We start from the raw sequence: 144,179 nt of genomic DNA, 5'->3' as shown, positions 1-144,179 counted from the left end.
GAGTACTCTATTTTTTTATACTAGACTTATAGGCCTAGAAGTTTCAAATCTAGCACTACCAGTCTTCGGGAGTGGCAGCCAAACTTACGAGGACTATTGAGTGTCGATAGAGGATCATCCGCTCTCGGTGTTATGAGAGGAATATCTTATGTGTTCTTGCTCAGACAAATCCCTAGTCACGATCATTCGGATTAAGAAAGAAAGAGTTATATGGGAGAATCCGATTAGAGCGAGACTCGTGAAGAAACCGTTTGGGTCTGATAGCACCATGTCCAGGAGAATCTGATTGGATTCCCTTGTATTATCTGGGGACTATGGCGTAATGACATAGTACGTCCGTAGTCGATGAGTCGAGTGAATTATTATGAAAATAATAATTTATTGAGCTAGAAGGAGTTCTGATAGGTATGACTCACGACCAGCTCGATATTGGGCCTAAAGGGTCATACACATATGGTAAGCGTTGCGACAAGTAGAGGTTCGAATATGAGATATCCGCCGAAGCCCTTATCTTATTAGATATTCAATAAGCCCTTGAATTATTGAATCCTATAAATGAGATCCAATAAGAATCAATGAGAGATTATTGGATAGAGATCCACTAATCTATGAGGCTTTGGTAGTTTGATGGAGATCCAATACCCAATATAGTAGGATCCATTAGGGTTAAATTGACAGGGGGCTCTATAAATAGGAGAGAACTAAACACCCATAGGTTAGAGGTTTTTGATGCCACCTCCTATTCTCCTCTCTCCTTCTCCTCCTTATATAGTAAGTGTGGAGATTTAGATAGTGATTCGAGGAGCATCGTCGCAGCCCTACTTTGTGGATCACTGCTAGAGAGGAGGACGCTTTACCTCATTTATCCTCTCCTACAAATTTGTAGGGATTCAAGGATGTATAATTTCCCTAGGTAACATAACAAACTCACACGTGGTTTTTAGTTTTATGAATTTTTCGCACCAATCATTGCACAACGAATATATCATTGAGAAATTTAGGGATTTTTATTTTCTATTCTTCCGCTGTGCATGTGATGTCGTCCCTAAATTTTCGTACAGATAAGGTTGGGCCAATTTGAGTTAGTATTGGGCTGAAACAGAGCTTATGCTTATTATTATGAAAGCTATTGAGCTTAAAATTGGTTAAATTTCGAGTTAGAAGGCCAAATACTTGGAATAAACTTCCTAGGTCAAAAATGGTACTCCTTATGATAGTGGTAGTACTACAAAAATCAAGTTTTATGATGTCATGTCAAAATCATGATGATAGTACTATTGAAGTCTAGTATTACAATTCTATCCTAAAATTTAGGATGATAGTACAATGATCAAAAAGTACAATAGTAGCACCTTATGAATCTTGTATTATAGCTTTGATTCAAAGATTATGATACTAGTACCATCCAAAGTTAATGATAATATTGCTCGTACATTGAAATGTTAAAAATTTAACTTTTAACTCTTTTTGGAAGCCTTTCGAGGGCATAAATACTCCACTCGGGCTTGATTGATGCAATATTAATATTTAGTTTGTGAGTTATTATAGCTCTCTTTTTTAGCATCATTTGAGTTTATTTCTCTCTCTTGAATTTGGTTATGACACTAAATGGTAGTTAGGAGAAAGATTATAAAGGGTGTTAGGATCAAGAGCAGCACTAAGAGGGGGGGTGAATTAGTGCAGGGGAAACTTTCTCGATTTCAAAAGTATTTGTTTCAATTAAAACCAATTTCGACGAAAATGGTTTCCATTCAATCCGTTTCAGAGAGAATTTGAACTTGAAAGCTTTCGTAAAAGTGTAACAGAAGATTAAGGAGATTTGCAGTAATGTAAATTATACAAATGAAAAGCAAACCAGAATGTAGAGTGGTTTAGTCAATGTGACCTATATCCACTTTTGGATTCCTCCTCCAACGAGGTCACCAACGTCCACTAAAGGCCTTCCTTCAATAGGCGAAGGCCAACCATCTTTTATAGCTCTTTCTTCTTTTGTTGGGTTTAGGAAACAACTCTTACAAGTCTTATTCCTCTTTCTTGGATGGTTACAAGGCTAAGAGATGAAGGAGGAAAACTCTTCTAACTTTTACAACACTTTAAGACTTAAGAACTCAAGATTATTCCAATGCTTTTGTGCCCTTTCATGCAGAAAAGGGTGAGGTATTTATGTTAAATCTTGGATTTTGATGATGAAACCAATTGACAAATGTTTATGTTTTAATCTGCATTTTGAGTGACGTAGGATGCTTTGATCAGGATGAGACAATTAAAGCAAGAAGAATCATGTTGTGCCGAGGGAAAACATGTTAGAAGATTGGACGTCGAGTCGGTGGATCGGTCGACGTATTGATAGAAAGCTTTGGGCCATGGATTCAGGCATCGGACTAAGAAGAGCAGATATTACGCCAAGGATATCAGAGTTGAGGAGTCAGTTGGCCGATTGGGTAATAAGCCATAAGAGAGGACGATGTGCCAAAGAATCGGACGAAGCGTCGAGGGACCAATGACATGCCGGACAACATGATTAATGCTTGGTATTAATTGTCTAGATCAAAGTGTGTTTTATATGTGCAGGATTAACTATGATAGCATGGCATAAAGCAAAATGAAGTCCCGGAGTCAAGGACATGACTTCGTTGGGAGTTCGAGAGTTCATCGAAAGTCCGGATGTTCGTCAGAAGTTGTGGCGGAACCAACCGAGAAGTCTTGAAGCTTGCCAAAGAAGCTCATCGGAACTCACCAAGATGATCATCATGAAGTCCAAGAGCTTGCCAAGAGTCCGCCGGAACATTGTCGAGAAATCGTCGGAAGTTCGCCGGAAGATCGTCGGAAGCTCGCTGGAAGAATAGACTTACGGACTTGTTTAGCTCAGATTATATCTTAGATTTTGTAGTTAGCAAGTAATTAGGTTTGGATTTGGGCCAACTCACTTAGGGGTTAGGTAGGCCCATGTAAGAACTATGTAGGGCCCAATAAGAGGCCCAAATGATGCCCCAAGAAGTTTCACCGTCGTGGCACAGTCTTCGAGACTATGTCAGGCGGTGGTACCACCCCTGGTAGAGTGCCAGGCGGTGGTACCACCAGTATAGGTAGTGGTACTGCCCAGCATTGCCCCCTAAGCAGTGGTACCACCAGACCTGGGCGGTGGTACCATCCAAGGCAATGTTAGTGTCAGACTAACACTAGGCGGTGGTACCGCCTAGCGCAGGCGATGGTATCACCCGTGCTCGGGGAACCCAGGATGGGAAAGTTTTAGGCTCCAAGTTTGAATCAAATTGAAGCCTATAAATACCCCTCTCATCCCTAGTTAAAGCACATAAGCACAAAGAGTTAAAAAGTAGAAAAACGCTGTAGAAATCCCTTGTGAGAATCCTCCTTTAGTCTAAGTGTTAGAATTCTGTAAGAGGAGAGTGAGTGCTTGTAAGGGTTGTCTCCTAAACCTGGTAAAAGGAGAAGAGGGGTGTAAGAAGGAGGTTGATATTTGCCTATAAAGGAAGATCATTAGTCGATGCCGGTGGCCTCGACGGAAGAGAAATTGGCGGAGTGGATGTAGGTCACGACGACCGAACCACCATAAAATTAGCGTGCTCTCTAGTTTACATTTACATATTGCTATTTACCTTAATGCAAACCTCCATATGTGCTTTACTTCCTCATTACTTTTGCTGCACACCTTTACTAACATGCTTTCTGTTATGTTCGGAGCGGCACTAAGAGGGGGGGGTGAATTAGTGCGGATTAAAACTTCGGTTTTAGACAAATCTTTCGTACGATAAGAAATCGGAATTGGAAGTGCTTAACTTAAAAGCGTATTCGCAAAGTTGTGCAGTAAATGTAATGAGGAAATAAAGCAGTAAGAGGGTTTGCAGTAATGTAAATAGCAGTAATGAAATGCAAACCAGAGATTACGCTGTTTTTAAAGTGGTTCGGTCAAGTGACCTATATCCACTTGCGAGGCCCCTCTTCGATGAGGCTCCCACCTTCCACTAGCAAATCTCTTGAAAGGGAAGGGTGAATACCCCTCTTACAACTTTTACAAGCGGTTCACTCTCTTACAGATTTTCAGCAAGAAAGAAGGAGGTGAACACTAGCAAATGAAAACAAGAAAGGCAAAGACTCTTCTAAGACTTTTCTCTCAATTACTTGCTGCTCAAAAGTTGTCATCTCAGCTGAGATTTGAGGGGTATTTATAGGCCTCAAGAGGATTCAAATTTTGGGCTCCAAAATTTGAATTCTCTTTGGGTTCCCGGTGCTGGAGGTGCCACCGCCCAGCCAAGCGGTGCCACCGCCCAGCGCTCGGGTGCTGGACGGTGCAACCGCCCAGCCAAGGAGGTGTCACCTCCCAGCTCTCGGGTGCTGGGCGGTGCCACCGCCTGGCTCTTCGATTTCACTGGTTTGGCTTAATTTTAGCCCAAACCATATCTGACTTTGGGCCCAGTTGGCCCCTAACCAGGATATAGGATTATCTCTTAATCCTAATCCTAATTACAAGTGAACTACATAACAAAAAACACTTCCTAAGCAAGCTTTCAACCGCGAACGTCGAGTCTTGTTTCGGCGAGCTTTCCGACGAACTTCTTCCGACGGACTCCCAACAAGCTCCCGAACTTGTGATGACTTTAACGAGTAGCCGAGCCTTCTTGGTGATCTCCGTGAACCTCCGACGATCTCTTCGGCGAACTTCCGAAAATTCCGACAGGTTCCCGATTTCTTCTCGATTGGTTCCGGCAACATCTCCGACGATTCTTCGGACTCTTAAACGTCCATCGAACTTGACTCCGGTATACTTGCTTTGTGTTTTCTGGTTATCATAGTTAATCCTGCACACTTAGCTCAATAATATGGATTAGGTCAATTAACCCATCAATTGATTTTATCATCAAAATCCGAGATTCAACAATCTCCCCCTTTTTGATGATGACAATTGTTACGGTCAGTAACTGTTCAGCCGTGACCTCGAGGTCATCGCGGCTTGGTCCGGGTCCGGAAGGCGGTGGTCAACGGGTGGGGGAGCCCCTCGAGTCTGCTGGATCTCCAGAGGCGGTGATCTCCAAAGGCGTCGCACCTGCACAAAGGTCGGGTCGGGGTGCTTGACCCGACCCCTCCGACGATTATGTCAATGAAAGATGTGGAGGGGGTGAAGGAGGAGGGAAAACCCCCCTGTGTTCAGTGTGTCTTCCCTTATAATGAACGAGAGGGTATTAGTAGGGGAGCATTCTGCTCCCTGAGCTGCCCATTTGCAGGGGGCAGGCTGACAGTAGCCATGGCGTGGCGTGTTGGACTTGGCTTTTTAATATGCCTCGGTCAGTGTTCTGATCAATTCCAAGGTGCGTGACGTCATCTAGAGCAGCTGACATTGTCCTGAGGTTGACTGCCACTTTCATCCCTATCATATGCCCCCCCGAAAGGAGCTATGCGTCGGTTGTGACAGGGGAGGGAGTCCGAGGCATGGCTGCGTCTCTTGGTGCCAAAGCGGTCTTAGGCGGCAGGTGGTCCAGTTTGTTTTGCCCTGGTGGGGTCTCGGGCGGGTTGACCGCGCTAGTGTGCCTCGGGCATTACGCGGCCGAGGAGCAGGACACAGGCGGGGTGGCCGCGCTGGTGTGCCTCGGGCATTACGCGGCCGAGGAGCAGGACCCAGGCGGGCTGACCGCGCTGGTGTGCCTCGGGCATTACGCGGCCGAGGAGCAGGACCTAGGCGGGCAGGACGCAAGGACGTGGACTCGGGCGGGACCAAGGCCGAGGTATGCGATGGAGGCGGACAGGCCGCACCGAGGTAGATCTCGGCAATGAGTGACCGAGGTGCTCGGCGCAGGCAAGCTGCGACCGAGGGACACCACTCAGGCGGGCAGGCCGCGCTGAGGTGGGATTTCGGCAGAGAGTCGCCAAGGTGCTCGGTGCAGGTAGACTGCGACCGAGCAGGCGCTGCTCAGGCGCGCAAGCCGCGCTGAGGTAGGCTCGGCGTAGGCAAGCTGCGACCGAGGGGCGAGACCCTAATGGGTAAGCCGCCCTGAGATAGGCTCGGCAGTGAATATGGCCGAGTAGCTCAGCGCAGGCAGGCTGGCCGCACATGCGTGTCTCGGGGGGTATGGAGCCGAGGAACACAACGCAGGCGGGCTGGCGGCGCTGGTCTGTCTCGGGAACATGGAGCTAAGGAGCACGACGTAGGCGACTGACGGCGCAGGTGTGGTCTCGGGCATTACGCGACCGAGGAGCACGACGCAGGCGGGCAGACCGCGCAGGCGTGGTCGCAAGGGCCATGCGACCGAGTAGCACGACGCAGGCGGGCAGGACGCGAGGACGTGGACTCGGGCACCATGCGGCCAAGGTACACGATAGAGGCGGACAGGCCGCGCCGAGGTAGATCTCGGCAATGAGTGACCGAGGTGCTCGGCGCAGGCAAGCTGCGACCGAGGGACACCACTCAGGCGGGCAGGCCGCGCTGAGGTGGGATTTCGGCAGAGAGTCGCCAAGGTGCTCGGTGCAGGCAGACTGCGACCGAGCGGGCGCTGCTCAAGCGCGCAAGCCGCGCTGAGGTAGGCTCGGCGTAGGCAAGCTGCGACCGAGGGGCGAGACCCTAGTGGGTAAGCCGTCCTGAGATAGGCTCGGCAGTGAATATGGCCGAGTAGCTCGGCGCAGGCAGGCTAGCCGCGCGTCCTGAGCTAAGGAGCACGACGTAGGCGACTGACGGCGCAGGTGTGGTCTCGGGCATTACGCGACCGAGGAGCACGACGCAGGCGGGCAGACCGCGCAGGCGTGGTCGCAAAGGCCATGCGACCGAGTAGCACGACGCAGGCGGGCAGGACACGAGGACGTGGACTCGGGCACCATGCGGCCGAGGTACACGATAGAGGCGGACAGGCCGCGCCGAGGTAGATCTCGGCAATGAGTGACCGAGGTGCCCGGCGCAAGCAAGCTGCGACCGAGGGACACCACTCAGGTGGGCAGGCCGCGCTGAGGTGGGATTTCGGCAGAGAGTCGCCGAGGTGCTCGGTGTAGGCGGATAAACCGCGCATGGGGCCGAGGCGTCGAGGCAGCGTGCGGACTGCGCATGAGGCCGAGGGGCCGAGGCAGCGTGTTGGCTACACACGGGGCCGAGGGGCCGAGGCGCGCGGGCTGGCTGCGCGCGTGGGGCCGAGCCTCGCGCGTGGGGCCGAGGGGCCGAGGTGCGCGAGGCCGAGGCATGGTGCTGGCTGCGCATGAGGCTGAGGCAGCAATGGCCGGAGGCAGCAAGGCAGCGTGCTGCTTGCTGCGCATGAGGCCGAGTGGCCGAGGTAGCGTGCTGGCTGCTGGGCAAGGGGCCGAAGGGTCGAGGCTCTTGGGGTCGTCGCGGGCGTTTTGGCCGCGAGGTCGAGGCGTGGGCGGGCCGAGCCGCGCGCGTGGCCGAGGAGCCGAGACGCGCGGGCTGGCCGCGGGCGTTAATCCGACGCGGGCGGGCTGCCGCGCGCGTGGGGCCGAGGCGCCGAGGCGCTCGGGGCCGAGGTGCCGAGGCGCGCGGGCTGGCTGCGCGTGTGGGGCCGAGCCTCGCGCGTGGGGCCGAGGGGCCGAGGTGCGCGAGGCCGAGGAGCCGAGGCGCCGAGGCAGCAAGGCAGCGTGCGTGGGGCCGAGGGGCCGAGGTGCGCGAGGCCGAGGAGTAGAGGCGCGCGGGCTGGCTGCGCGCGTGGGGCCGAGCCTCGCGCGTGGGGCCGAGGGGCCGAGGTGCGCAAGGCCGAGGAGCCGAGGCGCCGAGGCAGCAAGGCAGCGTGCTGCTTGCTGCGCGTGAGGCCGAGGTGCCGAGGCGCGCGGGCTGGTTGCGCGCATGGGGCCGAGGGGCCGAGGTGCGCGATGCCGAGGAGCCGAGGCAGCAAGGCAGCGTGCTGCGCGTGAGGCCGAGGGGCCAAGGCAGCGTGCGGACTGCGCATGAGGCCGAGGGGCCGAGGCAGCGTGCTGGCTGCTGGGCAAGGGGCCGAAGGGTCGAGGCTCTCGGGGCCGTCGCGAGCGTTTTGGCCGCGAGGTCGAGGCGTGGGCGGGCCGAGCCGCGCGCGTGGCTGAGGAGCCGAGATGCGCGGGCTGGCCGCGCGCGTGAATCCGACGCGGGCGGGCTGCCGCGCGCGTGAATCCGACGCGGGCGGGCTGCCGCGCGCGTGGGGCCGAGGCGCCGAGGCACGCGGGCTGGCCGCGCGCGTGGGGCCGAGGGGCCGAGGCAGCGTGCGGACTGCGCATGAGGCCGAGGGGCCGAGGCAGCGTGCTGGCTGCTGGGCAAGGGGCCGAAGGGTCGAGGCTCTCGGGGCCGTCGCGGGCGTTTTGGCCGCGAGGTCGAGGCGTGGGCGGGCCGAGCCGCGCGTGTGGCGGAGGAGCCGAGACGCGCGGGCTGGCCGCGCGCGTGAATCCGACGCGGGCGGGCTGCCGCGCGCGTGGGGCCGAGGCTCCGAGGCGCTCGGGGCCGAGGTGCCGAGGCGCACGGGCTGGCTGCGCGCGTGGGGCCGAGCCTCGTGCGTGGGGCCGAGGGGCCGAGGTGCGCGAGGCCGAGGAGCTGAGGTGCGCGAGGCCGAGGAGCCGAGGCGCGCGGGCTGGCTGCGCGCGTGGGGTCGAGCCTCGCGCGTGGGGCCGAGGGGCCGAGGTGCGCAAGGCCGAGGCGCCGAGGCAGCAAGGCAGCGTGCTGCTTGCTGCGCGTGAGGCCGAGGTGCCGAGGCGCGCAGGCTGGCTACGCGCGTGGGGCCGAGCCTCGCGCGTGGGGCCGAGGGGCCGAGGTGCGCGATGCCGAGGAGCCGAGGCAGCAAGGCAGCGTGCTGCGCGTGAGGCCGAGGTGCCGAGGCACGCGGGCTGGCTGCGCGCGTGGGGCCGGGCCTCGCGCGTGGGGCCGAGGGGCCGAGGTGCGCGATGCCGAGGAGCCGAGGCGCGCGGGCTGGCTGCGCGCGTGGGGCCGAGGGGCCGAGAACAGTCCCAGAAGTCGCTGTTGCTGGTGCAGGTCGACTGCAGTGGCGCAACCAAGGAGAAGACTAACGTACCATCATTCCGGGCCCGCCTTCTAGCGCCAAAATGTTACGGTCAGTAACTGTTCAACCGTGACCTCGAGGTCGTCGCGGCTTGGTCCGGGTCCGGAAGGCGGTGGTCAACGGGTGGGGGAGCCCCTCGAGTCTGCTGGATCTCCAGAGGCGGTGATCTCCAAAGGCGTCGCACCTGCACAAAGGTCGGGTCGGGGTGCTCGACCCGACCCCTCCGACGATCATGTCAATGAAAGATGTGGAGGGGGTGAAGGAGGAGGGAAAACCCCACTATGTTCAGTGTGTCTTCCCTTATAATGAACGAGAGGGTATTAGTAGGGGAGCATTCTGCTCCCTGAGCTGCCCGTTTGCAAGGGGCAGGCTGACAGTAGCCATGGCGTGGCGTGTTGGACTTGGATTTTTAATATGCCTCGGTCAGTGTTCTGATCAATTCCAAGGTGCGTGACGTCATCTGGAGCAGCTGACATTGTCCTGAGGTTGACTGCCACTTTCATCCCTATCAACAATCAATTGATGACGGAGTTAAACATAACTCCCCCTATCTATATGCCATATTATGAGAAGATGAAAACACTTGAATTTCATCCATTGAATTCAAGCATAAACCGATAAGTTCTAACCGTAGAACTTATCATTATTCTCATTAAGCAATAGTAAATGCGAAACTTCGATGAAAATCATAAGTCAAATGATATGGGACGATTTTTACTACGATAGGAGATAAAGATTTTCAACATGAATTTCATGATATAGATGTAAGGCATGCTTTCAATATGATCAATCAATCTTGTGATATTCTCACGGATTTTACAAGGCATATAAGACATTCTCAAGGATCAATCAATTTTTATATAAGTCATGCTATCAAAATGGTACAAGTCATCACTTTTCTCCCCCTTTGTCATCAACAAAAAGGGAATGAGACTTGAAGCACATAATTTGTGATTATAACATTGATCATACAAAAATTTTATCATCCAAAATTAAGTATGCTAAAATGTTTATGTCGAGTTCATCATAAAGGAAAATTCAACATTCATCCATTTTATCAAATCTCTTCTTTCTATAATCAAAAATTGTAGGTGTACAAGGAAGAGATCGTGATTAAAAAATTCAAGTAGTAACTCCAATAAGTCAAGATCATAATTCGAATACAAACTCATTCAAATTGTCAACTTGAAACTCATAATCAAGCCATCAAAATCAATTTCGAGATTCATAAAATCATTAATCTTGATCAAGCCATCAAAATCAATTTCGAGATTCATAAAATCATTAATCTTGATCAGAGAGAATGAAAAACTTTACGGAAAATCCATTCAAATACATTTATTCTTTGGGACAATTTAACATACCTGATTCCCTTCTAATGAATTCAAATTGATCTTCGTTCAAAGCTTTTGTAAATATATCTGCTAATTGATGCTTTGTGTCAATGAATTCTAGAACAACATCATTGTTAAGGACATGATCGCGTATGAAATGATGCCTAACGTCGATGTGCTTAGTTCTAGAGTGCTGAATTGGATTTTTAGTAAGACATATGGCACTAGTATTATCACATTTTATGGGAATATTTTTAAAGTGAATTCCATAGTCTTCTAATGTATTTTTCATCCAAACAACTTGTGCACAACATGCACTTGCAGCAATGTATTCGGCTTCCGCCGTAGATAGTGCAACTAAATTTTGTTTCTTGGAAGTCCAAGAAACAAGTGCATGTCCTAAAAATTGGCATGTTCCGGATGTACTTTTTCTATATATCCTGCATCCGCCAAAATCGGCATCTGCATAAGCTATTAGATCGAATTTTTCAGATTTTGGATACCACAATCCTAAATTTAAAGTTCCTTTAAGATACCTAAATATTCTTTTAACACTCTTAAGATGAGATAATTTAGGTTTAGATTGAAACCTAGCACAAAGTCCTACACTAAACATAATATCCGGTCTAGTCGCGGTGAGGTAGAGTAGACTACCTATCATTCCCCTATATGTTTTTTGATCGAAATTTTCACTATTTTCATCCATATCTAACTTAGTCGCAGTGCTCATAGGGGTGTTTATTGCTTTTGAATTATCCATGTTAAATCGTTTTAACAATTCTAATGTATATTTAGATTGGTTAAGAAATATACCATCACTAAGTTGTTTGATTTGTAATCCCAAAAAGAAAGTTAATTCACCCATTAAACTCATTTCAAATTCAAGACTCATACATTTGGCAAATGATTCACATAGTGATTCATCCGAAGAGCCAAAAATAATATCGTCAACATAAATTTGCACAATAAGAAAATTATTTTCAAAATGTTTAATAAACAATGTAGTATCAACCTTGCCTTTAGTAAAATTATTTAAAATAAGAAAGGAACTAAGCCTTTCATACCAAGCTCTAGGAGCTTGTTTCAAGCCATAGAGGGCCTTAGTCAATTTGAATACATGATTAGGAAGAAGAGAATTTTCAAATCCGGGAGGTTGTTCGACATATACTTCTTCGGAAATAAAACCATTCAAGAAAGCACTTTTGACATCCATTTGAAATAGTTTAAATTATTACTACTAGCATAGGCAAGGAGCATCCTTATGGCTTCTAATCGAGCCACGGGAGCGAAGGTTTCTTCGTAATCGGAGCCACGGGAGCGAAGGTTTCTTCGTAATCGATACCTTCTTCTTGGTTGAAACCTTTGGCCACTAATCTAGCCTTGTTTCTAACCATGATACCATTTTCGTCTTGCTTGTTTCTAAAGACCCACTTAGTACCTATGACTAAGTGGTCACTTGGTCTAGGAACAAGCTTCCATACCTTATTCCTCTCTAATTGATTCAATTCCTCTTGCATTGCAATAACCCAAAAATCATCTTTTATGGCCTCGTCAATGCATTTAGGTTCAATTTGAGAAAGGAATGCGGCATTAGCACAAAAATTCTTGAAAGAGGAACGAGTTTGAACCCCTTTTGATGTATCTCCTATAATTAGCTCCTTCGGATGCGCATCTATATACTTCCATTCCTTAGGTAAGGAAATTTCGGAAGAAGTTGCATCGAAGTTGCTATTTTGAGGAGGAGGTTCATTTAAATTCAAATTATCAAAACCAAGATCATCATCAAAATCATTTTTCTTTAAATTAGAAATTTCATTAAAAACTACATGAATAGACTCTTCTATTACTAACGTTCTTTTGTTAAAAACCCGAAAAGCCTTAGAAACGGAAGAGTAACCAAGAAAGATGCCTTCATCGGATTTAGCATCAAATTTTCCTAAGACATCTCTTTCATTCAAAATAAAGCATTTACAACCAAAAACTTTAAAATAGGAAATATTTGGTTTTTTGTTATTCCACAATTCATAGGGAGTTTTTGATAAGGATGGTCTTAATAGGACTCTATTCATGATGTAGCAAGCCGTATTTACGGCTTCGGCCCAAAAATACTTAGGTAAACTATGTTCATTTAACATAGTTCTTGCCATTTCTTGTAAGTTTCTATTTTTTCTTTCAACTACTCCATTTTGTTGGGGATTCCTCGGAGTGGAGAAGTTGTGATTGTATCCATTAACTTCACAAAAATTTTGAAAGTCACGGTTTTGAAATTCGCCACCGTGATCACTCCGAATTGATGAAATCATGAAACCTTTTTCGTTTTGAGTGAGTTTACAAAATTTAGAGAAGCACTTGAAGCAATCACTTTTGTGAGCTAAGAAATAGGTCAAAGTGTATCTAGAGTAGTCATCCACAATCACAAAAGCATATTTGCTTCCACCTAGACTTGTTGTATCAATTGGTCCAAATAAGTCCAAATGGATCAATTGTAACGGTCTAGTGGTGCTAATTTGATTTTTTGGTTTGAAGCTTGTTTTTATTTGTTTGCCTAGTTGACATGCATCGCATACCTTATCCTTAATAAACTTTATATTCGGAATCCCTCGTACTAATTCTTGAGATGAGATTTTAGATATTGTTTTCATGCTTGCATGGCCTAATCTCCTATGCCAAAGCCAAGCATCATCATTTACGACGGAGAAACACATTTCATTACTTAGTTCATCAAGATTGATGGTATAGACATTATTTTGCTTTAAAGCAATCATAGTCATGTTGTGATTTGGTTTTTCAATAATGCACATATTTGATTCAAATCTAACGATATAACCTTTATCGCATAGTTGACTAATACTCAAGATATTATGTTTCAATCCATCAACTAGTAAAACATCATCAATGGAAAAATTAAATTTGTTACCAATAGTTCCCTTGCCAATGATTTTGCCTTTGTTGTTGCCTCCGAAGGTGACGTACCCTTCTTCTTTGCTAGTGAGCATAGAGAAATGAGATGGATCTCCAGTCATATGTCTTGAGCATCCACTATCGAGATACCATCTCTTGCTCCTAGCTTGTGGGTTTGTCTACAAAAGAGGATGATTTTTAGGTACCCATTTGATTTTGGGTGCCTCAAAAATTGACCCACTAACTTTGTTATTTATTTTTGAATCCTTTATAGTTCCTTTAGGAACCCATATTAATTTTTGTGAACTAATTTTCCTAAATAGACATTTGTAGGCAATATGTCCGGATTTGCAACAAAAGTTGCATTTCATATAAGAGGAAACATGTAATGTAGGTCCTTTTATGAAAGTGGTTGGATTTTGATGTAATCCTTTTACAAATCCAATTCCATTTCTATTTGCGATGTGACCCTTGTGTGCAAGGATCATATCTAATCCTTTGCTACCAACCTTAAACTTGTTTAAGGTTTCCTTAAGAAGCAAATTTTCATTTTTTATTGCTTCTAAATGCTCACACTTAGAGCATGGAGGAGTTTGAAGACTATCAAACTTATCTTGTAGCAAAGCATGCTCTTTCTTTAAGATACTTAACTTCTTGCTAACAGTTCTACATTCATCAAATAATTCATGAAAAGCGATAGAGAGTTCTTCAAAAGATAAATCTTCATTAAATAAATCACATACCTCTTCTCCTAAAGCCATTAGCGCGTAATGAGCAACTTGCTCGGTGTTGGACTCCTCTTCTTCGGACGCGCTTGAATCATCCCATGTTGCCTTGAGCGCTTTCTTCTTTGATGTCCTCTTTTTGGCTTGAGGACAATCGTTCTTGTAGTGTCCCGGTTTTTTGCATTCATAGCAAATCACTTGGTCCTTCTTTTGTTCAAATTTATTTTTTATATTATTTTTAAGTTTGTTCTTTCTTAAATATTTTTTAAATTTTTGAGTCAAAAGTGCAATGTCATTGTCACTGTCCTCATCACTTGATGTTCCTTTCAAGTGGTCTTCTTGTGATTTGAGTGCCATATCCTTCCTATTCTTTGGAAGGGGGTTCTCGAGCTCGTCATGAGCTTGACATGTCATTTCGTAGGTCATTAGAGACCCAATGAGTTCTTCAAGAGGGAATGCTTTAAGGTCTTTGGCCTCTTGAATGGCCGTAACTTTTGGATCCCAACTTTTAGGGAGGGATCTTAAGATTTTAGTTACTAGTTCAAAGTTAGTAAAATTTTTATCAAGAGCTTTGAGTCCATTGATGACATCCGTAAACCGGGTGTACATGTCTCCGATGGACTCACTTGGTTTCATTCGGAAAAGTTCGTAAGAGTGCACAAGGATGTTGATTTTGGACTCTTTCACTCGGCTAGTGCCTTCATGAGTGACCTCAAGAGTTCTCTAAATATCAAAAGCCGAATCACACATTGAAACACGATTAAATTCGTTTTTGTCTAATGCACAAAACAAGGCATTCATAGCCTTTGCATTTAAAGCAAAAACCTTCTTCTCCGATTCATTCCATTCACTCATCGGAAGAGAAGATTTTTGAAATCCATTCTCAACAATAGACCAAAGCTCAAAGTCCATAGAAATGAGGAAGATCCTCATGCGAGTCTTCCAATATGTGTAATCCGACCCATTAAACAAAGGTGGTCGTGCAATAGAATGGCCCTCTTGCATGCCGGAGTAAGCCATCTCTCTTAGGTATTAAACCAAATATGAGAGATAACCTCGCTCTGATACCACTTGTTAGGTTCGGAGCGGCACTAAGAGGGGGGGGTGAATTAGTGCAGCGGATTAAAACTTCGGTTTTAGACAAATCTTTCGTACGATAAGAAATCGGAATTGGAAGTGCTTAACTTAAAAGCGTATTCGCAAAGTTGTGCAGTAAATGTAATGAGGAAATAAAGCAGTAAGAGGGTTTGCAGTAATGTAAATAGCAGTAATGAAATGCAAACCAGAGATTATGCTGTTTTTAAAGTGGTTCGGTCAAGTGACCTACATCCACTTGCGAGGCCCCTCTTCGATGAGGCTCCCACCTTCCACTAGCAAATCTCTTGAAAGGGAAGGGTGAATACCCCTCTTACAACTTTTACAAGCGGTTCACTCTCTTATAGATTTTCAGCAAGAAAGAAGGAGGTGAACACTAGCAAATGAAACCAAGAAAGGCAAAGACTCTTCTAAGACTTTTCTCTCAATTACTTGCTGCTCAAAAGTTGTCATCTCAGCTGAGATTTGAGGAGTATTTATAGGCCTCAAGAGGATTCAAATTTTGGGCTCCAAAATTTGAATTCTCTTTGGGTTCCCAGTGCTGGAGGTGCCACCGCCCAGCCAAGCGGTGCCACCGCCCAGCGCTCGGGTGCTGGACGGTGCAACCGCCCAGCCAAGGAGGTGTCACCGCCCAGCTCTCGGGTGCTGGGCGGTGCCACCGCCTGGCTCTTCGATTTCACTGGTTTGGCTTAATTTTAGCCCAAACCATATCTGACTTTGGGCCCAGTTGGCCCCTAACCAGGATATAGGATTATCTCTTAATCCTAATCCTAATTACAAGTGAACTACATAACAAAAAATACATCCTAAGCAAGCTTTCAACCGCGAACGTCGAGTCTTGTTTCGGCGAGCTTTCCGACGAACTTCTTCCGACGGACTCCCAGCAAGCTCCCGAACTTGTGATGACTTTAACGAGTAGCCGAGCCTTCTCGGTGATCTCCGTGAACCTCCGACGATCTCTTCGGCGAACTTCCGAAAATTCCGACAGGTTCCCGATTTCTTCTCGATTGGTTCCGGCAACATCTCCGACGATTCTTCGGACTGTTAAACGTCCATCGAACTTGACTCCGGTATACTTGCTTTGTGTTTTCTGGTTATCGTAGTTAATCCTACACACTTAGCTCAATAATATGGATTAGATCAATTAACCCATCAATTGATTTTATCATCAAAATCCGAGATTCAACACTTTCAAGTTAAGCACTTCCGAGTTCGGTTTTTATTGTACGAAAGATTTTTCGAAACCGACATTTTTATCCACTACACTAATTCCAATTGATATCAAAGCCTCGCTATTTTTTATTTGGTTTAGCACCTGAGAGAAATGGCTCTTTTCGGCTTTTAAGAGGGTCACTCTCTCATTCGTCCTTCCTTTGTCAATGGGACGGACTACACTTATTGGAAAACTCGAATGAGAGTTTTCTTTTTTTCATTGAATCTCGATTTATAGCACATAGTCGAATTTTGTTTTAAAAGATCTTCTCTTCCAATGAAAGATTGGAATGATTTGGAGAAGAAGACATTTTCTTTAAATGCTAGAGCTATGAATGCTCTATTTTGCATCTTAGATAAAATGGAGTTTAATCGAGTTTCTTTTGTGAAACGACCTTCGATATTTGGCTATTCTCGAAATCACACACGAAGACATAAATAAAGTTAAAGATTCTAAAATCAATCTTTTAATGCACGATTTTGAACTGTTTCATATGAAACCAAGCGAAACCATTGGAGATATGTACACCCGTTTTACGGATGTCGTCAATGGTTTAAAAGCTCTTGGTAAAACTTTTTCGAATTTTGAATTTGTTAGTAAAGTTTTACGCTCACTTTCTAAAACTTAGGATTCAAAAGTAATGGCTTTACAAGAATCAAAATATTTGAACCATTTCCCTCTCAAAGAACTTATCGGGTCATTGATGACCTATGAAATGATGTACAATGCACGTGAAGAACTTGAGAACTACCTTCCAAAGAATAGGAAGGATTTCAGACTAAGAACAATCAAAGACCACTCGAGCATAAGCTCAAGTGATAGTGAACTTAAACTACATATGAAATTTAAAAAGTTCATGAGACAAAAGTTAAAGAACAAAAAGAACGAAACTACTTGCTTTGAACGCAAGAAGAAGAATATAAATTGGGATGAATCGAGCTCCCCCAAAAACGAGGAGAAAATCAACAAAGGTGAGGTGACAAACTATGCCTTAACTACTTTCAACGATGAGGTAATCGAAATCCTCCTAATTTATTTCAAAATTACTTGATGCTTTTCATGATGCATTTATTTATTTTTTTGTTTAGAATAATTATTTTTCTTGAAAAATGCATGTTTAATAATGAAAATGCAAAAAATTAGGAATTTTAAAAATAATCATGAAAATTACATGTTTATGATAAATAAAATGATTTTGATTAAAAATGCCTTATGAAATTATGCTTGATGTTTTAGTGATGTAATAATGCAATAAAATGATAGATATAAATCTAATGTTTGTACACCTAATAAGATTAGTTTAAGAAGCATTATTGTGTATCTTGATGATTTCATGATTTTGATTGAAGATGATTTATGTTTAATGAAATCATGCTTGACGATTTTATTCTATGCATGAGACTTTGAAGTTATTCATGATGAAATGTTGCTTTTTTTATTTTAAACAAGATGGATGGTTTTCATACAAAAACTTGAGTATATTAATTTGAAATCATGTTTAATGGTTTTATAATTTTTGATGAATCTTACGATTTACGGATTACCGATTTTTACCATAATTAAAGTGCCGTATTGATCTTTGTCGTAATAAATCTTGCACCTTCGATTTTAAAAATGATACATGTTTTTATTTCGCATAAATGAAATAAAATCATATGAATTGAGACAACTAAAAAGAGGAAAGGTTTCTCCTTGAAAATTTTATTTTTTCGACTTTATCGATTTTTTCAAAAAGGAGATTAGTGAATCTATTTGTATAACTTTTGTGAATCTCTTGAAAAAGATCTTGATTTGATGATCTAAATTTAAATGAGCTTTATCTTAATTTTTTAAAATTTATAACTTAAGATTTCTTATATATGAATCAAGATATCCTATGTTTCTTTTATCCACTTATAAAAAGAGATTTATTGAAATATATCATGTCTTATGACATTCATGAAAAATTGAGACATTATGCATGAATCAAGTTCTCATGAGAATTTATTTACGTTATCTTCATTAAGTTTTCTTAAAAAGATGTTGATGATTTGATTATTTAAATTTGAATGAGTTTATCAAAATCATGATCTTGATTTCTTGGAATTACATGAGATTTTTTTTTTCAAGATCTTTTCTTTGTACACCTACATTTTTTTTTGGTATTCTATTTAAAAAAGAGATTTACTATATGAATCATGTCTTTTAGTATTTAATTGGTCTTATCCTTCATGACATGATTTCTTTGTATTTATAGCTTGTATGACTTGAAATGTTTTGGAATGATGCATGCAACAATATAATTTTTCCCTTAGATAAAAATACATGCAACACTATGATTTTTTGAAATAATATGAAAATTAATATTTATCATTTTCTGAAATAATACTCTAGAATGATGATTTGGAATCATGCATATAATGATGATTTTATATTTCAGTATCGTGCATGAAAAATAAAATGTAAAGTTTTAAAATTATGCATATTTTAATTTGAATATATACTGATGCATAAATAAGATTGATACTTATCTTTGTCATGATTTAGAAATTATTGAAAAGGGAAAAGAATTATAACATTATATTTTTCCCTTCTTTTTGACAATGACAAAGGGGGACCAAAACTTACTAAAAAGCAAATTTGTTATCTTGCATCTTTCAAGAAGTAAAATGCTTGCTCATAAAAAAAAAAGGATGCAAAAATGTTGCCAAGGAGAAAACTTTCTAGGAAGCAAAGTTGCTAGCTTATTCAAAAACGATGCATGCAATACTTATGAGTTTATTATGATAATGTATTTGATGTATTGCATATCATATATGTGAATCATGATTAAAATTGTATTGACTTGAATTAAATTTAAATTCAAAGTTTATATTAATTATGACATATTGCAATAAGAATGATACTTTATTTTTGTCATAATTTGAAAATTGATGAATTACATTATTGTTTTTGTTATTCCCCTTTTTTGCCAATGACAAAAGGGGAGAAAGAATTTCTAGCGTGTACATCATGAAAGGAGGCAAACTTGTTAGCTTGCACAAGTCAAGAAGATGCAAAACATGCTAACTTGCACTTTGCAATGGAAGCAAAATTACTAGCTCAAATATTGCAAAGGAAGCAAAAATTTGCTAGCTTGCAACTTACACATTTCAAGAAGCAAGAGTTGCTTTTTTGAATATCTCTAATTTGCTAGCTAGCATAATGTAGAACTTGCTATCTTGAAAAACAAATATGCCAACTTGCACATCTTTAAATTTGCTAGCTTATAAGTTATACTACCTTGCATATCTACAACTTGATAGCTTGAATGTTCTAAGCATGATGTAACACTTACTAAATTTTTTAGTTTACAAATTGCATGATGATAAAACATGATATTATGTTTATCATGCAATGAGTTGAACTTGTATTTCTAAACATTTGATAGTTGATACTTCTCCTTTTTGTTGATGATAAAGGGGGAGAAGTATGTTGATGTTATGCATGATTTTATCATGACATGTTTTCTTGGATTTTTGAATCCAAGAGTTATATGCATATTGATAGGGGGAGTTTGTTTAAACTCCGGGAGTTAAGGTTAACTCCATTGTCTATTGGTTGTCATCATAAAAAATGGGGAGATTGTTGAATCTCGGATTTTGATGATGAAACCAATTGATAAGTGTTTATGTTTTAATCTACGTTTTGAGTGACACAGGATGCTTTGATCAGGATAAGACAATTAAAGCAGGAAAGAATCATGTTGTGTTGGGGGAAAACATGTCAGAAGATTGGACGTCGAGTTGGTGGATTGGTCGACGTATCAACAGAAGGCTTCAGGCCATGGATTTAGGAATCGGGCCAAGAAGAGCGGATATTGTGCCAAGAATATCGGAGTTGTGGAGTCAACTGGCTGATTGGGCAATAGGCCGCATGAGAGGACAATGTGCCGAAGAATCGGACGAAGCGTCGAGGGACCAATGACATGCCGGATAACATGATTAATGCTTAGTATTATTTGTCTAGATTGAAGTGTATTTTATATGTGCAGGATTAACTATGATAGCAAGGCATGAAGTAAAATGAAGTCCTAGAGTCAAGGACGTGACTTCATTGGGAGTTTGAGAGTTCGTCGGAAGTTCGGACGTTCATCGAAAGTTCTAAGGGAACCAACCAAGAAGTCTCGGAGCTTTCCAGAGAAGCTCATTGGAACTTGCCAAGAAGATTGTCGTGAAGTCCAAGAGCTTACCGGGAGTCCGCCGGAACATTACCAAGAGATCATCGGAAGTTCGTCGAAAGATCGTTGGAAACTTGCCGAAAGAATAGACTTACAGACTTGTTTACCTCAGATTATGTCTTAGATTTCGTAGTTAGCATGTAATTGGGTTTAGATTTGGGTCAACCCAATTAGGGGTCAAGTAGGCCCATATAAGAACTATGTTAGGCCCAATAAGATGCTCAAATAATGCCCCAAGAAGTCTTACCGTCGTGACACAGTCTTCGAGACTATGTCAAGCGGTGGTACCGCCAGTCTGGGCAATTGTACCGCCCCTAGCAGGGTGCCAGGTGGTGGTACCGCCCAGCACTGCCCCCTAAGCGGTGGTATCGCCAGACCTGGGTGGTAGTACCGCCCAGGGCTATGTTAGTGTCAAACTAACACTGGGCGGTAATATTGCCCGTGCCCGGGGAACCCAGGATAGGAAAGTTTTAAACTCCAAGTTTGAATCAACTTGAAGCCTATAAATACCCCTCTCATCCCTAGTTAAAGCACACAAGCACAAAGAGTTCAAAAGTAGAAAAACGCTGTAGAAATCCCTTGTAAGAATCCTCCTCTAGTCTAAGTGTTAGAATTCTGTAAGAGGAGAGTGAGTGCTTATAAAGGTTGTTTTCTAAACCTGGTAAAAGGAGAAGAGGGGTGTAAGAAGGAGGTTGATCTTCGCCTATAAAGGAAGATCGTTAGTGGATGCCGGTGGCCTCGACGAAAGAGGAATCGACGGAGTTGATGTAGGTCACAATGACTGAACCACTATAAAATTGGCGTGCTCTCTGGTTTATATTTACTTATTGCTATTTACTTTATTGCAAACCTCCATACATGCTTTACTTCCTCATTACTTTTGCTGCACACCTTTACGAATACACTTTCAAGTTAAGCACTTCCGAGTTCGGTTTTTATCGTACGAAAGATTTTTCGAAATTGACATTTTTATCCGCTACACTAATTCACCCCCCCTCTTAGTGCCGACCCCGATCTTAATAATTTATAAGCCCCAATGGCTTCAAAAATAAAGCCAAAAAGTGTCTCATCCCACATTTTCGGGGTACTAGCGGTACTATCACCATTACTGGGTGGTACTACCGCCTACAGTCTGAGACTGGGTGGTACCACCACCCAGTCTTGATGGTACCATCGCTTGACATGGGTGGTACCACCGCTAGCAGCAATAACTGCCAGTGGTACCACTGCCCAGATAACCTGGGGTATTGCTTTCTAGGCGGTGCCACCACCGGTCATGATTTTAAGGGCTGAATTGGCTGCTCAATTCGGCCAAATTCAGCCCCATTGAGGGCCTAGTTGGCCCCTAATTAAGTTAGTAGGATTACCTCCCAATCCTAACTTAATTTATACTCTAACTACGATAATTAAGATATAATCACAGCACTTCTTGTTCCGGTGCATCAATTGCTCTTCGAGTGAGCTCTTGACGTACATCCAACGAATATCCAACGAACTCTCAGCAATGCTTCGGCGGACTCCCAGCAAGCTCTTGAACTTTACGACGATCTTCTTGGCAAGTTCCGATAAGTTTCTTTGGCAAGCTCCTGGACTTCTCGGTTAGTTCCGGTAGAACTTCCAACGAACGTCCAAACTTCCGAGGAACTCTTGAACTTCTAACGAGATCTCGATCTTGACTTTGGCACAACACCTGCTTTATGTCTTACTACTATCATAGTTAATCCTGCACATTTTTCTCAACATATATATTTGATCAAACAATTTACAATTGACTTCATCATCTAAATCCAAGATTCAACAAAGGGATGTTGTGATCTCCATGTATTAAAAGGAAGATTAGTTATAAAAGCAATGGCCTCGGAAGGAAATAAATTGGGAGTAAACAGAGGTCAAAGGGATTGAATAACTATAAATCGATTTGAATTTGTTCTCTTATTTATAACTTTTGATTATGATTGCTTATGTATTATCATTCACTTTAACTCTAACTGACACTCAATACTTGATTAATGTCAATATCTAATACTTGATTTTAGTCATTTAAAATAATTTGATATCAAAAATATATGGGGATATTAGAAACTAATACAATGAAGTATCACTATAATAATAAAATAATATAATATTAATATTTTGAGTTAAAAAATAAACTATTGATATCATTTCTATTTCGTGAAATATTGACATATATAATATTTACTCAAGATTTACGAAGGTCCAATATCATCATTGCAAGTATATCCTAAATATTATTATTCTATCCCCATAACATAATTATTGAAAAAATATATTTTTTAAAGTATCTAAATATTTTAATTATATATTTTTATGAGTATTATTTTTTATATTATTTAAGACTAATTTCTTAATATAATTTTATAAATTTATTATTCTAGATCACTTTGACTATTATTAGACCAATATAAGAATATAAGATATATTTTAAATATTTTATAAATAATAAAATATTTATTATAATTTATATCTCATAAGTTTATAGTTAACTTTGGCAACTACTAATCAAATAAAATTTATGGATATAATCTATAAATAATATTCATTAAAATTTCTATTAATACTCACTTAACTAAACGTGTTCAAAAAAATATAATAATAATTAAACATAAACTTTAATTATCATAGTCATGTAAGTGTAGTAGTTAAGACAAAATAAAATTCATTCTTTCATGTGAAAATAAATATAATTTTATAATTTTTCTCTCATGCTTGTGTATTTAATAATTACATAAATTTTAAAACAATAATTAAAACTTAAATATCAAAAGCAATTAAATTTGAAAAACCAAATGTCAAACGAATTAAATTTGATCAATAATAATTCTTGTCAAGTGTAAAAACCAAAATATCTATAGTTTACTTTTCCTGACAATTTTGATAAAATTATTTATCGAATTTTATTATGATATTCTTTTTTAATTCTATAAAGGATCTTAAATTGGATCAATCGATATTATTTAATTAGACATCTTGAGTCATAATGAATTAGGCATCCCAAAATTAAACAACCCAAATTGAGCCCAACAATTAACTTAATTAATTAAATCAATCAAAATTATGCTGATAAAAAGAAGGTTCAGATCGAGTCAAAATTCAAAATTAAATAGGACTGGTCAAATATGGAGGTTTGGTCATGGTTGACCGAGATCTAAATCTAGTCAAAATTGCTTTTCGGGCAGCTTTAAGGGCAAAATTGATTTTGACCAAATTAAGCCAATGCACCACGCTGCGCGACCTCCCACGCTGCGCGCGACCTCCCCACCGCTGCCACCTTTCCTGGTGACTAGCTAACCGACAATGCACCACCCACGCGCTGCTGTGAAGCACGATCGCCCAACATCACCACGCCACATTAGCCCATGTCGCCGCTTGTGGCTTGTTGTCTCCGTCCGCCTGCGCCCAACCAACGCTACACAACCTAACGCTGCCCGCTTTCGTCAGTCACAGTCTGTTGAACCAATAGCGCCAGGCCACATCCCCAAATGTTGACGCCGTCTGCGATATACAGTCCGTTGCCGAACGACACAATACTCGGCCGCGGTGCCAACAGCAGCCGTCCGGCTGCGTCCAACCAATGCCGTGAGTCGTTGTCTGCGGTAATCCTTCCTGTCGCCGCGATTCACTCCGCCTGTGTGTGGCCACTGTGCGACCGCCTCCGTCGCGTCACTACGCTGCGATGTTCCTTCGGGTCCGTCGATCTCACGCAGCCGCCGATCACAGCAGCGCCGCCACCGTAAGTAGCAGCATTGCAGCCCAACGCAGCCGCTCCCCACGGCGGGACCAGAGCTTGCAGCCGTCGATCGCAGCAGCACCGTCGCCCTACGCAGCTGCATTGCTGCCTAACACAGCCGCTCCTCGCTATAGGCCCAGCGACCACAACTGCAAGTCGCCGCCCTCCGCTGCATAGCTGCCGACAGCAAGCTGCCGATGGCAGACCGCTGACCAAAGCTGGGCAGCACCTCAGATTCCACTTGCGAGTACTAGGAAATCTCCATGCGAATAGGCAAACGGAGGGAAGATCGGCATAATCCGAATACTCGTAAAATGCACACGGCCGAGTACTGTTTTTAAGTTGTCGGATAGTTTAAGCATCGAAACACCCTTTCTTAAGAAAACATGGATAAGAAAACATAGACACGGACGATGATAAGAAAACATGGATAGATTTAAACATAAACATATAAACATATTTAGTACTTTTTAATCTATGATCATTTAGATTTTAATGATATGATTGTGATACTAATTATAAATAAAAAATTATAATTAAAATATTTTAATATCAAGATTGAATTAAATATATAGATAAAAAAATATAGTATATATCTTTTGAATAGGAAGCACCTCACTACACAGATTTATCTGTAATGTTATTATAATCTTTAGGAGGTCTCTCGCTAATATAAATGTATTATTGGTCATAATAATCTAATTAGAACTTTAATTTATCTTAAAGTTAAATAGAACCTCAAACGTAAAAAAAAGAAAACTGGATTTGACGTTGAGATGCCCACGAAGCTGAGATGGTCCCGTCAACTTGTTTGGGCAATGGTTTGTTATTTTCCTATTGTAGGTTTGTTTGGTGGGTCCGGGTCAAATTTGTACTCGATTCGACCCGAACTCGGTCAGTTGGGTATCAACACTTGTCGGACACCGCCGAATGTCGATCGCGTGCAACGCCCGTAAATAACGGCCGTTGCGCTTAAAATAACGCGCTACCGATGTACTGCTATTGTGGTTCGTTTGGCCTCCGTTAGTCTCCTCTTCTTCCTTGGGACTGGGGGGAGCGAACCGGTGAGAAAATGGCGTCGTCCTCCAAAAGCCACCGTCCTCGGTCCAAGAGGGACGATGACAGCGACGAAGAGGGAGTTGGCGGAGGCGCCGCCTCATTGCCGGATCTCCTCCAGTTCTGTAGCAGAGCCGAAACCCTAATCTCTGAGCTCCTCTGCCTTTCCGATCGCGTCCCCCCCGAGTTCCTCAACCGCCACTTCGAATCCGTTCTCTTTGATCTCAGGTGCGTCCACCTCCGAAACCTTAATTGAGTTCTTGTTGCCGATCAGACACCTAGCATTCGATCCTTTCGCCTTACTAAGGATTTGGCAGGACTTGTTGGCGTAAAGTATTCTCCTGATCTCATAGGAACTATGGTGACCTACAGATTATATAATTCAAATCATGTTTCATCTACTGACTTGAGCTTTTAGATGCAATGACATTGACAAAAAAAATTAAGATGATATCAGAGTGGAAGGTCCTATGTCCGAAAACATATCCAAGTTATGCATTAAAAAATATGTCACTGATCAATTCAAGTTTCACGTCTTCAGTTTCAACCATCTGTCAACCGGTGTCATGAGAGGAGTGTTAAGAATACAAGTCAGATCATGTCTTATTTACTAGTTTCAGCTTTTAGGGCGAGTGAAGCGATTAAACATTTAAGTTGATATCTAAGTGGATTGTATTGTGTTGAAACACAGGCCATGTAATTAATTCAAGTTTCACACGTTGGGTTGAGGCAATTGCCACCTACACGTAAGGGGGAGTGTTAAGAATATTAGTAATATCATGTCTCATGGACTCATCTACTGGCTTAACTTGTTAGATGCAATGACATTGATAATCAAGACATCTCTGCTTCTCTCACATGAGAATAACATAGGCTTATAAATAGTAACCTAGGCGACATAACATCTTTATTCCTTTTTTTTGTTCATGGAGAATGGATTTTCGGATTTGGAGGAGATTCATAGGATATTTTTATGGATGCTAGTGAAAATTTACACATTTGGATGGGGAAATTGTAGCATGCTGATTTTACTAGGGGGAGGAAGGCATTTATTTTCCCTTTTTTGGTTCTTGTCAACCATTGTGAATCGATAGTTGCCTGCTGCTTAAGGAGACATAAAATAGATTGTTGCATGTTGGTTATAATTATAGTCTGTTGGCATCTGCACGGACTGGATGGAACTTTGATGTACTATAAGAAGATCTATATTTGGAAACGTTTTTGAAACATAGAATCTATCTTCCTGTTATTGCCTTCAATGTGGGTGTGTGCTCATGCAGAACAAGAATTTTTTTGTACAGTTTGGATCCAATTTTTTTTCTTCTAATAAGCCAAACTATCCTTTTCTTACAACTCCAATTTGATAAATAAATTCATTTGATCTGTAATTGTTTTTGGCTTCATTCTTTTATATTCTTGCTTTTAAGGTACTTTGACTCTCCTAGTATGTTTGAGACAAGGATCGAAGGAAACATTAGACTGGAAGCACTTGAAGACCAACTCCGTGAATCTTGTTCTACTTTCATGCATAGATTCTTTCTTTTGGCCAATGGTGCTGTTGTATACCATATGGAGCTCCTTAAGTACCTAAATGAGCTGCAGGTAAAGTCATATCACTAATTGATTAATACCAAAACTCTTGTTGCTTAGTATTACAAAACGTATATAGTACTTCTAATGATTTCATCATACAGAAAATTTTCACAGTTTAATCTTATAATTTCAATTTGTTATTGGAAGCAATGACTGACATTTATTCAGTTGTTTCTTTTAAATATTACTGTACCTGGTGAATAATTTCATCATGTTAATTTTAGCTTCTGACATGATTGAAGCTTCTAAATTACCAAATATATGGGGCTTGAAAAATGTTTTTGATTTTCGCCATCTTTATATTTCTTTTGATCTTTTGAGAGATGCTTATAATGACATATGTAATGTCTCAAAGGAAAGTAGCACACATGATGTTTTCCATGCAAGACAAGGTTACCTATTGTGTTTGTGCTGTTGGACGATCGCACAACACTGTTCCATACCTACTGTACTGTGTCAACCTTTTAGTGTCATGTGGCTTTTTAAATAGAAGAAGGTGTGAAACTATTATTGTTTTCCTCTTTTCCTAATTTGTTGTTCTTTTGTCATGACCCAATTTGATTAGATAATTGACCTATAAACTTGATGAGCTTAAACCATCGTTCCAAACTGCTTAAGTCTAGGTTAATATTAGTCAACCCATCTAGTCTTCCTATACACCAACCCAATTCTTCTCGTGTCACATCTTTGATTCGACATGTTCCTCAAACTTAAAACTTAATATCATGTACTCTGGGTTTGTACAACTAGATAGAAATCAATGCGGGATTAGTACTGGTTATTCAGTGTAGTTCTTTACTACTGTTTGCTTCCACTTTTTCTATCTCTGCAAGACAACAGGGTATATTGTTCTTTATAGTAAATTCATCCTAGCATCTCCTTGGTTGGTTACGAATGTCTTGAAGATCTTCAAACATAACTGAAGGCACTCAAGAAATGTTGTGAGTGCAAGTCCTTACTGGTTTATATGTGTGTGCGTGGGTGGGTGTGTGCTGCTTATGCTATTTCTGTTGCTACTCACCACAAAAGAACATACAGAAATACACATGTTCAGAGATGTATATTTGAACTTGTGTATATCACTTGGCTTTCTGAAAGTTCATCATGATTGTACCTAAAGAAACCTAGCATTTGATATATTTTACATTTTAGGAGCTCTATTTTGATGGTACATCTTGCCGTTTGATGTTAGTGATGGCATTGTGATACATTTGACAAAATATTCAATCTCTCTGAACTTGGCTCAACATTTTGCTGTTGGGATAGGTTGTCTTTTAAAGGTTTGACTCATATGGCTTTATGGAAGAGTTATGATTGAGTTATTCAGCCTCAATCACTTGATTTAAGGTGCTTACTGTATAAGATGATAGGTCCAATCTTTGGCGTCTGATATGCAGCATGATAATAATGATATTATTTAAAAAAATGGCCCATTGCATGAGGCTTCTGCCATTATAGAGACTAAGGAGCCTTAACATGATCTTGCTACATTGTTGTCTTTTTAAGGATGATGCTATCTAGTTAAGGGGAAAAAAACCCACTACTTCTAGGTCTCTTGTGAAGGATTGGGTTGTTCTTGTGAATTATCAGAACAATCTAGTGAAATACAACATTTAACCAAAGGATTTTATAGATGATCATCGTAGCAAACTTTTAATTATCTCTCAGAATTTTCTTTGTTTGGTGGTACCACTTACAAATTAATAAGATAATCATGTGCTAGAACTTGAGATATAAATTTGCTACTTGGACTTGTATTTAACTGTTTTCCTTTAAACAAATATATTTTGAACTTAGAATGCTTATTATGTTTTGATTTCTCTTCTATTCTTCCCTAAGGCTATCAAGTATATGTGTTTTTCATACAGGAAGGCTTGTATGTGCAATGTACTCTAGATAGAGTACTCGATGATGAATGTGGCAGGCAGTTGCTGGCAGAGTCCATACAACTCTTTGGATGCCTTCTATTATTGGTTGAGCACCGAATGGGTGGCTTCTTGAGAGAGAAAATTCTTGTGGCATATTTACGCTATACTCGCTGTTTTGATTACCCGAACATAAAGCAGATCTGCTCATTTTGTCGTGCACACCGACCTATATCTGACACAATCTTGGATGTTAGCTCACTTTCTTTAAGATCAGCAATGATTCTTATAGAGAAGCCTGAAGATATCTTGGCTAAGTTTCCTTTTCCCAAATTGGTTGTTGATGCTATCATATCTCGTCTGCGGAGTGATGACTTGTACGATCAAGCACGCCACTATCCAGATCCACAACATCGTACTGTGGCATTGTCATTACAGGCCAGATGTTTGTACATTCTACTGCTTTATTCAACTGAGTTTTTGCATGATGGTTTTGTTATGCGAGAGATTGTTGATCGGTTTTTCAAAGATCACTGGGTTGTACCTATATTTTTACATTATGCGGTAGATCTGCTTGCATCATGGGAAGCATATAAAGAAGCGAAATTGTCAATATCCTCTTGTCATTCTCCAACATTAATACGTGACCGCTGCCATAATCATTGCAGTCAGGTACATGTGCAATTTTGACTCAAGTTCTGAGAAAGAATACATGTGAGTACGTGTTGGCTGTGGACAACTTTTTTCACATCACCCAGATATCATAACTGAGTTCATTCTTGATGCTAAAGATAATTTTTTCTTCCTTTTCATTACTAATATATATGTATATATATATATATTATATGTATATATATACATGTATACATGTATATATATATGTATATATACATGTATACATGTGTATAAATATGTATATATATATACATGTATACATGTGTATAAATGTGTATATATTTATATATGTATATATATATATATATTTATGCTGAAGATAACTTTATTTTAAATTATTGCCATTAATTCTATGTGAAGAAATTAAAAAGTCACATGCCATCTAAACTGACGTGTCCTTGGAGTTATTTGGAGTTTCGTACTAACTTGATGGCCTTCCATTGCCAAATGATGCTGTTGATTTTTTGGTAAACATTTAAATAGAATTGCTATTTCATTTGTAATTTGTGCTTATCTCTTTTGTGTTGAACATCTTGGAAACTTGTTTCCTGCATGGCAAAGGTCTTGGGTGATCATGTGGGGTTGAGGAACCTAAGAAATAGCTTATGGTTAGCCTTTTTGGTTGAGGTCTTTAATTGTTATAATGTTATATATATTGGAACCCTTGTTTTAAGTGGTCTTGTCCACATTTTGTCTTACTAAAAGAAAAACAAATAATTGGTTGTGGTACACATTAGCTTCTTTGTACCATTGGTATTAATTAAGTCTATAGTTGTTGATCTAGCTTGTTATCCATGTTTTTAAAGTATGTTCATCTAAACTACTTTGGAGTGTTTCTAGTGCTTTTATTTTTTGTTACACTATCTCTTATGATTTTCTTGTTTTTAACTTTCGAGATATTAATTTATTGGGACTTTTGAGGGCTAAACATTATGAATAGAAGAAGACTACATGTTATTTGTTTACAAGAGACCAAGTGGAAAGGAGAAAAATAAAGAGTTTGATAGTGCTGGATTTAAAATTTGATATAAGGGAAAAATTAAACATAGAAATGGTGTAAGAATCATTGTATATAAGAATATTAACAATAATGTTCTAAATAATAAACTATATGGATATAGAATTATATTTATAAAAGTTATTCTATGAGAGGAGGTTTTGAATGTTATAAGTGCTTTATACCTCTCAAGTTGGACTAGATGATCTAATTAAAAGAGAATCTTAGAAAACCTTAAACAATATCATTCAAAAAATACCCATAACTGAAAAATTTATAATTAGAGGAGACTTAAATGGTTATATAAGAAAAACATATAGTGAATATAAAGGGTTGCATAGGGCTTTGGTTATGTAGAGAGGAATGAAGAAGGTGGTATGATTTTAGAATTTTCCATTTTGTATGATTTCATAATCGTTAATACTCAGTTTAAGAAGAGAATTATGAACATTTGATTAATCATAAGAGTGGTCATAACTGTAGTTCAAAGTTAACATGTAAGAATTGTAAAGTTATGCTTGGTGAAATCTTAACAAATCAAAATAGGTTTATGATATTACATATTTGTTGTAGAAAAAATGGAAGAAGAAAAATATAATAAAAGATTTACTATGACTAGATAGTGAAATTTTAGAGATAATAATATAAGAATTTAAGAATAGGATGGAAAGGAAGCGGCTTGGAACTTAGATGAGGATAATCTTAATATTTTATGGATTATGAAGATCAATAAGATTTAAATCTCGGGTGGCAGGCATAAAATACTAATCCTTGGTCCATGTACCACCCTCAATTTGTATAGATGGGACCATTGACTCCCTGGCATCATCACTATTGTCGGTTGAGGTATTTCTATCTATGTCATTATCATGTCTTTGAATTGAGTGAGTTGTTGAATGCGATTGAGAAGTTGTCTATATACCTTTGATTAGAGAGTTCTTCCTCTAACTTAGATATTAATCCTCCTTAATTAGTCTCCCAAGTTTGATCCAATCCACAAATTGCAGCTTTGTGAAGTTTTAAGAGAGTGAAAATGTGAGAATAAGAGAAATAAGTGAGTGAAAAAGAGATTGAGAAAGAGGATGAAAGAGGGGGAGGAAAGGGTTTAAAAACCCTATCAAATGGATCTAACCATTGGAAAGGGTCATATCTGAGCCGTTCGTCAGTAACGGTTGAAATCTGATTGTTACCGATTGGTATAGGTCGGTAACGGTTAGATTTCGACTATTACTAAGTGGTACAAGCCCATATTAGGCTATATAGAGCCTTTTAGCATATACCACCCAATATAGGGTGGTCTGCATACTGGTCTCTCATTGGACCAACTCGTACCGCCCATATCGGGTGGTATACCGTAGTACGACAAACCTTGGTTCTAAGTAGAGAGGATTTAAAATAAATATCTCTAAGAATTAATTTGATTTTATGCTTCGAAGATCAACAAAAAAAAAATTCATTTATTAAGATAAATAACGAAAAAGTATAGAAATAAATAGAAAGAAATTCAGATGGTTTTTCTTGATCTAGAGACGACCTATGATAGACTTCGTAGATATTTATTATGATAAGTTCAAGAAGATTTATAATAAAGTTCCTAAAGTATATGCATGATAATATAGTCACTATTGTTAGAGTTATAAGAGTTTTTGTCTAGTGAGTTTCCTATTAGTATGAAACTACATCTAAGTATGGTTTGATGTATTGCCTAAAACTGTATGATACGAGCGGTACATACTGGTCTAAGAGTTGATAGGAATGCAGATTGCCCTGTACTGGGCAATATAGCAGTTGGGGGGGTGTATCAGGTGAAATGGTCAAAATTTGATTGTTACCATCTTGTGCTGATTGGTAATGGTTGGTTTCGACCGAAATTAATCAAGGGCTTAGATTGAATTGTTCAAATGATCAATTTGATCATTAGACCCATTTGAATGTCTATTTAACCTATTCCTCCCTCCTCTCTCACCATATTTCAATCTCACATCTTCTAATACTCTTTCTTACTCAATCACTTTCTCTTTCTCACAAATTCTCACTATCGTTCAATATTAACGGAAGAATTGTCGGGAACGTGTCGCAAAGCTGCTCATCAATGTCTAAAAAAGATAAATCCGCTATCCCTTATTTGAATATTTTTTATTGAAATAGAACTAAATTTGCAATTTAGTTCTAATTAAAATACCCTAATTTAGGTTTTTCTTAATTTTCATGTATTTTCAGAGTTTTTTTGGGTATTTTTGGAATTGTTGACATGTTTCGGTGTACCATGAGTTAATACACCGATACAAATTGGTATGTACTGGACTGGCCAAAGATCGGCATGACCAATCCACACAAAATTGCAGTCCTTGCGCATAGGTACCTACGTAACTTTTTCACATTGATAATTTGCGAACATACTAGTCATTTATGGGTTCTGCTTCCTTGATGGATGTTATTTGTTAATGATATTATCTTAATGAGGTTTTAAATGGAATTAACTCTGAACTTGAGTTTTGGTGATAATCCTTGGAAACTAAAAGTTTTAGATTAAGTAGGATTAAAACTGAATCTATGAGATAGAATGATATAATTAAGAATGATAAAATGTTCAAGCAAGTAAAGTTTAAAGGATGATTGATGAAAATTTTATTCATGATAAAAACATGATGGTTAAAATGATGAAGCACATGTCTTATGTAATTATCGGGCATCTTTGAGATTAATTTTTTTTTTATAAGGTAAATATTTGATCCTATGTTTTATGAAATTGAGTATTGGATAGTTAAGGAACAAAAAAAAAAAAAAATTATGTTGCTAGGATGAGATGTTGAGGTGGATGTATGGAATCAATAAGGAAGTCAGAAAAAATTATTTTCATTCGTGAACAATTAAATGTTACTTCGAGGGAGAATAAAATGAAAGACAATCGTTTAAGATGACATAGATATAAATCTATACATATGATAGTCAAAAGATGTGAAATGGTTACTATTAGTTGTATGAGGACTATTGGAATGAGGAGACGAGGAGAGTTAGAGGGAAACCTAAAGGCTTTAATATAAATTATAAGTAAAAATTTAAATCCTCCTAACTTAGTTAAAGATATGACTCTTTACGAATTTGGTTCCAAAAGATTCATGTAGCTGACCCTAAATAGTAGGGAATTTACTCCGTTGTTGTTGTAATTTGTTGGGATTTTTTTTGTTCATATTTAAGTCTAGAATTCTCAAATGGATTATCAATGGTAGTAATCAAGAAGCATAATCTGGTCACCAAGCCCCTTGCATGTGCAAACAATTTTGTTCTTCACCTATACTATAGCATTGATAACAACTAGGACATGCCTATTCTTTATTTTCACATATGCCAGTCTTTTATCAGCATGGTGCCACAGCACCTAGCATGACTTGGTTCGGGTCCAACTTGCATTCTGCTCAAAGTGCTTGCGAGTTCCCAAGGTGATGTCGGCATACACCAAGATCAATGTCGGGTGGGGTTCATGATGTGGTTCCTCTAACACTCAAGTTGGCTCGAGGGTAAAGCTAGAGAGAGATCTAACCTTGATAATTGTGTCCCTGATCACCCTGTATAGCTGGTCCCTCCTAATCACATATGGGTAGGGAAAATATACATTGCGAACAGAAAATATCTGATAAATATTTTCTATTAGGGTGTTGCAGATGTGGCATATTTGGTGGTTTGGCTTTTTTGTCTTTTTCTGCTAATTGGGTTGCCACGTGGAGCCTTCTTTAGAGGTGAATATTACACCTTTCATACATATACTACCAAGATAAATGGTGGAACACACATGATAAAAATTGGGTTACTGAATACTGAACATGAAAGTGAATGCATTTGGGTCAAGATAATAGATTATCACCATTCAGAAGCTTTTGGGCAAAGATTCTACATCACTTTGTGCTATATATATGTAAGTGATGTACGTCATATCATGGTAGAATCATAGAACAGCAAAATATTGAGCTCATGTGATTAGCAATATGCAATTAAATAATTTGGTTTATTAGACAAATTGTTTTATATAGATCTCTTTAGTCTTCGATTAAAGTCCTTGTCTAGTTCCAACTCTAGCAATTGAAATTTGTAATTTTTTCAATTTTTTTGATGATTTTTTGGGTCAGTTTTCACTATTTTGTTAAGATAATATCACAAAGAATTTAACAATTGGTTTTTCTTAATATTTTTAATGATTGTCTGGGTCAGAGGTAATGACACAGCAAGGAGCAGAGGGACATAAGGACAGTGCTAGAAAGGCCCAGTAAAAATATAATCTAGACTTGATTTATTCTGAGGAGACATCATGGCAGTCAGTGCAATGCATGTGCAGTCAAAGGTAAAAATATATGTATTAACATATATTAACGAGTGGAGTTTCTTTTTTTTATAATAGAAGATAGTAAAATGTAGCTCAGGACACTTACAGGTTGCTGATTTTTTTTCTTGGAAATGACTTCCAAGATAGATGGTTCTTTGTGAGGAACATACTTTTCATGTTTCTGGGAAATTTTAAGGAATCCTTTGCTGGTCATTCATTGTGTGCTTTGGGAATGGCTTCTAAGATAGATGGTTCTTCATGAGGAACATCTTCTCATGATTTAAAAATTTTTTAGTATATCCCGTTTTAACCATTTAAAAAATTCTTAGGAAAATCACATCTTTATATTTGTTGTTTGAAGCTGTACCTTGATGTCAGGGTAAAGAGGTTATCAAGGTTCAGTCACAGAAACTCTCATGCAGTGGGCCACACAGTAGAGTTTTTGTGTTTTGTATGCTTATTTTGATTATGATTTTTTACATTATCTATCTGTGTTCATGAAACTCTTCAGTAATATTGGACATGACACCCATGCTTGATTTTTCCCACGTGCTTTGCATATGTGAGATCTAGCATCTTTTAATTTGTCCATCTTGAACAATTGAGAACAATGGTGATAAAAGATTTGGATTGGGTTAAACCTCAAAAGCTTAAAGGAAAGGCCTAATATATATTAAATTCTAAACTGCCCCTCTCACATCTGATCCGGATTAGGCTTGACATGTCCAATTGAACCTAGGTTTGTGGTGGAAGCCTAAATGAGTTCAGTTGAGGAATGAACATTGCACAAATATCAATTAAACACTGGGCTAATTAAAGAGGAGCGGATACAAGATTAAAACTCAAACCTGCTTTGGTACTATGATAAAGATTTGGATTAGGTTATCCCAAATCCAAGAATCTTAGGCAATTAGGAAAAGGGCTAAATATATATTAAACTCTAGCAGATGGTACTATGTTGTGCATTTGACAGTGACAAATTGATGTAACAGCATTTATTGGCTATTGAACTTTAACAAAGCCCTCAGTCTTGATGTAAATTATCATGCTAACTTTATCCCTTTGCACCATATTCGTTGGAACTGATTATATGTGTTTGGCAGGTTAGACATCTACTGTCCAAGATAGATTTGGTACTCACTGGTTCGGTTTTAACCAAAGATTATGTCTTGGATAGATTTCAGAACTTGCTTTCACTGGTCAGAAATTGCAATGTTGCTTTGCGCTGGCTTTTGCTTCATAGAATTGTGAGCATCTAGTCAGATTATATATACACATGCCTTTGTTCTTGTTTATGCTTGCAACTAACTTAATGATATTTTGACATCTTTATTTTTACTTGTTGCAGTTAAACTTGAAATAACTCTTTCATAACTCCTGACTTATTGTAATATTTGTTATCTTGTAGAGCATCGAGAGAAAATTCCGGGAAATAGTTACCTCTGTAGGGATATCAGAGCAAGTGGATGAAGACTGTCTATTAGTACTGCTATTGAAGACCTCCCAAGTACTATGTTTTCCTGAGACATTCCCTTTGTTAGCTGTTTCTTAATGCAGTTCATCTGTCTTATGATACTGTTCAATTTTGTTAAAATAGTTGGAGTTCAAGGTGAAAGAACTTATTGTAGAGCTTCTAGAGAACAAGGAAGCTTTGTGGAATGAAAAGAAACATGGTGCTTCTGAATGTATTGAAGAACTATCTGGCCACTGCTCTGGATCTTGGGTAAATACTAGCATTTTCATACAATTCAACTGTTTATTGAGGTCATTTCCATCGAATTGCTTCTTGATAAAATTTTTGAAGGGATTTTGTTGTGGCTGAGCTTTGACTTGCAATTCTGTCCAAAAGAAAACAACCATACTTCTGCAATCCTGTAATCATACACATCTCTTTGTCTACATTCTTTTTCAGTGGAACCACCAAGATTGAATACTTATACAGGCTGATTGGCCTTGCTGGTCAGCTAGTGTGCTGTGCTGTTCTCCAGAATTCTCTTTATATGAGATTCTGAACAATGAAGTTTGATATCAGGTAGGGAGTTGGTCAGCAGACATTTCCAAGTTTTAAAGGGATAAATTATAGATGGTAGGTCCATTGTAGTTTTTAATATCCAGAGAGATGCAACTTTGATTTCAATTTTAGGGCATTCCAGCCTGGCCCATGTAATAATTATATGGTGGGTGCCGTATTGTGTGACAAGCCCTTTTGACAGTTTTTGGCTTGTGCAATGTGTGGCATATTGTGCTGGCACATAACCAGCAGGAGCATAGTGGGGAAAACCAAATTCTTCCTTTGACGAACAGTCACATTATGAGGCAACTTTAAACTAGAGTTGCATATGGTAAACTGCTGCCTGGGAATAGGCATTTCATGAACATCAACTTTATAAAGTTTCAGATGCTAAAGAATGTCTTTTCATTTTATTGTCCAATACTTGATTTATTAGCCAACGATCTTGGAGTGAACGATAATACCCAATTTAGCAAACTATGATAAGTCATAAAACCTTGTTGCTCATTTCACTATCTTAATGAGCAAGGTTTTCAATTTCGATATGTATCGCTTGTTACGGGTGGTATGTACCGATCCGAGAGGATATTGGTATGCGGACTACCCTCTATCGGGTGATACTAGTGTTTTGACTGGTTCCGAGGCATACCGATCAATATCACCCCAGATTTCGACTATTACTAAGGTGTACCAATAGGTATGTCCTGACATGGTAGGTGGAGATATTTTTAAGGTTTTAGGGTGTACCATCGGTAGGTGAAGATATATATATATATATATATATATATATATATATATATATATATATCTTACATATAAATATAAATATAAATATAAATATATATATATATATATATTTGTATATATATATATTTATTTATATATAAAAGTAAAAAAAAAAATCTGCGACGTCGCCTCTCTTCTCCCCAGGCTGTCACGAACGGTCGTCGTGCACCTGCAACAACTTCGTTCAACGAACCATTTGTCACTTTTGCATGCTTGTACAGAGACATGATTGCTTGTTTTGCCTTGGTTTTGTGTGTTTTTGCTTGTAAAAATGCATGTCCGAACAAGTTGCAGCGCTGCAGTGTGACTGCTCGACGTGCCAAGCCGAACTGCCCTAAAATGGCTTCGTTTTCGCATGCCATAGCTTGTTTTCTGCAAGCCGCAGCTGCACGCAAAACGTCAGCCATCTCAACACCCTAGAACCCCCCGGGTGGCATAGGGCTGGATGGGGCTTCGATATATTGTCGGACGTTAAAAAATCTTCACAAGTTCGCACGTTAACTTGACGGGAACTTGCCTTCACGCCCGGCACTCGGTGAGCAGTTGCTTGTGGACTTGCAACTATTCATTCTACCTTCTAAAGTCCTTGTTTTCCTCCTTCCCCTCTTTTCTCTTATGCACGCAAGGTGTTCGTTGAATTGCTTGCAAAGCTTCCCTTTTCGCGAGATGTCGGGACTTGTCCGTCGTTCGTTTTCGAACTAATCAACTTTCTCTTTTACAGGTCCTTTGAGACCTGAGTGAGGTTGCAAATTGACTGACCCTTTGCGGACACATATCGCAAGGGTGCGTCACGACTTAGGCAATCCTAGCTAAGTCCGAGAAGCTGGCACAAGGGTGCTTCGTGACTTAGGCAAATCAAGTTAAGTTTGCATCTTTGCCGCAAAGGTGCCTCACGGCTTGGGCAATTCCAATTAAGTCCGTGACAAGGCGGGGCAATATCGCCTCGACGCCGCCGCCTCTCTCTCTCTCTCTCTATATATATATATATATATATAAAAGTAAAAAAAAATCTGCGACATCGCCTCTGTTTATATATATATATATATATATATATATTTATATATAAAAGTAAAAAAAAAAATCTGCGACATTGCCTCAGTGACGTCACCTCTCTTCTCCCCACGTGTGTCGCACAAAAATGAGGCGACGTCGCCGAGTTGCCTTTATATATATATATATATATATATATATAAGTAAAAAAAAAATACCGTCCGGTAGCGAGCGGTATTATTCGAAATTGAAGACCTTGCATACTGGTACATACCATACTGAGCAGAGCTCGGTATGCCGGTACGGACCGGTATTCAAAACCCTGTTAATGAGATAACTCAGCATCTTTCCACCTTTGTCCCTAAAAAGTAAGTGGTATAACAAGCTGTTGGGAGACAAAACATATAGACAAAGCCTAATTCTGATATCCTTGCCAATGCATTTGTATTAGTCTTATTTTATTAAGCAATAAATAGTTGAACTGGTTACAAGATTATGCAATTTTTTATATCATATGATTTTCATACTTTTATAACTGATTATGTTCTTAATAATTCAGGCTGCTAATTATGCAGTGTAGATCATAAGGATCCAAATGAGATTAACTTACATTCTTTGCTCATTTAACCTGAACTGGTAGCCTCATATGTTAATAAAATAAAGGTTATCTTGACTTTGTGCATTTTGGTTCTGCCTGGCGGAGTAAATTATCCATAGTTATGTTTTCACGTTGAGTAATGAGTATGTAAATTCAGCCAAGTGTTATTAATGTCATCTTATAACTATGTACAATTTGATTCATTTGAGAAGATCATAGAGCTAACATTGATCTATAGTGTTCATACTTTTTTGAATAAAAATATGCAGCCTTTATACAAAGTTCTTTATTTGTGAAGCTGTTTTTATTAAATATCTAATGGCTGACTGTAGTGATGACTATTTGTGGTCTGTTCTGGCTCTAACTTTTGTTCCTTGCAATGCTAATTTTGCAAGTATTCTGGTCATCGGTTTTATATATCCTCAAATATACAATTTTCCTGATTAATTTTATATTTCTATTAATCTGTAGAGTGTTTGGCTTGCCAACATTTTATGCTTTATGTAGCCACACAAATAATTAGGACATTACGATCCATTGTTATTGAGTACTAGTTATTTCCTCTAGCATCCATTGTTATTATGAATTGTGATTTCCTCTAGCACTATGATCCATTGCTTCTTAGTTGTGCTCAACATGCACTACGTCTTACATTTATTAAATGGGTATTGGTTTTTGATGTGTTTTAGGCTTCACCATGCAAAACTAAGAATGAAAGTCTGAAGGACTGGTTTGGAAAGCTGTCACAGGAGGTTAGTGATATCACTGTCTATGATTTGCTTGTCTATTTCTAGGAAATGTAAGAACAGGGCAACTAATTGACAAAAAAATTAGATACTTTATTTTGCTGTTTATAGATGACTAATTATTAGAGGCATTTTCTATATCTCTGTATCTGATGTTGTATTAAGGTATTTAATACTACATTGGCTTATCTATTGTGTTTAGTACTCAGGGTAATTAATCCTACATTGGAAGCAGTGACATTTATTTAGTGTTTGTAAGTCAATCAGGAATCAATAAATTGTTAATTAATAATTGTATGTTTGGTTAAAATATGACCATATTAGTCAATATTGTTAAATCATAAATGTATCAAGTAAACCAACTTGCTACTTTCTACTACTTAGAGATGTTAATTAAATGATCTTTTGGGGGAGAAAAGTGTGTCCAAACCAAACACTAGAATGATTTACCTATGAGTGTACTTTTAAATTTCTTTCCTTGTATCAATCCTCCTTTTCTTATTCAGCGAAAACCCTTGATCTCATACACCAATGACCATTGTTTTTCCTTCCACACTGTCATGGAAAACTTTGTCTAATGTCAAGCAGGAATGAAATTTACATTTATGTTTTCATCTCATGATAATCTGCTTAAAATTTATCATAATCTAATTATGTTTTTCTTAGGGCAGGTTTGCTTGTTGGACCACAGAAGAGCTGGAAGTTCAGGCAGGATAATCTATCGGATGATATCTACACTGAAGGACATTGAAAAATTCCACCAAGTGAGATTTTGTTCACCTTAGATGGTGATCATGTGAACTGAGTAAAATAAACTCTTTACTTTGCAATATAATTCATACTTACCGACATGTATCTGCATCTAACTATATCCTGTAAAGAGAATCTAGTCCTTCTAATCTGGTTGACAAAGGTTTTACTTCTTTTATCTTTAGAAGGAAACATAGTCCTTTTAATCTGGTTGTTTACAAAGATATTACTTTTTTTTGTAGAAGGAAAAAAAAAAATTTCTCTAGTCTCTCTCTTCCCTATTGTTCTTTTAAATAGATATTGTTCAACTGCTCCAATTGATAATACCTTGCTTCTATCGCTTTCCTACCTGATAAGCTATTTTTTTAGGGAAGGTCATATCATCTAGAAGGAAGAATGGAGGGGAGAGAGACGAGAGAATTTGGGGAAAGAGAGAAATATGTTGTTGCAATAAGGAAGATGAAAGGAGATAGGCTTGCCTAAAGGTCTACGAGCATTTTTCTATAGACGAAAATGCTAGGACTCGATTAAATAAGCAAAAAAGTTAGAATGATAATGTTAGACTATTCCTCTTTTCCTTGGCTGACATCTCATGTGAAGTTTTTGGCGTCGGCTATATTTTAGGTGGTTCCCCATCTTAGCTATTCAAAATAAGGCATTATTCAGAATGGAGGTAGACTCGGAGTAGTGCCATAATGCCATAGTGGTGGATTTGCCAATTGGGAAGAAAAACGATGTGGACGCAAGGCAACGAGTAGTAGGCGGGACTTCTATATGACAATCGATCCCTCCCCTTATGGAGGGAGAGCGCATAGTCATGAAAAGGGGCCTAGGAGGTGGAGAATGTAGTGACAAACTTCATGTACCAACGCAAGGCAAAAGGTTAATGACTAGGGAACTTCATAAAATTAGTGTTGAAGGGCTTCTCATCAAGATGGCTTAAAAAAGTGATTTCAATAGGCTCTCAAGTGCTTGCCTAGGCGCTCGGTCGAGGAGAGGCGAGGCCTGAGCACCTCGCTTCATGTCCAAGCTACACGCTTCAAAGAGGTGCTACTTGGGCGCTCGCCTGAAGCGCCCGACGCCTGGGCTCGGGCGAGCGTCTGGGTTAAACCACGCGACCTCGGTGCCTTAGTTGGTTTAATCGAACCAACTAAAGCATCGATATCAGCCTCCCAACATCCCTCTCGTGACTTCCCAAACCTTAACCCTGCTCGCGATTCTGCCACTGGCATTTCCTCTCCTTTGCCGTTGCCTCTCTCCACTGTTGCTGCTCTTCGCTGCCACTGCCACTGTCGCTACTCACCGCTGCCACTATCGCTGCTCGCCGCTGCCATTGTCGTTGCTCGCCGCTGTTGTCACATCGACTCGATAGTATACTGTTAACTGTATATTAACAATATACTAGTAACAATATTTTTTATTTATTAGATTAATAATATATTATTTTGATTTTAATACTGTTAATTTTTATTTATTTGAAATTATTGTTATTGTTTTGAATTTTGAGACTTTTGTTAATGTGATATTGTGATTTTGCAAGATTTTCTTAGTTTAATATAATATTTTTATTTAAATAATTATATTTATTAATTATATTATATATTTTTATATTTTAGCACCTTGTTTCGCTTGGGCAAGCGCCTAACGCCTTGGGCATTTTTGGACCTTGGCGTTTTTTGGCGTCTAACACTTTTTAAATCACTGGTTTAAAGTGGGTGACTTTGGTTCGATACAATGGTGCTTGACTATGGAACAAAGTAGGCAACATGCAATGTTGTACACTTTTCTTATTAAAGTAGGTGGCCAAAACATTAAAAAAGGTGGTGCAATCCCAGGGATGACCAAAATAAGTGGAGAGTTGCTCTAGCCAAGTCAAAATTTTTCTCTTTTTGAGCAATGCTTCCTGTGTTTCGGAAGTTTGATGGTGATAAGATCAGAGAAGGTGAATCACGATAGCTAACTTAGCACAAGGGGTTGCAATACTCGAGTGCTTTAGAAGTGTGAGGAAAAAGCAGGTTCGCATCAAGTGTTTGCTGAGATATTTGTTTGTGGGATGCTGAGTTAATGCTTCCACTAATTGTTCTCTCTTTTGCACATCCTTACAGGACCCTACGAGGTTATGAAGAGGTTGTATCTTTGCGGATGGACACTTTATGACCACTAATTTGGTCAAGAAGGGGTAATATCTATCGTTAGATGGTGATTCAACCTGTCTTTCTGTGGTAATTACAAGAGTTTTGGTTTTCTCTGGTTTTAGTTTAGGGCTGTTCCATATTTGGAAACCCTGCTAGACTAAGAGAGGAAGTTGAAGATCACACCTTACTCGAATCCTAAGGTAAATAGGAATCAGCAACCTTGACTGTTAAATTCATCTCCCAAGCCAGTAAAATTCTCCTCTATGAGGTAACACAATCCCATGAAGGGCATAAGCAGCTGACTTGGGAAGTATGAGCCCTATAAGCCACTGAAGCAATCCCTAAGGCCAACCAGCTCCTAGGGCTGCATTGCTCATTGACATTGCTGGCGATGATGCCAACATTGCTGGCCAAATTAGTCTTCTTCCATCCTTGAATGTTGATGCTGATGACAAATTTAAGCAATGAAAGGTCCTTAAATTAGTGAAATTAGCTATGTTGAGGAGCACAAAAATAGAAGTGACAAGTAGCGTAGCACAAAATTGCAGCATTACATGTTCCTGTGCGACGTTCATGCTGATATATTATGTGTCAATCAATATGCCTAGGAATAGGGTATCTGCTTGTTGTCTGAGGCCTTACACCATTGTAACGCCTTAATGGGGATCTCTAGGCATGGTATTACTCCCATGTTTGTAATATTTGGTGTTGTATATGTTGTTACATAGGTCAATAAAGAAGACTAGATGGCTGGTGGTGATTGGGTTTGCTACTTGCAGGTACTTGTGGAAGTAGTGGCATAAGCAGTCTGATGAGAGTATCCCAGTGAGAGGTTATGGAAAATGAACACTTCATATTGCTTGTCGTATCTTTATATGATATATTTTAGATATGATACTTGACAATATTTCTTAGTTTTACAAACATGTAGAATACTTCCTTGAAAGTGTTAAAAAGTTTTTGAAAGGAATTAATAATTTAAGGTAGTTAGTGGATGATTTACAAATACTTTAATAGATATTTTTCAAATACTTTTGGGAGAATTATTTAAATATTCAACTTCAAATTCTAGATGATATTATTTTATGTCATTTGTATTAATTGTTAAATTATGATCAGTTAAATTTATCTAATGATCTCACTCAGTTATCAAATTCTTGCTATGTTCTCTATATTTCTAAATAACTATGTTTCTAAAAATAATTTTCATGATGGATAAGTAGGATGCTAGTTACTTATTTGATTATTCGTGATGATAAGTGCAATGTCGAAATTTGTCATGGATAATAATACATTTTCAGAAGATAGATTTTATTGTTACATCATGTTATATTGTGTATTATAATCACAAGACTTGATACATTTTAGTATTTGTATTTTATCATTTCAGTATCCCATTTCTGAACCCTTGTTTCGTAGGGTGGGAGGGAATTGAGACTTTGATAGGGAGGTAGATGATGAAGATGGTGTTGGAAGAGGTAAGGATGGTAAGGGGGATGGTGTGTGATGGGTAGTGGATTGAAACATGTTTAGTTGGGTTGATAGATTTGGGTGGTAGAATAGGGGAGATGGAGAACATGGGGGCAACATAAAAGGTTATAATTGAGAGGAGGTGGTTGGTGATAGAACCTAGAAGTTAGAAGAGTGGTTGAAAATGCTCAATCTTGTGATGAATTTCACCAAGAATTTTTAGACATTTGAATCCTTTACTTAAGCAGATAGGGCATGACACAGCTTAGAGAATACCTTTTTTCTGTTGACATTCTTTTACTTACGATGTAAGAAGAATTTTGTCTTACTGTTGTTAGCCAGCAAGAAATTTCTAAGGCCCTATTTTGTTGGGTATAAAATTTCCGTGGTTTTTGCAAAGAGTTACAAGTAGGAATCCAAACTCAAAAACAGATATTTCTCCAAGTTTTTAACAAGGAAATTTTTTTTGTTTTTATCGGGGGATTTCAATTATGGGAATTATGCGTGAAAATTTATAAATTCTAGGTTTTGGAAGTTCCATGGGTACCGCTTGGAACCAAAAACCTGGGTTATTAATAGGGTGGGAAGTTCCATAGGGAACTTGGCTTTGGATTTGGAGGGAAGGATTTGGATAATGGGATATTGAGAGTGGGTTCTGAGAGTGGAACTTTCTGGATGTGATTTTGAGGATGTGTGGCCAAAATTCCACTATTTCATCGAAAATCCCTATGAAACCTCTCTACTAGATGAGGCTTTTGTGATTAGACATCTACCAACTGGTCCAACTAGTTTTTCCTGGGTAACAGTCCATACCCCTTGCTTGTTATAAGGAAAGGAATGTTGAGTTACTTTGGTATATATATGTATTAGGCTTTTTATTTTTTCTTGAGGAAAAATGCCTCAATTTCTTTAAAGTCAGTGGGTCAGTCTAAAGACCTTTATAGCAAACTGTTGCTGAGGCCTAGAAGTTGAGCCAGAAAAGAAGCTAATAACTTTGATTGAGGTGAAAACTCCTGTGCTAGTGCATAAAAGAGGTACCTAATGTTTCTTTAACAGTGTAATTGTCATATAGCTTTTCATTGTGCAGCTTGTTTATTCTCTCATCTAAACTTTTGTTGTTGTTTATCGTATGCACAAGTATATTACAGTTTTTGCTTATCCTTTTCTTTCTATCTTTGCTTATGTTACTATCTGAGAGACACATATAGATATACAATTAACAGAGAAAGATATCAGTTACTCAAGTTTATTTTCAGTTAATTTTTTATTTTAGTGATGGTTTTATTCTTAGAGTGGGTTTGTAACTGTTTTTTTTCTTTTTGTTAACATTTCAGATTGAAGAAAATGTACAAAGTAAGCAGCATTTGTCAGAGTTGCAGAAGTACTTGCAAGATATGATTAAAACTCTTAATTTGGACAATGATGCTCTTTCTACATTTTCTGTGGTACTATTCTATAATTTAGTTTAAGATTTGGCCAATAAGATTTAGCCTTAATTATTCTTACTCCCAGAAATATTTTGTGTAGTAATATCAGAACTTTTTTTTTCTCCGATGTATGGTTGATAGTGCCAAAGTTTTTCTGACACAAAGAAGGGTTTATGGTTTAGTTCTTAACAACCATGCAGTGTGGAAGAAACGAAAAGCAAGATGAACCATCTCCTTGTATGATAAACTAGACATTCTTGTAACCTCACTGCCCATTGACAGCTGTAATGCACCGAGCAACAAATGTCATGACAAACCATTATTAGGAACTCCACAATTAATTATTTTATAAAAGTTTCTCGTCTTTTTAATAAAAAGATTGGCATATGCTATCAATCTTCTTCCAACAAGATGGTGAGATTGGAATGCTATGTGATAACCAGAATGCTAAGAAATATTTCTTTTAAAGAGGGGATGCAACTATGGATCTTACTGATCAACCTCTTGAAAGATTCCTTATTTACTGAAAGTGGCAATACTGTCACAGATAATATAATAATTAACTCATTGAGAAAGCTGGTTGGCCTGATACCATAATATATTCACCCAAATTTCTAGGTAGTTTATGTAAGGATTTAAAGACCAGTCCCTAACAGATACCATACATTCTTACAGGATGGGTTAGAAAATATAAAAATATTTCTATATTTGAATTACTCTGCTATGGTTGTACCTTATACCTGTTTGGCGTTTGGGTCAGCATTTACCTGTCAGTACAATTAATTTAAATTATTGATTAAGAAATGAAGGTTGTGTGTGTACCTTGCATTGCCATCTTTGTAACTGATCTTTAACCTTTAGCCACAAAGTATAACTCAGAACCAAATGCTCCATGCATGTATTGCCTATTTTGAACATACTGCTCTATGCTGGCTGGGATGATTTGAGCTTGGGATTCTGAACGGAAACTATTTTCAAAGGCAGACAATACTAGTAAAATTTTTAGTGAGGCACATAGACCAAATAATTCAGATATAAATAACAACTTTATAATTGTTGGGTTTGGTGTTGATTTGCAACTCTCTTGTTAGGTATTATGATATGTCTCTATGACACAATTTACTTTTTATATGATAATAATACCAGAGTTAAGGCATCTCTCGAGTGTACTAGCTAACTAGACTATCAAGCAATCAAAAGAACTAAAGTGCACGTTCCATGGCTTTCACAATTTTCATTTTTTTCAATTTCATATTCACATTCCATTATCTGCTGTGATTATAATTTCCTGTTAAATGATAAATTGATTTTTTGTGCTTGCAGCAGATTAACTTAAAATTTCGATGGACTTCAAACTGTTACTGGGCTTCAAATTTTATATTTGTAATTGATCACCCATAAATGGATATGAATAGTTGAGTAATTTTGTCAAAATAGCAGCTTAAGCTGCTATGTGCTGATGATTTGGGTATGTCTTGAGTACTGAGACAACCTTTGCCAAATTGGAAAATCTTTGAGAAATTTTATTCAGGAATATTCCAGTTTAATTCCCCCTAATGATTATATTTAAGATTTCTCTATCATCCCTTGACATGGAAATTTTATTTTATTTATGCAGATTACAGATGCTATATATGCTTGGGGGTATATTCCAAGGTTTGGTGAACTGCTTGGCAAGAAGATTGAGCTAGATCCTTCACTAATGCTCATTCTGCATATGTTTTTTCTTAAGTTTCAGAGATGGGTAGATGCACCATTATTACGGGTTGCACAAAATGAAAGGTTTTACTGCAGACAATTAATACATCTTCTTTCTTTCTGTGTACATATTGTGCATCTTTTTCTCATGTAGCTTGATTACTATATTTAGTATTTTATATTGGAGTTACTCCACAATGGCACAGTATCATGGATTCAAAAATCACTTCACATGTAGGTAGGTTGTCTGCATATTGACCTTTTCATATTCCTTCATGATGGAAGTCTTATGGCACTGGCTTCCTCTATAACTTTACAAGAATCCCATTTAGAATTAAGTACTGCTGCAGTGCTGCTGCAGTGCTGCTTATATTTGATTTTACAAGAAGCCCCGTTAGAATTAAGTACTGCTGCAGTGCCGCTTATATTTGATTTTACAAGAAGCCCCTTTAGAATTAAGTACTGCTGCTGTGTTGCTTATATTTGATTTTACAAGAAGCCCCTTTAGAATTAAGTACTGCTGCTGTGTTGCTTATATTTGATTTTACAAGAAGCCCCTTTGGGTATATATATGCAAATAGACCTTCTTTGATGGGGCATATATGCCAAAAACCTAAAGAAAATCAATCTATGCTGCAGTTTTCACATTAGAGTTCCAGAACAGAAAAAATTATCATCTTAATGCTTGATTAATAAATTATTAAAAAAGGACATGGTGGCCTTTGGACTTCATGATGATATTGTCTTTGAACGATCTAATTTGTGAATAAAATCTGTATTGCCAATCCCAAGTGGCTAAAAAAATGATTGTATATATTAATTTAATATTTTTGTGGAATATGAGCTTGACTTATTCACACATGTTTGCATAAGCTTTTTTTTATATGTAATAGTACTAGATAAGACCGGAGAACTTATCGCCTTGAGGATAAGTTCGGGATCGGATTGATTTACAGTATTAGTGAAATTGTCTTATATTCTTTAGACCAAGGTTTGAAATATCGTACCGTACCAGCATTTCGACATTCGCTCGGTGTGGTACGATACAGTATATCGAGCGGTATACCATTCGGTATACCGCTTGGTTTATATATATATATATATATATATATATATATATAATTCGGTGATGTCGCCTCATTTATATATATATATTATTTATATATAAAAGAATTTTTTATATATAAAATATTTTTATAAAAGGCGACGTTGCCTTTAAAAAAAAAGAAAAGAAAAAAAAAATATATATATATATACCTATACCATCCGGTAACAGGCGGTCTGTGTACCGGTCGGCTAACGGACCGGTACGTACCGCCCGGTATGAGTGGCATTATTCGAAACTACATAACTTGCTTTAGACACTTTTGATGAAGATTATTTGGTGCATAAATTAGCAATAGCAAGTCAGCAACTAAAGGTGCCATAACCAGGAGAAGTTAAAGGAGAAAAGGGTCTTGGGTAGAAATACTAGAAATAATGTACAAAGAGATTATGTCTCTTGTTTGCTGGAGCTTTAAACAATCACGCCAATAATCTTTCTTTTCAGTATATAGAATATCATTGAAGGGGATCCATGTAGACAACTTCGAATGTTGCTGTTTAATTTCCTGCTATACTATACCATGTAAATTAAAAAATTCCAAAGCTTATGTTATTATAGAATAACTGGCTAGCGATTCTCTCTTTTAACTCGGAATGTTGATATGGTGGTTCTTTTATGTCTTTGTGCTCCTCTTTTACTTGCAAGGATTACAATACCGAATGATACCGCTCGTACCGGGCGGTATGTACCGGTCTGCTAGCAGACCAATACGCGGATCGCCAGCTACTAGGCTATACCATTGATCTAGCCCTTTATTGGATGATACGAGGTTGTATCAGGTGGTAACGATCGATATTTCGACTGATACCACCGAAAACAGGTCAGTAACGGTCGATTTCAATTGTCGTTGCCTGCTACTGGGTGGTATCAGCTTGGCTGCAGCCTGGCTATGACGAGGGAAGAAGAAGCATCGAGGGAGAAGAGAGAGAAGGTGCTCAAAGAAGAGGGAAAAGAAGAGAGAGAATCGGGAGAACCTCAACGCTTCTCGATTCGATGCGGCCCTCTCTCGATGATCCCGATTTAGGAGGTAATGGAGAGGTGGCAGCTCGGCTTCTTCTTCGCCGCGTTTTTCGCCGACTACCGGAGATGCCTGCGGCTTTCACCGCGTTCTTTGCTGAAGGCCTTAACGTCTACGACCTTTGACGTCTTTACTAAATGCATCAGATGAGGAGAAGACCGCGTTCTTCTCTTTGTCTGACACGAGGAGAAGAAAAGGGGGCAACGCCCTCGAGGCAGCATATGCCTCCTTTTTTTAATTTGAATTTTATATTTTTATATATTGATTTTTTATATTTTTATATTATATACATATACATGTACCAAGCGGTATGCCTGCACTGTACCATACCGAGCAAAGCTTGATACACTGGTACGATATGAAATTACGAACCTTGCTTGCTTGTACTTAATTTTTAGGCCCCTAGTAATCTTTTGCACTTAATGTCACACATATGTCCGTTTAGAAATGTTGTATAGCACTTTTAAGTTCTAACCAACCGATAGTCATTCTATTTCATGTCTTATTTCTCTTCCATGTTTTTTCCTTTTCCAAGTTTTCAATTTTTAGGTGTTACTAAGTACTTATTAATGATTTTCTGTTATCTTTGAAATCTCAGTCCAGATCTTCCCTGTGTCTCAAATTTTTATTCGTCACAGTTTGCAGCTCAGATATGTACAGCTTTGGATACTCTACCTGTTAGTTCTTCTTTGTGATACTGTCTTGAGTTTCTTGTTTAACCAACCAATACTTTTTTTATCTTACACTTGTTTTGTTTGTAGGTTTTACTGCTTGAAATATTTAAGGAAGATGGAATACAAAATCAGTCATTTTATTCAGTAAATCGTATAGACAAAGATAAGCTTGAAGATCTTATGCTGGTATTGGTTCTATGTGCGAAATTATATTTATCACTTTTCCTATTAATTAACATATTGGATAGTATGTTATGGTTGTCAATTGTTAGTTCTACCACAACAAGATTTGCAGTTTGTGTTGTTGATTCTCATGGTTTTCTCCATTAGGTAATATGTTTTTTGTAGTTTTTGCTGTGGTTTTGAACCTCCTACTTTTGGCTAGTGCAAAAGTAGACTGATCTGAAGCCTGAATACCTATACATGTTTAATTATTAGAAGGTAATTAATAATTTCAAGCAGCTGCTGATCTTTGGTACACCTTGTTCCTGGACTTGTATGCATGGATTAATTTGAAAATTGTTTTTCTGTTCCTTCTAAACCGTGCTAAATATTCCTCCATAATGTCAGCTATTGTGGAATTTCAGTAGCAGTCTTATGATCAACTTGTTATTGAGAAATTAATTGTAATGATGCTCACTAAGTATCTTGAAAATATAAGCGCCCATCCCTCTTAAATTGGCTCATATAAGTTGTCTTCTTCCTTAACGAGAAGCCATGATCATTAGGCTTAACATCAAGAAAGAGACTTACGTTTTGGCACTTTACAAAAGGATGGTTTCCTTATGTTCTAAGCAGAATATGATTTGGTCTTAACTTCCATGATCATTGGACTTAACAAGGAACAGTTACCTTCTGGTCAGTCTTTGGTGGGATTATCGATACGCACAAAGAACTTTGTTGAGCTCTCTGTTCATATAGCCAAGAGACATGCTACAGCAACATCTTAGTTCTCAATTTTTTTCACTAGAAGCAACCATCATGACCAGGCTGCCTGGTTACGGTAGTCAATAAACTTTGTCATTGGCTCTATGCAATGAGTTCTGTTGCCTCAGTAATATCAACCATTACATGGATGCTAAAAGTGTATCCCTGCATAGAGAGCAGAATATCTGCTGTTTTGTCAAAAGTCTGCAGAAACTATTTTTTTTCTGATTTTTTTATTATTAACAAATAAGGGAGAGATAGAAGTAAGACTGTGCTATATTGTTTTTCTTAAATCTTTTTGCTTATTGAATTTTAACTTAGATCTTCAAGGGAGTTCAAGTTCCACAAATAGTATTTTAAACAGATCACTAGGCAACTTGTCCATTCCTCATACTCACAGCTACCCAAACCTCAATTTCTTAATGGTAAATATGAAAATGTCCAATTAAAATTTATTAGAACAAATTAACTTGATTAACTCAAACCCTTCCAAAAGATAAAATATTGAATTTTCTCTTTGCACTTGTCTCATCATCAATTATGAGAAGATTTTCAAAGAAGCTAAGTTTATGCTTCTTCTCTGTTGACTCAATAATTAGATGCTTTAACATTTGACTTTTGTGTTTTCTGAAGGTGCATGCTTTAATATATTATTATCTTAAGATAATCACAAGAATCTTCAAATCAGTTGCTTCTGAAGATTATATAGAAAGGACTCAGATGCAATATCTTTTTACTTGAATGACCATCTTTCATAAAATTGAGAAACTAATTCTGATCAAATTGAGAAATATATATTAATGTAGTATGGTTACTTATTTACATAAACAATATTTGGGGTTGATTACATGAATCATTTCCCATTATTGAGCTTCATTGATGGAAATATAATTAGTTGAATTATGAGTCAGCCAATCTCCTTTTGTTGTTTTTGATATATGTTATGTCAGGCTTTTCTCTACCACTTCTTGCATGACTAATTCTACTTAAATCTTTTTCCTATTAAATTAAAGTATTGTTTATCTTGCTGCCGGTTTTATAGTTGGATAAGCAGCTTAAGTCAGGAAGGGCAGTCAATAAGGCATCTATTATATCACAGGTAATTGTTGTTCCTTTTTATTGAGAAATGTATTGGAATTGCATGTGTATGATTCAGTAAATATGCAGCTGCTGCTATCAGTTAAAAGGCAGATAAAGATTAGGAATTTCTTTGTGCTACAAGTCAGGATAACATTTGATGATCTGCTGTAGCTGGCAAAGTGGTTAAATACTCCAAAGCTTCTTCTTTGGCATCAATGTTTCTGAACATATCCTTTGCCATAGACTTGTGACATGTTTGGTTTTCCAATTGTATAATCATCTAATCTCATAGTGTGTGAAACTTTTTGACTGATAATATGATAGATGACCTTGATAATGATAAGATTATTGTATTTCATTTATTATAGAAGAAGAAACTTTACTAGCCTTACCAATTACTATAGTCAAGTGAGCATTGTCATGATTTATATATAATGGCAAGTGGTGGGTCGACAGGTTTTGCCTGAGTCGTGTGATACCTTTGTATGTTCGTCCACAAAGGATCACTACCGGTACGATTCTTCTTCTTGGATCTTGGAGTCAGGATGTAGACCCCAACATTTCGATCCTAAGAGAGTAGGAGAGAGAGAGGAAAGGAGAAAGCAACGAAGAGGATAGGGTTATGCATCTCGAGGCTGGATAGGTACGTGGGAGGGTGGCAAAGCTCGCTGAGAGGGATGCATGGGCGGTGGAGGAGGGCGACCAAGCGATGGGCGTCGGTGCAAAAGGTGATTAGAGGAGCAGGATTGAGAGAGAGAGAGAGAGAGAGAGAGAGAGAGAGGAGAAAGTGAGAGGGAGGGATGGGGTTGTGTGTCTCAAGGCTGAACAAGTGCATGGGAGGGCAGCAGAGCTCATTGGGAGGGACATGGCGGCAGCTGAGGAGGGCGACCAAGCGACGAGTTATCACGAACTTAGCTGGTTTTGCCTAAGTCGTGCGACACCCTTGCGTGTCCGTCCACAAAGGTTAGCCTCCCCGAAGCCTCCCATTGTCCCTTAGGACCAACAAAAGAGAGAACGGGTTAGAGAGAACGCCTCAATCGGGATCTACAAGCAAACATCTCTGAAAAACACTTCATAGACAATGCAAATTACAAACAGACTTTACAAGCTTTGAACAATTGCACAACAAAGGGTAAAATGGTCCATTACAGACCGAAAATCTCTCACACGTGTCCACATGACACAACCTTTATTTACAAGCCTAAAGAGGCCACCAACCCAACTAAAATGGGACTATTAAACCTTCGGCTGCCCCTCTACATGCTGTACAAGGCATGAACATGCCAAAAGACACGGACATACATAAGCATTACATCAAACACCTTGTTTAAAAGTTTGTCCGTGACATTCTCCCCCACTTATTCCTTCGACGTCCTCGTTGAAGCCTTTGTCGACACTGCAGCTACAATGCGCCTCTTGGCTCCTAGCTGCTCTCCGCTGCTGTTTTTGAGTAGTCGAACCTTTGATCCGCCATGCTGCTTCAACTCACCAATGACTCTGACTCTGGTGTAGGGTTGGCTGAGTTGTGTTGATCCTTGTTGATTCCTGCGGATCCCCCAGATGAAGGAAAAGACCATCCTTACTGCGCCAGTCTCTCAAATGCCTCATGCTGCTTGAACTGGGTGGATGCTTGTTGGAGCTTTAACGAGCATCGTCTCGCAAACTTCTGAAGTTTTGGGTCCTTCCTCCACAAAATTTGCTCATTGACTCTTCTTTCACTTAGTTGTCACATCCAAGTAGGTTCGCATCACTTCCGCTTTCGATTGGCATTTCGTTGGGAAATGAAGCGGACAATCTACTCTCAGTAGCATTGATCACCGTTGGTGAGGATTTGACAACTATTGTATTCCATTATCTTCGAAGGGTCTTTGAACTTGTGCAGAGCTCCTCTTCTGGATAGATAAGAGAATTGAGGTACTCGGTTTCGCCCATTCTCTTAAGAGTTGAGAAGGCAAAGGTTACTTGACTTCGCCCGCCTCCCCGAGATTGTGCTCCATGCATCGAGCTGGTTATTGGCCTTCGCCTGCTCTTTGCTCACACTTTTGAAGCACTTGAAGTGTTTGCACTCCTTGCGTTGAGTTAGCTACTGTGATTCACCTTCTCAATGCCATCGAACTTCTGGAATGCAGGAAGTTTTCACCCCAACTTAGAGTAATTCTCTCATAGGTTTGGTCGCCTCTGCGTCTTACGAAGTTCCTCGGCCTCTGCCCTTCAGCCTTGTCTCGGTACTTGGAGATTGCCTCTATATGCTCCACCTCCTCGGCCCCTTTCACGACCAAGCGCTCTCCCTCCATGAGAGCAAGGGATCAATGACTTTCACGGAAGTCCCGCCTCTGCGGTACCATGGTGCTGCCATGCCCATGACACTACTATCCGTCGCCTCGCATCTGCATCCCTTTTCTTTACAATCAGTAGATATGTCTCCGTGGCACTCCTCTGAGTCCACCTCTATTCTAACTGATGCTTGATTTTGGGTAGCTATGTCCCTCTTGACTCGTCGTCACTTCCTCGCCCCTTTCGACCCCCTGCTTCAACACCTCTGTGTTCTCCAAGCAGTCCGTTTGGTCGATGGAAAGACAAACTGCAACTCCCATGCATGGCCTCTGCCATCGCAATATAGGGTTTGCACCGATTCTGTTCTCCTTAGCTTCCTTGGTAGCAACGTTTGCTTACTCAGCCTTGTCCTCTGACTTGCCGGGCTCCCTTAAGCGAATATGGGCTCTGGAGCAGTCCAACTCTCCAGCTGCTTCGATCATACCTCTGTATGATCAAGTCCCTCCCATGGAACTCACTGGTAGTTGCATTCGAACTTTTCCCTTGGTGGAACCCAGCCCCCATATGCTGATGACCAAGGCTTTCATCCGATGCAAAATTCGATACATGCACGGGAGACCCGCCTTTGCGGTACCATGGCCTTCACTCATTAAATCCATAGCCCTTTTTGCTGTCGTGTTGTTCACCGAAGTGGAGCTTCCAGTAGCTCTCGATTATACCTTCATATGATCTAGTCCCTCCCGGGACTATGTCGTGTGTATCGCATTGCCACGAACTATTCCACCACGATCCGTTGCACCATGTCGCCTCCTGGTGACATCTCAATTGCATTCTGATCCTTGTGGAATAAACTCGAATTGTGAACCCTCCATGTGTGGCAATCGACCTTCATCCACCCACTCTTGGGTCACACCTAGGTGAAGCACCGCTCTAGGACAGTCCGTCGCCTAGTAGCTCCCGAAGTCCACTGACTTCACTGTAATTTGTGCACCATTGTCTGGATCCTGGGCCTCTGCCCCTACCAGCACAATCTCCGCTGTGCACCGCTTCCTTCATGGCAACTTGAATGGCAACACTGTGGCATATTCTTCAAGAGTACCCACCTCTGCGTCCTCTTACCCCGTGCTAAGGCCTTTTGAACCCAACTTCGCCTCCGCAAATTAAGTTGCCTTAGTTCCTCCATCAAATGCTCCTCCGAGATAAGGTGCATGTACCCAGAAGCTCCCTTCGTCTTTGGCACCATGCAAGATGAGTCCTCTCTGATAGAATGAATGACCCATGGAACAACATGATCCTACTCTTGCCTCCACAAGAGTTCATGTCCTTGACCTCTGTCTAAGGAAAGCACTATGCTTCTGCTTCATGTTCCAACTTCTATGATGGCTCCCTTCATGCGGCTTGGGTACTTCGCCAAGTTACACCCAAGTTGCTTCGCTCATCGTTTTTGCATTGAGTCGATGGTGGCCCTCGCGCCCACCATTCCACGGGTTAGCCCTCCCTTGAGTCCGATCTCCATATCGACTCCAAGTGTGCCTTCATTTAAGTTGCTTTGGGTCGCTCCCCCACTTGATCTCGCAATGCATCCACCAATGCATTCTCTCAAGCAAGATCATGCGACGACTCCTCATCGCTTGCTCAGTCCATTGAGCTTCGTGGAGTTGTTGTTTGTTGAGGTACTCCTCAACATGTGAGGTCCGTCCCACATGATTTTCGCTCTGGAGAGCCGGGACTTATCCCTCCTGGATAACTGTCCTATTGGAGCAACATCTCTCTTCGTTTCGGAGACCACCATCCCCTTGGACTACTCTGATCTGCTGAACAAACTGTGCATTGATCTGCCTCCTGCAAACGCACTTGCTAGATTGCGACTCTACGTCAATACAGTCCCCACTGCACCACTCAAGGCCTAGCAACATGTTGAACTCATTGCATACTTCAGCCTCCTACGGACGTATCCTTCACATGCTGAAGAGAAAGTTTCAATGCTCCATGGCGCCGAGTTTCGGTCGTCTTGGGATAGCCACGAACATTCCATCGTCCGCATACAAGCCCATGCATGAGTACAAAATTCTTCGAGTTAGCAATTCCCCTCACCTCTGTGAGCTTTGCATAACTCTTTTGGTCGTTGAGCAACTCATTCCACCTTGCATGGTCTCATCCTTTACCAAGCGCCTCGCTTGCCTTGAGCTCCATCAAGTCTAGTTGTCAACGTTGAGCCGCAGCTCAAACTCAGCCATCCAAACCTTTGTGCGCTCCACATTCTTCCAAGCTTGCTTGTTCTCGTGGTGGCTCTTGCGCGAAGGGTTGGCCATTCCTCTGAATGCCAATGTCAGATGCCCGCTCCTCCGAGCGACTCCTTTTCCCTACATCTCCATGCCCGTTTTCCCCCAAACGGTCGCGCGTGTGCTGACTGCCCTCAACGTAGCCCCGCTAGGTCCCCCACGGTTGCATGCTAAGTGTTTCTATGAGTGCTTGTCCCGCTCTGATACCATCTGTCACGGACTTAGCTGGTTTTGCCTAAGTCGTACGGCACCCTTGCGTGTCCGTCCGCAAAGGTCAGCTTCCCCGAAGCCTCCCATTGTCCCTTAGGACCAACAAAAGAGAGAACGGGTTAGAGAGAACGCCTCAATCGGGATCCACAAGCAAACATCTCTGAAAAATACTTCATAGACAATGCAAATTACAAACAGACTTTACAAGCTTTGAACAGTTGCACAACAAAGGGTAAAATGGTCCATTACAAACTGAAAATCTCTTACACGTGTCCACATGACACAACCTTTATTTACAAGCCTAAAGAGCCCACCAACCCAACTAAAATGGGACTATTAAGCTTATTGACACTGGTCTTACGAAGTTCCTCGGCCTTTGCCCTTCAGCCTTGTCTCGGTACTTGGAGATTGCCTCTGCATGCTCCACCTCCTCGGCCCCTTTCACGACCAAGCGCTCTCCCTCCATGAGAGCAAGGGATCAATGACTTTCACGGAAGTCCCGCCTCTGCGGTACCATGGCGCTGCCATGCCTATGGCACTACTATCCGTCGCCTCGCATCTGCATCCCTTTTCTTCACAATCAGTAGATATGTCTCCGTGGCACTCCTCTGAGTCCACCTCCATTCTAACTGATGCTTGATTTTGGGTAGCTATGTCCCTCTGGACTCGTCGTCACTTCCTCGCCCCTTTCGACCCCCTGCTTCAACACCTCTGTGTTATCCAAGCAGTCCGTTTGGTCGATGGAAAGACACACTGCAACTCCCATGCATGGCCTCTGCCATCACGTTGTAGGGTTTGCACCGATTCTGTTCTCCTTAGCTTCCTTGGTAGCAACGTTCGCTTACTTGGCCTTGTCCTCTGACTTGCCGGGCTCCCTTAAGCGAATATGAGCTGGTTTTGCCTAAGTCGTGCGGCACCCTTGCGTGTCCGTCTGCAAAGGTCAGCCTCCCCGAAGCCTCCCATTGTCCCTTAGGACCAACAAAAGAGAGAACGGGTTAGAGAGAACGCCTCAATCGGGATCCACAAGCAAACATCTCCGAAAAACACTTCATAGACAATGCAAATTACAAACAGACTTTAGAAGCTCTGAACAGTTGCACAACAAAGGGTAAAATGGTCCATTATAGACCGAAAATCTCTCACACGTGTCCACATGACACAACATTTATTTACAAGCCTAAAGAGGCCACCAACCCAGCTAAAATGTGACTATTGAGCTCATTGACACCGGTCTTACGAAGTTCCTCGGCCTCTGCCCTTCAGCCTTGTCCGTGACAGAGTGTTGCCACGGAAGGTGATGGAGAGGATCAACGAGGCCCAAGGGTTGGACGGGGCCGATCCCATGTATTATAGAAACCCTGTGTTCTAAGGTGATGGCTCGTTATCAATGCATGGAGAGCACCGGGCCGTGCATGGTGAGATCTGTTGCTTGGTGGTCACGGGTCCTGACTAACCACATCAAGTAAACTAACTTGCATTCAATGGCCGTTGTGGTTGAACCAACCCGGAATCGCTCGGTATGCCTTGGTGTACTGCTCGGTATATTGGTACCTTACCGAGCAAGGCTCGGTACATTGGTACGACACGAGATTAGAAACTTTGGTGGATGCTACATTTCTTTGCCTTTGCTGAATTTTTAATCCTTTGCTTTAGGTGCAACACACCTTTCGGCTCCTAACTGCTCTCCATCATTGTTGTTGAGTATCGAACTATGATCTACTTATATTGCTTCTACTTGCTAGTGACTTTTACTCTAGTGTAGGGTCGGTCAATTTGTGTTGATCTTCGTTGGTCCTTGCGAATCCCTTGAATGAAGGAAAAGACCTTCGTTGTTGCGCGTTGGTCCCTCAAACATCTCATGTTGCTTGAATTGGATGAATGCTTGTTGGAGCATTAATGAGCATAGCCTCAGACTTTGTAGTTTTAAGACCTTTCCTTCCCAAAATTTGCCCATTAATTTCTCTTTTACTTAGTCATCACTTCAAAGTAGGTGCTTATTTTCTCTACTTTAGGTTGACATTTTTTTGAGAAATGAAGTGGACAATCTACTTTCGGTAGAGCCAATCATTGTTGGTGAGGATTTGACAACTAGTGTCTATCACTTGGTTTCTTTTAAAGGATCTTTGACAATGTGTAGAGCTCCTCTACTAGATAACTAAGAGAACTGGGTTATTCAATTTCACTCATTATATCAATAGTTAAGAAGGCTAAAGGTACTTGACTTTGTCCACCTCTTTAAGAGTTGTACTTTATTCATCAAGCTGGTTACTCATCTTCACTTGTCCTTTGCTCACACTTCTGAAGCAGTTGAAGTGTTACATACTGAGTTTCACTTTCTCGTTCCCATCAAACTTTTAGAATTGAACTTTCATAATGCAAGAAGTATTACTCGAAAAGAGCAAAATCTTGTCTTGCTTAGAGCAAGTCTTTGGGATTGTACCACTTTTATTGTTTTCATTAAGGTTCGTAATTTCGTACCATACCGACGTATCGAGCTTTGCTCGGTACGGTACGGTATGGGCATACCGAGTGGTATGCTATGGTGTACCGCTCGATATGTATATATATATATATATAAAATATAAAAAATATAAAAATCAATATATAAAAATATAAAAAAATAAAAAAATAAAAAAAGGAGGCTTATGTTGCCTCAGTGATGTCGCCTCCTTTTCTTCTCCTCGTTGCATTAGACGAGGAGAACGCAGTCTTCTCCTTGTCTGCGCCGTTTTGTCACGGACTTAGCTGGTTTTGCCTAAGTCGTGCGGTACCCTTGCGTGTCCGTCCGCAAAGGTCAACCTCCCCGAAGCCTCCCATTGTCCCTTAGGACCAACAAAAGAGAGAAAGGGTTAGAGAGAACGCCTCAATCGGGATCGACAAGCAAACATCTCCGAAAAACACTTCATAGACAATGTAAATTACAAACAGACTTTACAAGCTCTGAACAGTTGCACAACAAAGGGTAAAATGGTCCATTACAGACCGAAAATCTCTCGCACGTGTCCACATGACACAATCTTTATTTACAAGCCTAAAGAAGCCACCAACCCAACTAAAATAAGACTATTAAGCCTTCGGCCGTCCCTCTACATGCTGTACAAGGCATGAACATACCAAAAGACACGGACATACATAAGCATTACATCAAACATCCTGTTTAGAAGTTTGTCCGTGACATTCTCCCCCACTTATTCCTTCGACGTCCTCGTTGAAGCCTTTGTCGACACTACAACTCCTCGCCTTTGCTGAGTCTTTAATCTTCTGCTCCAGCAACAATGCACCTCTTTGCTCCTAACTGCTCTCCGCTGCAGTCTTTGAGTAGTCGAACCTTTGATCCGCCATGCTGCTTCAACTCACCAATGACTCTGGCTCTGGTGTGGGGTTGGCTGAGTTGTGTTGATCCTTGTTGATTCCTGCGGATCCCCCCAGATGAAGGAAAAGACCATCCTTACTCTCAGTAGCACTGATCACCGTTGGTGAGGATTTGACAACTATTGTCTTCCATTATCTTCGAAGGGTCTTTGAACTTGTGCAGAGCTCCTCTACTGGAAAGATAAGAGAAATGGGGTACTCGGTTTCGCCCTTCTCTTAAGGGTTGAGAAGGCAAAGGTTACTTGACTTCGCCCACCTCCTCCAGGTTGTACTCCATGCATCGAGCTGGTTACTAGCCTTCGCCTGCTCTTTGCTCACACTTCTGAAGCTCTTGAAGTGTTTGCACTCCTTGCGTTGAGTTAGTTACTGTGATTCACCTTCTCAATGCCATCGAACTTCTGGAATGCAGGAAGTTTTCACCCCAACTTGGAGTAATTCTCTCATAGGTTTGGTCGCCTCTGGGATTGTACCGTCTTCTCCATCAACCCTGCCGCCTACTCCACTGAGTAGCGAAGGTATAGTACCACGTATTGCCTGCTTCGTTCCTTGGTTATGCACTCTTGCATGACCCGAAGTCCTTCACTTTCGGCTATCTTGATGAGAAGCTCATTAACACCGGTCTTACAAAGTTCCTCGGCCTCTGCCCTTCAGCCTTGTCTCGGTACCTGGAGATTGCCTCTGCATGCTCCACCTCCTCGGCCCCTTTCACGACCAAGCGCTCTCCCTCCATGAGAGCAAGGGAGCAATGACTTTCACGGAAGTCCCGCCTCTGCGGTACCATGGCGCTGCCATGCCCATGGCCCTACTATCCGTCGCCTCGCATCTGCATCCCTTTTCTTCACGATCAGTAGATATGTCTCCGTGGCACTCCTCTGAGTCCACCTACATTCTAATTGATCCTTGATTTTGTGTAGCTAAGTCCTTCTGGACTCGTCGTCACTTCCTCGCCCCTTTCGACCCCCTGCTTCAACACCTCTGTGTTCTCCAAGCAGCTCTCCTTTGATCGATGGAAAGACAGACTTCAACTCCCATGCATGGCCTCTGCCATCGCAATATAGGGTTTGCACCGATTCTGTTCTCCTTAGCTTTGTTGGTAGCAACGTTCGCTTACTCGACCTTGTCCTCTGACTTGTCGGGCTCCCTTAAGCGAATATGAGCTCTGGAGTAGTCCAACTCTCCAGCTGCTTCGATCATACCTCTGTATGATCAAGTCCCTCCCATGGAACTCACTGGTACTTGCATTCAAACTTTTCCCTTGGTGGAACCTAGCCCCCATATGTTGATGACCAAGGTTTTCATCCGATGCAAAATTCGATGCACGCACGGAAGACCCGCCTCTGCGGTACCATGGCTTTCACTCCTTGAATCCATAGCCCTTCTTGCCGTCGTGTTGTTCACCGAAGTGGATCTTCCAGTAGCTCCCGATCATACCTCCGTATGATCTAGTCCCTCACAGGACTATGTCGTGTGTATCGCATTGCCACGAATTGTTCCACCATGATCCGCTGCACCATGTCGCCTCCCGGTGACATCTCCATTACATTCTGATCCTTGTGGAATAAACTCGAATTGTGAACCCTCCATGTGTGGCCTCTGCCAATACATCGCAGGGTCTCTTCCACCTTCGATTTTGTTCGCTCCTTTGGCAATCGATCTTCATCCACCCACTCTTGGGTCACACCTAGATGAAGCACCGCTCTAGGACAGTCCGTCGCCTAGTAGCTCCCGAAGTCCACCGACTTCACTGTAATTTGTGCACCATTGTCTGGGTCCTGGGTCTCTGCCCCTACCAGCACAATCTCCGCTGCGCACCGCTTCCTTCATGACAACTTGAATGGCAACACTGTGGCATATTCTTCAAGAGTACCCACCTCTGAGTCCTCTTGCCCCGTGCTAAGGCCTTCTGAACCCAAATTCGCCTCCGCAAATTGAGTCGCTGTAGTTCCTCCATCAAATGCTTCTCCGAGATAAGGTGCATGTGCCCAGAAGCTCCCTTCGTCTTCGGCACCATGCAAGATGAGTCCGCTCCGTCAGAATGAAGGACCGATGGAACAACATGATCCTACTCTTGCCTCTACAAGAGTTCATGTCCTTGACCTCTGTCTAAGGAAAGCACTGTGCCTCTGCTCCATGTTCCAACTTCTATGCTGGCTCCCTTCATGCGGCTTGGGTACTTCGCCAAGTTACACCCAAGTTACTCCGCTCCTCGTTTTTGCATTGAGTCGATGGTGGCCCTCGCGCCCACCATTCCACGGGTCAGCCCTCCCTTGAGTCCGATCTCCATATCGACTCCAAGTATGCCTTCATTTGAGTTGCTTTAGGTTGCTCCCCCACTTGATCTCGCAATGCATCCACCAATGCATTCTCTCGAGCGAGATCATGCAACGACTCCTCGCTGCTTGCTCAGTCCATTGAGCTTCGTGGAGTTGTTGTTAGTTGAGGTACTCCTCTCAACTTGTGAGGTCCGTCCCACATGATTCTCCCTCTGGAGAGCCGGGACTTATCCCTCCTGGATAACTATCCCATTGGAGCAACATCTCTCTTCGTTTCGGAGGCCACCATCCCCTTGGACTACTCTGATCTGCTGAACAAACTGTGCATTGTTCTGCCTCCAGCAAACGCAATTGCTAGATTGCGACTCCACGTCAATACAGCCCCCGCTGCACCACTCAAGGCCTAGCAACATGCTGAACTCGTTGCATACTTCAGCCTCCTACGGACGTATCCTTCACATGCTGAAGAGAAAGCTTCAATGCTCCATGGCGCCGAGTTTCGGTCGCCTTGGGATGGTCACGAACATTCCATCGTCCGCATACAAGCCCATGCATGAGTACAAAATTCTTCGAGTTAGCAATTCCCCTCACCTCTGTGTGCTTCGCATAACTCTTTTGGTCATTGAGCAACTCAATCCACCTTGCATGGTCTTATCCTTTACCAAGCGCCTCGCTTGCCTTGAGCACCATCAAGTATAGTTATCAACGTTGAGCCGTAGCTCAAACTCAACCATCCCAACCTTTGTGCGCTCTGCATTCTTCCAAGCTTGCCTGTTCTCGTGGTGGCTCTTGCGCGAAGGGTTGGCCATTCCTCTGAATGCCAATGTCAGATGCCCGCTCCTCCGAGCGACTCCTTTTCCCTACATCTCCATGCCCGTTTTCCCCCAAACGGTCGCGCGTGTGCTGACGGCCTTCAACGCAGCCCCGCTAGGTCCCCCACGTTTGTATGCTAAGTGTTTCTATGAATGCTTGTCCCGCTCTGATACCATCTGTCACGGACTTAGCTGGTTTTGCCTAAGTCGTGCGGCACCCTTGCGTGTCCGTCCGCAAAGGTCAGCCTCCCCGAAGCCTCCCATTGTCCCTTAGGACCAACAAAAGAGAGAACGGGTTAGAGAGAACGCCTCAATCGGGATCCACAAGCAAACATCTCTGAAAAACACTTCATAGACAATGCAAATTACAAACATACTTTAGAAGCTCTGAACAGTTGCACAACAAAGGGTAAAATGATCCATTACAGACCGAAAATCTCTCGCACGTGTCCACATGACACAACCTTTATTTACAAGCCTAAAGAGGCCACCAACCCAACTAAAATGGGACTATTAAGCCTTCGGCCGTCTCTCTACATGCTGTACAAGGCATGAACATACCAAAAGACACGGACATACATAAGCATTACATCAAACATCCTGTTTAGAAGTTTGTCCGTGACAGTTTGGCAAAGACGTCGAAGGCCGCAGACATCTCCAGCCTTTGTCGAAGAACGCAACAAAGAAGAAGTCGAGCCACCGCCTTTTTGTTATCTCCTGGATTGGGATCGTTGAGGGAGGGTGGCGCCGGATAGGGAAGCGTCGAGATTCTCCTGATTCTCCCTCTTCTCCCTTGACACTTCTTCTTCACTTACCGTAGCTAGGTGACAGCTAGGCTGATGCCGCCTAGTAGCGGGCGGCGACGGTCAAAATCGACCGTTACCGACCTGTTTCGGGCGGTAACAGTCGATATTACAGCCTTGTATCGTCCGATACGGGGCTAGATCAATGGTACTGCTTGGTACGGGTTGTATCATTCGGAATTACCAGGCGGTATTATTCGGTATTATAATCCTTGGTTTTCGCCACCTACTCTTGTAAATAGAAAGGGTATAACATTGCGGATTAGAGGAGGTGCAGGATTAGACGAGGTGAAAATATGGATTGCAAGCCTTCAACATTAGAAGAGAGAAATGGCAAAGAAAAGAAATGGGTGTGAAGAAACGATATAAAACAACTACTCAAAGAGGTCTTTGATCTGTATAGAATGGTACTTGCCAAGCATCTGATTTGGTATTAGGAGGATTTAGAAAGACATGGACCATGGTTTAGTTGTTTGGAGAGGAAGATGGTGGATGGATAATATTCTATTTCTGGGTGCTGGTATTGGTGGGGCTAGTAGCAGCAAGGATATTTCTGTCATTTTGTTGAAGAAAGAAGATAGAAAAAAAGAGAAATTGATCATTAATTTGTAAAGTTTAATAATTGAAATGACTCGACGACTGAGAGTATACCAATGATTTTGATGAAAATGGATTTCTGAGAATTCTCTGATTTAGTAGGGTATTTGTTGTTTTGGATCTTTGACATTAGCAATACTTTCCATTCCTTGTTAGTTGCAAGATAAGTGATGTTTTTTATTGGTTTGGTAACTTTGACAGAACGATTAAAGATAAAATGTACATCAATGTGCACATGCATGCCATGGAAGTTCATAGCCATTTTTTCCCCTATTAATCTTGTTTAAATTTCTACTCTTTATTTAGTATCGTTTATTATTCTAATGCACACAAATATTAGGGAGAAATTTATGGTTTGTACTGATTTTATTGCAGGGAATAACAATCTTGTCAAGGAATTTCTTTGGCCTGATCAATCTGGTACATGCTTTTCTTGCTTAGATCCTCATATGAGTTCTTATTCTTTATATCAGTATAATTAGTTATTATCTTAGCGTCGTTAAGGAAGACGATAATGTTGACTACTTTGGACTAAAATGATATTTGATACAATAACTAAAACAAGTTCTTAAATGAGAACATTTGGTAAACTGCAATGAAGTGACATAACCGGTATTGTTGTGCCAATGCTAACCTATGAAAGGTTGCACATGTTATAATTTCATTGTGCATTTCTTTCTTGATTAATTGCGGTCCATGTGCTACTTTGGTTGGACAGCAGCAATTGAGTGCAGGAAAATTCAGGGTGGATCTTGTGCTTCCGCATAAGGAACTTCATCTTTTCTTCCAGGAATATGGACACTGGAAGCAGACTACATGAAGGCTTTTGTTATTTTTGGCCGTTATTAATATTCATAAGTTAGGAGGGTCACTCAATTATTCGTCCTCATATGTTCAATGAAACAGACTATACATATTGGAAAACTCGAATCAAAGTTGGAACTTCAACTTATGATGGCTAATTCATAGCAAGCATTTAAAGTTTTGCAATTTGTTTGAGTCTAGACAATGTCAAACTTCAGTCCATTTATCTTGTTATGTATTTGAAATCATATCTATGCATTTTGGTTCCTTTTGTATCTATGATCTTTTTTGTCATTATTTTGTATCCGTGATACCTTCTTTTATATTATGAAATAATTTTCTTCTATGTTACAGAACATCAAAGACTGGTTGGTGGAGCGGACAATAAAGGAACTTGGGAAGCGAATTGAGAACAGACTGAATTGCTTTTGCCTGTCATCCAGTGGTAAAGAGCTGCAATAGACACCTTCTGTTATCTGTTACTTTATTTAACAGAAAACATAGTTGTGTGTCAAAATGCTTGGGGTCAAGTATATGAATCTTTTTCATAATATTGTAAAATTCATAATGCAACCTCTGTTTATCTAAGGAGAATATAGAGCAGATAGTTTCTATTTTTCTTGAATCATAAATACTTTTCTATAAAATAAAATGTAGATCTATTTGATGACTGCTTTATTAAATATCTAACTGTTGTTGCAATTAGAGGATTGGCGTTCGAACACTAAGAAATTAAGAGGAAGATATCCTATTAGAACTCCTAATATTGCTTCAGACAATTAAAATTAACTATTGTCAATACTAAAATAAAGTTAAACTATACATGGCACCCAACACTTCCAAGTATGATGTTAACGGGACTTTTGCTGAATTCTGGCTTCAATCAACATTAGTTTTGCCTCTTTTTTTTCCTTAAATTTTTTTGTAATGAAATGAATTTGGCTAGGAATTTGCGAATTACTTGTGAAGAGAACATTTATGTATGCATAATGTAAAATGTTTGTTTGAAGCTGCACGTGTCAACAAGCTCATTTGCTCATGTATGAAACAAGGCATATATAAAAATGTCTCTTTGTGATCCATTATATGCCATCGCTTTACCATTGAGATCTGTTGCTGTCAAATCCATGGATAGTCCAAAAATTGTACATCGTGCCAACGATTGTTTTCTGAAGTACAGTTCGAGTGCCAACTTAGGCACTTTTCTAGGCTATACACTGTAAGTTTACCCCATCGATGCTGCTTTAGGGGAAGGGAGGTTAGACGATTGTTTGATTGGCTGGATGGCAAATAACCTTCCCATTATTCCATGGGTTACACCATATCATAGCCTGTTCTGCTGTGCAACTTGTCAGCTTAATTAGTTGACATCATGCTTAATCCTTCATTCATTTATTAGCCTGCTGTAGCACTAGATATTTTACTTTCTTCATTTTGAGATATTTATACTCCACATGTACTATATATCATTGCACATATACAAGTTAACTGGAAGACAGTATCAAATGTATTAATTGCACATAAAAACAAGTGTGACATATTGATAAACATCAGAGTTAATATGTCCTGGTTATCTGTACAAAGAGCAAACCAATGCGTTTCGGGTAAAAATTTCATGGTAGTGCTTTCTAAAGTTTCTACAAGAGCAAACTAATGCATTCCTGGTAAAAATTTCATGGTAGTGCTTTCTAAAATTTCCTCCCATGCGAATTCTACAGTCAATAAGAATGTAAAACAATAATAGCTAAATCAAGTTCTTGAATTTTTGCAGTTTCACATGGAATTCTGGAAGCCAATCTAAGGACACTATCTACTTATATCCATTCTCAAATGCAAATGGTGGAGACTTTTCAGGTAAATATGAATGTCTTCAGATCTTAGTTTTAGACTTCAATGCCCATCATGTGCTACATGTCTTTGCTAGTTTACCATATGCTTACCATATTGGCATAATATCCTATTCTGGGCATCATTCCAAAGTTATTTCCATGAAATGATTGTCTTATGTCAATATACCCTCCTCAAATGCTTTTCATCGATTTCTCACTTTCAGAAATTATTAAAAACTTACTTAAAATTCTGAAAATTAATTTAATTAATTGGCACTAAAATAATCTATTTTAGATCTTTGGTTTAATAAAGCAAAGTTTGAAAAAGACAATCAACTCAGAAAAAAGGAACAGTTTTTGGTGTTGTTTCTTGCCAATGTGGTCTTTGCCTCTTTGGTTCAATCACTCTAAGAGGTATCTTGAGAGGCAAAAGCACATGGAAGGCAGAAAGATTGAATGCAATGGACTTGCTTGGTCAGTTTTTTTTTAATAAGGAATTGATTGACCATAACCCTAGAAAAAAAAATACTTCATTTGGATCTGGTTTAAATTAGCTTGTCTTTCTTTAAAAAAAAAGTGATAAGTTATTAAATGGATCCAACTGGCTTAAATAGAAATGTCTTCAGTTTGCATTGTTTTATGTCACAGTTTCATGTTTATTGTAATTAGGATGGAAATACTGGTGGTACCAAGGAGTTTAGCTGGTAGTCGACATCATACAGCTTGGGCACAATATTATAGTGATGTCCTTGTGCTAGCTGAACTGATCAAAATAATTGCTTTCACTGTGCAACCAGATTTTAATCCTTTTTGTAAACTAGAGCTTATGTTATCATCTAAGAATTATCTCTTTGATATGGTATTGTTTATAGAGTTATGAGTTAAGAAACATGTAGCATCCATACAGTCGAAGTGCCCTAAGGAAAAACTATCTTCTATAAATTGGCCTACAAATGTCAGGAAGAGAGTGAAGGAGACAGAGGTAGAGAGAAAGAAGAAGTCATTGCCATCATCCTTGGTTATTACCTGACAGAGGAAGAAGGATGAGAGATGAGTGGATGCTTCGTCAGGGCAGATGATTATTAGGTGGATGTGTGATTTGGGCATGAAAACGAGGGATATCCGTGATGTATCCTGGTCTCAATCTTGTTTCACTTTCAATTTCAAGGTGGAGTGATATGTGCTGCTGATTGTGGAACCCCAAGTTATGATAGTATATTTTAATACAAAACATCTATCTGCTCACTTATGGTGAAAGTGATTTCAAGCTGGACTTCTAACAACCATGTTAAGTGGGCTACTACTTCAAAGTTTAATCCCTGAAAGTGGAATTCTCGGCAACCAATGAGTCTCATTGTGATATATTAGTTCTTCCTTCCTGGCTTGCATTGAATAGATGTTCCACGAAATTTTAGCTCGGTCAGGCACAATTTATCCATATGCATTCTTTAATTGCTTGTTTGTTGCTGGATACTGCACAAAGCACCTTTATACTATTATATTCTTTGAATACTGTGCCTATGTTATTTCATAAATCATGACGACTAGAAATTGCAGGACTTGTTTCATATACATGGGAGATGTATCTTGGAAGAAATCTTAACCAATTTTTTGAAACAATCTGCTCAGAAAGTATGTAAATATGGTTGTCATTTTATCCATTCTTTTTTTCCTTTTAATTTTGACTAAATAACTTGTGTGGTCAAATTTTTTCTTTACAGGTATATACTGAACTTCTGAAACAAAAGCAGGAATCGGTTCCTTTTTCTGCTCTGTTGATTAATCTTTCTAAGTCGGACACCTTTTACGGTAAGGTCAATCAATATAGGCATTAGTTATATGTCGAAATTACTGTAGTTTCAATGGAAAAACTATTTTATGATGTATTTATTTTACTCTTGCTTATTGCTACCAGGGAATTGAAATTGTTCTCATGTCATTATTAATTCTTTTTATAATTCTGCCATAAGCAGTAAATACCACATGAACAATGTCTAAGTTCACGTATACTGGCAATCTTCATTTTCAGGAAATTTGTTGCTCCAAGTACTGCAGTTAACAGATCCATCTCGATCAATGTTTATAGAACCTATGAGCGGTTGGTGAGTGCATTTAACCCCTGCTTAATTTCTTAGTTTGATAATGCTATTCAACAATCAACTATTTGTGGTAGTCTAGAAGCCAGTGTTATTCATGAAATATCTGCTGCCAGGTGTCCTAACATCGAGTATTTTAATTTCAGGTTTGGTGCTGAAGGACATGAATTACTGGGGTTGCTCTTCTTTGATGTACTTGATTCATGGTTTGCTGAAGCATTTCTTCACTTATTGAGCTCATTGCCTCTGATATATCTCACAGAATGCAAATTCTTTTATAGTACAAGCCTTTTAAGTTTTGCTGTTTAATTCATGCTTTTATAAATATTTCATCTTTCTTGCTGTCTGAATGACTGCATATAGTATTTATTGAATGCAGCTTGCATATATTTTCCATCTGTTATTGACTGCTATTGTTAACATTAAACACATGAAATGGTCTTCTTTGCAACTATAGTGCTACTTGGTTCTGAAGTTGGAAAATAATGAAGTAACAGCTTTATTCTGGTACATAAGATTCAAAGTGCCACAATCAGATAATATACCTGGAAGTAAATAGATTATTAGTTTTGGAGGCAGCATTTAAAGTGCTTCCTATTTCCTTCTTTCCAGAATTGTCTTTCTAGATATTTCAAAAGCTGAATTCTTGCAGTCAGCTTTAAGAAAATGCAAAAGCACAAGACATTATTATAGACTTGATGTGGTGAGGTACAAAGCTACTGCCACAACTGTATCCTTTCTTTTCACTGTCATTTGCTTGGTATTAGGTGAGAGCAACAAGTTGAGGAATGGATATGTATTCATGCGTATTAAACAATTGACATGACATAAATGTTTACAACCTACTTAGATTCTTCAAATCATGTGGTAAGGTGAATTACAAATCACACATTTTTTATTTACAATAAATTGATTTTTTGATTTATCTCCATATCTGAACATTAACTGATGGAGAAATTCTACATCATCCATTTTCTAGTGAAATAATTAAAGCTTAAAGTCTTTTCATAAAATCGTGCAATGTCATGGAAGGCTTAAATCTCATGCACGTCAGTTTTTTCTAAAGGTTTAGGCATTTTACCAAAATTTCACATTTAAAAATAGCATAAAATATATTTGAATTAGGGTGCATCATCGGCAAACAAGAGACAAAATGACCTTGACGATAAATGTCATTTACATCATGACAGGTTTAGGCAAGTGTGATCTTTTTTTTTCTCAAAAGAAGAAATTAAAATTACATTGACTGATGTTAATACAAAAGATTACGAGGCGCAGAACCTCTCCAAAACCATTAATTATACCTGTCATTCTGCAAAATTGGCGAGATTATGTGCTACAGAGTTCAAAGATCTTGGATATAATTCCATCCAGTGGTCATCACAACTTTGGTGTGATACAATAGATGTTGGCAGATATTTTTAAAATACCAGGGAACACAATTTGCATTGGTAAGGATCCGAATGAGCTGTGAAGAATTGGATCTCACCGATATGTGAGATTTGCCTTCTTTAAAAGTCTTCCTCAATATGGAAAGAAGCTAGAGGAGGAAGAAGGCCAGACAGACTGCTCCTTAATAGAATTGGAGCAGGTATGTTTCTACCCAAGTGTGCTTTCTTATGCGGGTAGACAGACCATTTCCAACCAACTTCCTAAGCCATCTTTAGCCAAGTCCTGCAGCTTTCACAAGCCTTTTCAGGCACTAGAACTCTTTTTAGTTTGACAATTCCAAGGGTTAGGGGACCCATATCATTATACACTTTGACCCACAAGCAAACCTGAGTTGTTAAAATGAGAGTTCCTTGGCACCCGCAGTTGTTTTAACTTTTAACTTTTAACAAGATTGAGGATTTTCAAGCCAAGCCCACCATCCAACTTGAGATTGGTAACACAGTCCCAACTGAGAAGATGCATTTTGTTCTAGGAAGAGTTGTGGCTCCACAAGTATATTTTTTGGCTACTCTGTTAATGTTCTTTTCAGAAATCCAAGTATTCATGAGGGTGTGTATGGGGATAACATTAATAACTGAGTTGATGAGGGTGGCTTTCCCAGCTTGGGAAATCGATCTTTTGTTCCACCCCTCCAACCTTTGAAGGACCTTATCAATCAGACAATCTTGATATCTGTCCTCTGACATGCCATGACTGACGTAAGTTCCTAGGTTGCATGAGCCAGGCTAGGAAAGTGAGATCTTAAGATTATCCTTGTTACATGTCAAACAATCGCGAGAAAGCTCATTTTGACACTTTGTTGAACTGCAACATTTGCCCGTCACTCTAGGCAAGGGCCCTTCTGCTTTTCTACCTACCTTTGCTGAAGACTACATGAGCGAATATCTATTGTTATTAGCAAAGATTTTCTCACTTCTGTAGCATTCAGTCAACTAATGTTACTTGATGCCCTCCAACAACTGTAACTTCTTTGTTACTCTCTTTATATAACTGAATCCAGATATGATGCCCTTGGACCCTACTAGTTCAGTTTTATAACTACATGAGAGAATATTTATTGCTTATTAGCAAAAAAATTCTCCCTTCTGTAAACTAATCTTACTTGATGCCCTCCAATAACTGTAACTTCTTTGTTATTATCTTACTATAACTGAATACAGATATGATGCCCCTGGACCTGTTAGTTCAGTTTTATAACATCGAGAATCCAGTTCGGCTTTTGTAACTTTTTAGTGTATTTATGTAGACCTGATTGAATTGGTTTTTATTCTGTAACCAGTCATTTACTAATCCTGTTCTATAAATTTGTTTTGTTACTCCTGGATGATAATTTCATTGTTTCGTTTTTATTTGAGATAAGCATCTAGAACATGCAACCCTACCATCCAAATTCTGTATTAGAAGTTGCATGCACAAGTGTACTGCTTTGAGTTTTTCTTTCTCAACAATTTGTTTGCATATCACCGATGACTACAATAGTCGTTAGTTATTAATTTGCTAAGTCGTATTTACCTTATAAATTTTATTTCGTTCATTATGTCAAGTGCTTAAATACATTATATTTTTCAGTGTTGGGCAGGAAGGTTTGTGCATCTTGGATTCTCTGTTATGTATCCTTCTTAAAGACAGTTTGGAGCATGCATTGAGGAGTCTCAAAAGTTTGGTAAGCTCGAGAATAATGCTTAAGCTTGTTATTATGTTTTCTTTGATTTTTTTCAGGAAACTATTGACCTAAAGCTGTATTTATATTGATTTCGTACATGAATAATAGATTGTGAGATTGCATTTGAATGCATATGGGAGGAACTGATTGGGTATCAATTGTGAGCTCCCTTTTTCCAGTAGGGATTGTCCATTCTGGACCACAGTAGAGGCATTTGAAATTATGTTGCAACTGTTTGAAAGTGCTAATCTAATACTTTCTGAAATTGAGACCATACATGTATTCTTACAAGTTACAACTGTTTGAACTATCAGGGATTGTGTTTATTTGGCTTATTGTCATACTTGCACCTACAAAAGGACCTTGCTGCTTGTCATTTGTCCGATACTTCTTCTGGTTTTCTCAGATGTAGGAGAACCAGAAGAAATTGCTTCCTAGTTGCATGACTGTACTGTATGCTGCAGTGAGAAAGATGTTTCTCCTATCAACTATCTTTTCTGTTTTAGGTTCTTTGGCAAGTTACTCTCTTGCCTAAACTTGCCTCATTCAGAAACTTGGCACCATCTTTTGAGTGTTTGATGTTAGATTTGTAGCTATCATCACTCTGTGGGGCTTTATTAATATTTTGCTGTATTTTATAGCTGATACCATATTGTTTCAGGAAAAGCATTATGATGATTGTCTAGCAATATAATTTATCTTAATGAACATTTTTCTTGTGGAAAGTTTGCTTTCTGGTGCATTCTGACACTCTCCAATTGGTTTTCACTCTCTAATCTTGTGTCATGATTCAGTTGGATGCTAGTGTTTTGAATGAACTACATAAGATGGATGATTATCTGGGTCCAGCTACATCTCTACCATTGCTAGGTTGGACATCATATAAGAATATGGTAAGAGAACATGAAATTGTCTTATAACTTCCCCTTAGTGATTGATTCTTATGTTTAGAAATGGTTCACAATAAGACTATTCTAAGAAATTTATTCAAACATTGAAATTAAATAATCAAGGATATTATTCTTTTTTTTTTTCTCTTTCTGCTGTTGAATTCAGTAGGCATTCCACATTAGTGCAAACTTGCAAACTTTTGAATAATGAATGGTTTTAGTGTACTCTATAATATAACTTTGTTTGAAAAGAATTATAATCCATTTTTATTCTTATTTTGACAATTAATAAAAGCGTAGGCCTTCACGTCATAGTAAGGCTGCTCCACTGGGATCTAGGTAATCAAGGTTCATGTCATACTTCTAGCCCTGCATTGGCAGAAGCCTTGTGCATTCAGCCACACTTTTTTCCTCTTGCACTTAATAAACTTTTTGTTCTTCTGATCCTATCTCATCTTGTTTACCAGAATGCATATATTATTGATTGATTCTTTTTTTTCTCTTTTGTATAGATTAAGAATGCCAGTGACTCATGGGAACCACTGGTTCCATGTTTCGCGACTATTGGACAACTGCAATTAGTTCGCTGCCTCATTTCCTTTAAGCTGCAGTCAACATCTAAGGTAATCATTGCAAAATGATCAAAGTTGTCATCTGAAAATCTACCATTGATTTGATATCCAAAATGAACAGGTCTTTCCCAATCAAATTACAGAACTTACTAATTTTTGGAAGGTTTTCCTGCCCCCAACTTATTTGTTTTACAATTGTTATCATACTAGCAACTTGTTACATTTCCATCTTAATAATAAAATTCACTCCTGTTGTTCTAAAAAATAAACTTAAGAATATGATGCTTAATATGCATGCTGCTAGGGAAACAGTTCAGGATGTTTTTCACCAAGGATTGTTGTGCAGATCATCATAGGGTCAAAACATATTATGATATAGTGAAAATATACTATCTATCTCAAGAAGGGAACCTTTTCTTAGCTTCCTTCCAGCTTTCTAGCTCATTTTGTTTGCCATAGCTCATGCTACAAGCTGAAAACTGACATAGGATATGAATGTTATTATTAAATTAAAGTGTTAGTCATCTCAGCAATTGGGTACCCCCTAGGTGGTACTTGGATGGATACCACGACTGAGTAGCACCTAGAAGGTGGACATTGAAAGTTAAGCTGGCTGCTTCACTTGTGTGAAGTTTTTGGGTGACAATTTCTCTTGCCCTAGAAATCCTTTTAACATTGCATCAAGTTGTAAGACCCTCTTTTATTTGCAACTGTTTATGCCTCACCTTTATGCAACAAGTGGTGAGCAAGTGGGGACGACCATGATACTTTGCTCTTACGTGGTTTGGTCTAGTGATTTAAAAAGCACTAGGCTCCAAAAGACACCAAGGTCCAAAAATGCTCGAGGCGCTAGGTGCTTGCTCAAGCGAAACGAGGCACTAAAATATAAAAATATATAATATAATTAATAAATATAATTATACTTCGGATCCTTTAGATAATTATACTTTCATGTAGGATCTTTTTTTGATGTCATTGGAGAATCTATTGAGTTGCTTTATACACTTGCCATTTATCTTGAAACCTATCAATAATTTCAAATAAATAAAAATTAATAGTATTAAAATAAAAATAATATATTATTAATTTAATAAATAAAAATACTGTTACTAGTATACAGTTAGCAGTATACTGTTAATATACTGCTAACAGTATACTATCGAAATGCGAAGAGTGTGAGTAAGAGGAAGATCGAGGCTGCTGACTAAGAGCAACGATAGTGGTAGCAGAGGTAGTGGCAGCGAGAGCGGGAGCGGCGATAGTGGCAGTGGCAGCAGCAGCAGTAGTGTTAGAACCCTTGCAGATTCTAAACTTGGGGTTGATCTCTTTAGGGGATCGGCCTTCTTGGAACTCTATAGGGGTTCCTCACTCCAAGTTGCTGCTCAAAGGCTGCAGAAAAGATTCATTTATTGCTTATGAAAAGAGGAGAAAAACATGGCTATTTATAGGGCTTCTAAACCCTAACTCCTAATAGGACTCCTATTCAAGACTCCTACTTCTAACCAACTCCTAATAGGACTTCTACCCAAGACTCCTATTCCTTTACAACTCCTAATTCTTCTCTAAGAAACAACCTCCTAACCCTAGCTGGCCTCTTCACCTCTTTAATAGGGGTCGGCTTAGGTAGGTTTTACATGAATGTCGCTCTCAATTAGGACTCTCCTAGCTAGAGTCCTAACAGACCCGCCCTCTTCAAATTAGCCTTGTCCTCGAGGCTGACGATTCATGAATTTTGGGAATTTGATCTTCAAGTTTTCATAGTTCTCCAAAGTGACATTTTTTGTTGGTAGGTTCACCCACTGTATTAGCACTTTAGTAGTGGGTCGTCATCGTCGAGTCACGATCCGTCGATCAACAATGACACTTGGCTAGGTCTGGAGTTCTCCTTGGGTAGTCATATTTGGTGGGTGGCTTTGGGCTGTCTCCAAGCACCTATTTACAACTTCTGTCTGGCTGTCGATTTGTGGGTGATATGCCGTACTCCTTTTCAATTTAGTACCCTGCATATGGAATAATTTTGTCAAAAATCTGCTCATGAAGATGCAAGTAGAATCTATCATAAGCACAATGCGTCCCTTATAGTGTAATTCTTTTGAGTCCCAATTGTAATGAGCCACGGAGCTTGGTGCTTCCTCCAATTTTTTTATGATCTTACTAGTCTCCGAATCTTCCTGCCATTCCATCTTAATATCCTCAAGGAAATCGCTGGTCGGAAGTGAAACGACCGAAAATTCAGCTTGCTCGGGTAGCTGCGAAAGCACATCTGCAACAACATTCTCTTTCCACTTTTTGTAAGTTATTTCATAATCAAATCGAAGAAGTTTTGTTACCAATTTTTGCTGCTCAAGGGATGATATCTTTTGCTCCAAAAAGTACTTGAGGCTTTTATGGTCGGTTTTAATTTGAAATCGTCGACCGATCAAGTAGGGTCTCCACCTCGTTGCTGCGTGCAGAATGGCGAGCTTCTCCTTATCATATGTTGACATATTTTGATGGGAGGGAGACAATGCCTTGCTAGTGTATGCGAGTGGTCGACCATATTGTATGAGAATAGCTCCAATTCCGACTCCAGATGCGTTCGCCTTAATAATGAAGGGTCGGTTGAAATCTGGTAGTGCTAGCACCAGCGTCGTCGTCATGGCCGCCTTAAGTTTGTCGAAGGCAGCAAAGGCTTTGTCCGACCATTAGAAGACATCTTTTTTCAGTAGGGAAGTAAGTGGTGCACTGATCTTTCCATAGTTTTTTACAAACTTACGGTAGTAGCCTATTAAACCCAGAAATCCATGTAGCAATTTTATGTTCTTCAAGGTCGGCCAGTTCTGCATTGCTTCTATTTTGGAGGGGTCCACCATCACACCTTCCTCTGATATGATATGCCCAAGATATTCCATCTTTTGTTGCAGAAAGTAAAAATTCATAATGGTCGTTGTGTGTTCGAAAGGCGATTTTCGGTATGCCTTTTTCACACACTCGTATTTGATGATACCCAAATCGAAGGTCCAGCTTTCTGAAGATTTGTGCTCTCTTTCATCTAGCAATTCATCTACTACTGGAATAGGGTATTTATCCTTGATGGTTATGCCATTGAGAGCTCGGTAATCAACGCATATTCGCTATGTTCCGTCCTTCTTGCGTACAAGTAGCACCGGTGAAGAGAAGAGACTGCAACTTGGCCGAATAACTCCTGTTTCGAGCATCTCTTTTACAATCCTTTCTATTTCATCCTTCTGAAGATGTAGATACTGATATGGCCGAGTATTTGTTGGAGGTTTGCTTGGAAGAATCGTTATATAATGATTATGTCGACGGGTACGAGGTATGTTGTGCGGTTCGTCAAATATATCTGAAAATTCGGCAACCAAAGGAAGTAGGTTTGGATCTTCAAATTCTATTGGCTCTCCCTTAGTTTGCTGCTCAAGTTGTACCAAAAAGCTGCTGTATGCTTTATGCAAAACCTTCTCCATTTGTTGTGTGCAAATCGTCATTACGTCGCCCCTACGTTTCCCGTACAGTATCACTTGTTTCTCCTTACTGTAAAATTTCATAATTAGTTGCATAAAATTCCAAGAAACATCACCTAATGTCGTCAACCATTTAATTCTGAGCATGACCTTATGATCATCAAGAGGGAGGAGGAAGAAATATGCAATTATCTCTTGGTCCTGCAGCAACAGTTTCACTCACGGGCGCCTATGATCATACTTCAAAATCCATTCGTCAGTGACCTTAACGTCAAACCTGTTGCAATTCCCGATAGGCAAGGCCATCCGGACAGCAACTTTACTATTTAGGAAGTTATTAGTACTACCCGTGTTGATGAGAACAGTGATCAGTTGTTGTTTGAGAAGGCCTCCAACTTTCATCGTTTGCGGGTTTGAGTAGCCAGCTAGTGCATGTACCGTAACTTCGGTCGGTTGTGGCTCTTCTTCTGCATCTTCTTCTTCATGTTTAAGGCTCTCTTCTGGATGTTCAATGACCTCTTCTTCTATTGGTTCAATCATAAGAAGTCTCCCTTTACTATAGCGATGCTTATGGCTCCATGGCTCGTCGCAATGCCAACATAACCCTTTCGCATATCGCTCCCGAAGCTCTTCTCTTGTTAACCTCTTTGGTGTAGGGACTCCATCGACAGTACGGGGGGCTGAGAGCTTCGATATTGCTGGTCGAGGAGCGACCCTAGTCCTTCGAGCTTCATGGTTCAATTGCTCCTCTTGATGTCGTGCGAAAGAGATGGCTGCCATAAGCGTGTACGGTTGTCGCGCTTTAACTTCTCCTCGGATCTTCAGCTTCAAGCCCTCAATGAAGGTCCCCAATAGCTGTTTTTGAGACCAATCACGAGTTTGATTAGTTAACCTTTCAAACCTGGTTTGGTACTCTTGAATGGTGGAGGTTTGTCGGATCTTTGCTAGTTGTCCGTCAATGTTCTCGTAATCGGTTGGTCCGAAGCGGATCAGCAGTCCTTCTTTGAATTGTCGCCATGAAAGGACTCCATAAGTATGTTCAAACCAGTCAAACCACTGTATAGCATCCCCTTCAAGATGTATAGCTACAATTTTCACCATTGATGCATCCGCGGTTTTGTGGTACCGAAAATATCGCTCCGCGCGCGAGATCCAACCAATCGGGTCTCCTTCTTCCCATCTAGGGAAGTCCACTCTCATGCATGGATAGTTGGGGTCGATCATAGAGCTTCCCCTCTCTTGGAAGTCATATCTTCGGGCTTGGTGCGATTGGGCAAAGCTCTCTCCTTGATGTGATTTCTTCAGGCTTAGTGGTCGGCCCAATCTGAGTTCGATAAAGAGCGTCCGAATCTTATCCTCCATTCGCGCCTCAAAGGCTTCGAATTTAGCATTGATTACCTCCTCAGATGCCATAGTATATGTCGCCAAATCTATGATGTTAAGATCTCTCTTTTGTTGTCGGGTTAAAGGCATGTATTGGTTGAGAGAGGTGATGGTTGAAAGGGTTGGTGGATTGGTGGATGTAGGCTAAGGCTTAGGCTTGTTTTGTGGCTATTTTGGGTGCAGTTTGAGGGTGTGGTTTGGTGGAGTTTTAGGGTTGTGGATGAAAGTTTTGGATCTGTGGCATATGACAACAAAGGTTTGATAGAAATCAGTGGAAGTTGCAGCAAGTATGTACTGTCTTGTAAGAGCAGAATTGTCGTCGAAGAAACAGCGGTTTCTCGACGAAATTTTCACCAAGAACTTAAGAGAATTGAGGAGGGAATTGACAGCAAAATCACAGTTTATATGACAGCAAGGATGTCTAATTTAATCAAGAAAATTTCGGCAGTATAACAGCAAGGAAATTGGTGCAAGTTGCGATAGCAGAATTCTCGTCGAAAAATTTCAACGGCTTGGGACGAAAATTTGCAGCAACACAAAATCGTTTTTAGAGATGAACTCCTCAATAGATCAATCTTAGATGAAAGCCAAGATGATCTATGAAGTATCTAAGAAATTTCGTTCAGAAAAGATTGCAAATAGATGGGTTAAGGCAACAATATGTGGCTGAAATTTTCTGTAGCACAGATTTTCAAGTGTATCAGATTGGACATAAAAGATCAGTGGTTTATATTGAGATTTTTTCGACGAAACCAAAGGGAAATCTACTGTTAGGAAGTGTCAAAGCTATCATAAAAATTTCGTAGAGATTTGGACAGAAAAAAACATAGTATCAAGATCAAATAAACAGTGCTATACGGCTGAAATTTTACAATGCAGATTTTCAAGTATAGTAGATTAGACGTAAAAGATCAATGGTTTATATTGAGAATTTTTTGACAAAACTAAAGGGAAATCTGCTTTAGGAAGTGTCAAAAATGTCATAAAAATTTCGTAGAAATTTGGATAGAAAAAACACAGTAGCAAGATCAAACAGACAGTGCTATGCGGCTGGAATTCTGCAATGTATCTTTCGTCGTAGAGATGAAAACTTTGTGACGAAAAGTTTATGCAGCAATATAGGAATAATATTTTTGGGATTTTTGAATAAGGATAACTAAATTGCAGCAGCAGTAAGGTAGGAAACCAGAACCTGTTGCAATTCACGGGGAGATCAAAGGATGATCCGCGGTGGTGAAGATGACGACGGAATTTGGCGATGATCTTTTAAGTAATTGTGGGAATTGTTTTAGGCAGCTGTGATGGGTTGATGGATGGCTGTGGAAGGATAGCGAGATGCCAAGAACGCTGCTCTGATACCAGATGTTAGAACCCTTGCAGATTCTAAACTTGGGGTTGATCTCTTTAGGGGATCGGCCTCCTTGGAACTCTATAGGGGTTCCTCCCTCCAAGTTGCTGCTCAAAGGCTGTAGAAAAGATTCATCTATTGCTTATGAAAAGAGGAGGAATACATGGCTATTTATAGGGCTTCTAAACCCTAACTCCTAATAGGATTTCTACTCAAGACTCCTACTTCTAACCAACTCCTAATAGGACTTCTACTCAAGACTCCTATTCCTTTACAACTCCTAATTCTTCTCTAAGAAACAACCTCCTAACCCTAGCCGGCCTCTTCACCTCTTTAATAGGGGTCGGCTTAGGTAGGTTTTACATGGATGTCCCTCTCAATTAGGACTCTCCTAGCTATAGTCCTAACAAGTAGCGACAACGGTGAGCAACGACAACAACGGCGAGCAGCGATTGTGGCAGCGGTGAGCAACGACAGCAATGGCGAGCAGCGATAGTGGCAGTAGTAGCGGAAAGCAACGACAGCGGAGAGAGGCAACGACAGCGGAGAAGCAATCTCGGTTGTAAAATCACGAGCAGGGTTAAGGTTGGGAAAGTCACGAGAGGGATGTTGGGAGGCTGATATTGGTGCTTTAGTTGGTTCGATCGAACCAACTAAAGAACTAGAGACCGAACCAGACCTAAAATATTGGTTCGGTCGCTTGGTTTAACACGGGCGCTCGCCCGAAGCGCTAGCGCTTAGGCTCGGGCGACAGCCCAGGCGGCACCTCTTTGAAGCGCACCACCTAGAAATGAAGCGAGGCGCTCGGGCCGCGCGTCGCCTCGCCCGAGTGCCTATTGAAATCGCTAGTTTGGTAAAACTACTTTTGTATTCATATGGAGATACTTCTTCCGAGTAGTACCTAAGAGGTGGGTATTGAGGGTTAAGCTAGTTGTTTCGCTCTTGTTTGAAGTGTTTGGATGATGATGTCCACCTTACCACTTCTTAGGACCTTTGTGACTGCATTGAATTGTAAGCACTTATCTATTGATTCTAGCAAGTGATATGCAAGTGCAGACGGCCAAGGCATTTTGCCGTTGTACACATTTAGTTAGGCTAACTTCTTTCATGTGTAGTTAACTGGGCAATGAAGTACCACATTATCACACACCTAGCTGATTTTGCGTAAGTCATGCAGCACCGTTCGATGTTTGCCCACAAAAGGTTAACCTCCTTGTAGAGTTCCCTAAGGACCTACAAAAGAGAAGACAGATGAGTAGAAGCATTAAACTCGAGATCTCACAAATAGATATTTCATCAAATACTTAATAAGCAAATGCCAAATACAAAGATGGACTTTGTAAGCTTTGAATGGTCGTATAATAAAGGGTCCAAGGCAATCTGCCACATTCAAAAGTCCTTACAAAAGAGTGCCTATATGACACCACTATAGAGCTAAGCAATAAACCAACATAAGGCACTACCCCAAGGCCTATCTAGCTATATGTCACCCTAGCAGATCCAAGATGCTTGGATGACTGACGTTTTTGGTTATTTTGTGCATATGGAAAACACCTAAAATGGCTGGCTAGAGGTCTTATTTTTGGGCGGCTTTTCCTTTACACGACAACCACATACATGCTACGTTTACAAGCCTATAACGACCACAAAACCTAACCAAAATAGGGACAAACAAAACAAAAAAATACGAACATGCATAAACATTACATCGAATACCTTACGAACTGTTGATGACATTTTGCCCCACTTATTCTTGGCTCCCAATTATTCTTTGTCATTGTTGTTGAGTAGTTAAACTTTGATTTATTAACACTGCTTTAATTCGCTAATGACTCCGACTATGGTGTAGGGTTGGTTGAGTCATGCTAATCTGCTAGTATCTATAGATCTTTCAAATGAAGGAAAAGACCTTGTTGTGTGCTAGTCCCTCGAACATCTTATGTTGATTGAATTGGATGAATGTAGTTGGAGCTTTAACGAGCATTGCCTTGTAGAATATAAAGTTTTAAGGCCTTTCCTCTATAAAATTTGACCATCAATTTCTCTTTTGCTTAGTCGTTACCTCTAAATACATTCACATCACTTATGCTTTCAATTATTACTCTATTAAGAATAAAGTGGACAATCTACCTTTAATAGAATCGATCACTATTGGGGAGGGTTTGGTACCTATTGTCTGTTGCTATGTCTCCTCGAAGGATCTTCAAAAATGTGTAGAGCTTATCTGCTAAATAACTAAGAGAACTAGGGTATTTGGCTTCGCCCATTCTCTCAAAAGTTAAAAAGAATAAGGTTGCTTGATCTCGCTTGCTTCCTAGAGGGTTGTACTTCATGTATCAAGTTGGTTACTAGTTTTCGTCCGCTCTTTACTTACACTTTTGAAGCACTTGAAGTATTGCACTCCTTGCGCTGTATTAGCTACTATGATTTATCTTCTCATTGTCATCGAACTTTCAAAATATGCCCAAAAATAACAAAATTTCACCCTGACTAAAGCAATTCTTTATTAGTTTTTATCATCCCTCTGGGATTGTACCACCTCTATTTTTGTCACCTGCTTGGAGTAGAAAAGGATACAACACTACGTGTTGCCTACTTCGTTCATTGGTTGAGCACTCTCGCATTGATCCAAAGTTCCCAACATTCGTTTACTTTGATGAGTAGCTCGTCGACACTTGTTTTACTAAGTTCCATGGCCTTTGCCCTTTTGCCTTGTCTGGGTACTTAGAGTTTGCCACTACACTCTCTATTGTCTTGGCCCCTCTTACGACCATATGCTCTCCCTCAATGAAAGCAAGGGATCGTTGGCTCTACGGAATTCCTATTTTTGTGGTACTGTGGAGCTTCCTTATGCCTATAACCCTACTATCTATCGCCTCACATCTGTGTCCCTTTCCTACTCCTTGCATTGGCAAATCTACCTCTATGGCACACCTCCAAGTCTACATCCATTATGTCCGATGCTTGGTTTTAGGTAGCTAAATCCTTGTGGACTTATCATCACTTCCGCACCCCTTTCGACCACCTGCTTCAACACCTCTATGTTCTTTGAGCAGTTGACCTTGGTCGATAGAAAGATAGGCTATAACTTCCACGCATGGCCTCTGCTACTATGTTGTAGGGTTCGTGTCGTTCTCCTTTGCATCTTTGGTAACAATGTTCACTCACTCAGCCTTCTCCTTTGACTTGCTAGGCTCCCTCAGGCGAATGAGCTCTAGAGCAGTCCACCCTCTAGCAACTTCAATCATACCTCCATATTACCAAGTCATCCATAGGACTCTTTGTACTTGCACTCAAAAGATCCACCATTGCAATACATAACCCTCATATGTTGATGTCTAAGGCTTTCATCTGATACAAAATTTGGTGCACTCCTGGAAAACTCACCTTTATGAGACCATGACATTCATTCCTTTAATTCAAGGCCCTTCTTACTATCGTGTTGCTCACTAAACTGTTCTACCATAATCCATTGCATCATATCACCTCCTGATAATGTCTTTATTGCACTTTAATCTTTGTGTGGTGAACTCAAACTACGATATCTCCATGTGTGGCCTTCGTCGACATATCACTAGGCCTTTACCATCTTTAATTGTGTTCCCTCCATTGGCAATTAACCTTTCTCCATCCGCACTTGGGTCACTCACGGCCAAAGCATAGCTCTAGGTCAAGCTGTCACCTACTAACTCTTGAAGTCCATCGACTTAACTGAAAATTGGTGTATCATTATTTGGATCCTAGGCTTATGCCCTAGTGTAATCTCTATTGCGCACAACTTCCTTTGTGACAACTTGAATGGTACATTGCGGCATATTCTTCATGAGCATCTACCTCTATGGTCTCTTGCCTCGTACCATTCCAACTTCACCATTGCAAATTGAGTTGGCCTCCTACCTTAGTCTCTTTGTCAATTGCCTTGCCAAGATGAAGTGCATGTGCCTCAATTTTCTCTTTAACTTTGGCATCGTACAAGATAAGTCCGCTCCATCAGAATAAGGAACCCAGGGATCAGCATGGTTCCGCTCTTGTCTCTGCAACAATTCATGTCTTTGATCTTTCCAAGGAAAGCTCCACGAAGTTGGTACTTTCGCTCTATATTATGTCTTCTAATTCAACTCCTTTTATGCGACTTTAGTACTTCATGAAGTTCACCCAAGTTGCTTTGCTTCTTGGTTTGCATTGAGATGATGGTGGTCCTCGCATCCACCATATCATGGGTTAACCCTTTGTTGAGCCCGATATTCTCCTCATTTACTCTTAGTGTGTCTTCGTTTGGTGTTGCCTTTGGTTTCTCCCCTACTTTGATCATGCAATGTGTCTCTCGATGCATCATCTCATATGAGATCTTATGATGACTCCTTACTACTTGCTCGTTTGAGCTTTATAAAGCTTCAATCTTGAGGTACCTTTCACAATATATGCAATCCAATGCACATGAATCTCTCACGAGAGCATCGGGACTTAACCCTTGAATACTTATCTCATTGGAGCAACTTCTTTCTTTGTATACTTCTTTCTGAAAGTTTCGGAGATCATCTCTTTTGACTACTTCGCCTTACTGAACAAACTGTGTGTTGTTTTGCCACTGTGAACACACTTACTAGATCGTGACTCTTCATCAATATAGCCCTCTGTTGAGCCCCACCAAGCCTAGCAACATGCTGAACCCATTGCAAATGTATGCATCCTTTGTGTTGAAGAGAAAGTTTTCATGCTCCACAGCGTCGAATTTCGATCACCTAGCAATGGCCATGGATAGTTCATCGTTTTTATACAAGGTATTACATGAGTATCGAATTATTCGAGTCAACAATTTCCCTTATCTTCGCTAGCTTTGTACAAACTCTTTCAATCGTTGAGCAACCTATGCCTACTTGCACTATCTCACATTTGCTAAGCGCCCCCGCTTGCATTAAACACCATCAAGTTACGTTGCCAACGTCGAACTGTAGCTCAAAATCAGCTATCTCATCCTTTCTGCGCTATGCGTTCTTCCTAGCTCGCTTGTCTTCATAGTGCTTCTCGCACGAAGGGTTGGTCATTCCTTTAAATGCCAATCTCGAATGTTTGCTCCTCTGAGTGACTCTTTTCACTATGCCTCAATGTCCGTTTCCCTCAAACGATCACACATGCTAGATGCCCTCCACATAGCCCTGTTTGGTCCCCTATGTTGCATGCCAAGTGTTTTTAACATGTTTATCCTGCTCTGATATCATATGTCACATACTTGATTTTGCTTAAGTTGTATAGCATCCTTGCATGTCTATCTACAAAGGGTGAGCATCTTCGTAACCTCGCAAGGCCCCTTAAGGACGTGCAAAAAAGAAGATGGGTTAGTGGAAGTACTAAACTCAGGATCTCATAAGAAAACATTTTTAGCAAACACTTGGTAGACAATGCAAAATATAAAGATGGACTTTGTAAGCTCTGAACAATTGTGCAATGAAGTTCCTAAACAATCCATCGTGCCCAGAACTCCTGACGAACGAGTACCCATATGACACCGCTACGGAACCAAGGGACAAACCAACCCAAGATACTATCCCAAAAGCTCATTCAGCGATGTGTCTTCTAAGTAGCTCTAAGGTGCTAAGGTGTTGAGATGTTGATGTTTTTAGCTATTTTGTGCACATGGAAAACACCCAAAATGGCCAGCTGAAGATTTTTTTTGGGGGTAGTTTTGCCTCTGCGCGATGACCACACACATGCTGCGTTTACAAGCCTGAAATGACAACAAAACCTAACCAAAATGGGGCTGCCAAGCCTATTGCAAGCCCCTTACATGTTGTTCAAGGCATGAACAAAACAGAAAAGCACAAACATACATAGACATTACATCGATCACCTTCCCTATGAATTGTTCGTGACAACAAAGATTACCCAGATTAACTTAACCCATGACTGTAAGCATGACCAAGTTAAAAGTAATTTGAGTTGTAGAATTTGCTCATTACTAGGGCAAATTTTGCATGAAGCTATGGTCAATGTTTAGTGATAAATCTCAAGGTTTCTTCAGTTTGCACCTTGATAAGATTGATGTAAGACTGGAAAGTTCTATGATGATACGAAAGAGCAAGATATACAAATCCAACAAGTGTTTTTGGCCAAAATTTTGACTATCCAAGTGTTCTAATTTTCCGACTGAAGCAACTCAAATGGTTGCACATACATCTGTATATTCTTTGAGGCCTCAGAGCATTTGTACCAACAAAGTAGTTCTTGATATATATATACTTATACATATGTATGTATATATAACTGTTATTTTTCTTTGTTTAGTTGATATTTTCATTTAAATTACATCTAAAAATAGATTTGACAATTTTATAACCTAGTATACCATAATTTTAGCAGATTAAGGCAGGTCATGTTTATTCTGTTGTTGAAGGTCTAAATGCCTCAATTTACTCCCAGAGGGATGAAATACTTGAGGTTAGTAGATGTTTCTTGTGAATTTTTCTTATTCAAAGAGCAAACTTTACTGTAGAAATATTGATAAATTAGTCATTATTTTCTTAAAACAGAGCATAAATTCAGAAATGAAGGATAATCCATCTATAAAATTTCTTCAAGCTTTTAACAAAGAGCGGAAGCTTTGTGGTCTCTTTTCTCCTCTTCAAACCATTTATATTTCGGAAGAGCCTCCTATTTTGTTGGGCAGATCTGCATCTATTTTGTCCATATCACAGGTAATTGTTCCTTGATGTTTTATGTCAGAAATTTGTGTAGTTGAATTTTACATAGGACAAGTCATAGTTTCGAACTGGAAGAGAATCATTTCATTTCTTTCTACTGTAAAAAAAAATCAAGTCAATTGCTTACCACTAAATGACAAAGCTACTTCATGTGTAATTTCGAAAGCTGTCTCTCTGCCCTGTTTATTTCTTAGAATCTTAGTGTTATGGAGTAAATCTGCTAATGGCACCTGCCATCAATACTATTCAGAGGTGAAGTGATGGATCCGAAGAAGAAAACAATTATGTGGGGAAAAAGGTTGTTCACACTCAAGACATTTGACGAGCATGATGTGGTACTGGCTTTTAACAGCCACTTTTACTTGAACAGGAACTTGTTTTCAAACTAGTGCTGCTATATGTCATAATAATTAGCTCTAAGCCTTCCTATCAGTAACTCATGACTAAATCTTTGCTGTTTTCTCCAAGGTTGCTTTTGGGGCCTTTGTGCCAACCATTGACTCTGGATAGTCCTGAGAGCCTTTTCAAATCAGAAATGAGGCTTAACATGCTTGACATTATTGTTTGAGCATTCTAAAGCACCATGATCTAAAAGTTTTTCTAGAAGTATTGTATTTTTTTTCTATTGTATGAAGCACCTTCCATTGTTTCTTTTTTGTTTTGTTCCACCTTTCAAATCATATCAATAGTGGAGTCAATGCTTCATGATCTCATGCTGGAAATCTCAAGCAATAGTGGTTATTGGATCTTCACACAATAACTGTTTCTCTTTCAAGCCACTTTGTGTAGCAAAACTAACATTTTAAATTGATTGGTAATGAACTAAATGGGGCCTAATAAACTTCCTTAACTTACTTAGCTTAGCGATGAGTTCTATGCTCTTCTTTATAGTCTTTGCAAACTGAAGATGATTTTAGGTGATTTGCTTCTTTAGTGCATTAGATGAAATTGTAACAACCATAATAAATCTTTCAGCCTGCATACCACTTAGGTACCATTGCAAGAAACTTTATCATTAATTTTGCTTTAAAAGCTCACTTTCATGAATTACCATGGCATGAAACTCAACCTGTTTCCAAAGGGTGAATTGCAATCAACTACCGGTGATCTAAATGATGCTTTCAATGAAACTTCTCAATTTGAATACTCAGTAGGAATCAACTGTCAGTGATCTTAATAATGCTTTCAAGGAAACTTCTCAATTTGTTGTCCTCATTAGGAACACTGATAATATGATAGCAAAACAAATTAGATGCTGATGATGCTTCATGAGTGGTTAATTAGCTGATGATTATAGAATGGGCATCTAGATTTAATTGCTCTTCCCCTAATGAAGGTCCTACTTCAATAACAGTTATAGTATCAACTTTCTATAAAGGCTTATTTTTATTGGCAGAACTGTTGATTGTGGTTGCTTTTATGTGTGTTACATGTTCTGCACCACACATTGTTTTATGCTTTACTTCATTCATGATAAGCATTATGCACTGGTACCTCAGAAAACAATATGCACCAATAATTACAAGTGCAGAACCATGTATTGCTGTTGTGACAACCAATGTGCTTGCATTGACACTGAGCTCCTAGATGCACAAGATTTTTAGAATATCAGGACACGCTAATCTTTTCTGGATAAAGAGGAAGCAAGCATCTGAGTGAAATTCTACAGAAACATGAGGATGCAGAAGAACATTATTATACACATTCTATTAGCTCAGTTATTTCATTAGCATTTTGAGGAAAATGTCTAATGAAAATTTATCCTATGAGGATTGTATAAATCAACATGTGTGTTTGAGCTTTTGTGGTTTTACTATGATCTGTGTATTGCAGTTTGAACATTGTGTCGCAGACTTCTATTCCAATTGTGTATGATAAGTTAAACTAACATAATTGAGAGGTGATTGGAACCAATCAAAATAGGTGATTACTAGACTGAAATTTACTACGATGTTCTAACAATGGATGTTGCCCATATTCTTCTAAGTTGGCCTTGGCTATATGACCTCGATGTTATCAATCAAGGGAGGAAAAACAACTGTCTTTTGGTACAAAGTTAAAAACATCATCATGCGACTAGTGAAACCATCGAAAAAGGGCAAATCAAGAGCTCCTAAGTCCTTTTCACAAGCCCCAACCACCAAGGGAACTCCATTTACTGGATCCTAAGTCTTTAGAAGTAGAGAGCCTAGACAACAATTTTGTGTGGCCATCATCACTAAAGAGATTCCTAGCCCTTGCACTGCTAACTAAGGTTAAATCCTTGTTAGATGAATTTTCTATTATCATACCCATTCCACACTCACAATGCAAAATGTGAGTTTAGATTTTGTCCGTGGACTTTCTAAAACAACCTATGGCCATGATTCTATTCTAGTTGTTATTGATCGAATTTTAAAAATGACTCATTTTATCCCTTGTGATAAGACTAATCATACCTCATACATTGTTAAGTTGTTCTTTTGGGAAGTGGTTAAGTTAGACAGTTTGCCTCAACCATGGTGTCTGATAGGGAAGTAAAATTTGTTAACAATTTTTGAAAGCCTTTTGGAAACAATTTGACACAACATTGAAGTTCTCTTTAGCCTTTCGCCCTTAGATTGATGGCAACTGAGATTGTTAATCATTCCTTGGGAAATCTTCTTACATATTTAGTTGGGGAGAAATTGAGAAACTAGGACTTAATGATACCACAGCATAGTTTGCATACAATAACTCAGTCAATCGTTCCACTAGAAATAGCTCATTTAAAGTTATTCTTGGCTTTAGTCTTGACCCACCCATTAATGTTGCACCCTTGCACTTACTATCACACCTCAAAAATTAGCCCACTCCTTCGCTCAACTTATCTAAGATTTGCATACTAAGATTCAACATAAAATTACCCAAGGTAATGAAAGTTACAAACTTGCTGCCAATGCACATAATAGGAGGCAAGAGTTTCAAGTTAGTGATTTTGTGTTGGTTGGTATTCACCCTGAGAGATTCCCCAAAAACTTATTCAAAAAGTTACATGCTCGAGCTATTGATCCTTTCCCTATTATCCAAGAATTTAAATCTAATGCATATATGCTCGATTTGCCTTCGGATTTAAATATGTCTAGTTTTCAATATGGAGTATTTAACTCCATATCATGGTATTTTTAAACCTCCTCCGTCTATCAATGTTCTTGCAAGTGACAATCCTCTCAAAGCATAGACTCTTCCACAATATAGGGATGATGCAGAGGCTATTCTTGATGATCGTCTTGTTACGTCTGCTACTAGCATCACTCAACACTTTCTTATCAAATATCATGATTGTGCAACTTCTAATATGCCACTTGGATTACTTAATAGAATTTCATGATTTTGCACTAGACTTATTGGACCAGTACTTTATAGACCACTCTTTGGGGTCGAGTTATTTTCCATCAGGGAGAATGATGGAGAACCATTTAGGTTTATAAAAGATTTTAGAAGAGTTTATTCTACACAGAATTGAACAAAAAGTCATTAATTAGCTACCCTAGTAATTCTATGAGTTGTAGGAAGATAAAGAGTCTTTTAATCTTTCTAGATGTTAACCTTGGGACTACTTTTGTAATAAGTGCAATCTTTTTCTTCTCAACTACGATAAGTTTTTAAAGTTGTTTAGGTTTCCTAGGAGCCCGCATTTTGGGTTTCTAAAAGACATAAGTCCCTTAGAAGTAAAAGGAGGAAGTCTAGGAGTTTACTCTTGGGAATCATTGCCCACATTTATTGTACTAAAGCTCCTAAAACCCTATAAATAGTCGAGCTTGTCAAAGGATGAAAAAGCTCAGATTTGAGTGAAAAAATTTGCATCTTCTCTCTTCTAGTCTCTTATTCTCCTATCTAAGCTCACTCCTCTCTTACTCTCTGTCTCTACTTCTCTTGCTGGTCTACATCACCTATAGTATTTTTATAAGGTGACAGCAATTGTTTTTTATGTATACAGGAGACATGCTCATTAAAAGATGTAGACATGTAGATTTTAAATTGAGTTCTTTTAACATTTTTTTTATTTATGCTTCTATTTTGTCACACATAGATTCTTTTTTTTGAACACTCTTGCCTGATTTGTCTTAAAAACTCTTAAAGTACTTTGCCTAAGCATAGGGTATATAAATATATATTTTGGTATATATTTGAAATTGCTCCTAGACTTGTATAATTGCAAAATGTGCTTTGTTCAAGTCATCTTATTTAAGGCTACTTGTGCCTCTTCTCTGACTCGATTGATGGGGACAATGTCTTTTTTTCATATCTACCATATGGACTGGCTAACATGAATTTGTTTTGGGGTAATGGAGAATATACCAGTATCTCACATCTTATCAAGCCAGATTTTTTTCATTTATAAACCATTTGTTTTATAACATGAATTTGCTTTTTTGTGTGAATGTGTTCAATGGAAACCACAATGTGAGGTTGAGTTTTTCGAATAGCTTATTCCTGAAAATTTATGCTCTGCAAAATACTAACAGAGAAAAGAAGATCCTAGGTTTACTTGGTTCTGTTCTTAATTTAATGTTTATTTTTATTTTCCATGCAGCTGCCACAATATGTACTCGATTCTCACTTGGGCACTTTGACCAGTAAAACAAAGAAATCCATAATTGACTTTTCTCCTGTTGTAAGTCCCTCTATATTTTTTCTTGTCAATTGACCTAGTTATAGGGTATATTCATTAAAAGAATGGATAGATTCTGCTACAGTTATAGGAGCTTCTTGTTTCTGTTTCTGAATTTGTTAAATATAGTATATATTGAAATCATAATGTTTCCAATTTATGATAGTATATATTGAGTCGATTTCTGTTTTAGGCCATTGGACTTGGAACATTTCTTAAGCAGTTTCATCCTTCTCATATGACCCAATATGTACAGGTAATGTCTCACTACATGGAGTAATCTCCTTAAGTTTGTCATATTTTTTCTTAGTTGATTTGTCTTAATGCAGTACATGGGTCAGTATGTAAGAATTATGGCAGAAATAGCATATGGAGGGGTCTATGATCCTCAGATATTGTCTGGTGACCCGGCATCGGAGGTATTTACTCGTATTCATTATCCAATAATCATCTCGTTATCTTTTTAAAATCATCTAGTATATGACATTAACTCCTGATTGAATTCTAGGTACAGATTTATGTTAAGAATTCTTGAATGCTTTGGCAATTATTAGACACCTCATATTGTGGCCTTTTTTCTATGGCATGAAGTTTTTTCCTCCATTTGTTATTCTTCCATGTCATCAGTATCATTCTTTGCATTCTTTGCCTTCATTGCCCATAACAATAATATTCTTGTTGAATTTCTTGTTCATTGCTTACCACCTGCCTCTTTGTTGTCTTCAATTTTTTCAGGTTCTGAAGCCAGCATTCTGGTTGATGTATTTCTGTAGACATATGAGCATCTCAAAGAATTTAGCAGAATCGTGTCTACCGCTGTCTCTTGTTGCCATGCTACAGATGTGATCAAGTCAAGCTCCCGCTGAGGAGATACCTGGAGCTGCATGGTGTCAGGCCACCAAGAACGATATCTGGGAAAGCTTAATGTACATGTCATCACCTAATAACAATAATGTTGATGTCTTGGGAAGAATTTTGCCTACAGTCATCTGAGCACACCTGAGCACACGTGATGGAACAGAGTGATGCATAACCAATCATCAATGACGATAGTGATTTGATGCATGATCGATGTGCAAGGACAAAGAACCATATCAAGGAAATAGTCGTTTATGATGATGAATTGTTCTTATGATTCATATTCAGTCTGACCGATTGATAATTTATTGATTGAACCACTTCTGAGGGTCAAAATACAGAAAGATTTTATTAGAAAGTATTGATCACTTGGCAGATATCACGTTGATTTTGGCATTCTAGTTACTGGTAATGTTCATAAGGAGGTAGACATACATTTGTATTATTACTCTATTCCTTGGTTTTCCAGTTGAGGCTGAACTTTTTACAGTAGTAGTGACCAAGAATGCCCTTTTGACAAAATTATTATTTATATTTCACTCAGTTTGAAGATTTGTTATGATTCACATTTGGAGCAACAAAAATGTATTAAAATATGAATATAAAATTGATAAATGAAAAAGAAATCTATCCTGGTGCCTTTGGTAGAAACATATTATATATGAATATTTTTATTCATTCATACAATTAAAAGTAAAGCGTTAATGGTGCTGAGTAAATGTGCAGATTGGTATTTTATGTTATTTATTGGAAAATTGGAAAGTCAATGTACGGATAAAAAACCATTCGTTATAAAATCTATTGATTTTTTTATCAGATATATCCCTTATAATCGTTTCTGCGGGGGGAGATTCTTTATTTTTTGGAAGTTACACAAAAATGTTCACTTTGGATTAAATGACATCATGACACATGAAGGATTTATGGTTTAGGTCTTTTTATTTTTGTGAATGGGTCAGTTTCAATTATTTTTAGTTGAATCGATCTATTAGGAGTATACGTGTATGAGAGTTCTAATTGAATTTTATTGAAAGTGGCATTCATGTAAAGCCTACTTAGTCGACCTATTAAAGAGAGGTGAAGAGGTCGGCTAGGGTTAGAGTTAGTTGGGAGGTTGTTCTTAGAGTAGGAGTCTTATTAAGAGTTGGTTAGAAGTAAGAGTCTTGAATAGGGGTCTTATTAAGAGTTGAGATTTAGAAGCTCTGTAAATAGTCATATATTCATCCTCTTTTGACAAGCAATATATGAATCTTATTAGCAGATTTTAAGCAACAACTTGGAGGAAGGAACCCCTATAGAGTTCCAAGGAGGCCGATCCCCTAAAGAGTTTAACCCAAAGCTTAGAATCCACAAGGGTTCTAACACTTGGTATCAGAGCAATGTTCTTGGCGTCTTGCTACCCTTCCATAGCCATCCATCAGCCTTCTACAATCGCCCAAAGCAATTCCCATAATTGCTTAAAAGATTGTCAACGAATTTCACGGTCATCTCCACCATCGCGGATCATCCTTTGATCTCCTTGTGAATTGCAATAGGTTCTGATTTCCTACCTTACTACTGTTGCAATTTAGTTATCCTTATTCAAAAATCCAAAAAAATCATTCCTATATTGTTGCATAAACTTTTCGTCGCAAAGTTTTTTATCTTTGTGATGAAAGATGCACTGCAGAATTCTAGCCGCATAGCATAGATTGTTTGATCTTGCTACTACATTTTTTCTATCCAAATCTCTAAGAAATTTTTAGTTTGTTTGATCTTGCTACTACGATTTTTCTTTTTAAATCTCTATAAAATTTTTATGATAGCTTTGACACTTCATAAAAGCAGATTTCGCTTTGGTTTCATAAAAAAAAATTCTTAATATAAACCATTGACCTTTTACGTCCAAATTGCTACACTTTAGGCGTAAAAATTTGCAATAGTACCTTCCCGTGATCCTTAATTTTTCTGAACCTTCCACCACCCCATGCCATTAACGGGTCAACAGAAAAAAGACAGGGACATCTATGATCTACAAGCATATACTATGGCTTCTCAAGATCCAATTGATGCTAAATTTGAAGCATAGGAATCTCGGATTGAATCGCGGCTTAAATCACGCTTGGAGGACAAATTGCGTGCTTTATTTGCAGAATTTAGAATTGAACAACCGTCGAGTCCAACCAAATTTCAGCAAGGAGAGAGTTCAGAGAGGCCTCCAGAGAGGGAGGGACAGCCCTCGGACATGCATTAGCCATGCATGAGAGTAGACTTCCCACGATGGGAAGAAGGAGACCCGGCGGGGTGGATTTCGTGCACCGAACATTACTTTCACTACTATCGAACGTCGGATGATGCTATGGTGGAAATTGCTGTCATCCACCTTGAAGGAGATGCTATTCAATGGCATAATTGGCTGGAATACAATCATGGGGCTCCGACGTGGAATCAATTTAAGAACGCACTGTTGAATCGTTTCGGACCTACGAAGTATGAAAATATCGATGGCCAACTCGCAAAGATTCGACAAACCTCTATGATTTAAGAGTACCAAACTAGGTTTGAGAAGCTATCCTACCTTGCTCGTGTTTGGACTGACAGTCAATTATTAGGAACATTCATCGAAGGACTCAAGCCAAAGATAAAAGGGGAGGTTAAGGTGCGGCAACCCCGTACCGTGACAACTGCGATTTCTTTCGTCTAAATACAAGACGAACGACTCAACCAAGATGCTCGGAGGATGAAAACCTCTCCTAGGCCCACGATATATAAACCTCCTTCTGCTCCTAGCCATCCTTCACAGCCAAAAAAATTGATAAGAGAAGAACTATGTGATCGATCAGCAAAGGGTCTTTGTTGACATTGCGACGAGCCGTGAAACCACGATTATCGCTGCAAAAGGGGCTGCCTCCTACTGATTGAACCTCTTGAAGACATGTAGGAGGAGGTCTAGGAGCATAAGGAAGAGGTCACGAATGAAGAACAGCAACTGGTCGATATTACGATGCATGCCCTTGCTGGTTATGCGAACTCGCAAACGATGAAGCAATAACCTATCACTATTCTTATTGACGCCGGGAGAACTAATAATTTTGTGAATAGCAAGGTTGCTGTCTGGATGTGGCCTTACCTATCGAGAATTGCAACAGGTTTGATGTTAAGGTCGCTGACGGATGAATTTTGAAGTGTGATCATAGGTGCCCGTGGGTGAAACTGTTACTACAGGATCAAGAGATAATTGCATATTTCTTCCTCCTCTCTCTTGATGATTATGAGGCCGTGGTCAGCATTAAATGGTTGAAGACATTAGGTGATGTTTCATGGAATTTTATGAAACTAATTATGAAAGGAAAACATATGATACTGCACAGGAAATGTGGGGGCGATATAACGACGATTTGCACACAACGAATGGAGAAAGTTTTGCACAAAGTATGCAGCGGCTTTTTGGTACAACTTGAGCAGCAAACTAAGAGAGAGACGAAAGAATTTGAAGATCCAAACTTACTTCCTTAGCTTATTGAATTTTTAGATATATTTGACGAACTGCGCAACCTACCTCCTACTCGTCGGCATGATCATTATATACAGATTCTTCCAGGAAAACCTCCAACAAATACTCAGTGTTAGGACTCTAGCTTGGAGAGTCCTAATTGAGAGGGACATTCATGTAAAACTGTTAGGACTCTAGCTAGGAGAGTCCTAATTGAGAGGGACATTCTGTTAGGACTCTAGCTAGGAGAGTCCTAATTGAGAGGGGCATTCATGTAAGAGGTTTTTTCTTATAGAGGAATTAGGAGTTGTAAGGGAATAGGAGTCTTGAGTAAGAGTCCTATTAGGAGTTGGTTAGAAGTAAGAGTCTTATGTAGGAGTCCTATTAGGAGTTAGGGTTTAGAAGCCCTATAAATAGCCATGTATTCCTTCTCTTTTCTTAGGCAATAGATGAATCTTTTCTACAGCCTTTGAGCAGCAACTTGGAGGGAGGAACCCCTATAGAGTTCCAAGGAGGCCGATCCCCTAAAGAGATCAACCCCAAGTTTAGAATCTGCAAGGGTTCTAACACCTGGAATCAGAGCAGCATTCTTGGCATCTCGCTGCCCTTCCACTGCCATCCATCAGCCCTCCACAACCGCCCAAATCAATTCCCACAATTGCTTAAAAGATCGTCGCCGAATTCCGCCATCATCTCCACCACCGTGGATCATCCTTTGATCTCCCCGTGAATTGCAACAGGTTCTGGTTTCCTACCTTACTGCTGCAGCAATTTAGTTATCCTTATTCGAAAATCCAAAAAAAAAAATTGTTCCTATATTGCTGCATAAACCTTTCGTCACAAAGTTTTCATCTCTACGACGAAAGATACATTGCAGAATTCCAACCGCATAGTACCATCTGTTTGATCTTGCTACTGTGCTTTTTCTATCCAAATTTCTATGAAATTTTTATGACATCTTTGACACTTCCTAATAGCAGATTTTCTTTTGGTTTTTTCAAAAAATTCTCAATATAAACCATTGATCTTTTATGTCTAATCTGCTATACTTGAAAATCTACACTGTAAAATTTCAGCCGCATAGCACTGTTTGTTTGATCTTTGATACTATATTGTTTCTATCCAAATCTCTACGAAATTTTTATGACAGCTTTGACACTTCCTAACAGTAGATTTGCCTTTGGTTTCATCAAAAAATTCTCAATATAAACCACTGATCTTTTACGTCCAATATGCTATACCTAAAAATCTGTGCTCCAGAAAATTTCAGCCGTATATTGTTGCCTTAACCCATCTATTTGTAATCTTTTTTGAATGAAATTTCTTATACACTTCATAGATCATCTTGGCTTACATCTAAGATTGATCTATTAAGAAAAGAAATTCATCTCTAAAAATGATTTTATGTTGCTGCAGATTTTCATCGTAACCTGCTGAAATTTTTCGACGAGAATTCTGCAATCGCAACTTGCACCAATTTCCTTACTATTATACTATCGAAATTTTCTTGATTAAATTAGATATCCTTGCTGTCATATAAACTGTGATTTTGCTATCAATTCCCTCCTCAATTCTCTCATGTTTTTGGTGGAAATTACGTCGAGAAACCGTTGTTTCTTCGACGACAATTCTACTCTTACAAGACAGCACATACTTGCTGCAACTTCAACTTATTTCTATCAAACCTTTGCTACCATCTACCACAGATCCAAAACTTTCATCTACAGCCCTAAAACTCCACTAAACCACACCCTCAAACTGCACCCAAAATAGCTACAAAACAAGCCTAAACCGTAGCCTACATCCACCGATCTACCAACCCTTTCGACCATCACCTCTCTCAACCAATACATGCCTTTAACCCGACAACAAAAGAGAGATCTTAACATCACAGATTTGGCGGCATATACTATGGCATCTGAGGAGGTAATCAATGCTAAATTCGAAGCCTTCGAGGCACGAATGGAGGATAAGATTCGGATGCTCTTTACCGAACTCAGATTGGGCCGACCACTAAGCACGAAGAAATCACATCAAGGAGAGAGCTATGCCCAATCACACCAAACCCAAAGATATGACTTCCAAGAGAGGGGAAGCTCTATGACTGACCCCAACTATCCATGCATGAGAGTGGACTTCCCTAGATGGGAAGAAGGAGACCCGATTGGTTGGATCTCGCGCGCGGAGCGATATTTTCAGTACCACAAAACCGCGGATGCATCTATGGTGAAAATTACAGCTATACATCTTGAAGGGGATGCTATACAGTGGTTTGACTGGTTTGAACATACTTATGGAGTTATTTCATGGTGACAATTCAAAGAAGGACTGCTAATCCGCTTCAGACCAACCAATTACGAGAATATTGACGGACAACTAGCAAAGATCCGACAAACCTCTACCATTCAGGAGTACCAAACTAGGTTTAAAAGGTTATCTAATCAAACTCATGATTGGTCTCAAAAACAACTATTGAGGACCTTCATTGAGGGCTTGAAGCCGGAGATCCGAGGAGAAGTTAAAGCGCAACAACCGTATACGCTGATGGCAGCCATCTCTTTCGTACGACATCAAGAGGAGCAATTGAACCATGAAGCTCGGAGGACTAGGGTCGCTCCTCAACCAGTAATATTGAAGCCCTCAGCCCCTCCTACTATCGACCAAGTCTCTACACCAAAGAGGTTAACAAGAGAAGAGCTTCGGGAGCGATATGCGAAGGGGTTATGTTGGCATTGTGACGAGCCGTGGAGCCGTGAGCATCGCTGTAGTAAAGGGAGACTTCTTATGATAGAAGAAGAGGTCATTGAACATCCAGAAGAGAGCCTTGAACATGAAGAAGAAGATGCAGAAGAAGATCCACAATCGACTGAAGTTACGGTACACGCACTAGCCGGCTACTCAAACCCGCAAACGATGAAAGTTGGAGGCCTTCTCAAACAACAACCAATCACTGTTATCATCGACACGGGCAGTTCTAATAACTTTTTAAATAGTAAGATTACTATCTAGATGGCCTTACCTATTGAGAATTACAGCAGGTTTGACGTTAAGGTCGTCGACGGACGGATTTTGAATTGTGATCGTAGGCGCCCGTAGGAGAAACTATTGCTGCAGGACCAAGAGATAATTGCAGATTTCTTCCTTCTCCCTCTTGATGATCATGAGGCCATACTCATTATTAAATGGTTGACGATATTAGGTGATATTTCTTGAAATTTTATGCAACTAATTATGAAATTTTACAGTAAGGAGAAACAGGTGATACTGAACGGGAAACGTGAGGGCGACATAACGACGATTTGCACACAACAAATGAAGAAGGTTTTGCATAAAGCATGCAGCGGCCTTTTGGTACAACTTGAGTAGCAAATTAAGGGAGAGCCAATAGAATTTGAAGACCCAAACCTACTTCCTTTGCTTGCTGAATTTTCAGATATATTTGACGAACCGGACAACCTATGTCTTACCAGTCGGCATGATCATTATATAACGATTCTTTCAGGCAAACCTCCAGCAAATACTCGGCCATATCAGTATCTATATCTCCAGAAGGATAAAATAGAAAGGATTGTAAAAGAGATGCTCGAAACAGGAGTTATTCGGCCAAGTTGCAACCTCTACTCTTCACCGGTGCTACTTGTACGCAAGAAGGACGGAACATGGCGAATATGTATTGATTATCGAGCTCTCAATGGCATAACCATCAAGAACAAATACCTTATTCCAATAGCAGATAAATTGCTAGATGAAAGGGAGCACAAATCTTCGCAAAGCCGGACCTTCGATCCGGGTATTATCAAATACGAGTGTATGAAGAAGTTATACCGAAAACCGCCTTTCGAACACACAACGGCCACTACGAATTTTTACTTTCTTCAACAAAAGGTGAAATATCTTGGGCATATCATATCAGAGGAAGGTGTGATGGTGGACCCCTTCAAAATTGAAGCAATGCAAAACTGGCCTACCCCGAGGAACATAAAATTGCTACATGGCTTTTTGGGTTTAACAGGCTACTATCGTAAGTTCGTGAAAAACTATGGAAAGATCAGTGTACCACTTACTTCCTTACTGGAAAAAGATGTCTTCCAATGGTCGGACAGAGCCTCCACTGCCTTCGACAAACTTAAGGCAGCCATAACGACGACGCCGGCGCTAACACTACTAGATTTTAACCAACCCTTCGTTATTGAGGCCGACGCATCTGGAGTCAGAATTGGAGTCATTCTCATGCAAGATGGTCGACCACTCATATACACTAGCAAGGCATTATCTCCCTCCCATTAAAATAAGTCAACATATGATAAGGAGATGCTCGCCATTGTGCGTGCAGCAACGAGGTGGAGACCCTACTTGATTGGTCGACGATTTCAAATTAAAACCGACCATAAAAGCCTCAAGTACTTTTTGGAGCAAAAGATATTATCCCTTGAGCAGCAAAAATGGGTAACAAAACTTCTTGGATTTGATTATGAAATAACTTACAAAAGGTGGAAAGAGAATGTTGTTGCAGATGCACTTTCGCAGCTACCTGAGCAAGCTGAATTTTCGGTCATTTTACTTCCAACCAATGACTTCCTTGAGAATATTAAGATGGAATGGTAGGAAGATTCGGAGACCAGTAAGATAAAAAAAAAATTAGAGGAAGCACCAAGCTCCGTGGCTCATTACAATCAGGACTCAAAAGAATTATGCTATAAGGGACGCATTGTGCTTGTGACAAATTCTACTTGCATCTTCAAGAGCAGATTTTGGACAAAGTTATTCCATATGTAGGGTACTAAATTGAAAAGGAGTACGACATATCACCCATAAACCAACAGCCAGATGAAAGTTTTAAATAGGTGCTTGGAGACAGCCCAAAGCCACCCACTAAATATGACTACCCAAAGAGAACTCTAGACCCAGCCAAGTGCCATTATTGATCGACGGATCGTGACTCGACGACAATGACCCACTAATGAAGTGCTAATACAGTGGGCGAACCTACCAATAGAAGATGCCACTTGGGAGAACTATGACGACTTGAAGATCAAATTCCTAGAATTCACGAATCATCAACCTCGAGGACAAGGCTGATTTGAAGAGGGCGGGTCTGTTAAGACTCTAGCTTAGAGAGTCCTAATTGAGAGGGACATTCATGTAAAACTGTTAGGACTTTAGCTAGGAGAGTCCTAATTGAGAGGGACATTCTGTTAGGACTCTAGCTAGGAGAGTCCTAATTGAGAGGGGCATTCATGTAGGAGGTTTTTTCTTATAGAAGAATTAGGAATTGTAAGGGAATAGGAGTCTTGAGTAGGAGTCCTATTAGGAGTTGGTTAGAAGTAAGAGTCTTAAGTAGGAGTCCTATTAGGAGTTAGGGTTTAGAAGCCCTATAAATAGCCATGTATTCCTTCTCTTTTCTTAGGCAATAGATGAATCTTTTCTGTAGCCTTTGAGCAGCAACTTGGAGGGAGGAACCCCTATAGAGTTCCAAGGAGGCCAATCCCCTAAAGAGATCAACCCCAAGTTTAGAATCTGCAAGGGTTCTAACACTCAGCCATATCAGTATTCATATCTCTAGAATGATGAAATAGAAAGGATTATAAAAAAGATGCTCGAAACAGGAGTTATTCGGCCAAGTTGCAACCCTTACTCTTCACCGGTGCTCCTCATATGAAAGAAGGACGAAACATGGTGAATGTGCATTGATTACCGAGCTCTCAATGGCATAACCATCGAGGACAAATACCCTATTCTAGTAGTAGATGAATTGCTTGATGAATTAAAGGGAGTATAAGTCTTCACAAAACTAGACCTTCGATCCGAGTTTCATCAGATGCGAGTGTGCGAAGAAGACATACCGAAAATCGCCTTTTGAAAACACAACGACCACTATGAATTTTTGGTAATGCCCTTTGGTCTCACCAATGCTCCCTCTACCTTCCAGAGCCTTGTGAATGATATTTTCTAGAATTATCTTCATAAGTTTGTGCTGTTTTTCTTTGACGATATCCTTATTTACATCCCTTCTCTTGAAAATCATGGTTAGCACTTATGACTTGTTTTGACGATTTTGCGAGAACATGCTCTTTTTGTCAAAAAATCAAAGTACAGCTTTCTTCAATAGAAGGTGGAACATCTTGGACATATCATATCAGAGGAAGGTGTGGTAGTGGACCCCTCCAAAATTAAAGCAATGCAGAATTGGCCGACCTCGAGGAATATAAAATTGCTACACGGCTTTCTCGGTTTAACAGGCTACTACCACAAGTTCATGAAAAACTATGGTGTTAGGATCAAGAGCACTAAGAGGGGGGGGGGAGTGAATTAGTGCAGCAAAAAACTTTCGACGATTAAAACTGCGTTCGTACGATGAAATCGTTTCCGACGTAAAACCATTTTCGGAAACTTAACTTGAAAGCGAGTTCGTAAAGGAGTGCAGCAAAAGTAATAAGGAAGTAAAGCACATATGGAGGTTTGCAGCAAGGTAAGCAGCAAGAAGAAATGCAAACCAGAGAGCACCATAATTTTAGAGTGGTTCGGTCAATCTTGACCTACATCCACTTTTGGCTTCCTCCTCCGACGAGGTCACCGACTTCCACTAGAGGCCTTCCTTCAATAGGCGAAAGTCAACCACCCTTTTATAGTTTCACTTCTTTTGATGGGCTTAGGAGACAACCCTTACAAACTTTTCTCTCCTCTCTTGAAAGATCAAAACTTGGAAAAAAAGAGGGAGGAGAACTTCTAGCCTTTACAACACTTTTGACTCTAAAAATCATAGAGTAAGATTGGATTTTCAGTGTCCTTTCATGCAAGAAAGGGTGGGGTATATATAGGCCCCAAACTGGTTTGAATTTGAAGCTAAAAAATATCTTTTCCTGGATTTCCGGGGTCTTGGCAGTACTACCTCTTGACTGGGGCGGTACAACCGCCTGGCAGCTCAGAGATTGAGCCTCTAGGCGATGCCACTGCTTGATAGGGGCGGTTGCACTGTCCAATCTCACTCGGAGACTGAGCCCAGGCGGTGCCACCGCCTGACTAGGGCGGTTGAACCACCTAGTCTCGCTTGGAGACTGAGCCCAAGCGGTGCCATCGCCTAACTGGAGTGGTTGTACCGCCCAGCTTTCCTGGGAGACCATCTCCTGGGCGGTGCCACCGCCTAGCAGAAATTCTGGTCCGAATGGGTTGATCCATTCGGCCCAATTTGGGTCTATCAAGGGCCCAGTTGCCCCCAGATTAAGTTAATGGGATCACCTCCCATTCTTAACTTAATCTACATGCTAACTACGATATTTCTTAAGACATTTACTGCAACTTGCTTCGGTGCGTCAATCGCTTCTTCCGGCGAGCTTCTAGCAAACTTCCAGTGAACATCCGACGAACCTTCGGCGATGCTCCGGCAAACTCCTGGACTTGCGACAATTCACTTGACGAGTTCCGATGAGCTTCTTTGGCAAGCTCCTGGACTTTTCAGATTTATTCCCGCAGAACCTCCGACGACCGTCCGGACTTCTGTTGAACTCTCGAACCCCCAACATGATCATGGTCTTGACTCCGGCGTAACTTCTGCTGCATGTCTTACTTCCATCGTAGTTAATCCTGCACACTTATCTCAACATATGGATTAGATAACAAATGACAATTGACTTCATCATCAAAATCCAAGATTCAACAATCTCCCCCTTTTTTATGATGACAATCAATTTATAACGGAGTTAACCTTAACTCCCCATATCTATATGCCATACTTGAGATAAGTCATTCTTGAATTCAAGGCCTTTGAATTCAATAGACTTATTGATAAGTTAAGAACTCTTAACTTTATCAATTACTCCAATCATGATTCCTATCACAATGTATCTTACTGAAAATGATGTCAAGACTTGACATCCATTCTCGAGTTTTACATTTCAAATATGAATGATGGTAGCAGTTCAACATAAGATATCAACATGTAAATTTACAATTTAAGCTTTTGATATCTTAACGTAAAGCAAACATTTTAAGTGTTTAGCAATCGTAGCATCACATGGTAAGATATCAACAAGTAAAGTTGCTATGCAAGTTCTTAATATCTTATCATGATATGGCAATAACATAGTGCAAATATGACAATCATAGCATTTCTATCACCAATTTATCATATATTTCGATGCAAGCTTAACATAATTCAAATTCAAATATGACACTCATAGCATCAATTCATATATTTCTCATTCAAACATGGCAATCATAGTATCAATTCATATATTTCTCCCCCTTTGTCATCAACAAAAATGAGAACGATATCAGCAAATTTTAACTAAGTTTATGTCATTTTTCAATAATGAGTGATAGGATACCAATTATACAAACATGACATGGAGATAGCTTTAATTACTTTTTCCTTTTTATTTGTTATTGTCTTTTTGCATGAAGGAGGAAAGCCATTTGTGAGCTTACTCGAATGAAGTTAAAATTGACAAGATATTAAAGCACGCTTCATTCTTGCAAGGATTAAGATATGTAGGTGAATCAAATCCTTGTATGTAAAACTATTTCTCAAAAGATATAAGAAGGAATCATCAAATCCATTTCTCGAAAGATATTTTTTACATGATAAGTCTCTAAGAGATGCATTTGCTAGTTGATTCCATGTGTCAAAAATCAATGATGTGAATCCAAAAACTCGATATGACATATATTTATTAAGTCCAGAAGAGAATAATGTATCAAGAAAATCTGATTGTCAGGATCAAGAAGATCCGAAAATGAAATTTAACACTTTCATGCATTCGGACGAGGTTTTGCTATAGATTTTCTAATTCAATTATGAAGATAAAACATGCTTATTATCATGAAAATTTTTGTATTCAAAACACATAATTTTCAACATGTAGTTAAGGCATGTAATTGTGTAAAATCATCATGGCAATTAAGTGATTTAAAAAAAATCAAATAAATAATCTTAATAAGTTTATGCATTCGGACATATTAACTTTCCTAATTCTCTTCTAATGAAATCAAATTATTCTTTACTTAGAGGTTTTGTAAAAATATCAGCTAGTTGAAGCTTAGTATCAATGAACTCTATGATTACATCATGATTAGTGACATGATCTCGTATAAAGTGATGTCTAATATCACTATGTTTTGTTCTTGAGTATTGAATGAGATTCTTTGTTAAACATATTGTACTTGTGTTATCACATTTAATGGGAATATTTTTAAGATGGACTTTATAATCTTCTAAGGTGTTTTTCATCCACACAAGTTGTGCACAGCATGCACTAGCTACAATATACTCAGCTTCGGTTGTTGATATTGACTGAGTTTTGTTTCTTAGATGATAAGGAAACAAGGAAATGTTCCAAAAATTGACATGATCTTGATGTGCTTTTTCTATCTAATCTACACACAGCAAAATCCACATAAGCATACACAATTAACTCAAAATTTTTGGATTTTAGATATCATAATCCTAGATATCTAAGTATTCTTTTAACCGCTTTAAGATTAGATATCTTAGGGTTCGATTGAAACATAGCACAAAATCCTACACTGAACATGATATCTGGTCTAGTTGCAGTGAGGTAAAGTAAACTTCCTATTATACCCCTATAAGTTTTTTGATCGAAGCTTTCTTCACTTTCATCAATTTCTAACTTAGTGGAGGTGCTCATAGGAGTGTTAATAGCTTTTGAGCTATTCATATTAAATCTTTTTAGCAGATCTAAGGTATATTTAGTTTGACTAATAAAGATGCCATTGCTTAGTTGCTTAATTTGTAAGCCTAAGAAAAAGGTTAATTCTCCCATCAAACTCATTTCAAATTCTAGACTCATGGTTTCAGCAAAAAATTCACAAAGAGATTCATTCGTAGAACCGAAGATAATATCATCAACATAAATCTGAACAATGAGAAAATTATTTTCAAAATTTTTGATAAATAATATAGTATCGACCTTACCTTTTGTGAAATTATTTTTAATAAGAAAGTACTAAGTCTATCATACCAAGCCCTTAGGACTTGTTTTAAACCATAGAGAGCTTTATTTAATTTAAATACATGATTAGGGAGGCTATTATTTTCAAATCCGGGAGGTTGTTCAACATAAATTTCTTTAAAAATAAAGCCATTAAGAAAAGTGCTTTTAACATCCATTTGAAACAACTTAAAAGTATTATTACTAGCATAGGCAAGGAGCATCCTTATGGCTTCTAATCTAGCCACAGGAGCGAAGGTTTCTTCGTAATCGATACATTCTTCTTGGTTAAAACCTTTGGCCACTAATCTAGCCTTGTTTCTAACCACGATACCATATTCATCTTGCTTGTTTCTAAAGACCCATTTAGTACCAATAACTAAATGGTCATTTGGCTTAGGAACAAGCTTCCACACCTCATTTCTCTCAAATTAATTTAACTCATCTTGCATTGCGATAATCCATGAATCATCTTTCATGGCTTCGTCAATACATTTAGGTTCAATTTGGGAGAGAAAAGCGACATTGGCACAAAAATTTTTAAGAGAAGAACGTGTTTGAACCCCCTTAGATGTGTCTCCTAGGATTAGCTCCTTAGGATGAGCATCTACATACTTCCAATCCTTGGGTAAGGATGTTTCGGAAGTGGAAGGATCCAAGTTGCTAGTTGGAGAAGGAGTTTCATTTAAATTTAAAGAATCAAAATTAACATCATCATCAAAATCATTTTTCTTCATTTTGGAAATCTCATTGAAAACAACATGAATGGATCTTCTATAATTAAAGTTCTTTTATTGAAGATACGAAAAGCTTTAGAAACCGAAGAATAACCAAGAAAAATTTCTTCATCGGATTTAGCATCAAATTTTTCTAAGGCATCTTTTTTATTCAAGATAAAACACTTACACCCAAAAACTTTAAAATATGAAACATTGAGTTTTTTATTGTTCCACAACTCATAGGGAGTTTTGGTGAGTAAGGGTCTTACTAGAACTCTATTCAAAATATAGCATGCAGTGTTTACGGCTTTGGTCCAAAAGTATTTGGGTAGGCTATGTTTATTCAACATGGTTCTTACCATTTCTTGTAAATTTCTATTCTTTCTTTCTACTACATTTTGTTGAGGATTTCTCGGAGTAGAGAAGTTGTGGTTGTATCCATTAGATTCACAAAATTCTTAGAAATCACGGTTTTTGAAATTCACCACCGTGATCACTTCGAATTGATGAAATCATAAAACCCTTTTCATTTTGAACAAGTTTCCAAAACTTGATGAAATATCTAAAGCATTCATTTTTATGTTACAAGAAATAAGTCCATGTGTATCTACTATAGTCATCTACAATGACGAAGGCGTATTTGCTACCTCCTAGGCTTGATGTAGAGATTGGTCCGAACAAGTCCATATGGATTAATTGTAAGAGCCTAGAGGTGCTTATTTGATTCTTAGATTTGAAACTACCCTTAATTTGTTTTTCTAATTGACAAGCATCACACACATTATCTTTGATGAACTTGATATAAGGAATTCCTCGTACAAGTTCTTTAGATGATATTTGAGTGATTAGTTTCATGCTAGCATGACCTAATCTCCTATGTCAAAGCCAAGCATCCTCATTCAAAACCGAGAAACATATTTCATTGCAAAGATCATTGATGTCAATGGTGTATACGTTATTCTGTTTTAATGCAATCATAGATGTGTTTTTGAGTGGTTTTTCAACGATACAAGCATTATATTCGAATTTGACGATATATCCTTTATCACATAATTGACTAATGCTCAAGAGGTTATGTTTTAAACCATCAACTAATAAAACATCTTCGAATTTTACCCTTGTTGTTGTCTCCGAAGGTGACATAGCCTTCGTCTATGCTAGTGAGCTTAGAGAATTGAAATGGATCTCCGGTCATATGCCTTGAGCATCCACTATCAAGGTACCATCTCTTGCTCCTAGCTTGTGATGGTGTATGTCTCTACAAGAAAGGATAATTTTTAGGTACCCATTTACTTTTGGGTGCCTCAAACATGGATCTATATTGTTTATTATGTTCCATTGAGTTTATCATGGTTCCTTTAGGAACCTAAATCAGTTTGTTCGGGCTAGTTTTCTTGAATGGACAATGATACATTTTATGTCCATGTTTGCAACAAAAGTTGCATTTGCTTTGGTGCCGAACATGTAAGATACGGCCTTTTATGAAGGTGGTTAGATTTTGGTGAGGACTTCTCACAAATTCGATTCTACTTCTTTTGGGAACATGACCCTTATTTATAAGGATCATGTTCAAAGACTTGCTACCAACCTCGAATTTCTTCAAGGTGTTCTTAAGTAGCAAGTTCTCTTTTTGGAGAGTTTCTATATCATGGCATTTTATACATGGAGCTAAACTATCATGATATTTAGTTTTTAATTTATCAAAATTACTAATAAGACTATCATGCTCCTTTTTTAACAATTTATATTTTCTACTAATTATTTTGCATTCATCAAATAAGTCATGGAAGGCATTTAATAATTCATCAAATGATAAATCTGCATCAATTAAATTTGTTACCTCTTCTCCGATGGCCATTAAGGCATAATGAGCAACTTGCTCGGTATTGGACTCCTCTTCTTCGGACGCGCTCGAGTCATCCCACATTGCTTTGAGTGCCTTCTTATTTGATGTTCTCTTCTTGGCTTGGGGATAATCACTTTTGTAGTGTCTCGGGTTTTTGCACTCATAGCAAATAACTTTGTCCTTTTTGGGTTCAAATTTATTCTTTGTGTTATTTTTAAACTTGTTTTTCTTAATGAATTTTTTGAATTTCCTTGTTAGAAGTGTTAAGTCATCGTCACCGTCCTCATCACTTGAGTTTTCTCTCAAGTGGTCATCTAAAGTTCTAAGTGTCATATCCTTCCTGTTCTTTGGAAGGATGTCTTCTTGCTCTTCATGAGCCTTGCAAGTCATTTCACAGGTCATTAATGACCCAATTAGTTCTTCAAGATAGAAGTTGTTTAAATCTTTAGCCTCTTTATGAGCTCAAAATCTGAAAAACTTTTGCCGAGTCCTTTTAGACCATTGACGACATCCATGAAACGGGTATACATATCGCCAATAGTCTCGCTCGGTTTCATTCGGAAAAGTTCAAAAGAATGTCTCAAAAGATTGATTTTTGTCTCTTTCACTCTACTTGTGCCTTCGTGAGTCACTTCGAGTATATGCCAAATATCAAACACGGTTTCACAAACCGAAACACGATTGAATTCATTTTTATCAAGTGCACAAAATAAAGCATTCATAGCCTTTGCATTAAGAGCGAAAGTCTTCTTCTCCTATTCATCCAATCGATCATTGGAAGAGAAGACTTCGAAAATCCATTTTCGACAAGATTCCAAAGTTCAAAATTAATTGAAATAAGGAAGATCCACATTCGGGTCTTCCAATAGGTGTAGTCCGTCCCATTGAACATAGGTGGACATGTAATAGAGTGGCCCTCTTGGTTTCCGGCATATGCCATCTCTCTTGGGTTTTAATCTGTTTGAGAGTGAACCTCGTTTTGATACCAATTGTTAGGATCAAGAGCACTAAAAGAGGGGGGGGGGTGAATTAGTGCAGCGAAAAACTTTCGATGATTAAAACTGCGTTCGTACGATGAAATCATTTCTGACGTAAAACTGTTTTCAAAAACTTAACTTGAAAGCGAGTTCGTAAAGGAGTGCAACAAAAGTAATAAGGAAGTAAAGCACATATGGAGGTTTGCAGTAATGTCATAGACAAACTTCTAAACCGGATGTTTGATGTAATGCTTATGTATGTCTATATCTTTTGGTATGTTCATGCTTTGGACAGCATGTAGAGGGATGGCCGAAGGCTTAATAGTCCCATTTTAGTTAGGTTGGTGGCCACTTTAGGCTTGAAAATAAAGGTTGTGTCATGTGGACACGTGTGAGAGATTTTCGATCTATAATGGATCATTTTACCCTTTGTTGTGCAACTGTTCAGAGCTTGTAAAGTCTGTTTATAATTTGCATTATCTATGAAGTGTTTTCGGAGATGTTTGCTTATGGATCCCGAATGAGGTGTTTTCTCTAACCCGTTCTCTCTTTTGAGGGTCCTAAGAGACATGAGAGGCTTCGGGGAGGCTGACCTTTGCGGACGGACACGCAAGGGTGCCGCATGACTTAGGCAAAACTAGCTAAGGCCGTGACATATGGTATTAGAGCGGGACAAGCACTCATAGAAACACTTAGCATGCAAACGTGGGGGACCTAGCGGGGTTGCGTTGAGGGCAGTCAGCACACGCACGACCGTTTGGGGGAAAACGGGTATGGAGATGTAGGGAAAAGGAGTCGCTCGGAGGAGCGGGCATCTAACATTGGCATTCAGAGGAATGACCAACCCTTCGCGCAAGAGGGACCATGAGAACAGGCAAGCTTAGAAGAATGCAGAGCGCACAAAGGTTGGGATGGTTGAGTTTGAGCTATGGCTCAACGTTGACAACTATACTTGATGGTGCTCAAGACAAGCGAGGCGCTTGGTAAAGGATGAGACCACGCAAGGTGGAATGAGTTGCTCAACGACCAAAAGAGTTATGCAAAGCTCACAGAGGTGAGGGGAATTGCTAACTCAAAGAATTTGGTACTCATGTATGGGCTTGTATGCAGACGATGGAATGTTCGTGGCTATCCCAAGGCGACTGAAACTCGGCACTATGGAGTATTGAAACTTTCTCTTCAGCATGTGAAGGATATATCCGTAGGAGGCTGAAGGGTGCAACGAGTTCAGCATGTTGCTAGGCCTTAAGTGGTGCAGCGAGGGCTGTATTGACATGGAGTTGCAATTAAGCAAGTGCGTTTGCAGGAGGCAGAACAATGCACAGTTTGTCCGGTATATCGGAGTAGGCCAAGGGGATGGTGGTCTCCAAAACGAAGAGAGATGTTGCTCCAATGGGACAGTTATCCAGGAGGGATAAGTCTCGACTCTCCAAAGGGAGAATCATGTGGGACAGACCTCACATATTGAGGAGGAGTACCTCAACAAACAATAACTCCATGAAGCACAATGGACTGAGCAAGCGGCGAGGAGTTGTTGCATGATCTCGCTCGAGAGAATGCATTGGTGGATGCATTGCGAGATCAAGTGGGGGAGCGACCCAAAGCAACTCAAATGAAGGCATACTTGGAGTCGATATGGAGATCAGACTCAAGGGAGGGTTGACCCATGGAATGGTGGGCGCGGGGGCCACCATCGACTCAATGCAAAAATAAGGAGCCAAGCAACTTGGGTGTAACTTGGCGAAGTACCCAAGCCGCATGAAGGGAGCTAGCATAGAAGTTGGAACATGGAGCAGAGGCACAGTGCTTTCCTTAGACAGAGGTCAAGGACATGAACTCTTGCAGAGGCAAGAGTAGGATCATGTTGTTCCATGGGTCCTTCATTCTGACAGAGCGGACTCATCTTGCATGGTGCCAAAGACGAAGGGAACTAAGGCGACTCAATTTTCAGATGTGAAGTTGGGTTCAGAAAGCCTCAGTACGGGGCAAGAGGACACAGAGGTGGGTACTCTTGAAGAATATACCACAGTGTTGCAAATCAAGTTCTAGGCAAGAAGTGGTACGCAGCGGAGATTGCGCTGGTAGGGGCAGAGGCCCAGGATCCAGACAATGGGGCACTAATTGCAGCGAAGTCGGGGGACTTCAGGAGCTACTAGGCGACGGACTGTCCTAGAGCGGTGCTTCATCTAGATGTGACCCAAGAGTGGATGGATGAAGGTCAATTGCCAAAGGAGCGAACAAAATCGAAGGTGGAAGAGACCCTGCGATGTATTGGCAGAGGCCACACATGAAGGGTTCACAATTCGAGTTCATCACACAAGGATTAGAATGCAATAGAGATGTCACCAGGAGGCGACATGGTGCAGCAGATCGTGGTGGAACAGTTCATGGCAATGTGATACACACGACATAGTCCCGTGAGGGACTAGATCATATAGAGGTATGATCGGGAGCTATTGGAAGCTCCACTTCGGTGAACAACACGACGGCAAGAAGGGCTATGGATTCAAGGAGTGAAGGCCATGGTACCGCAGAGGCGGGTCTTCCGTGCGTGCATCGAATTTTGCATCGGATGAAAACCTTGGTCATCAGCATATGGGGGCTGGGTTCCACTAAGGGAAAAGTTCTAATGCAAGTACCAATGATTCCCATGGGAGGGACTTGATCATGCAGAGGTATGATCGAAGCAACTGGAGAGTTGGACTGCTCTAGAGCCTATATTCGCTTAAGGGAGCCCGACAAGTCAAAGGACAAGGTCGAGTAAGCGAACATTGCTACCAAAGAAGCTAAGGAGAACAGAATCGGTGCAAACCCTATAATGCGATGGCAGAGGCCATGCATGGGAGTTGCAGTCTGTCTTTCTATCGACCAAAGGGAGCTGCTTGGAGAACACAGAGGTGGTGAAGCAGGTGGTCGAAGGGGGCGAGGAAGCGACAACGAGTCCAAAGGGACTTAGCTACCCAAAATCAAGAATCAGTTAGAATGGAGGTGGACTTAGAGGAGTGCCATGGAGACATATCTACAGATCGTGAAGAAAAGGGATGCAGTTGCGAGGCGACTGATAGTAGGGCCATGGGCATGGTAGCGTCATGGTACCGCAGAGGCGGGACTTCCATGAAAGTCATTGATCCCTTGCTCTCATGGAGGGAGAGTGCTTGGTCGTGGAAGGGGCCGAGGAGGTGGTGCATGTAGAGGCAATCTCCAAGTACCGAGACAAGGCTGAAGGGCAGAGGCCGAGGAACTTCGTAAGACCGGTGTCAATGAGCTTCTCATCAAGATAGCCAAAAGTGAAGGACTTCGGGTCATGCAAGAGTGCATAACCAAGGAATGAAGCTAGTAGTATGCGGTGTTGTACCTTTGCTACTCAGTGGAGTAGGCGGCAGGGTTGATGGAGAAGACGGTACAATCCCAGAGGTGACCAAACCTATGAGAGAATTACTCCAAGTTGGGGTGAAAACTTCTTGCATTCCAGAAGTTCGATGGCATTGAGAAGGTGAATCATAATAACTAACTCAACATAAGGAGCGCAAACACTTTAAGTGCTTCAGAAGTGTGAGCAAAGAGTAGGCGAAGGCTAGTAACTAACTCGATGTATGGAGTACAACCTCGAGGAGGTGGGCAAAGTCAAGTAACCTTTGCCTTCTCAACCCTTAAGAGAATGGGCGAAACCGAGTACCCCAATTCTCTTATCTATCCAGCAGAGGAGCTCTGCACAAGTTCAAAGACCCTTTGAAGATAATGGAAGATAATAGTTGTCAAATCCTCACCAACGGTGATCAGTGCTACTGAGAGTAGATTGTCCGCTTCATTTCCCAATGAAATACCAATCGAAAGTGGAAGTGATGCAAACATACTTGGATGTGACAACTAAGTGAAAGAAGAGTCAATGAGCAAATTTTATGGAGGAAGGACCCAAAATTTCAGAAGTTTGTGAGACGATGCTCGTTAAAAGCTCCAACAAGCATCCACCCAGTTCAAGCAGCATGAGCATTTGAGAGACTGGCGCATAGTAAGGATGATCTTTTCCTTCATCTGGAGGATCTGAAGGAACCAACAGGGATCAACACAACTCAGCCAACCCCACACTAGAGTCAAAGTCATTGGCGGGTTGAAGCAACATGGTGGATCAAAGGTTCGACTACTCAAAAGCAATAGCGGAGAGCAACTGGGAGCCAGGAGGTGCATTGCAGCTGGAGCAGAAGATTCAAGACTCAGCAAAGGTGAGGAGTTATAGTGTTGACAAAGGCTTCGACGAGGACGTCGAAGGAATAAGTGAGGGAGAATGTCACGGACAAACTTCTAAACTGGATATTTGATGTAATGCTTATGTTTGTCTGTGTCTTTTGGTATGTTCTTGCTTTGTACAACATGTAGAGGGATGACCGAAGGCTTAATAGTCCCATTTTAGTTAGGTCGGTGGCCGCTTTAGGCTTGAAAATAAAGGTTGTGTCATGTGGACATGTGTGAGAGATTTTTGGTCTATAATGGACCATTTTACCCTTTGTTGTGCAACTATTTAGAGCTTGTCAAGTCTGTTTATTATTTGCATTGTCTATGAAGTATTTTCGGAGATGTTTGCTTATGGATCCCAAATGAGGCATTTTCTCTAACCCGTTCTCTCTTTTGTGGGTCCTAAGGGACATGGGAGGCTTCGGGGAGGCTGACCTTTGCGGATAGACACGCAAGGGTGCCGCATAACTTAGGCAAAATCAGCTAAGGCCGTGACAGTAAGGTAAGCAGCAAGAAGAAATGCAAACCAGAGAGCATCGCAATTTTAGAGTGGTTCGGTCAATCTTGACCTACATCCACTTTTGGCTTCCTACTCCGACAAGGTCACTGACTTCCACTATAGGCCTTCTTTCAATAGGCAAAGGCCAACCACCCTTTTACAGTTTCACTCCTTTTGACGGGCTTAAGAGACAACCCTTACAAACTTTTCTCTCCTATCTAGAAAGATTAAAACTTGGAAGAAAAGAGGGAGGAGAACTTCTAGCCTTTACAACACTTTTGAGCTCTAAAAATCACAGAGTAAGATTGTATTTTCGGTGTCCTTTCATATAGGAAAGGGTGGGGTATATATAGGCCCTAAAATGGTTTGAATTTGGAGCTAAAAAATGTCTTTTCTTAGATTTTCGGGGTCCTAGCGGTACTACCTCATAACTGGTGCGATACAACCGCCTGGCAGCTCGGAGACTAAGCCTCTGGGCGGTGCCACCGCTTGATAGGGGTGGTTGCACTACCCAATCTCACTCGGAGACTGAGCCTAGGCGGTGCCACCGCTTGACTGGGGTGGTTGCATCGCTAAGTCTCACTCGGAGACTGAGCCCAAGCGGTGACCGCTTGACTAGAGCGGTTACACCGCCCAGCTTTCTTGGGAGACCATCTCCTGGGCGGTGCCACCACTAACCCTAGTGGTGCCATCGCCTAGCAGGAATTCTAGTCCGAATGGATTGATCCATTTGGCCCAATTTGGGTCTATTAAGGGCCCAATTGCTCCCAGATTTTGTTAATGGGATTACCTCCCATTCCTAACTTAATCTACATGCTAACTACGATATTTCTTAAGACATTTACTGCAACTTGCTCTGGTGCGTCAATCGCTTCTTCCGGCGAGCTTTCGGCGAACTTCCAGCGAACATCCGACGAACCTTCGGCGATGCTCCGGCGGACTTCTGGCAAACTCCTGGACTTGCGACGATTCACTTGGTGAGTTTTGATGAGCTTCTTTGGCAAGCTCCTGGACTTCTTGGATTTGTTCCCATAGAACCTCCGACGATCGTCCGGACTTCCGTCGAACTCTCGAACCCCCAACGTGATCATGGTCTTGACTTCGACGCAACTTCTGCTGCATGTCTTACTTCCATTGTAGTTAATCCTGGACACTTATCTCAACATATGGATTAGATAACAAATGACAATTGACTTCATCATCAAATTCCGAGATTCAACATATGAAAAGATCAGTGCATCCCTTACTTCCTTACTGAAAAAAAATGCTTTTCAATGGTCGAACAAATCCACCACCACCTTTGATGAACTTAAAGCCGCAATGACAACAATGCCAGTACTAGCGCTACCCGACTTTGGTAAGACTTTTGTTATTGAAGTCGATGCCTCCGGAGTCGGAATTGGTGCTGTACTAATGGAAGATGGCTGCCTTCTCGCTTATACCAGTAAGGCAATATCTCCTTCTCATCTCAAGAGGACTATTTACAACAAGGAGATATTCGTGATTATGCATGCGGTGACCAAATAGAGACCATACTTGATCGGGCGACACTTTCAAATCAAGACTAACTATAAGAGCCTAAAATATTTCTTAGAGCAGAAGATATCTTCCCCCGAGCAGCAAAATTGGTAACAAAGCTTCTTTATGATTATGAAATAACTTATAAAAAGGGGAAAGAGAATGTTGTTGCAAATGTGCTTTCGTGGCTACCCGAGCAAGCTGAATTTTTGGTCATTTCACTTTGGACTATTGAATCTCAGATTTTGATGCTGAAATAAATTAATAAGTATTTATGATTTGATTTGCATTTTGAGTGATGCAAGAAGCTTCGATCAGGATGAGATAATTAAAGTAGGAAGAATCATGTTGGGCAGGAGGAAAACATGTCGGAAGATTGGATGTCGAGCCGGAGGATCGATCGACGTATCGACAGAAGGCTTGGGGCCATAGTTTCAAGCATTAGGCCAAGAAGAGTGGATATTACACCAAGGATATTGGATTTGCGGAGGTTAATTGGCCGATTGGGCAATAAACTACAAGAGAGGACGATGCGTCGAAGAATCGGACGAAGCGTCGATGGACCAATGACATACCGGACAACATGATTCATGCTTAGTAATAATTGTCTAGATCGAAGTGTGTTTTATGTATGCAGGATAACTACAATAGCAAGGCATAAAGCAAAATAAAGTCTCGGAGTCAAGAACACGATTTCGTTGGGAGTTCGAGAGTTCGTCGGAAGTCCAGATGTTCGTCGGAAGTTCTATCGGAACTAACCGAGAAGTCCAAGAGCTTGCCAAAGAAGCTAATCAGAACTTTGTAAGAAGATCATCATGAAGTCTAGGAGTTTGCCAGGAGTCTACTGGAAGTTCTACTTGCGAAACGACTTTCGATATATGACATACTCTCGAAATCACACATGAAGGCACTAGTAGAGTAAAAGATTCTAAGATAAATCTTTTGATGCATGATTTTGAACTTTTTCATATGAAGCCAAGTGAAACCATTGGAGACATGTACACCTATTTTACGGATATCGTCAATGGTTTAAAAGCACTTGGTAAAAGTTTTTTGGACTTGGAACTTGTAAACAAAATTTTACATTCTCTTAATAAGAGTTGGGATTCGAAAGTAACTGCAATACAAGAAGCAAAAAATCTTAATAACTTTTCACTTGAAGAACTTTTTGGTTCATTGATGATATATGAAATGACACACAATGCACAAAACGAACATGAGAACAACCTTCTAAAGAACAGGAAGGATTTCAGACTTAGAACAATTAAAGACCACGTGAGCATAAACTCAAATGATGGTGAACTTGAACTCCTCACTATGAAATTTAAAAATTTTAATGAAACAAAAAATAAAAAACAAAAAGAACGCAACTACTTGCTATGAACGCAAGAAGATGGAAGCACTTTGGGAAGAATCGAGCTCAACCGAAAACAAGGAGAAAATCAACAAAGGCGAGGTGACAAACTATGCCTTAACGACTTTCGAAGATGAGGTAATCAAAATGCCCTTGGTTTACTTTGAAATTACATAATGTTTTTTATGAGTTATTATTAATTTAGTTTAGAAAATTTATTTTTTTTAAAAATTATATGTTTAATAATGTAATGAAAATATAAAAAATTAGGATCATGCTAGTAATTTTGAAAATGATAATGAAAATTACATGTTTTATGTTAAAGAAATAAAATGTTAGATTTAAATTTAATGATAATCCTATGTATGTTGTTCAAGAAGAAATAATATATATCTTGATTATTTTCGATTTTGATTGAAACCATGCTTGATGTCTTAATGAAAATGTTAAGAGGTTTGATATCATAATTAATGTGAAATTATGCATAATGATTTCTATGATTCATGCCTTATTGATCTTTGACATAATAAATTTTGCACTTTCAATTTTAAACGTTGATGCATATTTTTTTTGGCATAAATGAAATAAATCACATGAATTGAAACAACTAAAAAGAGGAAAGATTTCTCCTTGAAAATTTTGTTTTTTCCCTACTTTATCAAATTTTCTAAAAAGAAGATTAATAAATCTATTTATATTACTTTTATGAATCTCTTGGACCATGAAAATGATTTTGATGAGTTAAATTTGAATGATTTTTTTATCCAAACCTTTCACATATTCTTGAGATTTATGAATCAAAATCTTATATCTCCTATGCTTCTTTTTATCATTTACTAAAGAGAAAAATTATCCAAATGGATCATGAATGTTCTTTCGGCATTCATGAATTGATTATAACTTAAAAGTTCTATTATGAATTAAGAATTTTTTTTATAAATTTTCCTCCTATGATTTTACTTGGCATTTTATTTAAAAATAATAATTCATCAAAATTTGCCTATGGATTTCTAGCGTGCATCGTCCTCTCTTGTGGCCTATGAACTTATCAAAAAAAATAATTCAACTTATGATAATGATGCATGTAATGATGAAATATTTATGATGAAAAATTATTTTAACATTCATGACTTGATTTTTCATCTTTGTTATTAACTTTTGTCATGATTTGGAAATTGTTGTAAAGGGAAAAAAATTACAAATTCATATTCTTTCCTTCTTTTTAACAATGACAAAGCGGGAGAAAAGTGTTGAATCTCGTATTTTGATGATGAAACTACTTGATATATGTTTATGATTTAATCTGCGTTTTGAGTGACGCAGGATGCTTTGATCAGGATGAGACAATTAAAGCAAGAACATCATGTTGTGCCGGAGGAACATGTCAGAAGATTGGACGTCGGGCCGGTGGATCGGTCGACGTATCGACAGAAGGCTTCGGGTCGTGGACTCGGGCATCGGGCCAAGAAGAGCGGGTATTGTGCCAAGGATATCGGAGTTGCGGAGTCAACTGGCCGATTGGGCAATAGGCTGCAGGAAAGGACGATGTGCCGAAGAATCGGACGAAGCGTCGAGGGACCAATGACATGTCGGACAACATGATTAATGCTTAGTATTAATTGTCTCGATCGAAGTTTTGTTTTGTTGTGCAGGATTAACTACGATGAGAGTAAGACAAGCAGCAGGTATTGCGCCGGAGTCAAGATCATGATCACGTTGGGAGTTCGAGAGTTCGACGGAAGTTCGGACGGTCGTCGGAGGTTCAGCGAGAACAGATCCGAGAAGTCCAGAAGCTTGCCAAGCGAAGCTCGTCGGAACTCGCCAAGTGGATCGTCGCAAAGTCCAGGAGTATGCCGGATGTCCGCAGAAGGATCACCGAGGGTTATCGGTTGATCGACGGAAGTTGGCCGGAAACTCGCCGGAAGAAGCGATTGACGCATCGGAGTAAAGCTGCAGAAGTTGTCTTAGAGTTAATCGTAGTTAGCATGATGATTAAGCATGAAAATGGGAGGTGATCCCATTAGCTTAATCTTGGGGCAATTGGGCCCCTGAAAAGATTCGAATTGGGCCGAATGGAGTGAACCATTCGGACCCTGATTGCACCAGGAGGTGCAACCGCCCCAGCCAGGAGGTGCAACCGCCTGGGCTGTCGGGTTGGGAGGTGCAACCGCCCCAGCCAGGAGGTGCAACCGCCTGGGCTGTGAGGCTGGGAGGTGCAACCGCTCCAGCCGAGAGGTGCAACCGCCCAGAGCTCAGTCTTCGAGCTAGACTGGGCGGTGCAACCTCCTCTGCCAAGAGGTAGCACCGCCAGAGCTCAAGTTTCGAGCTCTGCCAGGCGATGCAACCACCGAGCTCAGTCTTCGAGCTCTGGCAGAGAGGTGCATCAGCTTGAGCTCAGTCTCGAGCTCTGCTAGGTGATGCAATCACCGAGCTCAGTCTTCGAGCTCTGGCAGAGAGGTGCATCAGCCTGAGCTCAGTTTCGAGCTCTGCCAGGTGATGCAACCACCGAGCTCAAGTTTCGAGCTCTGCCAGGTGATGCAACCACCAAGCTCAGTCTTCGAGCTCTGCCAGGTAATGCAACCATCGAGCTCAGTCTTCGAGCTCTGGCAGAGAGAAGCAATCGCCTGAGCTCAGTCTTCGAGCTCTGCCAGGCGGTGCCACCTCTCCAGTCAAGAGGTGCAACCGCCTGATCCCAGAATTCTGGGATTTGATCGATTTGATCGTTTTGAGCTCGAAGTTTGAATTGGGTTGGGGCCTATAAATACCCTACCCATTCAGCACTGAAGAGACACAGATCCACACCGAATTCTTGATCTTTTCAGTGATTCTAAGAGCTCAAATTTGTGTAAAGTCCTAAAGTTCTCCTCCTTCTGTTCTTCAAGTTTTGAGTTGTAAAGAGAGGAGAGAAAGGATCTGTAAAGGTTGTCTCCTGAGCCTGTCAAAAGGAGAGAAACTGTAAAAGGGCAGTTAGCCTTCGCCCATTGAAGGAAGGCACCTAGTTGACGTCGGCAACCTCGTCGGTGGAGGAAGCCAAAAGTGGAGTAGGTCAAGGCTGACCGAACCACTCTAAATCTCTGGTTTGCGTTTATTTTCGAGCACTTTATCATTACTGCAAACCTCCCTCATTACTACTGCTCTCTGCGCTTTCACGAACAAGTTCTAAGTGCTGTTCTTCCGAATCTGCATTCAGACGTAAATTCGTATTTTCATACATTACTGTTTACGTTTACGTTTGATTTTGCAGAACTGTCTTCCGTGCTTTTACGAACGAGCTTCTTTGCAGTTTACACTTACATTTTGATCCTATTGATAACTGCAAACTTTCCTCTACGATTTTACGAACGAGTTTCAGCATTTAGACGTAAAACTGCATTCAGACGTAAATCGGCTTTCCTCGCTCAATCATCAGATCTCAGTTCACGTTTACGTCTTGATTCCAACTGCATACTGCCTTCTGCAAGTATACAAACAAGTTTCAAAGTTTAGACGTAAATCTGCGTTTAGACGTAAATCTGAGTTTTAGACGTAAATCTGAGTTTAGACGTAAATCTGCGTTTAGACGTAAATCTGCGTTTAGACGTAAATCTGCGTTTAGATGTAAATCTGCGTTTAGACGTAAAACAGCGTCTAGACGTAAATCTGAGTTTAGACGTAAACTGCGCTTAGACGCAAAACTGCGCTTAGACGCAATCTGCGCTTAGACGCAAACTGCACTTAGATACAAACTGAGAATTTGCTTTTGCATCATAACAGTTTTTGAACGAACGCAGCTTTTGGTTTTTAATCGCTGTAAGATTTCCGCTGCACTAATTCACCCCCCCCTCTTAGTGCTCTCGATCCTAACAATTGGTATCAGAGCGGGGTTTTTCTCATTTCGGATTTACACCCGAGAGAAATGACTTTTCAAGAGGGCTGTTCGGTCTTTCGTCCACCGTTCTTTAACGGATTGGACTACACTTATTGGAAAACTCGAATGAGAGTTTTCTTAATTTCTCTAAATCTGGATTTATGGAATATCATTGAAAACGGTTTTCAACTTCCCTCCAAACCGATGAACGAATGGTCGGTTTTGGAGAAGAAGAATTTTTCTTTAAACGCAAAGGCTATGAATGCCTTATTTTGCGCATTGGACAAAAATGAGTTCAATCGGATTTCTACGTGTGAAACGGCTTTCGATATTTGGCGCACTCTTGAAATCACGCACGAGGGAACTAGTAGAGTCAAAGACTCGAAAGTTAATATTTTACTACTTGATTTCGAGCTTTTTCATATGAAACCAAGCGAAACCGTTGTTGACATGTACACCCGTTTTACGGATGTCGTCAATGGTTTAAAATCACTTGGTAAAAGCTTTTCGGATTTTGAACTCGTTAACAAAGTTTTGCGCTCACTTTCTAAAACTTGGGATTCAAAAGTAACTGCTATTCAAGAATCGAAAAACTTGAACCATTTTCCACTTGAAGAACTAATTGGTTCATTGATCACATATGAAATGACGTGCAATGCACGTGAAGAACTTGAGAACCACCTTCCAAAGAACAGGAAGGATTTGGGACATAGAACATTTGAAGACCACTCGAGCATAAGCTCAAGTGATGGTGAACTTAAACTACAAATGAAACGAAAATTAAAAAGCAAAAAGAATGGAACTACTTGCTTTAAACGCAAGAAGAAGAATAAAAATTGGGATGAATCGAGCTCATCTGAAGACGAGAAAGTCAACAAAAGCGAGGCGGCAAACTACGCCTTACTAGCTTACGACATTGAGGTAATTAAAATGCCTGTGGTTTATTTTGAAATTACTTGATGCTTTCATGATATATTTTCTTTTTTAGTTTAGAACTAATTTTCTTGAAAGTTACATGTTTAAAAATAAAAATACAAAAATTATGATCATGCTGATAATTTCGAAAATAATATTGCATATTTTATGATAAACAAACAAAATGATTTTGATCATGGTTAAGAAGTAATAATGTGTATCATGTTTGATTAACATTGTTGAATGAAATCACGTTTGATTTAAAGTAATGCATAAAGATGTAATATGAAATGGTTATTAACAATTTTATGCATGTGATTTTAAGTTATCCATGATCATGAGCTTGTTTGATCTTCTTGACTTAATTTCAAGATCTATAGCAAAAATCATGTTTGAATATATGAAAGTGTTAATTTCATTTTCGGATTCAGTTAACAATTGGTATCCTAACAATCGGATTTTCTCATACACTTATGAAAAATATTTTTCTAAAATGGATTTGATGAAATGATTCATGCTTATAAACTCCATCTTGAAATATGAATGATAGTGTTTTTGCTTGCAAAGATTTGTTTCACATTCATATCTCCTATGATTCGTGTGCAAAAAAATTTTTTAAATCATAACACAATGTGATTTCTTATGCAAAAATAAAGTGCTTTTGTGATTCTTTGCTAAAGAGAATAATTATTAAAATCATGATCTTGATAACATGAAGCTCTTTATAAATCAAGATCGTTCATTATGCTCCCTACATTTATCAAAAAGGAGTTCTTCAAATGAAATGCAATTCAATGAAGTGTCATATTGATATCTTGAAACTTGGAATATTTTAAAATGTGATCTTTGATAAGAATGTTTCAAGTTGCTCCTTGTACTATATCTTTTCGAATGAATCATGAGCCTTGATATCATATATTTCATAATACAAGATTTCCTTGCCTTATGTCTTGAACTTTAATGCTTATCTTAATTTGGCATATAAAGACTAAGGCATGCTTAGATGAAAAAGAATCTCTTAAAAAATGCTTTTCCCATTTGATCGAGATTAATGATTTCATGATATTTTATGAATCTCGAAATTAATTTTAATGACTTGATTATGAACTTCAAGTTAATGATTTAATTTGAATAAGTTTTATCTAAATCATAATCTTGATCTTGCAAAATTGAAGTCACAAATAATATCTTGTGGTAGTCATGAATTGATACTCACAATATGAAAACATTGATATTCATGACTTAAAATGGATTGAAACATTGTATGCTTAATTTAATCATTCTCCTATGTTTCAAAAATTCCTTAAATGCCTTATGTGATGATTGAAAACTAATCTGCTTTATGATGAATTACGAATCATGACTTGATCTATGATATAAATGCCTTGAAATGATTGAAATATTTAACACTTTTATGCTCTTCCCCCTACTTTCTTCTTGTTTTCAATGATAAAATGGGGAGAAGTTTTGATCATGCATGGTAGGATATAATTTGACAAAATTGATACCATCATGATATGAAACATTTATAATGTACAATTATGCATGCAATACTTGTGCTTTCTAATTATGATGTGATGTATTGCATATGATGTAAATCATGATTTAAAATGCTATGAGTGCCAAGTTACACATTTTGAGAAGAAATTGTTATATTGAAATATTAATGTAATTATGAATGGTGATATGATATCATGCATGTAATACTTCAATTTATGATAATGATGCATGCTATGATAAAATATTCATGATGAAAAATTATCTTGACATTCATAACTTGATTATTCATCATTTGTCATGATTTTGAAATCGTTGTAAAAGGAAAAGAGAACTACAAAACTGTATTCTCTCTTTCTTTTTTACAATGACAAAGGGGGAGATAGCTAGCTTGTACAAGTCAAGAAGATGCAAAAACTTGATTTGCTAGCTTACCTATTTTAAGAAGCAAAGATTGCTAACTTGCTTATTTCAAGAAGAAAAATTGTCTTCTTGAACATCACTATCTTGAATATCTCAAGAAGCAAAACTTGCAATTTGCACATTGCAATAGGAAGCAAGAATCATGAGCTTACACAAGAAATTTATCTTGCATTTGCTTTCGAAATTTTTGCTAGCTTATATATTGTGAAACTTGTATATCGTAAAAATTGCTAGCTTGTTGGTCTAAAGAGAAGCAAAAAGTTGCTATCTCAAAAGAAGCAAATGTGCTATCTTGCCTATCTCAAGAGGCAAAAATGCTAACTTGCGCATCTAGCAAAGTGAGCAAAATTTTCAAGAAGCAAGAGTTGCCTTCTTGAACATCTCTAATTTGCTAGCTTGCATGATGTAGAACTTGCTATCTTGAACATTACCAAAAGTGCTATCTTATATGCTATAAAACTTGCATATCTAAAACTTGATAGCATGAATGTTCTAAGCATGATGTAACACTTGCTAAATCTTCTAGCTCCAAGATTGCATGATGATAAAACTTGATACTATGTTTTTCATGCAATGAGTTGAACCAATATCACAAACACTTGATTGTGATACTTCTCTTTTTTGTTGATGACAAAGGGGGAGAAGTATGTTGATGAAAGTATGTTGATGACATGACATGTGATGCATAAGTTTATGCAAATGTTCATGTTGACGTATTGCAAGTATTCATGATGAATATTGCAATGACTTGAATTCAGTTTGAATTCAAGGTTCTATCAATATGGCATATTGATAGGGGGAGTTTGTTTAAACTCCGGGAGTTAAGTTTAACTCCGTCATCAAGTGGTTGTCATCATCAAAAAAGGGGGAGATTGTTGAATCTCGTATTTTGATGATGAAACTACTTGATATATGTTTATGATTTAATCTGCGTTTTGAGTGACGCAGGATGCTTTGATCAGGATGAGACAATTAAAGCAAGAACATCATGTTGTGCCGGAGGAACATGTCAGAAGATTGGACGTCGGGCCGGTGGATCGGTCGACGTATCGACAGAAGGCTTCGGGTCGTGGACTCGGGCATCGGGCCAAGAAGAGCGGGTATTGTGCCAAGGATATCGGAGTTGCGGAGTCAACTGGCCGATTGGGCAATAGGCTGCAGGAAAGGACGATGTGCCGAAGAATCGGACGAAGCGTCGAGGGACCAATGACATGTCGGACAACATGATTAATGCTTAGTATTAATTGTCTCGATCGAAGTTTTGTTTTGTTGTGCAGGATTAACTACGATGAGAGTAAGACAAGCAGCAGGTATTGCGCCGGAGTCAAGATCATGATCACGTTGGGAGTTCGAGAGTTCGACGGAAGTTCGGACGGTCGTCGGAGGTTCAGCGAGAACAGATCCGAGAAGTCCAGAAGCTTGCCAAGCGAAGCTCGTCGGAACTCGCCAAGTGGATCGTCGCAAAGTCCAGGAGTATGCCGGATGTCCGCAGAAGGATCACCGAGGGTTATCGGTTGATCGACGGAAGTTGGCCGGAAACTCGCCGGAAGAAGCGATTGACGCATCGGAGTAAAGCTGCAGAAGTTGTCTTAGAGTTAATCGTAGTTAGCATGATGATTAAGCATGAAAATGGGAGGTGATCCCATTAGCTTAATCTTGGGGCAATTGGGCCCCTGAAAAGATTCGAATTGGGCCGAATGGAGTGAACCATTCGGACCCTGATTGCACCAGGAGGTGCAACCGCCCCAGCCAGGAGGTGCAACCGCCTGGGCTGTCGGGTTGGGAGGTGCAACCGCCCCAGCCAGGAGGTGCAACCGCCTGGGCTGTGAGGCTGGGAGGTGCAACCGCTCCAGCCAAGAGGTGCAACCGCCCAGAGCTCAGTCTTCGAGCTAGACTGGGCGGTGCAACCTCCTCTGCCAAGAGGTAGCACCGCCAGAGCTCAAGTTTCGAGCTCTGCCAGGCGATGCAACCACCGAGCTCAGTCTTCGAGCTCTGGCAGAGAGGTGCATCAGCTTGAGCTCAGTCTCGAGCTCTGCTAGGTGATGCAATCACCGAGCTCAGTCTTCGAGCTCTGGCAGAGAGGTGCATCAGCCTGAGCTCAGTTTCGAGCTCTGCCAGGTGATGCAACCACCGAGCTCAAGTTTCGAGCTCTGCCAGGTGATGCAACCACCAAGCTCAGTCTTCGAGCTCTGCCAGGTAATGCAACCATCGAGCTCAGTCTTCGAGCTCTGGCAGAGAGAAGCAATCGCCTGAGCTCAGTCTTCGAGCTCTGCCAGGCGGTGCCACCTCTCCAGTCAAGAGGTGCAACCGCCTGATCCCAGAATTCTGGGATTTGATCGATTTGATCGTTTTGAGCTCGAAGTTTGAATTGGGTTGGGGCCTATAAATACCCCACCCATTCAGCACTGAAGAGACACAGATCCACACCGAATTCTTGATCTTTTCAGTGATTCTAAGAGCTCAAATTTGTGTAAAGTCCTAAAGTTCTCCTCCTTCTGTTCTTCAAGTTTTGAGTTGTAAAGAGAGGAGAGAAAGGATCTGTAAAGGTTGTCTCCTGAGCCTGTCAAAAGGAGAGAAACTGTAAAAGGGCAGTTAGCCTTCGCCCATTGAAGGAAGGCACCTAGTTGACGTCGGCAACCTCGTCGGTGGAGGAAGCCAAAAGTGGAGTAGGTCAAGGCTGACCGAACCACTCTAAATCTCTGGTTTGCGTTTATTTTCGAGCACTTTATCATTACTGCAAACCTCCCTCATTACTACTGCTCTCTGCGCTTTCACGAACAAGTTCTAAGTGCTGTTCTTCCGAATCTGCATTCAGACGTAAATTCGTATTTTCATACATTACTGTTTACGTTTACGTTTGATTTTGCAGAACTGTCTTCCGTGCTTTTACGAACGAGCTTCTTTGCAGTTTACACTTACATTTTGATCCTATTGATAACTGCAAACTTTCCTCTACGATTTTACGAACGAGTTTCAGCATTTAGACGTAAAACTGCATTCAGACGTAAATCGGCTTTCCTCGCTCAATCATCAGATCTCAGTTCACGTTTACGTCTTGATTCCAACTGCATACTGCCTTCTGCAAGTATACAAACAAGTTTCAAAGTTTAGACGTAAATCTGCGTTTAGACGTAAATCTGAGTTTTAGACGTAAATCTGAGTTTAGACGTAAATCTGCGTTTAGACGTAAATCTGCGTTTAGACGTAAATCTGCGTTTAGACGTAAAACAGCGTCTAGACGTAAATCTGAGTTTAGACGTAAACTGCGCTTAGACGCAAAACTGCGCTTAGACGCAATCTGCGCTTAGACGCAAACTGCACTTAGATACAAACTGAGAATTTGCTTTTGCATCATAACAGTTTTTGAACGAACGCAGCTTTTGGTTTTTAATCGCTGTAAGATTTCCGCTGCACTAATTCACCCCCCCCTCTTAGTGCTCTCGATCCTAACAAAAAGTTGCTAGATTGCTCAACTCAAAAGAGAAGCAAGAATTATTAGCTCATACATCTCAAAGGAGAAGGAAAGATTGCTAATTTATATATTTCAAGAAGCAAAAGTTGCTTTCTTGAACATCTCAAATATTACTAGCTTACATTTTTTTGTAAAATGATGTAAAAAATTTGCTAGCTTGCATGTTCTAAAATGTTATAAGATTCACTATCTTGCATGATGTAGCACTTACTAAATTTTCTAGTTTGCATAATGATAAAACTTGATATTATGTTTATTATGTAATGAGTTGAAGTTATGTCTAAAAACACTTGCTAGTTGCACTTTTTTTGTTGGTGATAAAGGGGGAGAAGTATGATGTTATGTATAAGTTTTATGATAATATATTGCTTGGATTTTTGAATCCAAGAGTTCTATCAATATGCCATATTGATAGGGAGAGTTTGTTTAAACTCCGGGAGTTAAGGATAACTCCATCATCAATTGATTGTCATCAATGTTGAATCTCGGATTTTGATGATGAAACCAATTAATAAGTATTTATGATTTGATCTATGTTTTGAGTGATGCAGGAAGCTTCGAACAGGATGAGACAATTAAAGTAGGAAGAATGATGTTGGGCCGGAGGAAAACATGTCAAAAGATTGGACGTCGAGCCGAAGGATCGGTCAATGTATCGACAGAAAGCTTTGGGCCATGGTTTCGGGCATCAGGCCAAGAAGAGCGGATATTGCGCCAAGGACATCGGAGTTACGGAGGTCAACTGGCCGATTAGGTAATAGGCCACAAGAGAGGACGATGCGCCGAAGAATCGGATGAAGCGTCAATGGATCAATAACATGTCGTACAACATGATTCATGCTTATTAATAATTATCTAGATCGAAGTGTGTTTTATGTGTGCAGGAATAACTATGATAATAAGGCATAAAGCATATTGAAGTCCTAGAGTCAAGAAAGCGATTTTGTTGGGTGTTCGAGAGTTCGTCGGAAGTCTAGACGTTCGTCGGAAGTTCTGTCGGAACTGATCGAGAAATCCAAGAGCTTGCCAAAGAAGCTCATCAGAACTCGCCAAGAAGATCATCGTGAAGTCCAGGAGCTTGTCGAGAGTCCGCTGGATCATTACCGAGAGATCATCGGAAGTTCGCCGGAAGCTCGTCGGAAGAAAGAAAGACTAACCGAACTTGATTTGCTTAGAATATGTCTTAAGAATCATAGTTAGCATATAATTAGAGTATGATTTGGGAGGTAATCCCATCAACTCTGTTAGGGGCCAACTAGGCCTGAAATTAGGCTGGTTTGGGCTGGATTCAAGGCCCAACCAAGATGCTGGACCCTGTCTGGCAGTGGCACTGCATGGGACTCGGTCTCCCAGGAGCTCTGGGTGGTGGTATCGCCCAATGTCAGTGTCAGGAGATGGTACAACCCAGTGTAGTGTCAATGTCAGACTAACACTAGCGGTGGTACTGCCCAGCACAAGCGGTGGTAATGCTTGTACCTAGGAAATTCGGGATGAGATATTTTTAGGCTCCAAGTTTGAATCAACTTGAGGCCTATAAATATGTTAGGATCAGGGTCGGCACTAAGAGGGAGGGGGGGAGGGGGGGGGGGGGAGGTGAGGGGGGAGGGAGGGGTTAATTAGTGCAACAGTAAAATCACGTCTTCAAAAATATTTCGTTTCGATAAAATTGTTTACGTTGAAAACCAATCTCGGAAATATCTTAACTTGAAACACGTTCGTAAATGAATTGAAGGCAGTAAGCAATTAAAGAGGTTTGCAATAAAGTAAATTGCTAAACAGAAATACAAACTAGAGAGCACGCTAATTGATAGTGGTTCGGTCATCGTGACCTACATCCACTCTGCCGATTCCTCTTCTATTGAGGCCACCTGCATCCACTATCAATCTTTCTTTACTAGGCGAAGGTCAACCTCCTTCTTACACCCCTCTTCTCCTTTTTACAGGTTTAGAAGTCAACCCTTACAAGCACTCACTTCTGTCTTATATAATTCTAACACTTAGACTAGAGGAGGATTCTCACAAGAGATTTCTACAGCATTTTTTTACTTTAAAACTCTCTATGCTTGTGTGCTTTAACCAGGGATGAGAGGGGTATTTATAAGCTTCAAGTTGATTCAAACTTGGAGCCTAAAAACATCTCATCCTAGGTTCCCCAGGCACGGGCGGTACCACCACCTGCGTTGGGCGGTACCACCACCCAGATTGGCGGTACCACCATCGGCACCTTGCCAGAGGTGGTACAACCGTCCAGATTGGCGGTACCACTGCTCGACACAGTCTCAAAGACTATGTCACGACTGTGAGACTTCTTGGGGTACTGTTTGGGCCTCTCATTGGGCCCAACATAGTCCTTACATGGACCTAGCTGGCCCCTAACTAGGTTGGCTCAAATCCAAACCCAATTAATTATTAACTATGAAATCGAAGACATAATCTGAGCTAAACAAGTCTGTAAGTCTATTCTTCTGGTGAGCTTTCGACGATCTTTCGATGAACTTCCGACGATCTCTCGGCAATGTTCCGGTGGACTCCCGACAACCTCCTGAACTTCACGACAATCTTCTTGGCGAGTTCCTACGAGCTTCTTTCGGTGATGCAGGATGCTTCGATCAGGGAGAGACAATTAAAGTAGGAAGAATCATGTTGGGCCGGAGAAACATGTCAGAAGATTGGACGTCGGGCCGAGAATCGATCGATGTATTGACAGAAGGCTTTGGGCCATGGATTCGGGCATTGAGCCATGAAGAGTGGATATTATGCCAAGGATATCAGAGTTGCGGAGTCAACAAGCTGATTGGGCAATAGGCCACAAGAGAGGACGATGTGCCGAAGAATAGGACGAAGCGTCGAGGGACCAATGACATGCCGGACAACATGATTAATGCTTTGTATTAATTATCTAGATCAAAGTGTGTTTTACATGTGCAGGATTAACTATGATAGCAAGGAATAAAGCAAAATGAAGTCCTGGAGTCAAGGACGCAACTTCGTTGAGAGTTTGAGAGTTCGTCGGAAGTCCGAACATTCGTCAGAAGTTCTGCCGGAACCAACCGAGAAGTCTCGGAGCTTGCCAGAGAAGCTCATCAGAACTCACCAACAAGATCGTCGTGAAGTCCAGGAGCTTACCGGAAGTCTGCCAGATCATTGCCGAGAGATCATCGGAAGTTTGCCAAAAGATCACCGGAAGCTCGTCGTAAGAATAGACTTACGAACTTGTTTAGCCCAAATTATGTCTTAGATTTCGTAGTTAGCATGTAATTGGGTTTGGATTTGGGCCAACCCAATTAAAGGTCAGGTAGGCCCATGTAAGAACTGTGTTGGTCCCAATAAGAGGCCCAAAGAGTGCCCCAAAAAGTCTCACCATCATGGCACAGTCTTCGAGACTATGTCAAGCGGTGGTACCGCTAGTCTGGGCAGTGGTACCGCCCAGCACTGCGCCCCAGGCAGTGGTACTGCCAAACCTGGGCGGTGGTACCACCCAAGGCAGTGTTAGTGTTAGACTAACACTGGACGGTGGTACCGCCCAACGTAGGCGATGGTATCGCCCATGCCCGGGGAACCCGGGATGGTTAAGTTTTAGGCTCTAAGTTTGAATCAACTTGAAACCTATAAATACCCCTCTCATCCCTGGTTAAAGCATACAAGCACAGAGAGTTCGAAAGTAGAAAAACGCTATAGAAATCCCTTGTGAGAATCCTCCTATAGTCTAAGTATTAGAATTCTGTAAGAGGAGAGTGAGTGCTTGTAAGGGTTGTCTCCTAAACCTGGTAAAAGGAGAAGAGGGGTATAATAAGGAGGTTGATCTTCACTTATAAAGGAAGATCGTTAGTGGATGCCGGTGACCTTGTCGGTGGAGGAAGCCGAAAGTGGATATAGGTCACGTTGACCGAACCACTCTAAAACTCTAGTTTGCATTTACTTATTACTATTTATCTTACTGCAAGCCTCCAAATGTGCTTTACTTCCTCATTACTTTTGCTGCACACCTTTACGAACACGCTTTAAAGTTAAGCACTTTCGAGTTCGGTTTTTATCGTATGAAAGATTTTCTGAAACCGATATTTTTATCCACTGTACTAATTCACCCCTCTTAGTGCCGACCTTTTGATCCTAACAATTGGTATCAGAGCCTCATTTTATATATTTGGTTTAACACCAAAATTGAAATGGACTCACTCATTCATCCTCCCTTTTTCAATGGGATGGACTACACATATTGGAAAACTCGAATGAGAGTTTTCTTGCTTTCGTTGAATCTCGATTTATGGAATTTAGTCGAAAATGATTTTCAAAAGTCTTCTCTTCCAATGAACCATTGTAATGATTTGGAGAAGGCTTTTTATCTAAATGCAAAGACTATAAATGCCTTATTTTGTGCCTCAGACAAAAACGAGTTTAATCGAGTTTCTACTTGCGAAACGACTTTCGAGATTTGGCATACATTAGAAGTCACATACGAAGGCACAAGTAGAGTAAAAGATTCGAAGGTCAATCTTTTAATGCATGATTTTGAAATTTTTCATATGAAATCAAGCGAGACTATTGGAGACATGTACACCCGTTTTAAGGATATCGTCAATAGTCTAAAAGGACTTGGTAAAAGCTTTTTGAATTGTGAACTCGTTGACAAGATCTTAAGATCACTTTCTAAAACTTAGGAATCGAAAGTATTGGCAATACAAGAAATAAAAGATTTAAATATTTTTTCACTTGAAGAACTTATCGGTTCATTGATGACATATTGGCAATATAAGACATATGGTGCATAATGCACATGATGAAATGATGAACAAAACCACCTTCTAAAGAACATGAAGGATTTGGTACTTAGAACAATTGAAGACCACTCGAGCATAAGCTCAAGTGATGGTGAACTTGAACTTACAAAGAAATTTAAAAAGTTAATGAAACAAAAGTTGAAGAACAAAAATAAACTTAAAAAGAACACAACTACTTACTATGAATGCAAGAAGAAGGAAGTAATCTTGGGAGAAACGAGCTCTTCCGAAGATGAGGAGAAAATCAACAAAGGTTAGGTGGCAAACTACGCTTTAACGACTGCTAGTCATAGGTGCCCAGTAAGCCAATCACATGAGTGATGGCACGTGTGACTTGGCACGAAATCTTTTTGCTTATTATATTTTGGCATTTATCACTTTATATTGATTATTGCATATATGCATGTATATATTGTGATGTCCTTGGATCCGTGCAATGGGAATCGGATCGTGATGAAATCCTAATAATGAGACTGATTCACCTTTAAACACAGATCCTAAATAATCCCGGTCATAGGTTACTCGAGAGGGACATCGTGATAACTAGACAAACTAGTGTGCTGTATACCCGTCCATATGATGGATGTAGCTGGTCTCATAGCTGCTCGTGTGGGGACACTAGGGATATAATACAGGTGCTCATTGGAGAATGAGTTCACTGATTGATCCGCTTTTGGAATGCTGGATGGTTGATGATGCCTTATTGTCAAACAGCGATTCTATAGTCCTAGTGGTGTATTTGGTCCTTAGACTTGAGACACCAAGGATATCCTGTATGAGTACTCCACTCTTTGATACTAAACTTATAGGTTTGGATGTCCCAGATCTAGTACAACTGGTCATTGGGAGTAGCAGTCAACCTTACGAGGGCTATTGAGTGTTGATAGAGGATCATCCACTCTTGGCATCATAAGAGGAATATCCCATTTGTTCTTGCTCAGACAAATCCCTGGCCAGGGTCATTCGGGTTGAGAGAGAAAGAGTTCTCCGGGAGAATCCAATTAGAGCGAGACTCGGGTAGAAACCGTATGGGTCTGACAGCACCATGCTCGATATACGGTCTCTGGGATACTAAATGGATGAGGGACTATAGGTACACGGTAACTAAGGGCAAACAGGTCCAATAGATTGGATTCTCCTGTAGCGTCTGGGGACTACGACGTAGTGGCCTAGTACGTCTGTAGTCGATGTGTCGCGTGAATTATTATGGAGATAATAATTCACTAAGTTAGAAGGAGTTCTGATAGGTACGACTCACGGCCAGCTCAATATTGAGCCTAAAGGGTCACACACATATGGTAGGCATTGCGATGAGTAGAGGTTCAGATATGAGATATCCGCCGGACCCCCTGCCTTATTGGATATCCAATAAGCCCCTAAATTATTGGATCCCATGGACGAGATCCAATAAGAGCCCATGAGAGATTATTGGATAGAGATCTACTAATCTAAAAGGCTTGGGTAATTGGATGCAAATCCAGTACCCACTAGGGGAGGATCCATTAGGTTTTGATAGGGGACTTCTATAAATAGGAGAGATTTAGAGCCTCATAAGCTAGAGACTTTGCTTGCCTCTCTTATTCTCCTCCCCCTCTCCACCTTAGAGCAGGTCTGGAGTTTTGAGGAGCATCGTCGCAGCCCTACTGTGTGGATTGGATTACCACTAGAGAGGAGGACGCTTGACCTCCTTCACCCTCTCCTAAAGATCTGCAAGGAAACAGGGATATACGATCTCCCTATGTAATACAATCTACTCTATACGTAGTTTTAAGTTTCGTGGATTTTGCTCACCAATCTTCGCACGACAACGAACATCTCTTTGGGAATTGGAGATTTTGTTTTATTATTCTTCCGCTGCGCTTGTGATGCCGTCCCTAAGATTTCCCAACAACGACTTTCAATGATGAGGTAATCGAAACTCCCTTAATTTATTTTGAAATTACATGATGCTTTTCACGATGCATTTCCTTTTTTTTTGTTTAGAAAAAATTATTTTTCTTGAAAATTACATGTTTAAAAATGTTATGAAAATACAAAAATTAGGAATCATGTTTATCATGCTAGTAATTTTGAAAATAATCATGAAAATTGCATGTGTTATGTTAAATGAACAAAATGTTAGATTTAAATTTGATGATCCTATGTATGTTTCTTCAAGAATAAATAATGTGTATCTTGATAATTTTCGATTTTGATTGAAACCATGCTTGATGTCTTAATGAAAATATTAAGAAGTTTGATATCATGCTTAATGATGATGCTGTTGAATCTCGGATTTTGATGATGAAGTCAATTGTCATTTGTTATCTAATCTATATGTTGAGATAAGTGTGCAGGATTAACTACGATGAAAATAAGATATGCAGCAGGAGTTGCGCCGGAGTCAAGACAATGATCACGTTGGGAGTTCGAGAGTTCGACGGAAGTTCGGACAATCGTCGGAGGTTCTGCGGGAACAAATCCGAGAAGTCCATGAGCTTGCCAAAGAAGCTCGTCGGAACTCGCCAAGTGGATCGTCGCAAGTCCAGGAGTTTGTCGGAAGTCCGCAGGAGCATCACCGAGGGTTCATCGGATGATCAACAGAAGTTCGCCGGAAGCACACCGGAAGAAGCGATTGACGCACCGGAGCAAGTTGCAGTAAATGTCTTAGGAAATATCATAGTTAGCATAATGATTAAGTTGAAAATAGGAGGTGATCCCATCAACTTAATCTTGGGGCAATTGGGCCCCTGAAAAACCCAAATTGGGCCGAATGGATCAACCCATTCGGACCCTGATTTCTGTCAAGCGGTGGCACCGCCTGGGCTCAGTCTCCGAGCGAGACTAGGCGGTGCAACCGCCCCTGACAAGAAGTGGCACCGCCTGGGCTCTGTCACGCCCCTCAAAATATATCGATATTATTAAAATTTTCATCACAAATCCATCTAGGATCCAAACACACATTTGAGGACACTGAAAAACATTCAATCAAATTTACATCCATAAAACCTGTGCAGTTTATAATCATATATCACATCACTCGATAATTCATATTTATGGCAACCCAAGCCAAACTTGACAAACATGAACAACATTTATAAATCCACAAGCTAAATAAATTATACAATCAGAACTCCAATTATTCACCACAAGTTCATATCATCATAAACTAGACTTAACATTCTGAAAGTCCAAATAAGAGAGATCTTCTAATACTTTTACACAGTATATCCATTTTGATTCGTCGACAACATTTCATTACATATAAAATATGCTTATACAACAATAACATAATAACCAACAAGACTTGCCCATAATTTTGAATAACTCTTCTCTGCCTCAGCCCAATTCAAAACATCTCAAAGAGTGACAAGCTGACCTGAAAGATTTATATAACAATGGAGTGAGCTAAAAACAGCTCAGCGAGTGACAAAGCATATTCAGAATAGAAGGAACAGTTTCAAACGAGTAAGGTATCATAATACAAGGCAGAATACAAGAATTCTCAAGGATACCATCTCATTAGATACAAAATCGTATGTGTCATGTCATTCAAAACATATTTGGTTCATAACAAATGGAGCATAGAGTAATTAGAGCATTTCAATAGCGTACAAGATGTTCCGGAGCATATCAATGGCAAATAGGACATTTCAGAACATATCAGTTTATAACAAATGGAGCACAGAGTAATTGGAGCATACCAATAGCGTATAAAATGTTCCGGAGCATATCAATGACAAATGGAACATTAGGAGCATAACAATAGCAAATGAAACATTCAGAGCATAACAAAGGCATAGGAAATGTTTCGGAGCATATCAATAACAAATGAAACATTTCAGAGCTTGTCAATGGCATATGAAATGTTCCGGAGCATATCAACGGCATATGGAACATTTCGGAGCATATCAATAACAAATACCAAACAGAAGCTCAAACGTCGTCTTTGACGTTGCATTCATATCATTCTTATCCAAAGCATGTACAGAAACACATAACCAAAGCTCTGGATATCATATCAAACATACAGAAGGTGTAGTGGGACCGCAGACAGAATGTGAATCATCCATTTCTGAATGACCACCAGACAGAAGTCTCCCACGTCTGGAAGCTCCATCCACCCACGTCTAGGTGAAGTCAGAGGGGGGCCGGCAGAGCATCTCAGGCTCTATGCACATACCCTTTACCATTTCTAGCAAAGGTCCAGATAATCCCACAAACACCAGAGTACAAAAAGGACAGTATGAATAACGAATAGCATATATTGGAAGCACACGTGGAACAACAAAACGTACATGTGCCTTTACGAGTCAATACGATGCAAGTAATAATCTTTCACAATTGTATTCAGATTTGAAAGGAATTGAAAGCAATGGCACATATGGAATCCAAGCAATCACATACAACTCAATTTCAATAAGAAGGTTAGATGAATTCAATATCCAAAAGAATGAAACTAGAATAGGCACACATCGAAAGCAAATGTGGAACAATGGGTTATACATGTGCCTATATAAGTCAATACGATATAGCATAAACGTTATACAACAGTTTTCAAGAATGCAAATAATTTTAAGGACAAGAGCATACAAGAATTCAAAGTAGTAATATAAAGCTCAATTGAATAAGAAAGCTAAAGAATGTCAATTTCCAAAGAAATGAAACCAGAATATGCGAAATCGACCAAAGCTCGATTTCTGGCAGAATTCAAGAGGCACATTGAACAAATGATTCAAAATATCAATCGTGCTCCAAGTTACTCAGAAATATATCATTGGAAAGATATTTCAATTTATTTTCAGATAAAACAAGTCTCGTATGAATCGAAGTTTCCAACAAAGAGTTACAATAGATTTAGTAACGCAAGATCAAAGAGCAAATCTCAATTTTTTACAGAATTCACAGGGTCGGTTTCAACAGAAAACTGAGCAGGCATTTGGACTCTAAATCATTCAATCCATATATCAAAGAAAGATCTACAAGTCTAGTTTCCAATGAAATAAGCTTTGAACAAATCGGAGTTTCCAACATCGACTTATAGGCAAATCAGTAACAAAAGGTCAGAAATTACGATCCCTGTTTTGCAGAATCTGTAGGCTCGTTTGAAACAGAAGTTTGGGCAGGCAAACTTACTCCGAATTCTTAAAATAAGCTATCAAAAGAAAGATTTATGAGTCTATATTCTGATCAAATAAGTTTGTCCAAATCAGAGGTCAATACATGAAGTTATAGCCATAACAAAGTAGAAGGGTCAGAATATCAGAAGTTGCATAGATTCGAATCGTTATGTCTAAACATGAGATATATCAAATGAAAGGCTAGAACAATTCAAAGTTTCTCATATTCAAAACAAATGTAGCGGTAAGATTGCGGTAAGGAAAGATCAGGACACTTGCAATAGGAAAGATTAGAAAGCTTGCAATAGGAAGGATAGGAACACTTGCAAGAGAAAAGATTAGAAAGCTTGCAATAGAAAGGATCAGAACACTTGCCTTTCAAAGATTTGATCCGAAGATCCAAAGAAGGTGTTAGCCCAAATCCTTCTACTTTTCCTTCACAACTGTAGCTCATGCAGAACATAGAGGCATAGTCACCTACTCTCTCTTACTCTCATTCCTTCGTTTTCTTTCCCAAACGCAGCTGCCACAGCCACCACCGCTGTTGCTGCCACAATCGCTGCCCCTTCCACTGCACTACTTCCTTCCTCCTCTTCTTTCGCAGACACAACTGCTGCATACGCAGTCGCTGCCGCTATGGCCGCAATCCCTTCCGCAGCCCCTTTTTCCCCCTTTCATTTCTTTTCTTTCCCAGCTGCACTACTGCAGTCGCAGCCTCAGCCACGGCCGCAGCCCGGCCGCAGCCTCTTCTTCCTCCCCTGCTCATCTTCCTCTCCTTCTTCTCTTCCAACTGCAGCTGCCATCGCCGCAGCCGCAGCCCCTTCTCCTCTTCCTCTCTTCTTCCTCTCCTTCCCTTTCTCTTCTTCTTCCTTTCCTTTTTCTCTTTCCCTGCCACAGCTGCAGCTGCCACTGCCGCTGCCGCAGCTACTTCTTTCCCTTCTCCTCTTCCTTCTCCTTCCTTTCTTCTTCTTCTCTCCCCGCTGCAACTACTGCAGTCGCGACCGCAGCCACGGCCGCAACCTCTTCTTCCTCCCCTACTCATCTTTCTCTTCTTCTTCTCTTCCAGCTGCAGCTGCCATCGCCGTAGCTGCAGCCCCTTCTTCCCCGGCGTCACACACACCCTCTCCTCTATTTCCTCTGCAGGAAACAGAGGTATCACAACCTCTTCTCCTGCTTCCTCTTCTTCTTCTCTTCCTCTTCTTCTTCTTCTCCTCTTCGAACGCCCCACACCTCTCCTCTGTTTCCACCTGCAGGAAACAGAGGTGCTGCAGCCCTAGCTGCTGCCACCACTCGCTCCTCTCCCTCGTCCCTCTCTTTTCCCTCTTCTTCTCCTTCTCTTCTTCTCCTCTTCCCTTTTCCTCCCCAACGCCACACACCTCCTCGCTGTAGCCTTGCCGCAGCTATCCTCCTCTCTTCTTCTTCTTCTTCTTCTTCTTCTTCTTCTTCCCTTCTCCTCCCCAACACCCCACACATCCTCTCCTCTGTTTCCACTTGCGGGAAACAGAGGTGCAGCAGCCCTAGCTGCTGCTGCTGCCTCTCTCTCTCCTCTCCATCTTCCCTCTCTTCTTCTTCTTCTTCTTTTCTTCTCTTCTCCCTCTTCCTCCTCTCTTCTTTTCCCTCTTCTTCTTCTTTCTTCTCTCCTCACGCCCCACCGCTCCTCTCTGTTTCTCGAAGAAATAGAGAGTGCGTGGGAGGCGGTGGGATAAAACCGAAATTTTTTGTTTTCTTTATTTTCTTTTCATTTTGCAACTTAGCAGTTTAGTCCTTGAAATTTTTATATTTACATATAGGTCCTCAAATTTACATATAAATCCTTATTAATAAATTTTCAAAAGTGAGGGATATTACAGGCTCGGTCTCTGAGCTTTGGTTGAGCGGTGTAACCGTCTCAGTCAGGCGGTGGCACTACGTGAACTCGGTCTTCGAGCTCTAGTGGGAGGTGGCACCACCCAGATGCTTAGTCTTCGAGCTCTGCCAGGCGGTGCAACCGCCAGATCCCAAAATTTCGGGAATTGACAATTTTGAGCTCCAAATTCAAACTGGGTTGGGGCCTATAAATACCCCACCCTTTCAGCACTGAAAGGGCACCCAAAAAACCATCGAAATTCTGATTTTATTTGTGATTTTTAGAGCTCAAAAGTGTTGTATAAGTTGAAAGTTCTTCTTCCTCTTTTCTTCCAAGTTCTAATCTATTAAGAGAGGAAAGGAAATTCTGTAAGGGTTGTCTCCTAAGCCCATCAAAAGGAATGAAACTGTAAAAGGGTGGTTGGCTTTCGCCTATTGAAGGAAGGCCTCTAGTTGACGTCGGTGACCTCGTCGGTGGAGGAAGCCAAAAGTGGAGTAGGTCAAGATTGACCGAACCACTCTAAATCTCGGTTTGCATTTACTTTGAGCATATTATCTTTACTGCAAACCTCCTCAAAAGCTTACTGCTTTCTACGCATATATGATTGGGTTTCAAGCTTTGCACTTTCCGAATCGGCGTTTAGACGTAAATCAGTTTTATCGTACGATCATCATATTTCAGTTTGCGGTTACGTTTTGATTTCTATCATAACTGCAAACTGCCTTTATATCCTTGCTTTAACTGCATCTCACTTAATCAAGTGATTTACGAATCTGTATTTAGACGTAAATCAGTTTTTTCGTACGAATATCATATTTCAGTTTGCACCTACTATCTGATTTGAACCATAACTGCAAACTGCATTTATATCTTTGCTGCATCTCGCTTAATCAAAAGTTAAAGTGATTTACGAATCGACTTTCTTACTGAAATCACTTTTATCGAACGAACGCAGTTTTTTTTTTAATTGTAGAAGGTTTTCCGCTGCACTAATTCACCCCCCCCCTCTTAGTGCTCTTGATCTTAACAATTGGTATTACAGCAGGGTTAACTCTCAAATGGATTAAAACCCAAGAGAGATGGCATACGCCGGAAACCAAGAGGGCCATTCTATTACACGTCCACCCATGTTCAATGGGATGGACTACACCTATTGGAAGACCCGAATGAGGATCTTCCTTATTTTAAAAGATTTTGAACTTTGGAATCTTGTCGAAAATAGATTTTTGAAGTCTTCTCTTCCAATGATCGATTGGAATGAATTGGAGAAGAAGGCTTTCGCTCTTAATGCAAAGGCTATGAATGCCTTATTTTGTGCACTTGATAAAAATGAGTTCAACCGTGTTTCGGTTTGTGCAACCGCATTTGATATTTGGCACACACTCGAAGTGACTCACGAAGGCACAAGTAGAGTGAAAGAGTCAAAAATCAATCTTTTGTTACATTCTTTCGAACTTTTCCGGATGAAACCGAGTGAGACTATTGGCGACATGTTCACCCGTTTCACGGATGTCGTCAACGGTCTAAAAGGACTCGAAAAAAGTTTTTCGGATTTTGAGCTCGTAAATAAGATTCTAAGATCCCTTCCTAAGAGTTGGGATACTAAAGTCACTGTTATTCAAGAGGCGAAAGATCTAAACAACTTCCCTCTTGAAGAACTAATCGGGTCATTAGTGACCTACGAGATGACTTGCAAAGCTCATGAAGAGCAAGAATATATCCTTCCAAAGAATAGGAAGGATATGACACTTAGAACTTCAGAAGACCACTTGAGAGAAAACTCAAGTGATGAGGACTGTGACGATGACTTAGCACTTCTAAAAAGAAAATTTTAAAAAATTATTAAAAGAAACAAGTTTAAGAATGACACAAAAAATAAACTTGAACCCAAGAAGGACCAAGTTATTTGCTACGAGTGCAAAAAGCCGGGACACTACAAAAGTGATTATCCCCAAGTAAAAAAGAGAACATCAAAGAAGAAGGCACTCAAAGCAACGTGGGATGACTCGAGCGCGTCCGAAGAAGAGGAGTCCAACACCGAGCAAGTTGCTCATTATGCCTTAATGGCCATCGGAGAGGAGGTAACGAATTTAATAGATGCAGATTTATCATTTGATGAATTATTAAATGTCTTCCATGACTTAGTTGATGAATGCAAGATTATTAGTAGAAAATACAAATTGTTAAAAAAGGAGCATGATAGTCTTACTTGTAATTTCGATAAGTTCAAAACTGAATATCATGATAGTTTAGGTTCATGCATAAAATGTCATGATGTAGAAACTCTCCAAAAGGAAAACTTGCTACTTAAGGACAACTTGAAGAAATTCGAGGTTGGTAGCAAGTCCTTAAACATGATCCTTGCAAACAAGGGTCATGTTCCCAAAAGAAGTGGAATCGGATTTGTGAGAAGTCCTCACCAAAATCCAACCACCTTCATAAAAGGCCCCATCTTACATGTTCGACACCAAAGCAAATGCAACTTTTGTTGCAAACTTGGACACAAAACGCATTATTGTCCATTCAAGAAAATTAGTCCGAACAAATTAATTTGGGTTCCTAAAGGAACCATGATAAATTTTATGCAAAATGATAAACAATGTAGATCTATTTTTGAGGCACCCAAAAGCAAATGGGTACCTAAAGATCATCCTTTCTTGTAGAAACCTATACCATCGCAAGCTAGGAGCAAGAGATGGTACCTTGATAGTGGATGCTCAAGGCATATGACTGGAGATCCATCTCAATTCTCTAAGCTCACTAGCATAGACGAAGGCTATGTCACCTTCGGAGACAACAACAAGGGTAAAATCATTGGCAAAGGAACCATAGGTAACAAATCCAACTTCTTTATCGAAGATGTTTTGTTAGTTGATGGTTTAAAACATAACCTCTTGAGTATTAGTCAATTATGTGATAAAGGATATATTGTCAGATTTGAATCTAATGCTTGCATCATTGAAAAACCACACAAAAACATGTCTATTATTGCATTAAAACAAAATAACGTATACACTATTGACATCAACGATTTGTGTAATGAAATGTGTTTTTCGGTTTTGAATGAGGATGCTTGGCTAGCATGAAACTAATCACTCAAATATCATCTAAAGAACTTGTAAGAGGAATTCCTCATATCAAGTTCATCAAAGATAATGTATGTGATGCTTGCCAATTAGGTAAATAAATTAAGGGTAGTTTCAAACCTAAGAATCAAATAAGCACCTCTAGGCACTTACAATTGATCAATATGGACTTGTTCGGACCAATCTCTAAATCAAGCCTAGGAGGTAGCAAATACGCCTTCGTCATTGTGGATGACTATAGCAGATACACATAGACTTACTTCTTAAAACAGAAGAATGAATGCTTTAGATATTTTACCAAGTTTTGTAAACTTGTTCAAAATGAGAAGGGTTCTATGATTTCGTCAATTAGAAGTGATCACGGTAGTGAATTTCAAAACCATGATTTTCAAGAATTTTGTGAACTCAATGGATACAACCATAATTTCTCTACTCCAAGAAATCCTCAACAAAATGGAGTAGTAGAAAGAAAAAATCGAAATTTACAAGAAATGACAAGAACTATGTTGAATGAACATAGCCTACCCAAATATTTTTTGCCGAAGCCGTAAACATTGCATGCTATATTTTGAATAGAGTTCTAGTAAGACCCTTACTCACCAAAACTCCCTATGAGCTATGGAACAACAAAAAACCCAATGTTTCATATTTTAAAGTCTTTGGGTGTAAGTGTTTTATCTTGAATGAAAAAGATAACTTAGGAAAATTTAATGCTAAATCCGATGAAGGAATCTTTCTTGGTTATTCTTCGGTTTCTAAAACTTTTCGTATCTTCAATAAAAGAATTTTAATTATTGAAGAATCCATTCATGCTGTTTTCAATGAGATTTTCGAAATCAAGAAAAACGATTTTGATGATGATGTTAATTTTGATTCCTTGAATTTAAATGAAACCCCGTCTCCAACTAGCAACTTGGATGCATCCATTTCCGAAACATCCTTACCCAAGGATTGGAAGTATGTAGATGCTCATCCTAAGGAGCTAATCTTAGGAGACACATCAAAGGGGGTTCAAACACGTTCTTCTCTTAAAAATTTTTGTTCCAACGCCGCTTTTCTCTCCCAAATTGAACCCAAATGTGTTGACGAAGCCATGAAAGATGATTCATGGATTATCGCAATGCAAGATGAATTAAATCAATTTGAGAGAAATGAGGTGTGGAAGCTTGTTCCTAGGCCAAATGACCATTTAGTTATTGGTACTAAATGGGTTTTTAGAAACAAGCAAGATGAATATGGTATCGTGGTTAGAAACAAGGCTAGATTAGTGGCCAAAGGTTTCAACCAAGAAGAAGGTATCGATTACGAAGAAACCTTCACTCCTGTGGCTCGATTAGAAGCCATAAGGATGCTCCTTGCCTACGCTAGTAGTAATAATTTTAAGTTGTTTCAAATGGATGTTAAAAGCGCTTTTCTTAATGGTTTTATTTCCGAAGAAGTCTATGTTGAACAACCTCCTGGATTTGAAAATAATAGCCTCCATAATCATGTGTTTAGATTAACTAAAGCTCTCTATGGTTTAAAACAAGCTTCGAGGGCTTGGTATGAGAGACTTAGTTCTTTTCTTATTGAAAATAATTTCTCAAAAGGCAAGGTTGATACTACATTGTTCATCAAGAATTTTGAAAATAATTTTCTCATTGTTCATATTTATGTTGATGATATTATCTTTGGTTCTACGAATGAATCTCTTTGTGAATCTTTTGCTAAAACTATGAGTCTTGAATTCGAAATGAGTTTAATGGGAGAATTAACATTCTTCTTAGGCTTACAAATCAAACAACTAAGCAATAACATCTTTATTAGTCAAACTAAATATGCTATGAATTTGTTAAAAAAGTTTAATATGAATAGCTCAAAAGCTATTAACACTTCTATTAGCACCTCCACTAAGTTAGAAATTGATGAAAGTGGAGAAAGCTTCGATCAAAAAACTTATAGGGGCATGATAGGAAGTTTACTTTACCTCACTGCAACTAGACTATATATCATGTTCAGTGTAGGACTTTGTGCTAGATTTCAATCAAACCCTAAGATATCTCATCTCAAAGCAGTTAAAAGAATACTTAGATATCTTAATGGTACCACAAATCTAGGATTATGGTACCTAAAATCAGAGAATCTTGAGTTAATTGCTTATGCTGATGCGGACTTTGCTGGCTGTAGACTAGATAGAAAAAGCACATCAGGAACATGTCAATTTTTAGGACATGCCCTGGTTTCCTGGTCATCTAAGAAACAA

General features: G+C 39.8%; 1 protein-coding gene across 3 annotated transcripts; it reads left to right on the top strand.

The window, feature by feature from the left end:
• The first annotated feature begins 25,164 nt into the window (after positions 1-25,164).
• LOC135612647 (uncharacterized) lies at positions 25,165-92,901 on the top strand. 3 transcript variants are annotated; one of them, XM_065109188.1, is made up of 29 exons: positions 25,166-25,467; positions 26,667-26,841; positions 28,701-29,369; positions 35,791-35,934; positions 36,096-36,194; positions 36,285-36,410; positions 39,762-39,824; positions 40,490-40,582; positions 45,508-45,618; positions 47,219-47,382; positions 50,020-50,098; positions 50,183-50,281; positions 52,065-52,121; positions 65,101-65,145; positions 65,884-65,974; positions 67,301-67,383; positions 68,916-68,990; positions 69,080-69,167; positions 69,388-69,460; positions 69,601-69,660; positions 72,476-72,569; positions 73,364-73,462; positions 73,972-74,082; positions 86,581-86,658; positions 86,751-86,915; positions 91,477-91,557; positions 91,748-91,810; positions 91,884-91,973; positions 92,290-92,901. In XM_065109188.1, exons 1-29 carry the CDS (start codon positions 25,256-25,258, stop codon positions 92,398-92,400), a joined length of 3,498 nt encoding a protein of 1,165 aa, XP_064965260.1. In that variant the 5' UTR covers positions 25,166-25,255; the 3' UTR covers positions 92,401-92,901. The 3 variants fall into 3 exon arrangements, with proteins under 3 accessions (XP_064965261.1, XP_064965260.1, XP_064965259.1); XM_065109187.1 differs by having other exon boundaries at positions 86,578-86,658; XM_065109189.1 differs by lacking the exon at positions 35,791-35,934 and having other exon boundaries at positions 25,165-25,467; positions 86,578-86,658.
• Positions 92,902-144,179: the final 51,278 nt, after the last annotated feature.

The sequence above is a fragment of the Musa acuminata genome, chromosome BXJ2-5 (genome assembly GCF_036884655.1).
Source record: "Musa acuminata AAA Group cultivar baxijiao chromosome BXJ2-5, Cavendish_Baxijiao_AAA, whole genome shotgun sequence".
Taxonomy (NCBI): Eukaryota; Viridiplantae; Streptophyta; class Magnoliopsida; order Zingiberales; family Musaceae; genus Musa; species Musa acuminata.
The sequence above is the reverse complement of the archived record's forward strand: the minus strand, read 5'-3'. Positions and strand labels throughout refer to the sequence as shown.

Coding starts and splice junctions, on each gene's coding strand:
- LOC135612647 (XM_065109187.1), top strand. CDS start 25,256: ATGGCGTCGTCCTCCAAAAGCCACCGTCCTCGGTCCAAGAGGGACGAT. Junction 40,583..45,507: donor ACATTGAAAAATTCCACCAA/GTGAGATTTTGT, acceptor TTAACATTTCAG/ATTGAAGAAAATGTACAAAG. Junction 68,991..69,079: donor TGAAACAATCTGCTCAGAAA/GTATGTAAATAT, acceptor TTTTCTTTACAG/GTATATACTGAACTTCTGAA.